Source organism: Zophobas morio, unplaced genomic scaffold, assembly GCF_036711695.1.
Source record: "Zophobas morio isolate AGI-343-1 ecotype UQ-CSIRO unplaced genomic scaffold, CSIRO_AGI_Zmor_V1 ptg000030l, whole genome shotgun sequence".
Taxonomy (NCBI): domain Eukaryota; kingdom Metazoa; phylum Arthropoda; class Insecta; order Coleoptera; family Tenebrionidae; genus Zophobas; species Zophobas morio.
The window spans coordinates 12441299-12563194 of record NW_026972135.1 but is presented as its reverse complement, the minus strand read 5'-3'; the positions used below and the strand labels follow the sequence as shown (position 1 = coordinate 12563194).

Sequence of the window (121896 nt, the reverse complement as noted above, 5' to 3'; positions counted from 1 at the left end):
TTTTCTTATATTATCTGGGTTTTGTGCGACGATTTATCTTGGACTTCAGAACTTTAATTCATCAGAATGGCGAACACGTGAACGATATTACATATTCTATTTCCATTGTGGTAAATGCGTAATATTAGTCCTAAATCTTGTTCAAAATAAATAATATAAAACAAACATTGAAATAACGTTAGTTTAGTTGAGTGAAGCATATTTAATTAAAAAAAATATACTTATATCCTTACCTAGCCAACGCATTACTGTGTTGTCTTAAAGAAATGAAATTTTGTCAATCGTTTCGGATTCATCCCACTCTTTGTATTTTCAAAAACAAAACGATGATTTCAAAATAACGGTGGTTAATACAATTTTTTTGTAGTTTGGATAAGTTCAAAAAAAAGAACACAAGATGAATATTTTATTTAATTAAGATTTCGTGGCTACGATTTCACTAATAGCCTTTACAAGATCTGGACTATTTAAAATTGTTACATGATCAGCATCTATTGTAGTTACTTGTACCAGGCCATCACTTACTTTTGACATCTGATAATCATCTCCTTCGTCTACCATCGAATATTTTGCTTTGAACAGATGTACTGGTGATTTAACTTTCTTATTTTTAAATGTATAGTTAAGTAGAGCTTTACAACGGCTGTATAGTGCAAGACCTGCCTGTTTTTTTAATTTTTGTTTGTTACTTGTTTCGGGTGGTAATAATGCCAGTAGCAAATCCATTCGTTCTTCTAAATTTTTGCACTTGAGCAACGTTTCCTAAAAGAAGCGCATGCGCACTGTAGTTATATAAATGGAATTAACTAGATTACCAGTTACCTCATATTGCGACAATGCATCCAACGGAATCACAAAAGTAGCAATTTTGCTAAAAATTGCAGTTTGGAACTGAGCATCTGTGTCGTGTATGAACTGTTTTTTTAGAGAAGACGTTATATATGCTGGTGAACCGTCAATTAAAATTATCGTACCATTATAGCCTTTCGCTTCAAGTAAACTAATCAATTCTAGACCGACTCCAGTCCCAAATGAATATCCGACAATGTAGAAGGGAATTTTTCTGGATAAATAATTTTCAATGTGCTGAAAATATAATACATGTGTAATAAAGCAACTTTAAAATGTATAAATTTTAGCAAACCGGCAGTGTATTCTGAGCAATTTCTTGAATGCTGTCTTCTGGATTGTTATAGTTGTACTGTATTCCTATTACGTCAGCTTTTAATGAATTTGCCAAATACTCTAGTGGTTTGAAGACGCCTTCCAGTCCTGGTAACAGAAACACGACTGGAGCTTCTGCGTATGAATCTATTTGACTTTTCAATTTTACAATAGGCAAGTCACCAGTTTCACTATTGGGAATATATTGAATGAGCAAATTTGTGCCTTCCTCCTTTTTCTTGTTTACAACTTCTTCAGATTTATTCATTTTCTCTGCTTCTATTTCAGTTAGTCTAAAATTCAGTGCCACATCAATAACAACATTTTGTTAATGGCGTAATAATTACTTCGCGAATGTTAAAGTTCTCACATCTTTAGAAGTCACATAAATTTCAAAATCTTTCTCTAAAAGTTGAATAATCTCTGTACCCATCATCGAGTCCATACCGAGTTCTGCAAATGTCGTATACTGACTGATGGTTTTCATGTCGTTTATTCCTAAAACACGAGCAACTGCTTCTACTGCACTCAGAATGTCGCTTTTATTATTTTTTTCGGCAACTACCATACTAGAAACAACTGGATAGTTATGTGTTAATAAAATATCTAACACCTCAAGACAGCTTGAAATTTTTTGTTGAAGGGTACCACCAATCACTAACTCCTTATTCTCCTTTTGCATTTTCGCTACCAAACCGACCTTTAACATGTTTGTAATCTTACGAAGTCTTTAAAAATTTGTTAAGTACTTCACCAATTGCGCCCCATTGGATAGCCACAGCTGGTAATCCTTCTCGTTTTCGATTCTCACATATCCTTTCCATAACAGAGTTTGCCATACCGTAGTTGCTTTGACCCGGATTCCCACGACCGCAGGATACTGACGAAAATATAACAAAATACCTAAAATATATAATCAGAACCAAAAGGCACATCTAAGTTAAAAATAAACCTCAATTTTCGGCACAATTTCCTAGTAACGCGATCCAAATATAGTGTAGCGCGAGCTTTTGGTGCTAACGAAGCTTCGAAGTTTTCTTGAGTTTGATTTTCAAATAGTGCATCTTTAAGAACTACAGCTAAGTTAAAAATAGCGTCGACAGGTCCAAGCTCATTCGCGTCTTTAATTAAATCTTCACATCCTTGTTCGGTGGTTACATCTTTCGTAGATATTTTAACTTGGACACCGTATGTCCTCCAAATACTAAAATGATGGGTTATATCTTTAGTGCTTGAAGAGATTATAATTTACTTAATTCTGTGCTGATGGTAACCACTTTGAACTCCCGATCTCGAAGTTAGTACTAGTTTTCGGGCACCTCTTAGCACCAACCAGTCGCTTAATTCTAGACCAACTCCACCTAGCCCTCCAATAACGACGTAGGAGTAACGCAGGTCACAGTGGAAACTTAAAAAGATAATTACATTCATGTTGCATCTACATGGACATCTTGTAGTAAGATTTTAAATGAAATAGTTCATAAGTGTGTGTAAAAATTCATTCTAATGCCTCACATTCCCTACTTGACGTGCTTCCCTTTCTTCAAGGTTCAGAACCGCGAAGAACTTAAAAATGAAACGTAGCATAACTGACTATTTATTTTTCGATACCATCAGTCAAAGCTCAAAAGCAAGATATCCGGGGCTTTCAACTTCAAAAGCTATACTGAACGAAATGCAGATTGAAGATGAGGATAAGGAATGGCATGCAGCTGAAGAGGACGTAACTCTTTTGAGTGATGTGGAAATCGATGAATGGGATGAAGAAGATGATTTGGAATCTGAAGACAAAATCGGTGTATCAGAACCGACATCTTTACCATCTAGGTCTCTCAAAGCACCGGGACCAGCTGATATTTCACAACTAGTGTCTGATGGACCTTATTAACTAGATACATTTAAAATTTTGCAAAACAACGAAATTATTATTAAAGAATTCGACGTTGCTCACAACTATCTTCGAATATTACTTTATTAGGGTTAGTCACTTTTTTACTTCCATGAGTGCTCAGCTACGATTTTGAGCCCCCCCCCCCCTTGAATTTCAGATGTACCTGTAAGCTTTTTTGACAACTTAACGTGAATAATGTGAATAACGAACAACAAACAAGTGATCGTTTATGTGAGGAAGAAAGACCGTACTCATAGCTATCGCTTAAATTTCCTGAAAATTTCACAAGTTTGTAACCAAACTAGACCGATTTCGAATTTTGGCCACATAATTCTGATGTCATTTAGCCTGTTATTAATGGTAATTTACCTTGGATTTGACATCATCTTGAATTTACTGACACTATCTGCTTCATTCCGCAGCTTGATCAATATTCTTCCAATATGTTTGCCTGTCATCATGTATCTGTATGACTTTTCAACTTCGTCTTCATTAAACACAATCCTAGGAAGTGGTTTTACAAAACCTGCTTCTATTCCTTCTACTAAACGTTTTACCACTGTAGTTTTCATTTCTTTAAAGTTTCTAAAAACGACATCTAACAATATGCCATGATAGCTAGCTTCTTTTTCCATGAGCAAAAGATTTAAAGAACTGTCATTCGCCAAATCGTATTTGCCAATTTCCATGAACTTTCCTCCTCGTGCTAAACATCTGATAGAAGCTTGGAGTTTATCCTCACTTAGAGAGTTCAAAATCATGTCAACTCCTTTATTCTGGGTCTCTCTTTTGATCATTTGTTCAAATGAGGTGTCTCGTGAATTTCCAATATGGTTGTCTGGAATTTGTGGATAATTATCTTTTAAATAAGCTCTCTTTTCCTGAGTGCCGACAGTTACGTAAATGACACATTTATAATGAAGACAAATATTTAGGGCAGCTAGTCCAATACCACCAGTAGCTGAGTGAATAAGAACTGAAGAACCCGGTGTCAAATCGCCAACCTTGAAAACAAATTATTCCAGAAATGAGTTTGTTCGTACACGTACCACTAAAAGAGCATAAATAACAGTAGAGTACACGACAGGAACCGTCGCTGCATCTTCAAGTGTCCATGAGTCAGGTATTTTCCAAATTAAGGAAGAATCCAAAGTAACATAGGACGAAATACCTTGATCGTTAGTCATTCCCGCTATTCTTCGGCCACTGTAAATAAACTGCGTAACTTTGTTGTTTTTTCCATTAATTAACACCACCTTAAATCTGCTCCTGAAAATTCAAATCCTATTAGAATTTCTTGTCCAAGTCGATGGGGTTGTAATATTTCGGGATTTACACGTCCAGAAGCGGCCATAATATCTTTAAAGTTAACTGACGAATAACATGTCTACAAAGAGTAATCATTTAAAAAAAACTATAATTTATATAACTTACTGAAACCAAAAGCTGTCCTTCTTTTGGTGGTACTTCTTTAGATAAAGGTCCCTCTAACCATTCGAAACTGGATATGTCTCCTCTCGATTTAAAATATGCGTAAGAATGTTCACAGTTGATCTTCGGTTTCTCTTCCAAAACCAAATGTCGATATGTTCCCCAAGATTTATCCTTATAAATGTTCATAGCCAAGTTTTTACTGATTTGTTTACTATAAAACGGATGTTGGGGATCAAATTCAGGAGCATCGTCCATCATGAAGAAACACTTAACTAAGTTTCCATTGGGTTCTCGCCTGATGCAATTTATTAAACCCAATATTCCTTCGGGATCCCGATTTGTCGCATGAGTTATAACATCTTTTCCAAGATTTAAAGCATTTTGTAACACCGGGAGCCAACTGACATTACTCGAAGATACTTCAATTAACTTGGGTTTATAATTTTCAACTTTTTTCTTCATTAAAAATATTCTTTCATTGGGTGTTACATACTCAGTTATAATGTCTACTTCACTGATGTCGTTTTCTAAACTGAAACTGATATCTTCTCGTGTTAGGATAAATCCATTTTTGCTAAGAGGCACCAAACATTGTTTTAAAGTATTTAGTTGTAGAATTTTACTTCCAACGTATAAAAGTATGCTGCTTTCTTGTGTTAACGTTACATTTTCGAATTTCATACCAGGTGTCTCAGTTATGGTTGTTTTTGACGAAATGGTTAGGTCAGGAGTTAGTAAAGGGATATGTTCTAAGGTTTTATTGACAAAACCTAAGATGTGTTCAGCATTTGGGTCCGTGAATTCGTTGATGATTTCCACAGCTTTGAACGTGGACTCTAAACTATTTTCTAAGATTATCTGCGTGTTGACTCTCACTGCTTCTTCTAAACCTAAAGAGTAATTATTTGGGACAAACACGTTCTTTTCTAAAACTGGTTCCAGTAGTGTTTTTTTCTTGAAAATGGATTTTACTTGTACTCCATGAATCTCAATTCCTCCAGACCTAAACAAGCCAAAATTCTTTTTTAACTGTAATATTAGTGAACAGTTTATTTACTTGATGAAGTTGCAATTCTTGTTCGCATAAACAGGTAGAAGACAATCTTTGGCATCCTGTTCGTGCACAATGTCAATATGTTGTAATGGATCTATAATTATTTTCTTAATTCCAATAGGAACGAAAAGCAACCTCGTGTCAAACTGAAGAATTTTCATCTGAAGCATATTATCCATAAAAGCGGACCAATTGTTCTCCCATTTAATCAGTCCTATAGAAGCATCTGCATTGCATCGTTTAATTGATTTGAATAAACCGCTGAAAATATTATGTAACGAGCTCTGCTTTCTTGTTGTCAAACCAACCTGTAATTGTAGCCTCTTAAGTAAAATTCTCGATAAATATCGTCTTGTTCCAATATTTCTAATTTATTGTCACTCAAAGAATCAAAATTTGGTAGATTAACTTGTTGTTGACTTGCATTTGGACATGATTGGATTCGACCACTAACAATTATCGAATCGTTTTCTAAAATTTCAAATTTGCCTGTTCCCCTTTGAACCGTTACAAGCAATTTTACGTAACCACTCTTTGGCATTGTAACAGCTCTGATAAACTTACAGTCTTCAAATAATACAGGAATATCCGACGCTAATAATCGTCGACTTTGTGCATACGTTTGCCAAACTAAATGTAAATATTCGGTAGCAGGGAGAAGGTTACGTCCTAAAAACGTTTATAATGTTAGTAACTTATGGTCAAAAGAAAACCCTGCTAAAATGCTATGAAACTTATTTTTACTTCCTAAGTAAGCTAAGAATCGAGTTCATCGGGCGATTGGCTACTTTCACATTGCATGCATTGACTTGTTTTAAATAATAAATTTCAAAAGCTTCTAGACGAGTTTCTTTCTCGTGCCTATGGTGTATTACGTAGTGCAGGTTTATACTTATCAATTACCATCAATGCAATGGCCATTCACAAACTGATGGTCCTCGTATAACAATGAAATTCTGTGTACTCTCTGTTCAGCGTCCCATGACGTAAAGTCACTAAATTTGTATGTGTCCCATGATTTCTCGTGATTCCATTGAACAGAAGGTGAGACCATTGAGGTGCCTCTACTTACAGGGAAGTTTATTTGAGGGTACAATTTGTGAACTTGAGGAAGGTAACCTTCTGTATATAATCTACAAATTCAATTTGCGTTGTTTAAATTTCATTACTCCAAAATTCTTACCTTCCCAACAGACCCAGTAAATTGACGTCACTATTTTCCACTAGTAAATTATCTTCACCATTGAGTGACAGATCGGATACATTCAGTATTACTGTGCTTTTCGATGATTTAAGACAAGTTTCAAGAGTTAAATAATCCTCCCTCATTAGGTTTTTATCTTTAGAATCCACTAAGCTTGGTAATGTTTGGAAATTCATATTAGAATCAGACTTTATTTGACTAAATTGTATAGCTGCTGACACAGCCTCTTTCAATTGAATAACATTGTAATAATAAGCAGTAACGATTTTGCCAGAAGCGTCACCGGAAACGCAAGTGGGAAACAATTCCAAATTTTTGATAATATCTACCAAAATTAACTGCACACATATTGACCCTAACGCATCTTCATTTACTGTCTTATCTTCTAAAATTTCTTTAAGCGTTTTTACTTTGTTGAGTACCAAAATTTGATTGATGCTTTTGTCAAAAAAAAATCAGTTTAGTTAAAAACCCACAAATGAAATGTCTACATACCTTGCTTCGCTGCATTCGAAGATCGAAAATTTCTTCAAATATGAAGCTAGTATTCGGAAATTATTGACGAATTGTCCAAAAAATACGTGCAAGTGTGGTTTTTTAGAAGGCATTAATTTTGACGACATCGACACTACGCCACGTTTTGAAACGACTGCATATCCTCTATATAAATGACTTGGAATATTAATTTTATACAACTGATGGAGCAAACCAACGTATTCTTCATCCAAACTTTTGTTACCAACATCGTTTAAAATTTTCAAAACTGCTTCATTAGTGCGACCACTGACACAAATTAATCTAGGAACATCATCTTTCGGCAGTCCACCATCGATTTTATGTTTTTTAAATCTTTGTAGTACCATATGACAGTTGTTACCACCGAAACCAAAGTTGTTAACACCTACAACAGCATCATGCTCTAAAAGCTCAGTAGCTTCTGTCACAACTCTCATTCGGTTTTGTTCAATCCCTTCCAGTCCTTTACGTACTCTTGTCAAGTTGATATTAGGTGGTATAAATCCGGTTTCCATTGCAATCAGTACTTTTACGACTGAACACAAACCTGAAACAGGTTCAGTATGACCAATGTTTGATTTTACTGAACCTACGAGAAGCTGTTTTTCACATTTCTTCGCCAAAGCTCTATCTATAGCATTAGCTTCTTCAGGGTCACCAGCTTGTGTACCAGTACCATGTGCTTCGACGTAGCTCAGTTTTGAAAACTTAATGCCACTTTCTTTGTATATTTCACTCATAAGTTCTTCTTGCATTTGCGATGAAGGATATGTTATCCCTTCCTTTTTAAACCCGTCGGAGTTTACTTTCGTATTCATAATTTGTGCGTAAATTCGTTTCGCATTTTTAGACTTTTGGAGAAAAAGACATGTACAAGCCTCACTTCTAACATAGCCGTTTGCGTCCTGATCAAATACTCTGGGTATTCCATCCGAACTTAAAACTCCTAAGCTAAAAATGTGTTATTGTAATAAAGAAATTGTTATATTGTATAAATATGGAATTACCGAAAAAATTGAATTGTAGCCCCAGGATGAGTAATCAAGTTGCAGCTAGCCACTATTGCAGCTTCACATTCACCACTTCTCATAGCTTTAAACGCTGTATGAAGAGCATTCCCAGAACTACTACAAGCTGTGTCAACTATGAATGATGGTCCTTTTAGTTTCAAATAATAACTGAGACGATGAGCAAACAAAGATTTAAAAAAGCTGAAAAAAAACATTGTCGATTTATTTTGGTGAAAATGAGATACAGTACTCTTCTACACAAAAAATCGCCAATGTAAGCTGCAAACAGTGGTGAAAAGACAATGAGTTATTCTGCAAAGTGTGAAAAGTTGTAAGTAAACATTTAAAATACTGAAGCTTGAATTATGTTCACATTTCCTAGTTTAAGTGCGAAAACAAATCACACTTTGAACAACACTGCAGTGGCGATGCAGATAAAAAGAACAAGAATAAATCCAGTAAACAGACTTTAGTAAACATTAGTTCCGACAATGATTTAAAGCAATTTTGCACCGATTTATGTAGGGCATTTACCGCAGCAAATATTCCATGGAATAAATTATTTACCAAAAGATTACGATATGGTGAGCACTAGAATTTTTATTTAAAAACTTTTTAACATAAATTTTATAATTTACAGGTAATTAAACAAATTAGAAATTCTGTTGGCAATAATGATATATGGATTAGCGTCGATGAGACGACGGATAGATTAGCAAGATGCATAGCCCATTTAGTAATTGGAAAGTTATCTTCTGAAGAAGCTGGCCGTCCATTTCTACTAGCTTTGAAGCAGCTTGATAAAACTAATAGCAACACAATCTCGAGAATTATAAACGAATCATTGGGTGTGCTATTGATAATTTTAAGCATTGAAATTATTATAATTTATTCAATTGTTAATTTGTAGCTTTATTGTGGCCAAAAGGAACTGAACACAAAAAAGTTAAATGGTTTGTATCAGATGGTGCTTCATACATGATCAAAACTGGTACTAATTTGAAGGTGTTTCATGAAAATATAACACACTTAACATGTATGGTAAATGGGTTACATTTAGTGTCTGAAACAATTAGACTGAATTATCCAGATGTCAATGGGATAATTAGCAATGTTAAGAAAATATTTTTAAAAGCACCAGTAAGAGTAGAGTTTTATAAAAACAGTTTACCAAATACACCTCACCCACCAGAACCTGTATTAACCAGGTGGGGCACTTGGATTTAAGCAGCATTGTTTTATGCAGAACACTTTGATGTTTTAAAACACGTCAGTAAATATCTAATGGTTTTTTACTATCATTCTTATATTGAATATTTTTAGGTTGTAATGTCATTTGAAGCCACAGATGCACAAAGCATTAAAAAAGCTCAAGAATTCCTGAATAAAGCAATTTATTATTATTATTATTATTATTATTTGAAATTGAACAACAGGTACATGACCCAATAACAGTCCAATTATTAGTGAAACTGATATTACCGACAGCTAATATAGCACAGCTATCATACTGTGGTGCCCTAAAGGTATATTAGTCAGCTAGCAGGTGAATATTAAAACAGTTCAAAGATATCACAAAACTGGTGGTAGTTGTTGCACATCTCGCTAATGGGAGAGTATTTCAGTACATTAAGACGAGGAGTGGGTAGGTAAAACAAGTTTGGATGACGTAATGTTAATAGCGGTGAGTGGAAATTAATCTGACCGAGTAAAGGAGGGCAATCAATATTTGAATTAATAAGTTTTTTCAAAAAATTTAGCGAGGCTTTGATGCGCCTAGGTTTCAAATCATGAAACCCAAACCTCTCAAGCAGTAAGTTTTGAGGGTAACCCCTAGGAGGATAAACTCCATCCAGTCTGAAAACCAGGAATTTCAAAAAACGCCTCTGAATTTTTTCAAAGATATCAATGTGAATATTCGCCGACGGAGCCCATACAACACTACCATACTCTAGCTTTGATCTTACAAAAGCAAAAAATAGAGATATAAATGTACTTATGTCTTTAAAATCTTTGCAGGATCTAATAATGAATCCTAAGTTCTTGAGAGATTCATTAACAACGGCATCATAATGCAACGAAAATGTAAGTTTGGGATCAAACATAATGCCCAAATCTTTGAAGTAATGAACGCGTTTTAAGACTGTACTGCTGATGGTATATATATTAGTTATAACAAAGTTTTTGTTTGTAAAGGTCATTACATGGCATTTATCCAAATTAATGGGAAGGTTATTACAAGCACTCCAGTTATAGAATTCATTGATATCTTTTTGAAGTAAATAGCAGTCATAGTTGGAAGATACGCGCCGAAACATTTTTAGATCATCAGCAAGCAATAATACTTCGGAACCGATTCTTTTTACTACATCATTAATGAAGATGGCAAAAAACAATGGTCCTAAAACAGAACCTTGTGGAACGCCAGATAAGACAGGAACTTTGTCAGAAACATGACCAAGGTACTTAACACATTGCATTCTTCCCGTTAAATACGATTTAATCAGCTTCACTAAGCTATCAGAAAATCCAAAATTGCGTAGCTTAATTAATAAGATAGAATGATCAATCCTGTCAAACGCCTTTGAAAAGTCAGTATACACCACATCCAGTTGCTGTTTAAATTCAAACGATTCAGATACATATTGGGTGAAACAAACTAAGTTGGTAATAGACGACCTTCCTTTGATAAACCCATGTTGTGAATTACTTAAGCTGCTACGTACATGAAAGAATAAGAACTTATGAAGAAAAATTTCAAAAACTTTTGAAAAATTAGATATGAGTGAGATGGGACGATAGTTAACAATATCATCACTTTTACCCTTTTTACAAACAGGAGTAATAATAGAATATTTCCACATATCAGAAAATGATAAAGTTTTAATTATTAAGTTAAATATAATAGATAACGGATAAGCAAAAACGGCCGCACAATCATTAAGTAAAAAACCAGGAATATTATCATAACCAGAAGTTAAGTTAGGCTTAATTTTTTTCAACGCCGCATAAGTATCTGACTCATTTACAAAAGCTAGATGAATGGTAGTATTCACGGACCCATCAACAAACTTATTCGAATTGACATTGGCAGCGCTAGTGAACCCTGAACTAAAGTGGTCAACAAAAGCATTAAGGATATCTTTTGGATTATCAATTAATCGATTTAAGTAATTCATCTGCAAAGGTATTCCAGATTGTTTCTTTAAGTTGCTAATGTGACTCCAAAATTTATTAGGATTTTCTTTAATATCAGTTTCCAGATTCTCAAGATATCTGCAATGTGCCAACTTGATGTCATTCTTTAATGAAGAGCGAATAGTCTTAAAATTGCGAATGTTATATTCAGATCTGTTGGTTCTAGACAAACGCCATAATTTGGACTTCAATTTAAGTTTCTTTCTAATGTCATAGGAGAACCAAGGTGGATACGAGCTTAAACGAGAGGAACGAGACTTGGGAACATGTACATCCAAAATGTTGTTTAATTTACTATAAAAACAGGAACATGCTAAGTTAACATCAGTGATGCTTTTAAGAAAGGACCAGTCAATGCATAATAGATGCTCATACAACCCAGTAACATCCGCTCTACGAAAATTCCAACGCTGCAAGGAGGGATGACCGTTAATGGTTTTAGCTTTAGATTCTCGATTTTTAAAAGAAGCTAACAACGATGGGTGATGTGAATCCTCTTCCAGAAGAGGATCTTCACAAGAGCTAATAAAACAATGAAAGTTAGACAGAACCAGATCAAGATATCTCCCAGACTTATTAGAGATATTATTATATTGATTAAGTTCAAAAAAGTTCAAAAAAGACATCAACGAAGATAATTTACTGTTGCCAAATTTATCACACAAAGAATCTTTGTCATAATCAGGAAGATTGAAATCACCAATAATTATTACACGTTGGTTGAATAGTTCTTCTAGATTACCTAGTAAATTGAACAATAGTATGTATTCATCAACCGTAGATTTAGGTGGAATATAAACAATGAAGATATAGAAACTGAAATAGCCAACACTACATTTAGCCCCAAGAATGTCTGTGAAAATAAGCATGTCAAACCCTTTAGACGCCAGGTCAAGTTGAATAGTTGAAAATTGCAACTTGGATGCAAGAAAAACTCCTCCTCCTCTAGTTACATTAGTTTTATCAAAATTTCTGTCTGATCTGAGGACTATATAATTGTTAGGGCAAAATTCAGAGTTAAGCACAGAACTAGAAAGCCAAGTTTCTGTAAGGCAAATAAAATCAAAATCGCAACACAATAAAGATTGATAAAGTTCATTAAATTTAGAGTTAATACCACGAGTATTTTGATAATAAAGTGTGATAAATGCATCCTCAACAGTTTTAACTATAGAAGGAGAAACAACAACAACAGAATTCTCGATTGATATGTCGCTACTAGACTGCAATGATGATAAATTTAGGGAATGGAATGAATCTGCAAGGAATAATTGCTATGAAGATAAGCCAAAAACATCACGTTTTATTTTGTTAATAGCAGCACTATATGAATGGCAGTTATCTCGGTCCCAAGCAGCATGATCATCATTTATTTGATCATGATTACCAGACGATTTCATGTTGGTACAATTTATACGACGCAGCTTCTCGGCTTGACACTCTTTAACACCATGGTTCCCAGCACAGCGAGGACAGATAACATTATTTTTGCAAGAGCTGGATGAATGGTTAAAACCATTACAAGTGAAACACCGGAAAATATCAATACCACAAAAGATATAACATCTGTCTAAACCTATTAGGCAGTGCCCTATGCTAATGGCTTTTTTATAGGAGGCGATATCTACTTCAACAATTACTTGAAAACGGTCAGACTTATTTTTCACAGGCAAAAATTTAATCAACTTGTATACATTCTCTTCATCGTTGCTAAAAATAAACTCATTTTGTTTGACCAAAAAATCCAGAACACTTGATTCACTAACATACGCTCCCGCAAGTTTATCATCAGCTAGACGTTTAAATCTAGTTATATCCTGACATCCAAGAAGAATACCGCCATCTTTAAGATTTTTTACTTTGCTAACAGAGGATGCAACAGAATCAATATTTGCCATAATGTCAGATTTAGTCTTATTGATGGTCTGAGATTTATCTTTGGGACGAACAATAACTGTATTATTTATGCTCTTAGCTACTGTTTCCGCGTAAGTTTCCCTGGCTGAAGTAGCAGAAGACGTGGGCACATGATCAGGAGTTTTATTCGAGCTACCATTATCTCTAGCAAGTTTTACAACATCTTCCCGGAGCTGAGTATTCTGATTACTTAATTGCTGTATCTCAGACTTAAGAGAATCAATTTGCTGAATAAGTGGCTGCAATTCCTGATTTATAATGTTGGTAACCAAATGTTTTAATTCAGCAACAGAAACGGTAACTATTTCGTCATCAGCAGAATCAGTTTGTATACCAGTAGATGAAGTATTTTTTTCAGTTTACAAAATAAGCACAGCCACTTATTAAGTAACTCTTTATCATCCATACTTTGATAACTTTCTACTGTTAAGCCACCGCATTTTATGTGATAATAATGTTTACACTGATTGCATGATACATTCAAGTCATTGCGCCCAATCTTAAGGAAACATTTACTGCATTTAATAGTCATAATTAAGGCGTACTATAACTAAGAAACTATATGCACAACCTCCAACGAAGGCCGTGCACAAGAAAATATCAGTAAGGTCAGTACAATTCCAGTGATAGTAACCAAAATACAATTAAAACAAAAATAGTAAAAAAGATGGCAGAAAAGAAAAATTAATAACTAGAGATTAATTATGCAAACCAAGATTACCCCCACAGGGGCAGAAATCCAAAATTGAACACTATTCACAGACCGCACACCAGTACACGTGTTGCACGCACCGCGAACGGAGTAGAAGTTCTTTTCTTTATTGCAGATGCAATAGAACAATTAGATACTATAGGTTTAAAATTAAACCAAAGTATGGAAATTGTGGAAAAAGTGTATACATCTTTAAAAAACACACCAGGAAAGGTGGGGGAAATGGCGTTCCAAAAATTATGTTCTCTATTAAAAAAGAATCCAGGATACGATTTTATATGTTCAATAAATAACGTAATTTGCGGTAATGGAAATGCTACCAACAATACATACATAAATGAAAACGTAGATTGTTCAATATTTAATTTTGCACCCATCACTTCTTGTGATGTGGAGCGCACGTTTTCAAAACTTAAAAGTGTTTTAAGCGATCAAAGATGTAAATTTATAATCGAAAATTTAGAAAAATATATAGTTTGCTTTTGTAACTCATTTTAAATACCGGAATTAATATTTTATTTTTTGTTAAATGCGACTTGCTTTAATTTGATCGCCATTTTTTTGCGATAACTTAGAATTAGTGGACGTAACTATAGATCGTTTGTGTATTTAATGACTTTTTTGTTTGTTACACAAAATATTTGTTTCTATAATGTTTTGTTTAATGTTTTCTTTTCAAATATATTTTTTTTTTATGTATGCTTTTTCGTTTTTAACCTAAACTAAGATTTTTATAACCTAATTCGTCAATTTTGGGACCTAAAAATGTCTCCTTTTATTCATTTTTTAACGACCTAAAATCCGAAGCCTATTATGTTTTTTGACGGTTGTAGAAAAAAAACCTTTAAGGACTACTACTCACAAGGCGCATTACAATGCTAATCTTGAAAATGTTCTAGCACATCTAGATTTTTAAAATATAAAAACATTGCCGATTGGAGTGGAAAATTACTTAACAGCAACACTCTGTAACAAAAATAGTCCATAAAACTTAAAAAATTGATCAACTTCCCTCGTTCTTGAACTACGCTTTTTCGAAAAACTATAAGATTTGAGTTTGCGAATTATTTTTTTTTTATGATAACCGTTATAAGTTAAAATGAAGATATATTGCTATGTAACGTTCAAATAAAGGTGAACAAGTGTGCTACGCATCTGTTTCAAGTAACTTTTTCCATTACGAACTATCTCAAAAACTGGGGTGTTAGGAAAATTCCAAAGTCAAAGGACTCAATTCCGTATTTTTTGGCGACCATACCAAAAGAGTGTCGGCCAATGTTATCTATACCATTTTTTTTTATAACATGCACCAAATTTTGAAATTTATGAATAAAATATTCTTACCCAGTAACGCAAAACTGTTGTGACTTCGTCATCTCGACGAACGTCATATTTTCCACATCTGAATAAGAAAAACCAATGAATACCCCAGTTTTGCTTCCTTTCAGTTCTAACGGATTTATTCCAGCATCCATAACAGCTTCCATGGCCGTTTCCATCAAAACTCTCAGTGCAGGATCTAAATTATCAGCCTGACGATAATGGAGCCCAAAATACCCAGCATCCACTTTGTTAATATTATTAACGTGAGCACTTCTTTTTGGTACATCGGGGTGATCGATTTTCCATCTTTTTTCATTTTCGGTAACCATCTCCGTTTTGTTAAACAGATTGTCACGAAACTCGTAGACATTATCGGATTCTGGAAAGCGACCAGACATTCCAGATATGACCACTTCTTCGCCGGCCGGCGGAGAGGACAACCAACGACCATATTTAAAATTAACGTCAAATAATTCTTTTTCTTGAATTTCGTTTAGTTCCATCATGATCTACCCAACAACGTTAACAACCTAAAGGCAAGCAAACACAAAAAAAATCACGAAGTACTGTGCACTAGGTGTGAAAAAAAAAATTATTATTTTTGTGGCGAAATGTTTAGTTATTTATAATTTTTTTGACCGGAAATGGAGGGGAATTTTAGGGGATTAAAGTGCGTGTAGAAAAAATTTACATTTTAATGAGTTCCAGTGAGCCAAACATTTCAACACATAGTCCATGAAGAGTGGACGGTTAAACCACATATAGACCAAATAATATGGTGAACTTTTAAACTTAACTGTATCTTAAGAAGTTTGTTAATGTTTTACTATGTAACAGTAACCTTAAAATGTGTGTAATATTTCAAAATAATAGGCTCTACAGTTTTGAAAATTGTTTAGCCAAATGAAAAACAGACAAGACGATACACTACAAACTACGGAATATTTCAACAAAAAAACTAAAAAAATTAACTAAAGTAGTCCAGCAAATAATCCCTAGTTTTGCCTATTTCATTTAAAAATTGAGTATTTAGCTCTTGAGATCCCATGAATCATATTTTAATATTCTAAAAAATTTACAACGTTTGTGATTTAAAGTTTCTATTAAAAAAATGCAAATGTAACCGAGGTCATTGTGGTCTCTGTCAATGTTCTTACATTACCGTGAACTTGAACTTGTTTGGTAACACCAGCGACTACATTTTATTATTTTTGGTGGCATTCACCCTATCATTTTAATAAATTTGAATGACAACTCTGACAACACTTTTCATTCATATTAATGACAATGAAATTTTTGTAAATCTCCAAAATTTCGATTAGTGGTTGCAAAATATACAAACAAATCAGATGTCGTTGAAATTACCCTAGACAAACTTAACTTAGGAAAGTGGAATAAATATGTAACAGTTTGATATAACGGGTGTTCAATTGAAAAACCACTCAAAGTAGGCGTTGGAGTTTCATTATACACAAACGGCATGTCTGTTCTTATAACATCCATTTGGCAGGAACATATTCTGTTGTAAGTTATATGTTATAAGAACAGACATGCCGTTTCTGTCAAATGATATTCCAACCCCTAATCTGAGTGATTTTTCAATTGAACACCCGCTATTTGCATATGGGTGACACCAAGCTGCTCATTTGTAAATAAAAAACTAAAATCTGACTATATAATTTTCTACCCAGTCATGACAAATTTCAGTTCTAACAAATTTATTCCAGCACTCATAATTGCTTCGATAACCGTTTTCATCAAAACTCTTATGACAGATCTATATTATCAACTTGAAGATAATATAATCCATGATACCCAGCATTAAATGTGTTAATACAAGGTGTACAATGATTTTCATCTTTTAATAATTGGAAGGTATTATTGTAATTTTAACTGTAGGTTGCATAACTACAAAATACTCTTGAAAAGTGATTAGATAATGATGTAGGTATCGAGGACAACTCGATCGCTGAAGGGATAAAGCTGATTCAATTTCTGCTTAATTTTTCTAGTTGTTTTTCTAATTTCTTTCCTGAAGTTGGCGATTTTCCGTTTAACAAAGTCGGCGATCTTATATTGCGCATGCCACAAGTAGACACAAAACAACGGTTTTACGTTTTCTAACTTTCGCACTTTTAACGTTTCTGTAAAAGTGAAAAAGAAAGACACTTGCAAAAAAAGACAATTTATTTTGGCTATAAAAAAGGGTGAAAGTCGTTATTGTCAGGTAGGTAATTCGTTCCATTAATACTTCGAGATTGAATGCAAGAGTGATTGTATTCTGTAACCGCTTGTAAGCAAGAATATCGCGAATACCTTGATTTGCAAATTCACATTAGAGGAGATGTAATCAACAGATTTGTTCGAACTGCAGTCTCAACAAAGGGAAATCTTCTCCCTTCGTTATCTCAGGAAGTTGTTGATGATTTGAGATTTCGAACTGGAGGTGTCAACAAAGGGAAATCTGGAAGACCTTCAGTATCTGAGAAAGTTGTTGTGGATTTGAGATGACTCAATCAGAATACACAAATATCTTTGACAAGATTGTCTCAGCAGTCAGGAGTTCTTGTTGCAACATGAAATTTAACAATGTGTCCAAAGCATTGACGAAAGGATGTCACAGAACATTTTTAAAATTAAAAAGAGAGTGAATATGTGTAATGAATTAGTTTTATTTTTTTGATGTATGAAGAATTTAGGCCACCAGCTATACAGATGCGTGTGGTATTTGTAGTGCATCCTTGGGCATTTAGTAACATTCGCATAAAGTAATAAGCGGCACACATCCATGACCTACTTCGACCCTATAATCATTTGTAGAAACCCTATATAGCATACGAAAATCCACAGGACACAGTAGATGCCTTTGGGGAATTATTTTCTGACATGTTCCTGCCAGGAGAATCAAAGTTAAAAGGACCTGGGTGGGTTAGTTAGCATCGTGGCCGCTACACCTTGGGTCGTGGGTTTGATTCCCGCCCTAGCTCTGGGTGTTGTGTATGTCCCGTTCCCCTGTAATTGGGCCTCTGATGATCAAATTACTAGCTTCTTAATGCACGATGCCAGATTTGTTCTGGCAAAACCGCTGATGTTCATCATTAACATGGCAATTTCAAATTCAATATTTCCGAGTCGAGGGAAACGACCTAGGATAACACCTATTTTGAAACAGATTCATAAGAAGCAACTAAAAAATTATAGACCTGGAAGATCTGCACAGACTAATTGTGGATGAATCTTTCTGCAAAGGTTCCCATCCCGCACGGTCCAGAAAATGCCCTGAATTCCTCAATCTAACGATCACAGACGAGACCCAAACCCTTCCCACAATCATCATCGACCGACCGACCGAATTCGCTGACCCCGTCGACATAACCGACGAAGCATCCGAGGAAGTCAACCTTTCACATATGCATGCGAAAGCCCTCACCGCTTTCGTCACCAAAATCCTGTTTGACCTCTTTCCCCTGAACAGACCCAAAGCCCAACAAGCCATTCAGCACGCCTTCCCTAGAGGTCTTCAACCTGAAAACCCGAATAAATCATTCGGGTCGGCTTATTTACTTCACCTTTTACGCATAATGCGTAGTCCAACCAACGTGCATGTTTTCGGTATGGAGCTCTAATACCGAGTCTACCCGATTCGCCAACCTCAGAGAGTACACGATCGCCGTCTGTCTAGACATTGAGCGTACATACATTTGACAAGGTCTGGCATGATGATTTAATCTACAAACTCATCAAACTCCGAATTTATCAAAAACTCATAATTTGGCTCTCCAGGACCTAGTTGACCACACGCTGACGTCCCCGCCCCCCACACCGCCCCCACAACACCACGGACACGACCCACCTGGACCTACTGGACTCCTCGCTAAGTGAATCAACTGAATAATAATCGTTCCCGACGGTGGTCTCTATTTAAAGCCATGCATTCCTCTAAATGAATCGCGACCGCCGCTTCGAGGTTTTTCTGGACGCCGCAAACGAGACTTCCGGTAACCCGCTCCAAGCTTGTCTTTATGCGAACGCCGCCTGGCACCCATCAACACCGTACTTAGTAAAAAAGCCTTGATACCATTTACATAGGCGTCGTACCGTAAGGGAAAATTTAGCACGATTTAGTGTCGAATTGTTTGCGTTAAACCACTCAGAAGTCTTCGACAGTAGTCTCCTCACCTTATTAAACTGCATTACAGTATTTTTACATTCACAATCTACATCTGATCATTCTCAAAAGTAAAAAAAATGGTCCAAGAACAGCACCTTGGGGGCTCTCATGTATCTCGGTAGAAGTCCTGAGTCTTGACTATTAAATTTTATTAATTGTCACCTGTTAATTAAGACTAATGTACAGTCTGTCGGATGTAGATTGTAAAAATATAGCTTCCTATTCAAGAGAATAGGACGTACATAATCGAAGATTTTCAACAGATCTAGAAAATAGATCACACCTTTTCCAATATAAATAATAAGTTCTAAAGTTGCTGAACTAGTATCCAGCCCTCTTCTTACTGCGAGAATTTTGTGTTTTTTTTTCTAAGTAGTCATGTATAACCTTCTCCAAAATTTTGGAAAAAATTGGAACTACTGTTTCATTGGTCTGTAACATTTATATCGTTGCGTTCTTTTCTATAATACATATAACATAATGAGATTTCTAGTAGACGCTCCCATAATTATGGCTAATACAACTGGCCAGGTTTATTTACATTTTGGATAATTACAAAAAGAAAGGAAACTAGACTATTTTTTTTATTTAAAATTATGATTTCAGGGCTACAATTTCGCTAATAGCTTTAACAAGATCGGGACTATTTAAAACTGTTGCATGGTCACCATCTATCGTAGTTACTTCTGCCAGGTTATCGCATATTTTAGACATTTGATAGTCATCTTCTTCGTCAATCATGGAAAGTTTTGCCTTGAAAAGATGTACTAATGATTTAATTTTCTCATTTTTAAATGTATAGTTCAGTACAGCTTTACATCGCATATACAACGCAACAGCTGCCTGCTTTTCTAACTTCTGTTTGTTAATTGCTTCGGAAGGTAACGAAGCCAACAACAAATCCATTCGTTCTTCTAAATCTTTGCACTTCAGCAATGTGTCCTAAAAGAAACGCATGCGCACTGTAGTTATACACATGGAAATAAGTAACTCGATTATCCGTTACCTCATGTTGCGCAAGTATGTCCAATGGAATAACAAAAGAAGCGATTTTGTTTAAAATCGCAATTTGGAAGTGAGCTTCAGTTTCATGGGCGAAATGTTTTTTTAAAGAAGAAGTTAAATATGTTGGTGAACCGTCGATTAAAATCATGATAATATTATGACCCTTCTTTTCTAGCAAACAGATGATTTCTAGGCCGACTAAAGCCCCAAATGAATGTCCAACAATGTAAATGGGGTTTTTTCTGGATAGATAATTTTGAATGTGCTGAAAATATAACACAGTAATGAAATAATTTTAAAATATATAAATTTTAGCAAACCGGCAGTGTATTCTGTGCAGTTTCTTGAATACTGTCCTTTGGATTGTTATAACTGTACCGTATTCCTATTACGTGTGCGTTTAACGAACTTGTCAAATATTCTAGTGGTTTGAAATCGCCTTCCACTCCTGGTAACACCAAAACAATTGGAGCTTCTACACCTGAATCCACTTGACTATTTAAAGTTACAGCACCCAACTCAACATTTTCGCCACTGGGAATAAATTGGATGAGCAAATTTGTGCCTTCCTCTATCTTTTCGTCTACAATGTTTCCAGATTTTTTCATTTTATCTGCCTCCATTTCAGTCAGTCTGAATTTCAACAATAAATTAGGTACTACATTTTGGTAATGATACAATAATTACTTTGCAAATGTTAAAGTCATCACTTCTTTAGGTGTTACGTAAATTTCAAAATCTTTCTCTAAAATTTGGTTAATCTCTGTTCCCATCATCGAATCCATCCCGAGTTCTGCAAATGTCGTGTACTGACTTATAGTTTTCATATCTTTTACTCCTAAAACATTAGCAACCGCTTCTACTGCACTAAACGCGCCACTTCTGTCGTGTTTTTCGGCAACTACCATACTAGAAACAACCGGGTAGTTATGCTTTAACAGGACATCTAACGCTTCAAGACAGCTTGAAATTTTTTGTTGAAGGGTACCACCAATCACTAACTCTTTGTTATCTTTTTGCAATTTTGCCACCAAGCCAACCTTCAAAACATTTGTAATCTCACGAAATGTGGAAAAATTTGTTAAGTACTTCACCGATCGCGCCCCATTGGATGGCTACAGCTGGTAATCCGTCTCGTTTTCGATTCTCACATATCCTTTCCATAACAGAGTTTGCCATACCGTAGTTGCTCTGACCCGGGTTCCCACGACCACAGGATACTGATGAAAATACAACAAAATACCTAAAACCTATCATCAGAACCAAAAGGCACCTCTGAGTTAAAAGCAAACCTTAATTTTCGGCACAACTTCCTAGTGACTCGATCCAAATATAGTGTAGCGTGAGCTTTTGGCGCTAACGAAGCTTCAAAATTTTCTTGAGTTTGATTTTGAAATAGCGCGTCTTTAAGGACAACAGCTAAGTTAAAAATAGCATCAACAGGTCCAAGCGCATTCGCTTCTCTAACTAAATCTTCGCATCCTTGTTCAGTGGTTACGTCTGTCGTGGATATTGTAACTTCAACACCGTATGTTTTCCAAACACTAAAATTAGTAAGTTTATGTCTTTACTGCGTGATGGAATTATTAGTTACTTTATTCTTTGCTGATGGTAACCATTTTGAACACCCGATCTCGAACTTAATACCAGTTTTCTTGCACCTCTCAGAATCAACCAGTCAGTTAATTCTAAACCGACGCCACCCAGCCCTCCAATTACGACGTACGTATAACGTATGTCACAGTTGAAACTGAAACAAAATAGTTTTAGAATATTCATTTTGTACATATTCAAGGCATACAGTTTCATCTGATGTTAAACAAAAGAAGGAAAATTCGTCAGATGGCAAAGGGTATTTGTCATGAAATACTGAGCCCTCATGCGAACAACAGAAAAGTCGTTTTTCAATTTAAATCCAACAGTTAACAAAAATGCAAAAGTGAACGTATATCAAAATATTACACGGCTCAAAGGCGGAGCAGTGCAATTGACGAAATAGGAAAATGTGTACAAAATTCTGAAAAGATTCGTTTCTTTTAAAATTACTCCGCTTCTGAATGCTTCTTCACATTTGTTGTTCATGTGTGAATCTAGCTATTGTTACGATGATTGGTGATTAAAAATCGGCGTGGGTCAAAATCAACAATTTATTTCTTAGCAACTCAAATTAACACGACTAATTGCACAGCAATTATGTACAAAATAATTTCGGGGCCACTTGACTGGATTCTACTCGTTGTTCTATTTAAAACCACACTTCCTTTCTAGATGTTCCGCGGTCGAGGTTTTTCTAGAGTACCCATCGCGACTTCCGCTTCCAGGCTTGTCGTTAGCGAACCCTGCACGGCCGCCGTCAGCGACGATGAGTCACCATGCATACTAGAAAGCTCTCGACGGCTCATAAGCGTCGTACCGGGGTGGGTTTTGTGATGGCTTCTTGTTTTAAATAATGTCGTACGTTCGGATGAAGCAACATTTTGAGCAACAGTTTGAACAATTTCTATAGCATAAGGTTTTACCCCAACGTATTGTTCTGTTTATTTAATTTTTATCATTCAAGTAAAGATTATTTTGTTTGTCATTAATTTTCTTAATTTTTTTGTTATGCAACCATCAATTTACATTTTCATTGTAGAAAAATAAAAATAATAAATAACAAATAGTGCAATCAAAATTTTTGACGTACTTTTGTAACACGAAATCCAATTTTGGCAACATGTTTTTGAATCGGTATAACACTACCTGTTTTCAATGATAACCTACCGTGGATTAGACATGATCTGGAATTTATTAGCATTGTCTTGTTCTTCATTCCGTAGCTTAATCAATATTCTCCCAATATGTTGACCTGACATCATGTATCTGTACGATTTTTCAATCTCATCTGCATTGAACACAATCCTGGGAAGTGGTTTAACAAAACCAGCTCCAATTCCCTCTACTAAACGTTTTACGAGTTTGGTCTTCATTTCCTTAATATCTCTAAAAACATCATCCAAAAATATTCCATGGTAACTAGCCTCTTTTTCCATGAGCAAAAGATTTAAAGAGCTGTCATTCGCCAAATCGTATTTGCCAATTTCCAAAAACTTTCCTTCTTGTGCTAAACACCTAATCGAAGCCTGCAGCTTATCCTCACTTAGAGAGTTCAAAATCAGGTCAATTCCTTTATTCCGGGTTTGTTTTTTGATCATCTGTTCAAATGAGGTGTCTCGTGAATTACCAATATGGTCATCTGGAATTTGTGGATAATTTTCTTTCAAATACACTCTTTTTTCCTGAGTGCCAACTGTTACGTAAATGTCACATTTATAATGAAGACAAATGTTCAAGGCAGCTAGTCCGATACCACCAGTGGCGGAGTGAATAAGAACTGAAGAACCCGATTTCATTTCGCCAACCTTAAAATCAAATTATTCCGGAAATTATATTTTTTCATGTACTTACCATTAAAAGAGCGTAAAGAACAGTGGAATAGACAACAGGAACCGTTGCTGCATCTTCAAGCGTCCATGAGTCTGGTATTGTCCAAAATAAGGAAGAATCGAAAGTAACATAAGATGAAATACCTTGAGTGTTAGTCATTCCAGCTATTCTGCGACCACTGTAAATAAAGTATGCACCAATGCTTTTACTCCAACAAAATAATACAACCTTAGATCTATTCCTGAAAATTCAAATCCTATGAGAAATTCTTGATCAAGTCGATGCGATTGTAATATTTCGGGGTTTACACGCCCAGAAGCGGCCATAACATCTTTAAAGTTAATTGACGAGTAGCATGTCTAAAAACACTAGTCGTTTCCATATTTCATTATAATGTGTAACTTACTGAAACTAAAAGTTGTTCTTCTTTCAGTGGAACTTCTTTACATAAAGCTCCTTCTAACCATTCGAAACTGGATATGTCTCCTCTCGATTTAAAATATGCGTAAGAATGTTCACAGTTAATCTTCGGCCTCTCTTCCAAGAGCAAATGTCGATATGTTCCCCAAGATTTATCCTTATAAATGTTTATAGCCAAGTTTTTATTGATTTGTTTACTATAAAACGAATGTTGGGGATCAAATTCCGGAGCATCGTCCATCATGAAGAAACACTTAACTAAGTTTCCATTGCTTTCTCGTCTGATGCAATTTATTAAACCCAATATTCCTTCGGGATCTCGATTTGTCGCATGAGTTATAACATCTTTTCCAAGATTTAAAGCTTTTTGTAACACTGGGATCCAGTTGACATTACTCGAAGATACTTCAATGAACTTGGGTTCATAATTTTCAACTTTTTTCTTCATTAAAAATATTCTTTCATTGGGTGTTACATACTCAGTTACAATGTCTATTTCATCAATATCGTTTTCTAAACTGAAACTGATATCTTCTCGTGTTAGGATAAATCCATTTTTGCTAAGAGGCACAAAACTTTGTTTTAAAGTATTTAGTTGTTGTAGAATTTTACTACCAACGTACAAAAGTATGTTGCTTTCATGTGTTAACGTAACATTTTCGATTTTTATACCAGGTGTCTCAGTTACCGTTGTTTTTGACGAAATGGTTAAGTCAGGAGTTAGTAAAGGAATATGTTCTAGGGTTTTATTGACAAAACCTAGAATGTGTTCAGCATTTGGGTCCGTGAATTCGTTGATGATTTCCACAGCTTTGAAATTAGTCTCTAAACTATTTTCTAAGATTATCTGGGTATTAACTCTCACTGCTTCTTCTAAACCTAACGATACATTATTTGGGATAAATACGTTCTTTTCTAAAACTGGTTCCAATCGTTGTTTTTTCTTGAAAATGGATTTTACTTGTACTCCATGTATCTCAATTCCACCAGCTCTAAACAGGGTAAAATTCTTTTTTAACTGTAAATTTAGTGAGTGGTTTATTTACTTGATGAAGTTGCAATACTTGTTCGCATATACAGGTAGAAGACATTCTTTTGCATCCTGTTCGTTCACAATATCAGTGTGTTTTAATGGATCTATAATTATTTTCTTTATGCCAATAGGTACGAAAAGTAACCTTGTGTCACACTGAAGAATTTTCATTTGAAGCATATTATCCATAAAAGCTGACCAATTGTTCTCCCATTTAATCAGTCCTGTAGAAGCGTCTGCATTGCATCGTTTAATTGATTTGAATAAACCGCTAAAAATATTATATAACGAGCTCTGCTTTATCGTTGTCAAACTAACCTGTAATTGTAACCTCGTAGGTAAAATTCCCGATAAATATCGTCTTGTTTCAATATTTCTAATTTATTGTCACTGAAGGAATGAAAATTTGGTAGATTAACTTGTTGTTCACTTGCATTTGGACAGTGATGAATTCGACCACTAACTATCATCGAATCTTTCTCTAAAATCTCAAATTTGCCTGTGCCCCTTTGAATCGTTATAAGCAGTTTTACGTAACCACTCTTAGGCAATGTAACAGCTCTCATGAACTTACAGTCTTCAAATACTACAGGAATATCGGACGATAATAATCGTCGACTTTGTGCATATGTTTGCCAAACTAAATGTAAATATTCGGTAGCAGGGAGAAGGTTACGTCCTAAAAACGTTTTTAATGTTAGTAACTTATGTTCTAAAGAAAACCCTGCTAAAATACTATGAAACTTATTTTTACTTTCTAAGTAAGTTAAAGATCGAGTCTATCGGGCGATTGGCTACTTTCACGTTACATGCATTGACTTGTTTTAAATAATAAATTTCAAGAACTTCTAGACGAGTTTCTTTCTCGTGCATATGGGGTATTCCATAGGGCAGGTTTATACTTATCAATTACCATCAATGCAATGGCCACTCATAAACTGATGGTCCTCGTATAACAATGAAATTCTGTGGACTCTCTGTTCAGTGTCCCATGAGGTAAAGTCACTAAATTTGTATGTGGTCCATGATTTGTCGTGATTCCATTGAACAGAAGGTGAGACCATGGAGGTGCCTCTACTCACAGGGAATTTTATTTGAGGGTACAGTTTATGAACTTGGGGAAGGTAACCTTGTGTATATAACCTACAAATTTAATTCGTGTTGTTTAAATTTTATTGCTACAAAATTCTTACCGTCCCAACAAATCCAGTAAATTGACGTCACCATTTTGTACTAGTAAATTATCTTCACCATTGAGCGGCAGGTCGGATATATTTAGTATAACAGCGCCTTTCGATGATTTAATAAAATTTTGACAAGTCAAATAATCCCCCTTTGTTTGGTTTTTCTCTTTTGAATCCGCTAAGTCTGGTAATGTTTGGAAATTCAAATTAGCATCAGAATTCATTTGACTAAATTCTATAGCTGCTGATACAGCTTCTTCCAGTTGAACAATATTGTTATAATAAGCAGTAGCGATTTTGTTACCGAAAACACAAGTAGGAAAACATTCCAAATCTTTGATAATATCTACCAATATTAACTGCACACATATTGACCCTAATGCATCTTCATTTACTTTTGTCTTGGCGTCTAAAAGTTCTTTAAGCGTTTTTACGTTGTTGCGCACAAGAATTTGATTGATGCTTTTGTCAAAAAAAAGATTTTAGTTAGGTACCCACAAATAAAACTGTAACATACCTTGTTTCGAAGTATTCGAAAATCGAAAATTTTTTCAAGTAAGAAGCCAGTATGCGGAAATTGTTGACGAATTGTCCGAAAAATAAGTGCAAGTGTGGTTTTTTAGAAGGCATTAATTTTGATGATACAGACACCACACCACGTTTTGAAACGATTGCATATCCTCTATAGAAATGGTTTGGGGTATTAGTTTTATATAACTGGTGGAGGAGACCGACATGTTCTTCATCCAAGCTTTTGTTACTAACGTCGTTTAAAATTTTCAAAACTGCTTCATTAGTGCGACCACTGACACAAATTAGTCTGGGAACATCATCTTTCGGCAGTCCACCATCGATTTTACGTTTTTTAAACCTTTGTAGTATCATATGACAATTGTTACCCCCAAACCCAAAATTATTAACACCTACAACAGCATCATGCTCTAAAAGCTCAGTAGTTTCCGTCACAATTTTCATTCGGTTTTGTTCAATCCCTTCCAGTCCTTTTCGAACTCTTCTCAAGTTGATATTAGGTGGTATGAGTCCGGTTTCCATTGCAATCAGTACTTTTACGATTGAACACAAACCTGAAACAGGTTCAGTATGACCAATATTTGACTTTACTGAACCCACGAGAAGCTCCTTTCCACAATTTTTGGCCAAAGCCCTGTCTATAGCATTAGCTTCTTCAGGATCACCAGCTTGGGTGCCAGTACCATGTGCTTCAACGTAGCTGAGTTCTGAGAACTCAATGCTACTTTCTCTGTATATTTCAGTCATAAGTTCTTCCTGCACTCGCGAAGAAGGAAATGTTATCCCTTCCTTTTTAAAACCGTCGGTATTCACTTTCGTGTTAATAATTTGTGCGTAAATTCGTTTTGCATTTTTTGACTTTTGCAGCAAAAAACATGTACAAGCCTCACTTCTAACGTAACCGTTTGCGTCCTGATCGAATACTCTAGGTATTCCTTCCGGACTTAAAACTCCTAAGCTAAAAATGTATTGTTGTAACAAAGAAATTATTATCTTGGAATTTTTACCGAGAAAATTGAATTGTAACGCCAGGATGGATAGTCAAATTACAGCTAGCGACTATTGCATTTTCACATTCACCGCTTCTCATAGACTTAAAGGCTGAATGAAGAGCATTCCCAGAACTGCTACAAGCTGTGTCGACTATGAAAGATGGTCCTTTTAATCTCAAATAATAACTGAGACGATGGGCCAACAAAGATTTAAGAAAACTGAAAGAAATACATTGTTAATAAAAATTAAGTATATTTTATTTTTAGATGAATACATTTGCGCAAACGTTCAATTGCTGATGTTTTTAACTCTCGTCTTAGTAATACGTAGTACCCGTTAAGATTTTATCAAAAACAATTTTATCTCGTTATTTAGATTCCAAAAAGATTAAAGATGATTACTCATCTCATGTTTATAAAATTCTCACGGGAGGGGAAATTCATGAAGATAAATTTAAAAAATTATTTAGAAAATTTTGAGACGGCGTTTTCAATTGTTCTGCAGGAAACATTAAACAAGCGTCAAAAATATTTAAAAATTTTATTTGCAAAAATTAAAAATGAAGGAAGAACTTCATTTGATAAAAATTTTGTCAGAACTTACAAAAAAATGAATATTCTTGATATTCTTTCTTTGGCGAAGTTAGACAACACACTTTACAGGTTTTGTGTTTTGAGGATTTGCGCCATATAATCCATGACTTTGTGAATGTATGACAGGAAAACCATGGATGTAGGAGTGATAGATCTTCGGCTTGTCGCGAATGTGGACTTTGTTATTACTATTATTATTATTAGGAAAGCGATCGGGCAGAGACTCGTCTGTTATGCCCTCGCTAAATCAAGTGATGGTAAAAGTGAAGAAACTAAGTTTTAGAACAATGGTTGTCATATTTGGTTTAGCTAAAATTTGATGGTTTCGTTGCTCTTTCCGAGCCCGTAGGGTTTCTGATGTTTAAAACTACAACAAAACACTTCAAAAGTGACGTTTCTGAAGAATTTTAACAATTTTCTTGTATCTACGAACGCTAGAATGCATAAAATTGACCCAAACGTCTCCTTTTCCTAATCTGAGACGATTCTGCATGCTCTAAGTGTGTTTCGTCGCTCAGAATCTTCAAAAAATGTTGAAATATAGTTCAGATTTAATAAAAATCGACAAAAATACTGTTTCTACAGATGAGGCTAAAACAATATCTTTCGGCCAATCATCCAACACTCTATTCGTTATGAAGCTCTGTCTTACAGTGGTGCGAAATTTGACTTTGAGCAGTTTAAGTGGATGACCTCTTGTGAGATCAGATGTGTTCAGTGGAAATAGGCATTTAAGTGGTGAAAGATCGTTGTTCAATGCCAGGTATATATCTATAAGGTAAACGAGAGAGCATAAATTCATTTTTGCCAAATGGAATCCTAGGGGCCTTTCGTTGTACAGCCTCCAAGAAGAAAATATCTCTTTGGAGGACAGGACTCCAGACTCCGTTGGAAAATTCCAGGATGGGTCTAACGTAAATACGTTTTGCAAAGTTCGAAAAAACTAGAAAACTGGCTTTGACAAATGTTTGGCTTAAAAGACAAAGCATTTTATTAGCCTTTTTCGTGATCTGCAAGACATGGTCAGACCAAAGGAGGCTGAAGCAAACGTGAACACCGAAATCCATATGACATTCAGTGGTGGCAAACCCGTAGCTTCCGATATTATACACGTGTCGGGATTTCCCTTACCAAAATGCAAGGTAACGCATTTGTCTAAGTTTATGGGCAATAACCAAACTTGAAACCATTTGTAAATCGAACAAAGGTCAGATGATAAGAATTAAAAATTTTCGCAGCTGGTGTAAAGCTTGATGTCGTCTGCAAACATGGCAAAAGACAATGTAATAATATTCTTAATGTCGGCTATGTACGCGATAAAAAGCAGAGGACCAACTACGGACCCTTGAGGCACTACACCCAGAACATCAATAGATCTACTGACAGTGTCTCCAACCTTCATTCTAAAGATTCATTTAGAACTTTCCAAGTCTCTATGCCCCATCCACTGGTCTCTTTTTGATCGGATTACCCACATCCACTCTCAAAAAATACTAGACCAAAAGAAACAAGTCCATATCCGGAAATTTCAATCCCTTGCTCCAAAACCAAAAAATCGGTTCCCGCATTGAACGTGAGATCACAACTGTTTTGAGATCGGGTGACTTCCCAACCGAGGTACTCAAACGTCTAACACCCCGAAACTGCAAACCACCACGTATGTACGGTCCACCCAAAATTCACAAAAACAATTGCCCTCTCAGACCCATCGTTAGTACTTATAATACAGCCCAATATCAACCCCGTATTCTGAAGGAATATACCGGAAAGACCTCCTCACATATTCTTAATTCCTCACATTTTGTCCAACTAATCTCCGAAATCTCTCTTGACCCCGAAGATAGAATTGTCAGTTTTGACGTAACATCTTTATTCACAAAAGTCCCTGTAGCAGAGTCCTTAACATTAATCCGTGAATTGCTTTCCAGTGACGGACAACCTCCACTTCTTGGTGATGTCGCAGAGAAATGTCTAACCTCCACATATTTTACCTTCCAGGGCCAATTCTACAAACAAATCTCTGGTACTCCCATGGGAGCCCCTCTCTCACCAGTCGTTGCCAATATTTTCATGGAAGCTTTTGAAGACACAGCCATTGAATCCGCCCAACTCAAACCCAAAATCTGGTCAAAACGCCCTTTCAGTCTTTCACGACCATCTCAACAGTCAACATCCCGACATTCAGTTTACCATGGAAGTGGAAACCAACAATTGTCTTCCTTTCCTTGATATTATGGTAACAAGGTTACCCGAAGGTCGACTTGGTCATTCAGTCTATCGAAAACCTACCCATACCGATAGATATCTTCACGCTACGTCTCATCATCACCCCGCCCAAAAACGGTCTGTCATTGACTCCCTAATTCATCGAGCCATTACCATTTGTCAACCAGACAAAATCCAGAATGAGTTAGAACATCTCCAAACATCTCTTCGACAAAATGGATTCGACTACCGTACTATCAACTCAGCCATCCAATGTCGACTCGATCCCAACTTTGACAACACTGCAAATCGTATAACTAATCTCGTATCGGTTGCATATATCCTATTTATTTCTCAGGTTATCGATCATCTTCAAACCTACAACTAAAATGACACAAATTTTTCCTTCCGTCAAAGATTCTCGCCAAGCTCTAGACTGTAGAGGAGTATACAGCATTCCCTGCTCCTGTGGTGTGAAATATATAGGAGAAACTGGTAGGTGCATAAAAATTCGAATTCAAGAACACAAACGTTATCTCAGAGCAGGCCTTCTGACTCACTCTGCCGTAGCTGAACACCAACATGAAACCGGTCACACCATCCTGTTTAAAAATTCTCAAGTTCTGTCCAAAGAACCACATTTCTATGACCAGAAAATCCGTGAAGCTATTGAAATCCATAAATGTCCACATAACCTCAACCGAGACAATGATTATTATCTGTCAAATTGGAAGCCCGCGCTCGAAGCAAATGTTCGTTCCTCTCCCCCCACTCCGCCAGAAGTCGGCCAATCAGCTTCAACCACGACGGTAGGCCGTAACCAAATTCTTCCCGTCAAAAGAGTTTCGCCTCTGGTATAGTTGACATACTGAGTTACCGTGCTCTTTTGCCTTATTCTTAATCATGCTCCTGAAGATGCCACTTACGAAAGTGTGCGAAACGTTGAGTCCAAAAACTCAATTTACACGGTTCCAACCCGGAAAACGGTCATGTATTGATTTCGACCGTGGAAACCTCCGAAGTTACTTCATTCTAAAGGGTCGATCACTTAGGAATGAATCAGTCAATCGATGCAAATTACGCCGTAGTCCAAGATGGTCTAATTTGTGTGTGAGTCGGCCTTTCGAAACTCTGTCGAACGCCTTAGAGAAATCAAGATATACGATATCCAACAATCGTTCTGAATCTGCATCTTTTGTCCAGTCGGACACACAGCACAAGAGGTTAGACTGAACTGAGCTGGTCACTAGAAATGCCATCATGTGGTCGTATATTATGGATTCGATCACCTTAACCACAAGAGATGTTAAACTGACAGGCCGGTAATTAGAAGCATCAAACGTATCGTCTTTTTTGAAAATCGGATGAATTATTGTCGTTTTCCAGTCTAAGGGAAGTTCTCCCGACTTGAAAGATTTTTCCATCAAAATTGAGAATGGAACCGCGAAGGAGTCCGCACAATTTTTCAAAATATTGGCCGAAATAAGATCTGGATCAGGGGATTTTTACGTTTTTATTTTCTTAATTTACCCAAAACTATCTCGCTAGAAAAACACGGGTCTTCAATACAAATACAAATGTCTGCAAATATATATATTTTTTACATATACGACCTTTACCAGGTTTCATCCAGAAAAAGGGGTTTGTATAATTTTGTTTTTTTGTGGTTATAGACCAACACTGCAGAACGCCTCTTCATAAAACAAAATGTGAAAAAACAAACCCTACAAACATCAATACGAGAAACTTTCTCTGCTAATACAACCAAAAATGGAGAGGAAACATTCAAGTTCGATTTATGCCAGGCCATGCTTATTTTGGACATATTTCATGCATATTTTAGCAATTTTTTGCATATAATGCCAAATTTCTCTGCATATACAGCCTGTTATTGAAAGGTACGTACAAAATAAAGTCGGCAATTGGTCTCGAAGTATGGGTGCTAAAAGTTAAAAAAAGTTCAGGTAAAAGTGTTCTCCTTTTAGAGATAAAAATTATTAAAATTTATGTCCAAATTCGTTGTACGCCTCTGATACAAAGATCATCTTTCGTTTCTATAGCAACATTTAGTCTTTACCAGAGCTGTTCAGTACTTCAAGTAAAAGTACTTGAAGTAATACTTCAAGTACTTTAAGTACTTCAAGTACTTTACTTGAAGTACTTTTATATTTAGGTACTTGGTACTTGGTTCTTGGAGTATTTCTAAAATGTACTTGAGTTTAGTACTTGATTTTGCCAAGTACTTTACTCCAAGTACTTCACTCAGTATTTTAAATACTCTTGAATTACTTGAAGTATGAAAGTGGAAATTTCAAATACTTTAGTCTCTATTTTAGGAAGTTTTCACATCTCAAAATAGGGTCTGTTAAATTCTTGAAGTTATTAATTCAATTATTTGATTAGATGTATTTTTATAGTAAAATCGTGTTTATTTCCTGTGAGGTTATATTTTGATATGTGATTGTGGATATCTTGTCCACAATATGACATACATTTCATAGGTACTTGCATAATGCCGATAGATAGGTAGGTAAGAAAATTAATGTCATAAATATGTCATTTGAGAGTGGATGACGACAGCAGAAGGGTCGGAGATCTGTGTAAAATTTTTAGCGATGTAAAGTTGTGAATATACGAAATTTGTCTTTTTTGTATTTTGGTTTGGAGCTTAACTTGGCGGGTAGTTTTTCAGTACCTTCCCGGTAGCCCAAAGGGAATCGGGTTTGTTGACGTACCTGCTAAAGTGCAAGGTCGGATTTGAAAATATTTGAGAAATGATTCAGTACTCGTTCAAAAAGATATTTATTCTTTCATTAGTTTCTTAACCTGGTCGTGTATTTGTCAGTAAGAAGCCTGGTCAGGGCGGAGAACTCGGCAGGGGATTATCCCTTTTATTATTATAATAGCAATACCTGATGGCAGGTACAGACTTTCATATTCGCCTCTTCCTCGTAGAATTTAAACACAATTTTATGTTAAATATTTTGCAGTTTAATTTTCTTTATCATGTTAGACACTCGTTTTTTACCAAATTTTCTTTTTTTGTTTATACATGGTTCAGCCATATAAACTTAGTTTGTTATTACTACTTATATTTTCTCACATTACAGTTTCAAATAATCTGTTAAATTGCATGAATTATTTGAACACCAACAATTTAAAAAGACGTAATACAGAAAAACAATGATTTTAAAAGTCACACTAATTAGTGTCATTTATCTTTCCTGTGCGGATTTTATTTATTACCGTACAACAACTTTACGTATTACATTGCATCGCTTATTACATAAACCCAATATTGTTCAAAATGAAATATGTTTTGTGAAACTCGGCTCGTAGTACCAATGTTTTTTGTAATCCAGTTGATACGACCATGATTGTATGGTTTTGATGAGTACCGAATTGTACTTTGATATTGCTCGAAGGACCTTTGTTTTGTTGTGTGTGAAATAATAGACAGCCTTCGGTTTCGATGTTTAAATACAGGACGGTTACAGAAGTATACTGAATTTACATTTGTATTTACAATATCAGGTAAAGAAACCATAAAGGGTCAGTGGCCGCTTCCGTAAATGGAACAAAATACATATTCACATTATAAAAAAATACAAAGTTAATGAAATTCGCGATTAGTTAGTATAATTGCGTAGATAAATACACCCCTACGAAATATTTTAACAATAATAAATTTAGTACATATTTACCTGAATTTTCGCAAAAGCCGTTGTTAGGCATTCCCTGAAGTCATTGTAGTTATCAGTTACTAATGTCATCTTCTTTGGGTTTTCAGGTAAAAATAAAAAATAAGCCAATCGAAAATATAAAGGAAAATTTTGAAAGTATTGTGGCATTAGAGGAACAAAATTTTCTATAAATGGACGGAACAGCATTACGAACCTATTATTTGTGATTTGTCAGTGTAAAGTTACATACTTAGTTAGACAAACATTGTAGTGATTAGTGTTTACTATTTAGTCACTGTAGTAGTTAGGTTAATTTAATGATTTTTAAAATAGTAAATACGTACCTAAGTGGTAGACAGATATATTCAGGAATATGGGGCATTCATTCCAAGAAAATTCTCAGCATTTTTGGCAACCGCAAAAGTAAAAAACGACTAATTACTTTGATCACCTTGATATTTTTCAAGAGTTATAGTTTTCGCTGAAAATGGACTCTCGTTTTAGGCATTTTATTTTTTATTTAAAAAATTCATACGTTTTTTTTTTGAAAATGCAACATAGTGACTTAAACATTTTTATGTCACGAGCATGTATATGTATCGCACTGCTCTTAAAATTTTTTTCTGAAAAATTTCAGTTTCACAAATCAGGCCCTGTGTACTTTCACAATGGGTAATGATTAAGGGTGCTGTAAACTACCCACAAACTTAAACACGGAATCGGTTCATAAAATTCATTATTTTTAACACAACTTTATTAAAAACTCAGAACGTTTTGGTGGTGAACCAAAATTCAAAATATTAAAAAAAGGCAACAGAAGCCTGAGAAAATACCATACAGCGCCGATGTTTTTGTTATAAATTAATAGTAAGCATACATAGACAACGCCGTCATGTATTTTATTTTAAATTTTAAATTAGAAATAGACGTTAATTTTGTCGAAGGCATTGTGTCAATAGAAAGATGTAAAAGTATTTCAAAAGAATATTGTTTATAAATAACTTAGTATTATTAATAAGTGAGCTACCATTCTGCATTTAAGTTGATGTTTATGCAATTTTTTATGTGGCGAAATATGTATTATTGTATACTTAAATTCTGAATATTAAAAAATTCTGTTCTAAAATATATTAAGCTTTTTTAAAAAAACAGGAAAAGTTATCTAATTCTACAGTATTTCAAATAATTAGAAAGTACTTGAAGCATTTTCAGTACTTCAAGTATTTGTAAGTACTTGAAGTATACCTCCAGTACTTCAAGTACTCGTAAGTACTTGAAGTAATGTACTTGGCTTGTACTTCAAGTACATCTGAAAAGTACTTGATACTTGAAATACTCTTGCTGAAAGTAAGTACTTGGTACTTTACTTGAACACTATTTCAAGTAGTACTTTGTACTTGGTACTTCAAGTACTTTTTTTAAGTACTTTGAACAGCTCTGGTCTTTACAAAAGTTTTATTGTTACAGTTGCTAGGATTTACTAAAATTAATTAATTTTACCTATTTATCCTTCAGTAGCATCTAGAAAGATTGGATAAGGGTTAATTTTCCCCTTAAAATTTTGATAAGACAAAATAAGTTTTTCCGACTTCTTAGACTTCGCGAAGAACTGTCCATTTTGTTGTACGTACCTTTCAATAACACCCTGTATATGCGCATATTTACATGCGTTTTTTTCTGCATATAGTTCCGAGCTTTAAATATAAGTTGTTTTGTTTGATCACTCAATTGTTTCATTGTTCAGAAATAAGCAGAGTACTAAAACGTTAAATAAACCGAAGATTCTGTTTGACAAATCATTCTGATGACAAAATTCAAAATTTGACACAAGATTTCTACGACATAATCAAAATTTGGCAATTTTTTTTCACACAAGGTCTATAAGATATAAAGAGAAACAGTTTTACCTGCGCTAGTTCCATCACTATACTTTCTTTTCCTCACTCTTTCTAAATTGATACTTTTCAAATTAAATCGGTAATGTGTTGTAGCTACTCCTGTTACCAATGAATACACATTAGCGCCAGACTTGAATTTGTATTTAATACAAAACACCTATTGTCTATTGTCTATTATCACCATCTGTTATAATTCCGGATTAAACCAAAATAACACATTAGTGTGTAATTTCATTCCAGGTTATGACCCAGAGACACGTGAAATGGATATTTAGTTTCCGAACGCGATAAAAAAGAATGTTAAACCCTAATCCCAACGTACCACGGCTTATCGGACCGAGAAAATTCATAATCATAATACATAGAAGTTGGCACTGAGAGCTCTGGGAATGCTTGGAATAACCCGCAAGCGCTATTCTAGATGGAAAAACGGATACGAAAGCAAAAGCAGAGATAACCCTTTAAATCGATTCCCTAAATTAACAACATAGAATCACGTCCATGTGATTCCCGATTAAACAAAATTAACATATAGGTACATAACACATTAGTAGGCTTCGGATCTTAGGTCTTTTGCCTTTTTATATCTACTTCAGGCATTGCAGCGAAATTTATATATTTATCCGAATTTAAAAAATTCTGTATATTTAACGCCCATTTAGGACTACCTAAAATGCCTAATTTACCGCTAGAGACCTAAAGTGTTAATTAAACGACCTAATTGTAAATTTTAAAAGGCTTAAAATAGGATTCCACGACCAACGAAGCGGACGTGCTTGTACAATAGAGATTTTCCGTGAATTCATTACTTTGTTTAAATTGTTTAAAAATGGGTTGTAAACAACGCCCTTGAGTTTAATGGTACGGGTTGGCGTCGCCAACTGACAACGCTGGCCTGCATTTCATTTAGATTATAACCGGAAGGAGGTGAATCTCTGAAAAAGCATTTTATTTTAGAAGTTAATTGTTAGTAATACTGACAGTGGCGGCTGGTGGGTCAAAATTTCGGGTCGGCCAAAAATTTTGAGCCTACACCTTGGTGTTATATATTTTCGTAATGTATGGCCGCTACTCGTTAACCACTGACATTTTACGTGCCAGGATGTACAAAACATCTAAAATGTTTCGACCTCGATTTGTTAAAATAATTTTTTTTATATATTGATTCCAAATATTATTAATCCTTAATTCTACTTGTTCTGCTTTATAATTAATTGAGAACCACCGAAAAAATTATTTTTACTGGCTTCCGCGTCGACCGGCGTCTATACGGCTTGCCGACCCCGGACATCCACAATTAAATAATAATTAAATAATGTCATGCAGTTAAAAAATATAAAAAAAGTAATAATAAAAGTACCAACTGTTAACTATCTTCATTTACATTTAATTTTTTTTAATGTATATAGCAAATTGTCAAATAAATTAATTGAATAATTATTGAATTGAAATTAAAATGATTTAAAACTTTAAATTCATTTCTGAAATATCTGAAAACGCTTAGATGCTAAAAATACACAAACAGCGCATTTATGTTGTAGCTAAGTTATGTATGAACAATAAAATTTTAGATAACTTAATGTAATTTATTTCGTTTATTATTCATACACAGGAAAATGTATTAAATCAACAATTATTATTAAAAAAAAAATAGTATGCATTGAAGAACATCGAAGCCGTTATTGTTTTGTAATTTTGTTAGCTATCTTAAATATTAAGCGTTTTAAAAACTAAATTCGCATTGCTGGGTACGGCGAAGGAGGATCATGCCGGACCTGGCACAACATACGTTCCGCCAGGTCTTTGTCTACTACAGTGTAGTAGACAAAGAGAACGATGGAACCGTAAGCTGCTACGAAGTCGAAACATCGAGCATTATGCTTTCCTGGATACGGCGTGCCGAAATCTCGCCGGCAAAGCGTGTTTATCAGCACTTAAAATTAGCAACAAATGCTTTATTTTGTACCTACAATATAATAAAATATATTTTTTAATATATATGTTCTATCCTAACGTACATTCAAACTTTATTTCTTTTTTTAATTTCTAATTTCAACGCTTACAAAGTATTTTAAAACGACTGGTACGGCGTGGCCGACCCTGCCGCCCCTGACCAGCCGCCCCTGAATACTGAGTGTCTTTGCGTGTTAGTGAGTGTGCTGGGGCCGGTTTTGATTTTTGTGCATACAGTAAAGAATCCTCAAAATGCCTAAGGTATAATCATCCATGAAAGATAAAATCAAATTATGGGTAGAGAATAATTTGGACAAGAATTTTCAATTTCCTTCTTCAACCAAAAACAATGAGTTATGCAAAGTGTGCGGAAAAGTTGTAAGTAAACATTTGAAATACTGAAGCTTGAATTATGTTCACATTTTTGTTTCCTAGTTTAGGTGCGAAAAAAAAAATCACACTTTGAACAACACTGCAGTGGCGATGCACATAAAAAGAACGAGAATAAATCCAGTAAACAGACGTTATTAAACATTAGTTGCGACAATGATTTTACGCAATTTTGCACCGATTTATGTAGGCCATTTACCGCAGCAAATATTCCATGGAATAAAGTTAGTTGTCCTGAGTTTAAAAATTTTATGTATAAATATACAGGAAGGCAATTACCCTCAGAAAGCACTCTGAGAAAAAAATATTTACCAAAAGATTACGATATGGTGAGCACTAGAATTTTTATTTAAAAACTTTTTAACATAAATTTTATAATTTACAGGTAATTAAACAAGTTAGAAATTTCATTGGCAATAATGATATCTGGATTAGCGTCGATGAGACGACGGACAGATTAGGAAGATACATAGCCCATTTAGTAAAGTTATCTTCTGAAGAAGCTGGCCGTCTATTTCTACTAGCTTTGAAGCAGCTTGATAAAACTAATAGCGACACAAGCTCGAGATTTATAAACGAATCATTGGGTATGCTATTGATAATTTTAAGCATTGAAATTATTATAATTTATTTAATTGTTAATTTGTAGCTTTATAAACTTTAAAAATAAACTCTTGTTCATTAAAACTTACTTGAAAATTATTGGTGATGCAATAGAACAATTAGAAACTATAGGTTTAAAATTAAACCAAAGTATGGAAATTGTGGAAAAAATCTTTAAAAAACACACCAGGGAAGGTGGGGGAAATGGCTTTCCAAAAATTATGTTTTCTATTAAAAAAAAATCTAGGATACGATTTTATATGTTCAGTAAATAACCTAATTTGCGGTAATGGAAATGCTACCAACAATACATACATAAATGGAAACGTAGATTATTCAATATTTAATTTTGCACCCATCACTTAGCACAAAACTTAAAAGTGTTTTAAGCGATCAAAGGTGTAAATTTACAATCGAAAATTTAGAGAAATATATAGTGTGCTTTTGTAACTCATTTTAAATACCTGAATTAATATTTTATTTCTTGTTAAATGCGACTTCAATTACACGAATTTCATTTGCGACACCAATAGCGGTAAATCCTCTATTTTTTGTTTCTTTCGGCCAATTTTGACTAAACGTTTTTTCGAAAGATTTAAAGATTTGGTCTGATGGATGCCGCCTATCGGGATATCTTCTTTGGTAAAGATTTGCTGCTGCAACGGCATTTTTTCCGCATTCTCCAAAAATCAAGATCATATCAAAAACTTCTCGGAGCTCAAAATTGACAAATAGAATTATTGCGAAAGTCAAAATTAACTATGTTTGTGTATTTGAGGAAAATAAAATAGAAAAGGAGTTACATATGAATATGAGATGTGTATTTTGAGTTGCATTGAAATTTGGCCGTTATAATACTCACCCTGTGTATTAAGACCCACCAATGACCCGGAAATGACCGGCATTCAGGCAAGACTTCTATCATTACGGGTACTAAGACCAAGTAATGATATGCATTGATTAGATTAACAGAACAACTTTCGAGATTCTAGAATTACAGCATACAAATTAGTCTGCTATTATTCTCTAATCTCACCCCATCCCCAAAAGTCTAGCGTAACTACCGACCATTTATCCGCGCATCACTTCGAAAGTGACCTACACTACTCTGACCTACTGGTGCTAATCTAATCTGACTGACATGATCAGACTGTTCAAGAAACTTACGAACAATATGACATGTTCCTAACAAAACAACTTTTTGAATTTTGATAATTATTGAATCATTCAAATGCAAAGACTTTAAATTCTCAACTAAGCTATTTGGAACTACACCTACATTAGAGATAACTAGGGGTAGAATTGAAATTTTTTTAAGATTCAACATGGATTTCATTTCTATCGATAATTGTAGATATTTTGAAATCTTGGTGTGGTATGTTTGAATAATGTTGTTTGTGTTAGGAACAGCAATGTCAATGAGAATGGCTTCGTTCGTGTGTTTTTTGATAAGTATGATGTCTGGTCTGTTAGCTGTAATGTTTAAGTCTGTAAGTATTGTGCGATCCCAGTATAATTTGTATTTGTTATTTTCAAGGAACGGAGATGGAATGTAAGTGTAATAGGGTGTCGTATCTTCGATTAAGTTCATAAGTGTAGCTAATTCTTTGTGGATGATTTTGGCGACGTTGTCGTGTCTAGCTTTGTAGTCAGTTTGTGCTAGAATGCTGCAAGAAGAGATTATGTGCTGGATCGTTTCAGGTTTTGCTTTGCAGAGGCGACAGCAGTCGTTTCTTATGTTCGGATCTTTGATGATGTATTTCTGTAATTCTTGGTATTGATTACTTGGTCTTGAATAGCAAACACAAATCCTTCTGTTTCGGCATACAAACTTGATTTTTTTAACCAAATCAGTGACATCTTATTGACATGACTTTCTTCTAAGACTTTGTTGAATTTTCCATGTAGTTGTTTTTGTTTTAGCCCACTTATTATTTTGTCTATTGTGTGGGGGGTGTGGATTTCTTCGGTGTTCGACAGATTTAAGGGTGTGTGATTCAAATCTGCTCTTGTGATGGTGCGAAACATTTCATTTCTTTCCGCTCGTTTCAAGAAATACTTCTTCAAATTTGAGATTTGTCTCTGATATAAGTTTTCTAGGTTCTGGAAACCCCTTCCTCCATTCTGTCTTGGTAATGAGAATCTTTCAATCGACGATTTTGGATGATGCCTTCTATACTGTGTGAAAATTTTCCTTATTGCGATGTTTAAATTTTCAAGATCAGTTTTGGACCATTTAATGACTCCAAAAGAATATGTTAGCAGTGGAACGCAGAATGTATTTACTGCTTTCATTAATTTTTTTCCATTTAACTGTGTCTTCAATATTAATTTTAATCTCGCTAGGTATTGATCTTTCAACTGTGTTTCCGTTTTGGTATGATTGATGTGGGAGGATTGACAGAAACCCAGATATTTGTATGTATCATTTCGTTCTTGGGCTTCGATTATTTCCTTATTCTGGGTGATATGTGGTACTTGGTGTTGGATGCCTTTTCTGATTGCTTGGGTCTTACATTTCTCAATACCAAAAGACATACCAATATCACCGGAAAATTATTCAGTCAGATTTAATAGGTTTGTTAACTGATTTTGTGTACTTGCATATATTTTTATGTCATCCATATACAGCAAGTGACTTATTCTGTTTTCTCTTTGTTTGTTAATTCTTATATTGAACCCATAATTGCAGCTGTTCAGGATATCGAAGAGGGGATTTATTGCTAAGCAGAACCATAACGGGCTAAGAGAGTCGCCTTGAAAAATTCCTCTTCGGATCATTATTGGGTCTGACTGAATTGTTTGTTCATTTAAGGTTATTTGGAGGGTGGTCTTCCAAAATTGCATGGAACATTTGAGAAAAGTGCAGATTTTAGTATCAATTTTGTATAATTCCAGAATTTTGCATAGCCAGGAATGAGGAACAGAATCGTAAGCTTTCTTATAATCAATAAAAGCAGTATATGTGTTTCGGTTTTCTTTTCTAGCTTGTTCACAGATGATGGAATCTATGATTAATTGCTCTTTGCAACCAAAGGATCCTTTAATACATCCTTTCTGTTCTTCATTAATGATGTCAGAGTTAAAACAGTGTTGATAGATTTTTTGTGTAATACATGAGGTTAATATTTTATAGATTGTCGGTAAACATGTGATAGGTCTGTATTTTGATGGATTTTTTGTATCGTTATCTTTAGGTTTTAGGTATGTTACACCATGACATAAGAATGTTTGAAAGGAGGATGGGTCAAGAAGGAACTGATTTAAGTGATGTAGTAAATGAATATGTACACAATTTAATTTTTTTATCCAAAAATTATGGATTTTGGTCCTGGTGATTTCCAGTTGTGTGTCTTATTGATGGTATTTATTAATTCGGCAAGTGTTCTCTGATGATCATTCATTGGTGTAACTGTGGATAGTTTATGGGATAGTTTGTGTTATTGTGTTACCTGTATAGACATTATGTCTGTTGGTTTAGAATAAACATTATTATTATTATATGAGGAATCCATTTGGCAGATTGGTTAAATTCAAATTCTTGAGACCAAAGTTTTGACCAAAATGTTGTTACATCCTGTGAACTTGGAAGTTCACCGGATAATTGAGTTTTGCTTGAATTAGTTAACTGTTGATAGAATAGTTTTTCGTTGTTTAAAAATTTAGTGTTATGAATTTTTCTGAGATGTGATTGTTTGTATCTTTTAAGTCGTTTGCTATACATATAAGGAAAGTTTTTGTAATAGGGTATCTTTAATTTGGGATAGTGTTGTGTTGTATTCATCGTAATCAGTTTAATGAAAATTATTGTTGGTCAGTATCGAATGCATACATGTCATGATATGTGGTGTTTTAACTCCTCTAAGGTACTGTGTTATTTGACCTAGTTGTTTTCTAATGTTATTAATTTTATAATTTAACCGTGTTTCCCAATGCGGGGTGGAACGTATACGATTGGTGTTTGTATTTATTATGTTATCTTTACATGTGTTAATTTGAATACAAGTTAAAGCTGCACAGTAGATAATTGTATGAAGTTTTTCAAAAGAGATCGAGTTTGTGAAATATTTTTGTAAAATGAAGGAGTTCATTATTTCTACAATTGCCAGAAACTTTTTAGAATAACACTGGCGGGGAAGTGAATGTCTATCATTTGGTTTTAATTTAGAACATGTTTCGAAAGTTAATTTAAATTGGTCTTCAATTTCATTTTGGAAATTAATGTGAAATTTAAAATTGTTGTTTACAGTTTTGATTAATGTGTCTTCGTTATTGTAGTACGTGTTTTGTAGATTATCTGTGATGCTAATTTGGTTTTGGATTGTTCTTGATAAATTGTTGAGTGATTTGTCAGTTATAGGGCCAATTCTGAATCAAACCTGTTAAAATTTAAAGGTTGTTAAAAAATAAACAGCCAATCAGATTTACGAATTTAACTCGTTACTATGGAAATTTGCATTTTAACACCCTTTAAATTTAACAAGTTTGATTCAGAATTGCCTCTAATGATCTGTTTGATAGTGTGTTGGTAATTTGTGTTATGGTTGTGATCTTATTTTGAGGTGTTTTGTTTAATAAATCTTTATTTTTATTTCAACGAATCATTATTGTTACTGCTACTATTTTCTTCATTGTGGTTATTATTGCTAATTAAGTAATAACCTTCGTAATTTTCAAAAAATTAAAATGTGAATAGCATGACATTACTTTTTTAATAGTGCTTTTTCGTCTATTTTTAAATTAATAACTTCGCATCTTATGATTATTGTGGAAATGTTTTTTGATGGTTGTACAAAAAAAAATTAACCACACAATGAGCACATATCAGTTTTCTTCACTGTCTACTATTCTGTTTTCTTTTTTATATAATAAGTCTTTAAATTTGTAAATAAAATGTTCTTACCCGGTAACGCAAAACTGTTGTGACTTCGTCATCTCGACGAGGGTCATATTTTCCACATCCGAATAGCAAAAACCAATGAATACGCCAGTTTTGCTGCCTTTCAGTTCTAACGGATTTACTCCAGCATCCATAATAGCTTCAATGACTGTTTCCATTAAAACTTTCAATGAGGGATCTAAATTCTTAGCTTGACGATAATGTAGTCCAAAATACCCAGCATCCAATTTGTTAATATTATTAATGTTAGCACTTCTTTTTGGTACATCGGGATGATCCAATTTCCATCTTTTCTCATTTTCGGTAACCATCTCCGTTTTGTTAAACAGATTGTCACGAAACTCGTAGACATTATCAGATTCGGGAAAACGACCAGACATGCCAGATATGACAACTTCCTCACCGGCTGGCGGAGAGGATAACCAACGACCATATTGAAAATTAACGTTAAATAATTCTTTTTCTTGAGTTTCGTTTAGATCAGTCATGATCTACCCAACAATATTAACAACCTAAAGGCAAACAAACAAAAAAATAATCGATTATTTTGATCACGAAATCTACACTTATGTATAAACTTTACAGCGGAAATGGAGGGGAATTTTAGTGTTTTAGAATACGAAATAGAAAAAATTAACATCTTCAATGAGCCTCCGTGCGCCAAACAATTCAACACACAATCCATGAAGCGTTAACAAATTACACCTTTAACTTAACTGTACCTTAAGAGTTTGGTTAATGTTTCACCATGTAGTTACACAATAACTTAAAATATATCTAATATTTCATAGTTCTATAGTTTTGAAAATTGTCTAGTTAAATAATGATTTACAAAAAACAGACAAAACGATGGACTACAAACTATACAGTGTAAAATTAAGTATTTCAATACTTCTCTGGACCTTCGCTCTGGAAGCTGTCTAGGTCATAACAAAAAAACTGTCAATAAATACTAAAACAGTCCAGCAAATAAATATATAAATATCCTGAACCTTCAGTTAGGTTTTTTACTTCAAAGGAATTTGAGAACTTAACTCTTGAGTTCTCATGAAACGCCAACTAATATTCGAAAACATTAACAATGTATTTGATTTAAACTTTCTTTTAGGAAAAAATGGAAATTTAGGCCCTGTTATTGTTGCTTCTGTCAAATGTTTTTACATCACCTTGAACTTTACCTTGCCTTCTAACGTCAGCGTCTACGTGGGTTAGTCACTTTGATAAATTTGAAGGAGCAACCCTGACAATACTTTTAATTCATTAATCTTTTAAAACAGTGTGAATAGGACTGTTCCTAAAATTTATAAAACACTCTGCATACTATACCCTTCTATGGGAACAGCTTTTATTATAATAATCTCACGGATACAACGTATATTTAATTCAAACGGAAATTTCAAAAAAGTCCTTCGTTTTAACCAAAACTGATTCATTTTTGCTATGTAATGCTTATAAAAAAAAAACATATAGCAGATAATGTGAGTATAAGAAAACACGTGATTTGTATAAAATTGGACAATCATCGAGTCTTATACACGTGTTCATTACGAATTTCAAATATATTTTTTCTACCGCCCACGTTTTTTGGTTTTCTAATAGAGCTATTAACGCACGCAAATGACGTCACAGCAGTTCGTTAATAGAGGAAAGGCGTTCTTTAATAGATCTGGTGTAATTTAGATCGGTAAGATTGGTAGCAATGACGAGAAATGTCAGGTGAATGTCAGTGGCAAATCTAAACTTAAAATTTTCCATGTTTCCGGACACGTAACTTCTTCGCAAGACATTTTAACCAATTTTAAATTACAAAAACTCGAATTGGTTCGAATTACAATTGTTGTTGTGAAAATTCGAACCTCAAATATTTCGTGGTTAGTGTCAGACCGACCCATCACCAACCACGACAAAAGTCCCCAGATTAAAAAAAAATGCAAATTTCAATTAAATTTTGGGAAAAAACGTGTGCGGTAGAAAAAATAGTATAAATAACTCGTTCATAAGGCCATTGAGGCACTCATCCTTTATATAACTCGCGGCTTCGCCGCTCGTTCTATAAACTTGGATTCGTGCCTCAATATTTGCCTTATGAAACTCGTTCTTTAATATACTATAACCTAACTCTCCAACTAAAATCAATGAATATGTTACTGTTGTTGTTACCAAATGCATTCATTCATTATTTATTAGCTTACAGTCGAAAAAAGTTACGAAATTTGCATAAATTAGTAACTTATTTTTTCCGTACTTCAGATATGGAATTTGTTATCTTGTGCGTCAATGGGAAACAACGAGTCAGCGATTAGCAGAAAGGTAAAACATCAGCTAGAGCTGGCCTTGGCAGAAACTACGGAATATGGAACACCAGCAGGTAATTTAATGCCAGAATATTTGTAAGTAGACCACTAGTTAATTGCGTCGAAATTAGCATTATGCATATTTCAAAGCTACTAATGGTATAATCAACTACGAATAAAATCGCGTGTCTCGTCCATTTGTTTTCCCGAAGCCAAAAAAAAAAATGCCAAAGAGGGCAAAATATGTTTTATAACTAACATTAACGTCCTGCAAAAGTTCTTGTAATTTGTACGGAAGATCTAAAAATCTCCGTCAAACGAATCATACACAGAAATAAGTACTACGTTTTTGTTCAGTAGTAAAGTAGCTTTGGTATGGACTTTATAACATTCCTGAAAAAATTGGTCTGAGGTTACTTTGACAGAACTTCCCTCGCTCTTGAAGTACAGTCCAACAAATTCCGCTTTGAAAAATTATACAAAAAAAAATGTTATAATGTAATAATGTTCATATGTATATCAAAAACCAATGATGTAAATGATACCTCGAACCCCCTGTACCACGCAGGCGCAACTTCTAACGAGGTGACGTCCACAAATAAACGGACAATATGAAATAAATTCAAAGCAAATAACCAGCAGAAAAGAGTGTGTTATTCAGTGTACATGCTTAACTTGGATTGTTTATGTTTATACATCAAAAGAATGTCACGTAGAAATTTGTTTGATTTGATCGGTCCAGCAATTTCGGAGATTATGTGTCTAATAAAAATGCATACAGATACTAGACAGACAGACAGACGGAAACGGGATACTACTTTTGTTGTACTGTAGGGGTCATGAAACGTCGAGGACGCATAAAAGTGGCCATTTGTCCGATGGACTCGATTGCTTGACTTGCTTAGCTTACGCTCGGGATGTAAAAATTAATAAAACTCTACAGAAACGTTGGGTAACCAGCGAATTGGCATAAAAGATGTATATTCCCTACAATAAACATTTTTGAGTCAAAACTAAATGAATTTTCTGAACATTCAGTTGAAGTTTTATTCCAAAAAAATTGACTGTTTAACACTTGAGACACTACGAATTATGTATTTTAGATAACCGAACAAGCAGTAAACCAGGGGGGTTAATTCTGGTGATCTTGGGGGGAACTGAATGTAACCTTATCACTCTATTCTCAAAGAATTTGCATTCACATGATAATCATGCTTTGGATTTCGGCTGCGAGTAGTACATAGCACGACGCATTTTGCGGAGTTAATAGGCAGCAAACATGAACACAACCAATTGGCAACCACATCTAAGTCATTTTGCACAACAGTAAAATTGCAGCTCTTGTTATAGATTTTCAGATCATCCGCATACATTACAAAAGGCGCCTTCAGAGAATATTTAATGTCGGAGGTATAAATAACAAAAAGAAGAGGCCTAAGTACCACTCCCTGAGGAACTCCACTCAGAGCTCTCTTTTGCATACTAAGCACGTCACCCGCATTAACACTGAACGACCGCTTTGAAAGAAAAGCCTCTATCCAGCGAAGAAGGTTTTCACGGACGACAAAGTGGTTGAGCCTAAGTAGAAGATGTCGCAAAGGCGCCCGATCGAAGGTCTTCGAGAAGTCCATATACACAACATCAGTCGATTCGCCGGAATCAAGCCAATTCATGTTAAGTTTATTACCCTAATATAGAAATAATGATATAGGTACGTGTATTTTTATTTGAATTAATGTTATCATTCAGAAATTGGGTCACAGTCCAAATTTAAGTCGGGCTTACATCAAATTACCTTACTTACTTACTTAACTCGAAGTTAATTTAAATCCATCCGAAAAAAAATGGATTTTTTTAATAATTAATAGAATTACCTAAAGACTCATTGATAACTTAATTTTTATATTTGTGTTTATTAAGAAAACACCTACATTGAGACGTAACGACCAAGCTCAACGACACTAGCTGACCAGGTATTTTGGTTTAAAAAAAAAAAAAAACGAAGAAAAGAAGATGATTACTTTATTTACAATTATGTTTTCGCGGCTACGATTTCGACAACAGCATTTACAAGATCTGGACTATTTAAAATTGTTACATGGTCACTATCTACTGTGATTACTTGTGTCAGGTTATCGCTTACTTCCGACATCTGATAATTAACTCCTTCTTCAACCATAGAAGATTTTGCCTTCAATAAATGCACAGCCGATTTGATTTTCTTGTTTTTAAACCTGTAGTTCAGTATAGCTTTACAACGATTGTACAGTGCAACACCTGCCTGCTTTTCTATTTTTTGTTTATTACTTGTTTCAGGAGGTACCAACGAAAGACACAAATCCATTCGATCTTCTAAATTTTTGCACTTCAACAACGTTTCCTAAAAAAACGCACTCTGGTTATGCAAACGCAAATAAGTCGGCTACCATTACCTCATATTGCGAAATTACATCCAACGGAACCACAAATGAAGAGATTTTGCTTAAAATCGCTGTCTGGAACTCGGCATCTGTTTGATGAGGGAATTGTTTTTTTAGAGACGAAGTTATGTATGCTGGTGAGCCGTCGATTAGAATCATGATACCATGATAACCCTTCTCTTCTAACAAACTGATCATTTCTAGACCGACCAAAGTTCCGAATGAATATCCAATCATGTAGAAGGGGATATTTCCGGATAAACAATTTTCGATGTACTGAAAAATTATGGTTTTGGAATAAATTAACTGTAAATTTTTACATTTTAGTGTACCGGCAATGCATTACGTGCAGTTTCTTCAATACTGTCTTCAGGATTTTTATAGCTGTACTGTATTCCTATAACGTGAGCTTGTATAGAATTTGTCAAATATTCTAGTGGTTGGAAGACGCCTTCCACTCCTGGTAATACGAACACGGTTGGAGCTTCTAGGTGTGAATCAATTTGACTATTTAATTTAAAAGCAGGCAACTGACTAGTTTCGCTGTTGGGAATATACTTAATAAGAAAATTTGTGCCTTCGTCTACTTTTTTGTTTACAACTTTTCCAGATTTACTCAAATTCTCTGCCTCCATCTCAGTCAGTCTAGAATTCAAAGCAGCAACATTATAGCAACATTTTATTAATGACGTAATAATTACTTTGCAAATGTCAAACTTCTCACATCTTTAGATGTTACGTAGATTTCAAAATCTTTCTCCAAAATTTGAATAATCTCAACACCCATCAACGAATCCATACCGAGTTCTGCAAATGTTGTATACTGACTTATAGTTTTCATGTCGTTTATTCCTAAAACTTGAGCAACCGCTTCTACTGCAGTCAAAATGCCACTATTATTGTATTTTTCGGCAACTACCATACTAGACACAACTGGATAGTTATGTTTTACTAGGATATCCAACACCTCAAGACAGCTTGAAATTTTTTGTTGAAGAGTACCACCAATCACTAATTCTTTATTCTCCTTTTGCATTTTCGCTACCAAACCAACCTTTAAAACATTTGTAATCTTACGAAATGTTGAAAAATTTGTTAAGTACTTCACCGACTGCGCCCCACTGGATAGCCACAGCTGGTAAACCTTCTCGTTTTCGATTCTCACATATCCTTTCCATAACAGAGTTTGCCATACCGTAGTTGCTCTGACCCGGATTCCCCCGACCACAGGATACTGACGAAAATATAACAAAATACCTGAAATATATCATCAGAATAAACCGGTAACTCTAAATTAAAAGGAAACCTTAGTTTTGGGCATAATTTCCTTGTGACTCGATCCAAATATTGCGTAGCGCGAGCTTTTGGTGCTAACGAAGCTTCGAAATTCTAGAGATTATAATTTACTTGATTCTTTGCTGTTGGTAACCACTTTGAATGCCCGACCTCGACGCTAGTACTAGCTTTCTTGCACCTCTCAAAATCAACCAGTCGCTTAATTCTAAACCAACACCACCTAGTCCTCCGATAACGACGTAGGTGTAACGCAAATCACAGTGGAAACTAAAAACAATGTTTGGAAAATGTAAATATGTTGTATTTGTTCATTGCATCTTAAATGAAAACAACGTTTGACCTAATTTTAAATAAAAAATATAAAATAAAATATTAGGCTATTATACGAACAACACAATCATTTCTAAATTCAAATCCAACAGTCACATTGAGCTTAAGAGAAAAATAAAAACTGAACGTATTACAAAATACTGGACGAAATCGAAAATAAGTAGATGAAAAAATGCTAAAAAATGAAGAATCGTTTCTTTTGAAATTACTAGGTTTTTCCTTCTCTAGAGTTTTGCATTTTCCTCTTTCTGATGCCCCTCATTCTCTTCTGAGCCTCCGCCTTTTTCTGTTAGCCTCCGATTTTCTTCACGCTAGTCCTCTGATTCTAAGTGTTACAACTATTGTCATAATTTCTATTTTACTATTATGTCTATTGTCGCTTCGTTAAACTATTCATATACGAGGTGATTTCGAAATATATGCAATAATTGTAACTTCGATATCACGTACCGTAATAATGTGGAAATTTAAAAAAATAAATTAAAAGTCCAACGAACCACCCTCGACAAAAGTAAAACCGGTTTTTACTGTTGTAGAAACAAATGGTGGTCTTGAGAAGGACCGTTTTTTGGTAATACTTCACGGTAGTCAACTTTTTGTTTTGACAGAGGTTTGGCCTTGCCATAACGATTCCACGTTGTTTATTAGAATAAACGTAAAAACAACTTAAAATGCCACTACCTAAAAACCGCGGTAGTTTCACTAAATGTGGCGGCTGCCACTTCCACTCGTTTTTTAAGTTCTTCGATAGTTTCTGGACACCGTTGATTTCCATAAATTAACTGTTTCATCCAACCACTCAGACATAGATCACAAGGACTGAGATCGGGTGAAGGCGGAGGCCAAGCTACTGGGCCATTTCTACCGACCTATTGGTTAGGAAAATGGTTATTTAACCATTCAGTTACTAGCCTAGCAAAATGTGGTGGCGCTCCATCATGGAAGTACCACATGTGAACTCATTCACCTAGAAGCACGTCCACATCTAGCTGCTCTTACAACACATTGTTTAAAAACTCGAGGTACTCTGCGGCGTTTAGAATGTTTAGCAAAACATAAGGTTCAACTAAGTGGTCATTCATGATACTGGCCCAGACATTTGTGGAAAACCGTCGTTAAAATTGTATTTCCTGACCAGCGTGTGAATCTTCATCGGACCAAATGTGAGTGTTTGTGTTTATTAGAAACAGCATTGCACGTGAATTCTGCTTCATCCGTAAACAGAAAGCAATTTAAAAAGTTAGGGCTTTCACGACATTGCTGTAACAACCATTTGCAGTATATTATATAGTATTACACGACGTTTAAAACCAGCGAGATCCAAAGCTTGCACTTTTTGAACGTGGTACGGATGTAGGCCTTGTTCTTTTAATGCACGATGCACTACAAACTGTGAACTCTAAATTCAGCTGCAAGGCAGCGAGTGCTGATGTCGGGCTCTTCTTCGACGCGTTCCAAAATTTGTTCTTCAGCTTGCAGTATTGTTTCGGTCCTCTCACAGCCACCTCGTGAGTTTGAGACTTGAAGGTACAATGGTCTCGGAGATGTTCTCTGCTGTACTCGATCCACAATTCGCGGGCCAACCTGGCATTTTCATCAGCCATATAATAAAGCATTATCATGTGAACGCGCTCTGAATTAGAAAAATTCATCATTGTCAAAGGCATTTAAAAATTTATATTTAATTTGAAATATTTTTTTCTAGACAGTACTACTACTTAGAAACGTGGAATTTAGAGTGCAATAAATCTTATTGTTGTTATTCCTCATATTTTTATTCCACACATTTCGAAGTCACTTTGCATTTTCTATTTTACTGTCACATCTATTCCACTATTAGACGTTTCCCCATTTTTTTTTCCTAGTAGTATCCTTTGTTAAACTGCGTTATTGTTTTGGATCAATTTATAAGTCTAATTACAACTTTATAAATTCTTATCTTCCCTGTGTCCTATTATTCTTGTAACACTTCTGAACATTTACTAGTTTTGTAACCATAAGATCTAAAAGTATTTTGAATACTCTGCTTAACCACGATATTGGAGGTTAATCGATTAATTTCTATGAATTAGCTGGTATACTGCGACAGTTCCCACTGTTTATGACAGTGCCTTTTTTGCCATTTCTTCCTCAACCAAATTCTAAAATTAATTCATACCAGTTTTATACTTTTCATAATGTTTTCTAACCAATTCAGACCACTTTAGAATTTCGCCCACATGTTTTTGATTTCTTTAATCGTACTTACTCTCAGTCGTAACTTACCGTGGATTTGACATCATTTGGAATTTCCTGCCACTGTCGTCTTCGTTCCGCAGCTTAATCAGTATTCTACCAATATGTTTACCTGTCATCATGTATCTGTACGATTCTTCAACTTCATCTGCATTGAACACAACCCTGGGAAGGGGCTTTATAAAACCTGCTCCAATTCCCTCTATTAAACGATTTACCACTTTAGACTTCATTTCCTTAAAATTTCTGAAAACAACATCTAACAATATCCCATGATAGCTGGCTTCGTTTTTCATGAGCAAAAGATTTAAAGAACTATCATTCGCCAAATCGTATTTGCCAATTTCCATAAACTTTCCTCCTCGTGCTAAACATCTAATAGAAGCCTGTAGTTTATCCTCACTTAGAGAATTCAAAATCATATTAACTCCTCTATTCCGGGTTTCTCTTTTTATCATTTGTTCAAATGAGGTATCTCGTGAATTTCAAATATGATTGTCTGGAATTTGTGGATAATTTTCTTTTAAATAAGTTCTTTTTGCTTGGGTGCCAACAGTTACGTAAATTTCACATTTATAATGAAGACAAATGTTCAAGGCAGCTAGTCCAATACCACCAGTAGCTGAATGAATAAGAACTGAAGAACCCGGTGTCATCTCGCCAACCTTGAAAAGAAATTATTCGAGAAATGTTTGCTCATATAATTACCATTAGAAGAGCATAAATAACAGTGGAATACACAACAGGAACTGTGGCTGCATCTTCAAGCGTCCATGAGCGAGGCATTTTCCAAACTAACGCAGAATCCAAAGTAACATAGGATGAAATACCCTGATCGTTTGTCATTCCAGCTATTCTTCGACCACTGTAAATAAATTGCGTAACTTTATTTTTTCAATGAATTACAACACCTTAAATCTGCTCCTGAAAACTCAAATCCAATTAAAATTTCTTGACAAAGTCGATGCGGTTGTAATATTTCGGAATTTACACGCCCAGAAGCGGCCATGATATCTTTAAAGTTAATTGACGCATAACATGTCTACAAACTGTAATCATTTCTATAAAACAAAATTTTATGTAACTTACTGAAACCAAAAGTTGTTCTTCTTTTAGTGGTACTTTTTCAGATAAAGGTCCCTCTAACCATTCGAAACTCGATATATCTCCTCTACTTTTAAAATATGCATACGAATGTTCACAGGTAATCTTCTGCCTCTCCTCTAAAAGCAAATGTCGCTATGTTCCCCACGAATTGTCCCTATGTATGTTTACAGCCAAGTTTTTACTAATTTGTTTGCTATAGAATGGATGTTGGGGATCAAATTCCGGAGCGTCGTCCATCATGAAGAAACACTTAACCAAGTTTCCATTGGTTTCTCGCCTGATGCAATTTATTAAACCCAATATTCCTTCGGGACTTCGATTTGTCGCGTAAACTATAACATCTTTTCCAAGGTTTAAAGCGTTTTGTAACACTGGTATCCAGTTGAGTTTACTCGAAGATACTTCAATAAACTTGGGCTTATAATTTTCCACTTTTTTCCTCATTAAAAATATTCTTTCATTTGGTGTTAAATAGTCGGTTAGAATGTCCACTTAACTTATATCGTTTTCTAAACTGAAACTGATATCTTCCCGTGTTAAGATAAACCCATTTTTGCTAAGAGGTACTAAACATTGTTTTAGAGTATTTAGTTGTTGTAGAATTTTACTTCCAATGTACAAAAGTATGCTGCTGTCTTGCGTTAATGTTACAGTTTCGAATTTTAGACCAGGTGTCTCAGTTATAGTTGTTTTTGACGAAATGGTTAGGTCAGGAGTTAGTAAAGGGATATGCTTTAAGGTTTTATTGACAAAACCTAAGATGTGTTCACCATTTGGGTCCGTGAATTCGTTGATTAATTCAACAGCTTTGAAATTAGTCTCCAAACTATTTTCTAAGATTATCTGCGTGTTCACTCTCACTGCTTCTTCTAATTCTAACGATAAATTATTTGGGACAAATACGTTCTTTTCTAAAACTGGTTCCAGTCGTGGTTTTTTCTTGAAAACAGATTTTAATTGGATTCCATGTATCTCAATTCCACCAGACCTAATCAAGATAAAACTCTTCTTTAACTGTAAGATTGGTGAAAAGTTTATTTACTTGATCAAGTTGCAATTCGTGTCCACATACACAGGTAGAAGACAGTCTTGTACATCTTGTTCGTTGACATCCATGTGTTTTGAGGGATTTATAATAATTTTCTTAATGCCAATGGGAACATAAAGCAATCTTGTATCGGACTGAAGGATTTTCATTTGTAGCATGTTATCCATGAAAGCACACCAGTTGTTTTCCCATTTAATCAGACCAACAGAAGCGTCTGCGTTGCATCGTTTAATTGATTTGAATAAATCGCTAAAAGAATATGCCACACGCTGTTTTTTAATGGTAACAAACTAACCTGTAATTGTAACCTCTTAAGTAAAATTCTCGATAAATATCGTCTTGTTCCAATATTTCTAATTTATTGTTACTCAGCAAATTAGAATTTGGCAGAGTAACTTGTTGTTGACTTCCATGTGGACAAAGCTGAATGCGGCCACTGACTATTAACGAATCTTTCTCTAGAATTTCAAAATTGCCGGTACCCCTTTGAACCGTTATAAGAAGTTTTACGTAACCACTCCTAGGGAGTGGAACAGCTTTGATAAACTTACAGTTCTCAAATAATACAGGAACATCGGAGATTAATAATCGTTGAGTTTGGACATATGTTTCCCATGCCAAATATAAATATCTGGTAGCAGGGAGAAGGTTACGTCCTAAAAACTTTGCTTTTAATATGAGTACTATATGATCGAAAACATCGTCTAGTAAGCCACGAAAATTTATATTTAAGACACTGATATTGAGGTGCAGATATTATTCCAAAGCTATAAAATTTGTGATAGAGGACTTTGATATAAAAAATACAACATACATATGAAAATATTTCATTTGAAATATAGCCTCAAACAGCAAATGTCAAACTGATTAATATAATTTTCTTGTATAATTTTTTAATGTTAAATTTCGAAGTTAGTTAGACGACGTTTTCTTTTCGATTTTATGGTATATTCCTTAGTACAAGTTTACAATTATTACCATCAATGCAATGGCCTTTCATAAACTGATGTTCCTCGTATAAGAATGATATCCTGTATTCTCTGTGCTCAGAATCTGATCTAAATTCACTAAATTTATATGTATACCATGATTTTTCGTGATTCCATTGAATAGAAGGCGAAATCATGGCAGTGCCTCTACTCACAGGGAATTTTACTTGAGGGTACAGCTTATGAATTTGAGGCAGATAACCTTCGGTATATAATCTACAAATTTAATGCGTATTTTATTGAATTTCATTGGAACGAAATTCTTACCTTCCTAACAGACCCAGTAAATTGACGCTACCATTTTCTACTAATATGTTATCTTCATCATTAAGCAATAGATCGGATACACTTAGTATAATTGTGCCTTTCGATGATTTAACAGATTTTGCATACGTTGAATAATCCTCCTTCATTAAGTTTTTATGTAAATCCACTAAGTTTGGTGACGTTTGGAAATTCATATTAGAATCAGAATTCACATGACTAAGTTTTATCGCTGCCGACACAGCTTCTTTCAATTGAATAACACCGTTATAGTAAGCAGTAACGATTTTGCTAAATGTGTCACCGAAAACGCCAGTAGGAAACAATTGCAACTCTTTGATAACATCTACCAATGTTAACTGCAAACATATTGACCCTAATACATCTTCCTTTTCATTTTTCTTAGATTGTAGGATTTCTTTAAGCGTTTTTACTTTATAGGACACCAAAATTTGATTAATTCTTTCATCAAAAACAAGAAAACCTTCAACAGCTACCCACAAATAAAATCTCAACATACCTTGTTTCGATATTTTCAAATATTGAAAATTTCTTCAAATAAGAACCCAATATGCGGAAATTATTGACGAATTGTCCAAAGAATACATGTAAGTGTGGTCTACGAGAAGGTAATACTTTTGATGCCTCTGATACAACACTATGTTTGGAAACTACCACATATCCTCAATACAAATGATTTGGGGCATTCATTTTATACAACTGATGGAGAAGACCAATATATTCATCATCTAGATTTTTGTTGCTGACAGCATTCAAAATTTTCAAAACTGCTTCATCACTGACACAAATTATTCTAGGAACATCATCTTTTCGAAGTCCACCATCGATTTTATGTTTTTTAAATCTTTGCAATATGACATGACAATTGTTGCCTCCGAAACCAAAGTTGTTAATAGCTACAATTGCATCATGCCCGAAAAGCTCAGTGGCTTCTGTCACAATTTTCATTCGGTTTTGTTCAATCCCTTCCAGTCCTTTTCGAAATTTTTTCAAGTTGATATTAGGGGGTATAAGTCCGGTTTCCATAGCAATCAGTACTTTGACAATTGAGCAAAGACCTGAGACTGGTTCCGTATGACCGATGTTTGATTTAACTGAACCAACGAGAAGCTGTTTTTCACATTTTTTCGCCAGAGCTCTGTCAATAGCATTAGCTTCTTCAGGATCACCAGCTTGGGTACCAGTACCATGTGCTTCGACATAGCTCAGTTTTGAAAAGTCAATGTTACTTTCTTTGTACATTTCAGTCATAAGCTCTTCCTGCATTTGCGAAGAAGGATATGTTATGCCTTCCCTTTTAAACCCGTCGGAGTTTACTTTCGTATTAATAATTTGTGCGTAAATGCGTTTCGCATTTTTAGACTTTTGGAGCAAAAGACATGTACAAGCCTCACTTCTAACGTAACCGTTTGCGTCCTCATCGAATACTCTGGGTACTCCATCCGGACTTAAAACTCCTAAGCTGAAAATGTATTGTTGCTACAATAAATTACTCTCTTGTATAGATATGAAATTGTACCGAAAGAATTGAATTGTAGCTCCAGGATGGGTAATCAAATTACATCCAGCGACTATTGCATTTTCACATTCACCACTTCTGATAGACTTAAACGCTGAATGAAAAGCATTTCCAGAACTGCTACAAGCGGTGTCCACTATGAATGATGGTCCTTTTAATTTCAAGTAATAACTGAGGCGATGAGCAAGCAAAGATTTAAAATAGCTTAAAGAAATACATTTATTAATATAAATTGGTGTATCATTTTCAACTGAATAACGTAGTACAAAAGTTCAGTTGTCTGTGGTTTTAACTCTCCTCTTAGTACTAATAACGCGTGATCAAAATGCAAACGCCAAAAATCCAAATTATTGAAATACAAATTGGGTTAAACATGTGTTTTTGCAGTTTAATCAAAAACATGACAAATATTTCCATGGCCAACTCTAATTTAAAAATTTTTGATCACCCGTTACCTATTAAAATCGGATTGAAAGCTCTTAAAAAATATATCTTGCAGCAGAAGCAACAAAACCCAATTGCTAATATACACTGCGTTTCAAAAAAAATGTAAAACTGAAGGAGCAGATATAATGCTGAAAATGTATAAAGACAGGTAGGGCATAATGTCAAAAACATAGCTGACGATGCGTAATCGTAACGAAGGAAAAATGCTGCATTTGATTCAATAGAAAATTGAAAAGTTCTATCAAAGAAACTTCGACCATATTAGCAATTAATAAAATTTTCTTACCCGGTAACGACAAAATTTTTCGATTTCGTTGTCTCGAGGAAGGTAATATTCTCAACATCTGAGTAAGAAAAACCAATGAATACCCCAGTTTTACTTCCCTTCAGCTCTAACGGATTTACTCCAGCATCCATGATAGCTTCTATGACAGTTTCCATCAAAACTCTCAATGCGGGATCTAAATTATAAGCTTGACGATAATGTAGTCCAAAATACCCAGCATCCAATTTGTTAATATTATCAATGTGGGCACTTCGTTTTGGCACATTGGGATGGTTAATTTTCCATCTTTTCTCATTTTCAGTAACCATCTCCGTTTTGTTAAACAGATTGTCACGAAACTCGTACACATTACCAGATTCTGGAAAGCGACCAGACATGCCAGATATGACCACTTCCTCGCCGACTGGTGGAGACGACAGCCAACGTCCATATTGAAAATTAGCGTTAAAAAATTCTTTTTCTTCAATTTCGCTTGGTTCCATCGTGATCTCTCCAACAATGTTAACAGCTTAAAAGAGACAGTCACAAAAACATACACGAAGTGACGCTTATATGTGACAAAAAATTGTCAGTTATGTTGACTGCGAAATCTGCACTTACTTATAACTTGCACAACGGAAATGGAGAGGAATTTTCTTGCATTGGAATGAGTCGAAAAAATAATTAAAATTTTTAATGAGCTCTACTTGATCGAACAATTCAAAACAAGAGTCAACGAAGCGTGGACAATTAAACCGCAGACCGAACTAATAATACAACAAAAACAACAAAAAAGAATTGTTAACTTATCCCCCATTTCCTATAATGAACTTTTTTTAGTCAAAACTAAATCAATTTCCTGAGCATTCAGTTGAATTTTTGATTTTAAAAGAATTGAGTATTTAATGCTTGAAAGTTAATGAAAAATGAATCTGTTTTGAATTACCTGTCTAATATAAGTTTAAAATGCGTGTGCAGCTAGTTCTTATAATTGTCATTTCCGCTCGATGTGTTTACAATACCTTGCACACTTAACAATATGTAGTCAAAATCCCCTGGTCCCTGAAGTACAGTATATACAACTTACCCAACATTTTCGAAAATTCATCTCTAGGCTGTCAAGAAAACATCTATTTAAAATTTGTCAACAATAATCTTTTGCAGTATTTCCCTCGACCACCGCTGTCTAAAATAAAATCAATTGTCAGAAAATAAGAACTAAAAAAAAACAGCAAAAAGTACGTATCTTAACCCCATTCGTTTAACAATAAACAGAAGTCGACAAATGTAGGGATAATTTTTAATCTTACGAGTCATACAGCTATATAATACATATTTTTTAACCCAAAGCTAAATATATCTCCTGATTATTTATTTGGATTTTTTATTTAAAAAAAAACTGAAACACTTCAGACCCCATGAAGTATCAGTTAATAATAGAAAAATTAACAAGTTGTTTGAATGAAATTTCCTGTAATTAGTTTGAAATGTATATGCAGTCATTTGTTATTATTATTGTTTCCGTCCAATGTGTTTAGATTACCTTGGACTTCTGGCCTTTGCTTTGGCATTACGTGGTACGTGACTTTTGATTGTATTTAGTATTTTTTTAACATTAACTTTAACATTCGCAGCTTTAGTCTATATTCCTGATTTTTTAAATTTCTGCTCTAGTTAAAGTAAGGAGCGACCAAAAAATAGAATAAGATGCAATAACAAAATGTAGTGATCTATTTGAAAAAACTGAAATATCGATATTTGTAAATTGTAAAAATCAACACATTTTTAATAAACACTCTGCATATGAAAATCTCTCCACAAATTTTAAAAATAACCCCGCTTTCATTTTTTTCAAACCCTTCCATTGTTACAAAATTTCAGAAAAATTGGAATAACCTAGCAAGCGGCATGCATTCTTCTGGGTAGATCGCGATTGCCGCTTTCGAGGTTCTGGAGTCGACCATCCGGCGAATCGTTTCCAGGGCTTTCTTTAGTCACCGACGATAAGTCAGGGCTCATCACCGTACATATTAGGTGTCGTACCGGGACGGCGTATGGGTTTACTTAGTAACAGTATATATTATATGAATTTTCTCATTAATTTTGCAATATTCAACAGTATCATTCTAGATATATGACTCATATATATGACTCCAATCGTTTATACAACTGCTCTACTATATCCACACACTAACTCAAGGTCAGCCCAATGGTCTCTAGTCTAATCATACTTATTTTTAAGACCGTAAAATGGATCTTTATATAAGCTAAATTATGTTTGAGATGCTTTTATTGGAAATAGTATTAAGTTTCGTTTGATCCAGAATTATACAACAAAATTATGACAGCAATAAACGAACCTTTTTTATTTCGTCTACATGATTGCAACAATAAGCTTCAAGAAAATAAATATGTTCTTTACGTAGGAAATTAAACGATTGGCATTTTCAAATTGATTCCGGAAAACTTCAGTTACTCAACTTAAGGTGTTATCCAAAAATGTTACCTGAATTAAGTTCGGATAACATATTTCCAGATGTTTGCCACATTTAACCATGTCCGTTAGTTTTAGTTTTTCAGAAATTGGGTCACACACCAAATTTAATTTCGGCTTACTTACTTAAATCGAATTAATAGAATTACCTAACGACTCATTGATAAATTAATTTTTATATTTGTGTTTAATAAGTAAACATCCTATAGAGATAAAGAAAGAACATGATAACTGTATTTAAAATTATGTTTTCGGGGCTACGATTTCGCCAACAGCTTTTACAAGATCTGGACTATCTAAAATTGTTACATGGTCTCCATCTACTGTAATTACTTGTGCCAGGTTATCGCTTAATTCCGACATCTGATAATCAACTCCTTCTTCAACCATAGAAGATTTTGCCTTCAATAAATGCACAGCCGATTTGATTTTCTTGTTTTTAAATCTGTAGTTCAGTATAGCTTTACAACGATTGTACAGTGCAACACCTGCCTGCTTTTCTATCTTCTGTTTATTACTTGTTTCAGGAGGTACCAACGAAAGACACAAATCCATTCGATCTTCTAAATTTTTGCACTTCAACAACGTTTCCTAAAAAAACGCACTCTGGTTATGTAAACGCAAATAAGTCGGTAACCATTTACCTCATATTGCGAAAATACATCCAACGGAATCACAAATGAAGCGATTTTGCTCAAAATCGCTGTTTGGAACTCGGCATCTGTTTCATGAGGGAATTGTTTTTTTAGAGAGGAAGTTATATACGTTGGTGAACCGTCGATTAAAATCATGGTCCCAATGTAGCCCTTCTCTTCTAACAAACTGACCATTTCTAGACCGACTAGAGTTCCAAATGAATATCCGATCATGTAGAAGGGGATATTTCTGGATAAATAATTTTCGATGTGCTGAAAATATTAGAATTTGGAATTATTTAATTTCTAAATGTTTTCATTTTAGCGAACCGGCAACGTATTACGTGCAGTTTCTTCAATACTGTCTTCAGGATTTTTATAGCTGTACTGTATTCCTGTAACGTGAGCTTGTAAAGAATTTGTCAAATATTCTAGTGGTTGGAAGACGCCTTCCACTCCTGGTAATACGAACACGGTTGGAACCTCTAGATGTGAATCAATTTGACTGTTTAATTTAAAAGCAGGCAACTGACTAGTTTCGCTGTTGGGAATATACTTAATGAGCAAATTTGTGCCTTCCTCTACTTTTTTGTTTACAACTTTTCCAGATTTACTCAAATTCTCTGCCTCCATCTCAGTCAGTCTAGAATTCAAAGCAGCAACATTATAGCAACATTTTATTAATGGCGTAATCATTACTTTGCAAATGTCAAACTTCTCACATCTTTAGATGTTACGTAGATTTCAAAATCTTTCTCCAAAATTTGAATAATCTCAACACCCATCAACGAATCCATACCGAGTTCTGCAAATGTTGTATACTGGCTTATAGTTTTCATGTCGTTTATTCCTAAAACTTGAGCAACCGCTTCTACTGCAGTCAAAATGCCACTATGATTGTATTTTTCGGCAACTACCATACTAGACACAACTGGATAGTTATGTTTTACTAGGATATCTAACACCTCAAGACAGCTTGAAATTTTTTGTTGAAGAGTACCACCAATCACTAATTCTTTATTCTCCTTTTGCATTTTCGCTACCAAACCAACCTTTAAAACACTTCTGATCTTACGAAATGTGGAAAATTTCATTAAGTACTTCACCGATTGCGCCCCATTGGATAGCCACAGCTGGTAAACCTGCTCGTTGTCGATTCTCACATATCCTTTCCATAACAGAGTTTGCCATACCGTAGTTGCTTTGACCCGGATTCCCACGACCACAGGATACTGACGAAAATACAACGAAATACCTGAAATATATCATCAGAATAAACCGAAAGCTCTAAATTAAAAGTAAACCTCAGCTTTGGGCACCATTTCCTAGTGACTCGATCCAAATATAGTGTAGCGCGAGCTTTTGGTGCTAACGAAGCTTCGAAATTCTCTTCAGTTTGATTTTCAAATAGTGCATCTTTAAGGACAACAGCTAAGTTAAAAATAGCATCGACAGGTCCCAGCTCAGTCGCTTCTTTAATTAAATCTTCACACCCTCGTTCAGTGGTTACATCTTTCGTAGAAATTTTAACTTCCACCCCATATGTTGTCCAAATACTAAAATTGCCACTTTGTATTTTCACTAGGTGAAGAGATTATAATTTACTTTATTCTTTGCTGTTGGTAACCACTTTGAATGCCCGATCTCGACGCTAGTACTAGTTTTCTTGCACCTCTCAAAATCAACCAGTCACTTAATTCTAAACCAACGCCACCTAGTCCTCCAATAATGACGTAGGTGTAACGCAAATCACAGTGGAAACTAAAACCCATAAGTTTGGAATATTTTTGTTTTATGTATTAGGCTATTATACGAACAACACAATCATTTCTAAATTTAATTCTAAAAGTTACACCAAGCTTAAAAGTAAAAATAAAAACTGAACGTTTAACAAAAAACTGGACGGAATCGAAAATAATAAAATGCTAAATAATAAAGACTCGTTCCTTTTTAAATTATTAGGTTTTTGTCTTCTCTCGAGTTTTGTATTTTCCTCTCTTTAATGCCCCTCATTCTCTACTGAGGCTCCGCCTTGTCCCTTCGTTGAACTATTCATATACAGGGTAATTTCTAAATATATGCAATACTTGTATCCACGGCATCATGTATCGTAGTAATGTGGCAATATAGAAAACAAAATAGTTAAAAGTCAAATGGGGCAAAACCACCCTCGATGCGATGCCACTTATCTACCTTTGAAGCAGTAGGTGGAAAAACGTTCGAATAAAAACGATATGGTGATCGACTTTTTATTCTGACGGACGTTTGGTCCTTGTCACATCGATTGTACATTGTTTATAATGCACTTTAAAAAGTTAGGGCGTTCACGACACTGCGGGAACAATCATTTGTAGTAAATTACACAACGTGGAGTATCAGCGGGCTCCAAACTTTGAACTTTTTGAACATGGTATCGATGTAACATTGTTCTTTTAATGTACGATGCACTACAAACAGTGAAACTTCAATTTCATTTGCAAATGGGCGAATGCTTATGTCGGATTCTTCTTCATCGCGTTCCGAAATTTGTTCTTCAGCCTACAGTATTGTTTGTGTTCTATTACAGCCACGTTCGTGAGTTTGAAGTTGAAGGTACCATGATCTAGGAGATGCTGTACCACTGATTCAAATGTTTGCGCACACACTAAAGCATTGTCACATCGACACATTCTGAATTGGAAAAATTCACGATAAACCAACTTCCGAGCATTCGATGCAAGCAACTGATACATGACTGGCGGTTCTTATTGTGAGCTATTCCTCATTTTTGGAGTTTTAACTCCTTTTTTTTAATACGATGTGGAGTTTTATAATAATTAGTTATCATTTTTCTATATGATAAATAAAGAATCATAATTAATCATCATTTTGTCATCAAATACAAATGCAACATACTTTTGGTTTTTATTATTTTTTAAGAGAAAATTAATGAATCCGCCGCGTATACATGTTTAATCTATATAAATTAACAACGCAGAGTTAAAATTCCATTCGTGCGTCCCTGGGTCGACGCACTCTTTTTTTTATTGCATATACTTCGAAATCACCGTGTATATGCAGAGGTATATATGTTTTTTTCTGCATATAATTTCGAGCTTTTATTATCAGTGCGCCGCTTTTTTGGTTCTTAATCCTAGTCGTTCTGTGCCATTCACTGATTACTATGTACTTATGATAGGTCAAGTAAGATAATCAGTGGCGTGCATAACGATTTATTTTTGATTTAAATTACTTTTTTCTAGATTTTGCGACCACTTAGGAAAGTGAATTTTACACACAGCCGTTTCTCGTAATATTTTTCTTTGTTATATTTTTTTTTGTTTTAGATCCATTTTTGTCAACGTCAATGTTTCATTGCCATAAATGTTATCATCAATGTATCTTCATTTTTTGTAACACTCCTGAACAATTATTACTTCTGTAAGTTTTTTATTACTTTGCTCAGGTGTTTTTGGTTATTTACTATCAGGACAACGTTTTCTATGTAGTTAAACATTGATGGCTCTTTATGAATAGCGCTCCATGCCTATTTATTGACTTTACTTTTTCGGATGACCTCCTCTAATACCCACCACCATATTGGACGTTAATCCCTTTATTTATTTGAACTGGTTGGTTTATTGTGACAGTGCCCTATGCTTTTTTTTCCTCATCTGTATGCTGACTATTTAAGTAACCTCAAACAAATTCTAAAATTAAACAATCCAGTTTTAACGTTTTCTAACAAATTCAGACCGCTTTAGAATTTTGGCTACATGTTTTTGACTTCCTCTAGTCGTACTCTCTGCGATAACTTACCGTGCATTTGACATTATCTGGAATTTACTGCCACTGTCTTCTTCGTTCCGCAGCTTAATCAGTATTCTACCAATATGTTTACCTGTCATCATGTATCGGTACGATTTTTCAACTTCATCTGCATTGAACACAACCCTAGGAAGTGGTTTTATAAAACCTGTTCCAATTCCTTCTGCTAAATGGACTACCACTTTAGATTGCATTTCTTTAAAGTTTCTGAAAACGAGATCTAACAATACGCCATGATAGCTGGCGTCGTTTTTCATGAGCAAAAGTTTTAAAGAACTATCATTCGCCAAATCGTATTTGCCAATTTCCATAAATTTTCCTCCTCTTGCTAAACATCTAATAGAAGCCTGGAGTTTGTCCTCACTTAGAGAGTTCAAAATCACATCAACTCCTCTATTGCGTGTTTCTCTTTTGATCATTTGTTCAAATGAGGTGTCTCGTGAATTTCCAATATGGTTGTCTGGAATTTCTGGATAATTTTCTTTTAAATAAGCTCTTTTTTCCTGAGTGCCAACAGTTACGTAAATGTCACATTTATAGTGAAGACAAACGTTCAAGGCAGCTAGTCCAACACCACCAGTAGCTGAGTGAATAAGAACAGAAGAACCCGGCGTCATATCGACAATCTTGAAAAGAAATTATTCGAGAAATGAAGTTTGCTCATATACGTACCGCTAACAAAGCATAAATAACAGTACAATAGACAACAGGAACCGTTGCTGCATCTTCAAGTGTCCATGAATCTGGTATTTTCCAGGCTAAAGAAGAATCGAAACTAAAATAAGAAGAAATCCCTTGAGTGTTCGTCATTCCAGCTATTCTCCGACCACTGCAAATTAACTGCGTAACTTTGTTTTTTCAATGAATAATAACACCTTAAATCCACTCCTGAAAACTCAAATCCTATTAGAATTTCTTGATGAAGTCGATAGGGTTGGAATATTTCCGGATTTACACGGCCTGAAGCGGTCATTATATCTTTAAAGTTGACCGATGAATAACAGGTCTACAAACAATACTCATTTCGATAGAAGTATGTAATACGTAACTTACTGAAACCAAAAGATTTCCGTCTTTTAATGGTACTTTTTCAGATAAAGGTCCCTCTAACCATTCGAAACTGGATATGTCTCCTCTACTTTTAAAATATGCATACGAATGTTCACAGTTAATCTTTGACCTATTCTCCAAAAGCAAATGTCGATATGTTCCCCACGATTTATCCTTATATACATTTACAGCCAAATTTTTACTAATTTGTTTACTGTAGAATGGATGTTGGGCATCAAATTCCGGAGCATCGTCCATTATAAAGAAACACTTTACTAAGTTTCCGTTGGTTTCTCGTCTGATGCAATTTATTAAACCCAATATTCCTTCGAGATCTCGATTTGTCGCGTAAGCTATAACATCTTTTCCAAGATTTAAAGCCATTTGTAACATTGGTATCCAGTTGAGTTTACTCGAAGATACTTCAATAAACTTGGGCTTATGATTTTCCACTTTTTTCCTCATTAAAAGTATTCTTTCATTTGGTGTTAAATAATCGGTTAGAACGTCTACTTCACTAATATCGTTGTCTAAACTGAAACTGATATCTTCCCGTGTTAGAATAAATCCATTTTTGCTAAGAGGCACCAAGCATTGTTTTAAAGTATTTGACTGTTGTAGAATTTTACTCCCAATGTACAAAAGTATGCCACTTTCTGGTGTTAACGTAATAATTTCAAATTTTATACCTGTTGTCTCAGTTGTGGTAGTTTTTGACGAAATGGTGAGATCAGGAGTTAGTAAAGGGATATGTTCTAAGGTTTTATTGACAAAAACTGAGATGTGTTCAGCATTTGGGTCCGTAAATTCGTTGATAATTTCCACAGCTTTGAAATTAGTTTCCAAACTATTTTCTAAGATTAACTGCGTGTTGACTCTCACTGCTTCTTCTAATCCTAACGATAAATTATTTGGGATAAATATATTCTTTTCTAAAACTGGTTCCAGTCGTGGTTTTTTCTTGAAAACAGATTTTACTTGTACTCCATGTATCTCAATTCCACCAGACCTAATCAAAATAAAGCTCTTCTTTAACTATAAAATTGGTGAACAGTTTATTTACTTGATCAAGTTGCAATTCTTGTCCACATAAACAGGTAGAAGACAATTTTGTATATCTTGTTCTTTGACAACATCCATGTGTTTTGAGGGATCTATAATAATTTTGTTAATGCCAGTGGGTACATAAAGCAACTTTGTATCAGACTGAAGAATTTTCATTTGAAGCATGTTATCCATGAAAGCACACCAGTTGTTTTCCCATTTAATCAGACCAACAGAAGCGTCTACGTTGCATCGTTTAATTGATTTGAATAAACCGCTAAAAGAATATGCAACACGCTGTTTTTTAATGATAACAAACTTACCTGTAATTGTAACCTCTTAAGTAAAACTCTCGATAAATATCATCTTGTTCCAAGATTTCTAATTTATTGTTACTCAACAAATTAGAATTTGGCAGGGTAACTTGTTGTTGAGTTCCATTTGGACAAAGCTGAATTCGGCCACTAACTATTAACGAATCTTTCTCCAGAATTTCAAAATTGCCGGTGCCTCTTTGAACCGTTATAAGCAGCTTTATGTAACCACTTCTAGGAAGTGGAACAGCTTTGATAAACTTACAGTTCTCAAATAATACAGGAACATCGGAGATTAATAATCGTTGAGTCTGGACATATGTTTCCCATACCAAATATAAATATCCGGTAGCAGGAAGAAGGTTACGTCCTAAAAACCTTGCTTTTAATATCAGTACCATATGATCGAAAACGTCCTCTAGTAAGCCACGAAAATTTATTTTTAAGATACTGATATTGCCGTGAAGTTCCAAAGCTACAAAATTTGTGATAGAGGACTTTTATATATAAAAAAAACATATGAAAATATTTCATTTGAAATGTAGCCTCAAACAGAAATGTCAAACTGAGTAATATAATTTCTTGTATAATTTTTTTAATGTTAAATTTCGAAGATTGTTAGACGACGTTTTTTTTTCGATTTTATGATATATTCCTTAGTGCTAATTTACACTTATTACCATCAATGCAATGGCCTTTCATAAACTGATGTTCCTCGTATAAGAATGATATCCTGTATTCTCTGTGCTCAGAATCTGATCTAAATTCACTAAATTTGTATGTATACCATGATTTTTCGTGATTCCATTGAATAGAAGGCGAAATCATGGCAGTGCCTCTACTCACAGGAAATTTTATTTGAGGGTACAGCCTATGAATTTGAGGAAGATAACCTTCGGTATATAATCTACAAATTAAATGCGTATTTTTTGTTAATTTCGTTGGAACGAAATTCTTACCTTCCTAACAGACCCAGTAAATTGACGCTACCATTTTCTACTAATAGGTTATCTTCATCACTAAGCAGTAGATCGGATACATTTAGTATAATTGTGCCTTTCGATGGTTTAATAGATTTTGCATACGTTGAATAATCCTCTTTCAGTAAGTTTTTATCTAAATCCCGTAAGTTTGGTGACGTTTGGAAATTCGTATTAGAATCAAAGTTTACATGACTAAGTTTTATCGCTGCCGACACAGCCTCTTTCAATTGAATAACACCATTATAGTAAGCAGTAACGATTCTGCTAGATGTGTCACCGAAAACGCCAGTAGGAAACAATTGCAACTCTTTGATAACATCTACCAATGTTAACTGCAAACATATTGACCCTAATACATCTTCCTTTTCATTTTTCTCAGATTGCAGGATTTCTTTAAGCGTTTTTACTTTATAGGACACCAAAATTTTATTAATTCTTTCATCAAAAACAAGAAAACCTTCAATAGCTACCCACAAGTAAAATCTTCACATACCTTGTTTCGATGTTTTCAAAGATTGAAAATTTCTTCAAATAAGAACCCAATATGCGGAAATTATTGACGAATTGTCCAAAGAATACATGCAAATGTGGTCTACGAAAAGGCAATACTTTTGATGCCTCTGATACAACACTATGTTTGGAAACTACTACATATCCTCTATACAAATTATTTGGGGTATTCATTTTATACAACTGATGGAGAAGACCAATATATTCATCATCTAGATGTTTGTTGCTGACATCATTTAAAATTTTCAAAACTGCTTCATCAGTACGACCACTGACACAAATTAATCTAGGAACATCATCTTTTCGAAGTCCATTATCGATTTTGTGTTTTTTAAATCTTTGCAATATGACATGACAATTGTTGCCTCCGAAACCAAAATTGTTAATAGCTACAATTGCATCATGCCCTAAAAGCTCAGTGGCTTCTGTTACAATTTTCATTCGATTTTGTTCAATCCCTTCCAGACCTTTTCGAACTTTTTTCAAGTTGATATTAGGGGGTATAAGTCCGGTTTCCATAGCAATCAGTACTTTGACAATTGAGCAAAGACCTGAGACTGGTTCTGTATGACCGATGTTTGATTTAACTGAACCGACGAGAAGCTGTTTGTCACATTTTTTCGCCAGAGCCCTGTCAATAGCATTAGCTTCTTCAGGATCACCAACTTGGGTACCAGTACCATGTGCTTCGACGTAGCTCAGTTTTGAAAAGTCAATGTTACTTTCTTTGTACATTTCAGTCATAAGCTCTTCCTGCATTTGCGAAGAAGGATATGTTATGCCTTCCCTTTTAAAACCGTCGGAGTTTACTTTCGTATTAATAATTTGTGCGTAAATGCGTTTCGCATTTTTAGACTTTTGGAGCAAAAGACATGTACAAGCCTCACTTCTAACGTAACCGTTTGCGTCCTCGTCGAATACTCTGGGTACTCCATCCGGACTTAAAACTCCTAAGCTAAAAATGTATTGTTGCAACAAAAAATTACTCTCTTGTATACATATGGAATTGTACCGAAAAAATTGAATTGTAGCTCCAGGATGGGTAGTCAAATTACATCCAGCGACTATTGCATTTTCACATTCACCACTTCTGATAGACTTAAACGCTGAATGAAGAGCATTCCCAGAACTGCTACAAGCGGTGTCAACAATGAATGATGGTCCTTTTAATTTCAAATAATAACTGAGGCGATGAGCAAGCAAAGATTTAAAATAGCTGAAAGAAATACATTTATTTATAAAAATTGGTATATCATTTTTAACTGAATATCCTAGTACAAACGTTCAATGGACGATACTTTTAACTCTCCTGTTACTATTAATAACGGATGATCAAAATGCAAATGTCAAAAATCCAAATTATTTTGCCTCATTCTTAACTCTGCTCCTGAAGATGCCACTTATTCAAGTGTGCGAAACCTTGAGCCCAAAAACTCAATTAACACGGTTCCAAACCGGAAAACGATCATGTATTGATTCCGACCGTGGAAGCCTCCGAATTTATTACTTGTATTATTTGTATTGCAATACATCTATCCAAATTGAGATATGCGTCCTTGCAAAAATGTGGATGACATCGACATAAAATTTTGTAACAGAAAAGCGCACTTGTTCACTTGTAACAACCGTTCCTTTACCTTTATTGAAACATTAGATACAAATTTTTATTTTAGCTTATAATTGTTGCCATAAAAAAAATACTTGTCGCAATATCAAACCTTTTAAATTTTCGAAAGAGCTGGAATCTTCGAACAATTTTTTATATTTCTAATAGTAGTGGATATATATATCCTCTTTGTACTCCGTATCACTTGAACCTGTATTTTCCAGACATTTGTAACATTTTGGCCGCCAATTCTGTTTTTCTATTTTTCTTAAAGTGCACAATATCATGGCTTCTTTCTAGATAATCCCACACATTTATTTAAGTGAAGCAAAGATTCTAATGACAAATTTCAAAATTTGATAATTTTTCATCTTACACAACTTGAAAGAATAAGGTAGATAGAGAAAAAATTTACCTGGGGTATTTCCACCACTATACTTCTTTTCCTCACCTTTAAAACATTAAAACGTTCATTATGGAATTAACTAAATATACGAGTATGTTAAGAAAAATGTCCCTACGCGGATTAATTTCATTAAAATCGTTATTGTAGAATGTCATATCTCTCCAACAGTACCTCTTCCAGTGGCTTCGACAGAAAAAACTTACTCAAAATCAAAATAAATAATTAAAATACATTACAAGGAACACAATGAGCACACACAAATTATCTTGGCCACCTTTTTCTTTGATAATAAGCAATTGATATTTGTTAATAAAATTTTCTTACCCGGTAATGACAAAATTTTCCGATTCCGTTGTCTCGAAGAAAGTAACATTCTCAACATCTGAGTAAGAAAAACCAATAAATACGCCAGTTTTACTTCCCTTCAGCTCTAGCGGATTTACTCCAGCATCCATGATAGCTTCTACGACAGTTTCCATCAAAACTTTCAGTGCAGGGTCTAAATTATCAGCTTGACGATAATGTAGCCCAAAATATCCCGCATCCAATTTGTTAATATTATTAATGTGAGCACTTCGTTTCGGCACATTGGGATGGTCGATTTTCCATCTTTTCTCATTTTCGGTAACCATCTCCATTTTGTTAAACAGATTGTCACGAAACTCATACACATTATCAGATTCTGGAAAGCGGCCGGACATGCCAGATATGACTACTTCCTCCCCGGCTGGCGGAGAGGACAGCCAACGTCCATATTGAAAATTAGCGTTGAATAATTCTTTTTCTTGAACTTCGTTTAGGTCCATCATGGTTACCCAACAATATTAACAACTTAAAAGAAAACAAACATAAAAAACACCCATGTATATGTGACAAAAAATTGTCAATTATGTTGAATGCGAAATGTGCAGTTACTTATAGCTTGTGCAGCGGAAATGGACACGAATTTTCTAACATTGGAATACGACAAAAAAAAATTTACATTTTTAATGAGTTCTAGTTGGTCGAGCAATTCAAAACAACAGTCCATGAAGAGAATTAACATTTAAATTTGACGGTACCTGTCTAAGTATAAACCAAAAAATCAATAGTTAACTTAGCCCTCATTTCCTATGATAACCTTTTTTGACTCAAAAGTTAAATTAGTCTCAGTCGCAATGAATGCTAGACAACTCGATGGGATGGGCTGTGCTGATGAGATGCAACAAGATCCAAACTGCAGTCTACAGCTTCCCAACGGGTTGTCTAGCCTTCGGTGTGATTAAACAGCAAAAAATTACTTAATTTAACCCCATTCGTGTAACAATAAACAGAAGTCGACAAATATTGGGATAATTTTTAATTTTTAATAATAATAATAATAAGGTTTATTCTCCAACGGGACAAGCCCAATTACAGGAAAATTATAATAACAACATACAGCTTTATAAGTAGTATATTTTTTACTCGAAGCTAAATAATTCTTCTGAACGTTCAGTTGGATTTTTTATTAAAAAAAAAGTTGAAACGCTTCAGACCCTGTGAAGTAGTAGTATTTCCTGCATGACCTAAGTTTGAAAAGTATATGCAGTCATTTCATATTACTATCGCTTCCGTCCAATGTGTTTAGATAACCTTGCACTAACTTCTGGCCTTTGCTTTGTAATATCGGCGATTACGTGATTACGTGACTTTTGAGTGTATTTAGTATTTTTTTTTACATTGATTTTAACATTCGCAACTTTAATCTGTATTATATCGGGTGATTTTTTAAATTTCTGCTCTAGTTGGAGTAATGAGAGACCAACATATGTAAAGATATATCAGGATGTGACTCTTAAAAAAATAAAACATTCCAGCCACTAAGTATCAAGTTTAAATATAGATGAAGTCAGCGAAAAAGAAAGACAGCAAAAATAGTTTAAGACGCAGTAATAAAATATAGTGCTCTATTCGAAAAAACTGGAAAATCGATATTTGAAAATTGTAATAATGAACACAGTTTTATAAACACTCTGTATAGTGTTCCATTAAAACAAAATGTTGCGTCTTACACCTCAAAAACAAAACACTGTATACTGAGAGATAATGTTAGTGTATGCTATACAAAGAACCGCATGTACAACTTTGGGCTGAATTTTTTTCATTTTCAATAATTAATGAAATGTCGAGGAACGCGTGTTTAGGTACTCGACCTGTGTAGTAAAATTAAAAATTAACGTCTCAGTTGTGCTATTGGCATTATTCGAAAATATCATTTAGAAAGATAGTGAACATCAGTGACCCTAAATTGGATCCTCGTGCTATTCCAATATATGACTCATATAAGGTAGAGTTGAAACCTATATATTCAAAGTATTGAGTTCTACCAACAATAATAGACATAAATAATAAAGCCTTATAATAGTATATTACATAACGAGTGTGGTAAATAGCTTATTACGCGCGAGTTGAAAAATTGCGCACGAGCCCCGTAGGGGCGAGTGCAGTAATTCAACGAGCGCGTAATGAGCGTTTGCACACGAGTCGTGTACTGTACTTTTTCCACGACCACACCCCAAAAATATTTCAATGTGAAACAAGTTAATATTTGATTTTAGCTATGTATTAACTACAAAATATAATTATACATTGAAAATGTTAACAATTAGTTATGGTATGAAAGTTAATCGTAAAGTTTTGACATTTTTTTGTAATTATTGGCGTTCCAGTTTTTTCTGGAACAGTAGTAGTACATTTCTCTAATACTGCAGTTGTAGGTGCCAATATATCCGTTGGTGTTGAAGGCATATCTTGAAAGTTTTCAGTTCCAGACAATTCTGCTTTAAGAAAATGAAAATTATGTACAATTGGTGGGCATATAAGACTGGTACAAAGAAATTTTTCTAATGAGTATCAAGCTTGATTCCCGAGACCATTGTTGGCCAAATATGCGTTATCCATCTATCATGGCACATAACATCAACGTCAACAAGACAGATTTACACAAAATTAATTTTTCATTCTCCTCATAATTTTTAAGACAGTTTGTACCAGTTTTATATGTCCACCGATTGTATACAACCACAACGCGCCAGTTATAAGCGACTTGACAGTTGGCAATTTCCAGCTGACATCTCCATCAAACGAAAATTTCCCAACACATGCACGTAATATTATTACGTGCTAGTTCTGTTTCATAACGTAAAGGTGCACGCTATTACATAGTGGTCGTGGAAAAATGTACATTATGTCCACGAGTCCCGAAATACAAAAAAATAGTATAAAGTAAAAATGGACGAGAATAAAATTATGAATATAAATGTAAATTATTTAATAAAAGTATGTATGTATTACGGCTTTTTTAGCTTTGTACTGTCAGTAAGATGAACTTTGTAGGCAATTCAATTATGTTAGAACATCCAGTTAGATTTTTTATTTCAAAATAATTTGAGCACTTCACGGTTCAATGCCCTTTAATAAACGAAAAAATTGCGTCTTTGATTTAAATTTTCTATTCAACGAAATAAGTTCAAAATGCATATGCAGTCCTTGTTACTGTCGTTTCCGCCTAATGTTTTGAAATTACCTTGTACTTCTGGCCTTTACTTTACATCCGCTATTACGTGAGCTTGTGTAGTCTTATTTTCACTATCCGAGCGTAAGCTAAGGAAGTATTGTAATTAGATCCATCCGACAAATGGCTACTTTCATGTTTTCTCTACGTTTCATGATCCCTGGAGTATGAAAACATGTGTCTCCCGCTTCTGTTTGTCTCTCTGTCTATATGTCATCTGCCGTCTGTCGTTTGTCTCAATTTTTTTACACAGGTAATCTTCGAAACTACCAGGCTGATTGTTGTCAAATTTTATGTCTACATTCTTGTTGTATTAGACGATTTAAAACTTTTCCACATTTTTAACAAAGATACTGGCTGTCTTTTATCATAGAAAGACCTGGCGCAGAATAAACGCGTTTGAAATTAATACAAAAAAATGTGGAACTTTGAGATTTTCCCGTAAAAAGGCATTCATACTATTCGATTAGGTAAAAATTGGAGTGCCACATTTTAAAGATAAATTGAACATTTTTCATAACTCTATTTTAATGTTCTAATAATTTTATTCACTATCTCTATTGTTGACATATTATATACATTTTCATTGTATCTGTAGGCATTAATTGTTTTTGTGTTCATTTTATTTGTCTATTGACGATGTTTTGTATTTTACCTTATTTTATTATTGTTAATATTATTTGTTAAACACTTATCAACTCGCCGTCAACGTTTGAATTTATGACGACAACTGGGGGCAGTATCACGGACCAGGGTTAGCTCAATATAAAAACAAGCAATAAAATAAAGAAATGATGATCACTATTTCATTTCAAGTTATGATTTTAGCTGTACGACTTTGCTAACAGCTTTTACAAGGTCTGGGTTATTTAAAATTGATACGTGGTCGCCATCCATGGTAGTAACTTGTGCTATGTTATCACTAGAGAGCGGAAAATATGCAGCAAAATTTTGGAAAATATGATCATATGATATGCACCAAATTTATGCAAATATGCAGTAACTTTCTTAATATATGCAGAGATATGCAGCTGCATATGCTCCAAAAACTAAAAAAAAGCGTAATAACCGAACTAAATTTATTTACAAATTACAAAATTAGTATTAATCGACTATTTAATTACTATTTTGGTAACAATTTATTTTTACATATTTTTCGAAATATTCTAACCAAAAGTTTTCCGATGATTCTAAAGTATATTTGGTATAGAAAAACTGTGTACTACGTCCACAGATATAAAAATCCTTACCGGTTTAGAGCAGACGCGACAAAACAGTTCCTTCTTGAAGAATATGTTCAGGAAAAGGTTTAATCCACAAATTAATTTGAGTTATCTTCGATATATTAACACACATGTATCGCTTTAAATGCTTTAAATGCACACTCACGATGAAAAGTAATAGGGTAACGTCCCTTCAACCACCATAACACATACCATTAATACACTTAAGTAACGAACAAAAATATTGGGAATGAATGGTATTTCCAAAAGTAATTAGGGCCCAAATTTACCTGGAAGAATGGCTTAACACCCAATGGATTCTCCAAACTACCATAAAACCCAAACCTTTACTAGTTATTTGAACATCAGAACAATATTTGCAATATGATTAATGAAATTTCGTCTTTCTAGATACATGCCGATAGAATAACAATCTTTTTTTTTCAAATTGGCACAAAAATTGATAAAAATGCAAAATATGCACCCGTTACGTGAAATATGCAGCAGAAGGCAAATATACGCAAATATGCAATTTTTGTATAGCTGTATTCGTTTTTAATTAGCATGATTCGTTCACATATTAAATATCAAGACTTATATGCAAAAAATAACGGATATGCAAATTTCATAAAATCCGCTCTCTAGTTATCACACACATTTGATAACTGATAATCATCTTCTTCGTCAACCATGGGATATTTTGCCTTGAACAGATGTACAGTCGATTTAATGTTCTTATTTTTAAACGTATAGTTAAGTGCAGCCTTAAGACGGTTGTACACCGCAACCCCTGCCTGCTTTTCTAACTTTTGTTTGTTCCTTGTTTCAGGAGGTATCAAACTGAAAAACAAATCCATTCGTTCGTCAAAATCTTTGGACTTCAGCAACGCTTCCTTAAACAAACACATCGTACTCCAGCATATAAGTGCGAATAGTTCAACTACCAGTTACCTCATATTGCGTAAATACATCAAACGAAATCACAAAAGAAGAAACTTTGGTCAAAATCGCAGTTTGGAACTGGACTTCTGTTTCGTGCGCGAATTGTGTTTTTAAAGAAGAAGTTACATATGCTGGTGAACCGTCGATCAAAATCACGATACCATTGTACCCCTTCTCTTCTAGTAAACTGATCATTTCTAAACCGACTAGAGTTACAAAAGAATATCCAATAATGTAGAAGGGGATTTTTTTGGACAAATAAGTTTCGATGTGCTAAAAATATTACACATGTTAAATACAGTAATTTTAAAATGTATACATCTTAGCGAACCGGTAGCGTATTATGTGCAATTTCTTCAATATTGTTCTCGGATTTGTTATAGTTGTACTGTACTCCAAATGAATTTGTCAAAAATTCTAGTGGTTTGAAGACACCTTCTACTCCTGGTAACACTAATACAGTTGGAGCTTCCCCTTGTGAATCCACTCGGCTAATCAATTTAACAGTTGGCAACTGAATAATTTCTCTCTCGGGAATAAATTGAATGAGAAAGTTTTTGCTTAATTTCTGGCTAACAACTTCTTCAGATTTACCCATTTTCTCAGCCTCTATTTCAGTCAGTCTAAAATTCACCAATAAATTACAACATTTTTTGACTGACAAAATAGTTACTTTGCAAATGTTAAGTTTCTCACACCTTTAGATGTTACGTAAATTTCAAAATCTTTCTCTAAAAGTTGAACAATCTCTGTAACCCTCATCGAATCCATACCGAGTTCTGCGAATATCGTATACCGGCTTATGGTTTTCATGTCTTTGATTCCCAACACCTGGGCAACCGCTTCTACTGCATTAAATCTGTCACTTTTCTGGTGTTTTCCAGCAACTACCATACTAGAAACAACTGGATACTTACGTTTTAATAGAACATCTAACACCTCAAGACAGCTTGAAATCTTTTGTTGAAGAGTACCACCAATCACTAATTCCTTATTCTCCTTTTGCATTTTTGCTACCAAACCAACCTTGAAAATTTTTATAAATCTAAGAAATTTCTAATAATTATTAAGTACTTCACCGATTGCGCCCCATTGGATGGCCACAGCTGGCAATCCTTCTCGTTTTCGATTCTCACATATCCTTTCCATAACAGAGTTTGCCATACCGTAGTTGCTTTGACCCGGATTCCCACGACCACAGGATACTGATGAAAATACAACAAAATACCTGAAATATATCATCAAAATCAACCGATACCTTCACGGTATAACCAAACCTTAGTTTTGGACACAATTTCCTATTAACTCGATCCAAATGTAGTGTAACGCGAGCTTTTGGTGCGAAAGAAGCTTCGAAATTTTCGTGAGTTTGATTTTCAAACAGTGAATCTTTAAGAACAACAGCTAAGTTAAAAATCAACAGGTCCAAGCTCATTCGCTTCTGTAATTAAATCTTCGCATCCTCGTTCAGTGGTCACGTCTTTTGTAGAAATTTTAACTTCGACCCCATAGGTTGTCCAAATCATGAAATTGCTACTTAATATCTTTACTACTTGAATAAATTATACATATCTTACTTTATTCGTTGTAGGTGATAACCATTTTGAATACCCGATCTCGAAGATAATATTAGTTTTCTTGCACCTCTCAGAACCAACCAGTCACTTAATTCTAAACCAACATCACCTAGCCCTCCAATAACAACGTAGGTGTAACGCACGTCACAAAAGAAACTTGAAAAAAATTATGATTGTTAAGTAAGTATCCATGTTATGGCACTTCATATTAAGACGCCATTTAATTTGATATCAAAATAACCAGCTACCTACTAGGCGCGTCACCAAGTTGCTGATAGAGGAAGTGTCCTCAAAGGGAGCGTACCGGCATTATCGGGGAATGGAGGTTTGGAGAGGACGAACACCCCCCCCCTCCCCCGAACTAAACACCACTGAGGGTGGTGGAAATCCGATCCGATCTGGGCTTCAGCCCCGCGGACAAGCTCAAGCGTTTGTGCCGTGCGTGGAAACCCATAAGGCAGGGTGAAGAAATCCTGGGGGCTGAGCCCCCCTTGGTGCAGTGTGGTCGCCAAGGCTGGGCAACACGCTTCTTTGGCCTGGATTTCCACCAAAATGGGAGGTCGAGACTAACCCATCTCAGATGAGTCGGCTCAGACCGCCGAGAGGGTGAGTCCCTGGGAGAAGTGTAGTTTGAGCACGAGTGATCTCACTTGTTGAGGCTGCGTACTGTAGGATGAGCTTCCCTGGAGCTATATCCTTCTGCTAGCCCTGACGTCGACGTCCCCTTGTTGGACTTTCTGGTGGGTGGGCACGAAGAAGGACGATATCAAAATTCAAGATATGGTAAAAAAAAACAACTAAATCCACTGAGAAAGTGCATTCGGATGCACCTCAAGCTGAAAACTCAGCCACTGTGGGGTTGTAATCTCCTAAGAGGAAGCGAATCTGCGGGACTTAGGTAAAAAAAAGCGGAGGAAGGTTTGTTTGCAAGCGGAGGCGATGAATGTTGACCAGTCGAAACCGGGCCCATACTCCTCCGGGATAAACCCCAAGGGCAAAGAGCAGGCTACAAAGAGAATGCCATCTTCAACCTCCACACCTCCGGTAGCACAAAAGCAAACAAGGATGAGGAGGCAGGAGACCACCTCTAAAAACATAGCTACAGGGAGGTAGCTGCAAGTCATCTCCGTGTAGCTGTGATTGATATACAGCATCCGCTTGGTAAGCTGACATCTGACCAGGTGGAGATGGTACAAAATAGCCTGATGGGAGCAATGCACAGACAACTTGAACAGTACCTGGCATCGACAGGACAAGCAGCCACTTTCAGGGGCATCAAGTACACAGAGGAAATCATAAAGATAACCTATAAACACGAGATATCTAAATGACTAAAACAAACAGTGCGCTCTCTAACACCCTTGTGGGAAGGCGCACAACTTAACGTGATTCCCTTTGCTCAGCTACCAAGGCTGGTGAGGGCGACCCTGTGGATACCCGGACACCGGTGGATACAGAGGTCGTACTTTCCCGCCTGGAATGTCGGAACCAATGGGCTCGCGTTAAAAAATGGCTTCTTTTCCATGACGAGGCCAAACCCAAGCCTGCCTCCCCAGGTAACCTCTTTGTGTTTGGTCCTGGTATGGTTGAGGCCTAAACAATCAGGGAGAGAAAGGGCAGGATCAACTATATCCCGTCCTCCTTAAACCTGATACTTAAGGAGAACAAGGTGTCGATTCCGGCAGCGCAGACTCCCATGGAAGAGTCAGAAACCCCAATGGATAAAGCCTCTACCAGTGGAGGCGAAAATACTATAGCAATCATCCAGGAAGCATAGATGGTAAAATCTAGAATCGAGGGTGTAAGGATCCAATTCGAATTTTTAAATTTCAAATGAATTTCGCGCGCACAAGAAACGGTTGGTAAGAAGAAGAGGTTGGCAACCAACCACCCCAAAGAAACAGAGATGCACAAAGCGAGGGTGGTATTGTCTTGAAAAATGAGTCACTTCGCTTTGACCGCTTGGAACAAACGGTCGACTTCCTTTCGAGCGCTTCGAGCAACAGGTTGTATTTTTAACTGTGAATTATTCTGTGCCTTTTGCTGTTGTTTTTTTGTTTTTCCAGTGTTGATCTGTTCCATTGGAAAACCTAGCAGCCCCCGTTGAGCCATTGGGTGTTCCTGATTTCTCATCGTTCTTACGACGAGGTTTTTGCGTTCCTTTTGGCGGTAAGCCGTGTCGAAATCTTCGCACCTTTGGAGAGGTATGTTTTGAACACCTGTTTCGCGGCGAGTTTCAAGCCCCGACGATGCTTCTGACCTCGTGACGCAGCGACGCGTGCGCTTGTTTTTCCACTAATCTCGTTTTTTTATCTTTCATTTAAAATCCGTCGTAGAAGGGCTTTACAGGAAGTGATTTCTAGTTCGGGCCATGCTTTATTTAGCTATATTTGTGAAATCTGTATTTTGGATGGCGGCAAACGAATTGTTATTCTCACCGTTCTTTGTTCAGGCAGCGGCCATTTTGAAGCGTCCATTTGTTTCTTTTAATCGAGCACATGTTTTAACTGAATCTATTGAACAAAATAACAACATTGTGGGTCATGGGGGGACGTGCCTTTATTCCTTTTATTTAGCCCATCGTTTATATAACGCCACAGGATTCATCGCATTTTTGCATCGCATATTTTCGACGCCTATTATTTGGAATGACGAATTCGTCCAACGCCATTTTGCAACTGCAGATTGTCTGCCATGTTTGTTTATGTGTTTTGTTGGGGAAATGTATGTGTAATAATGGCCCACAATGCAGCTAAATAATTTCACGTTTGAATTTTAACCAATAACTTGACTGGACACGAATTAATATTAATCACATGTAAATCTGTTAACTTTACAATCTTTCACCTCATGCAATTTGTCTTTGTCTCACAATTTTAGCTTCAGTAATTTTCTTTGCTGTATAATTTGAATTGAACGTAAATTTCCATGCTCTGCAGTTTTGACCTAACATGATATTTAATTTGTACAAGCTTATTTCACAGCAGATCTTGTTTTATAAATCTTTGCTAAGTTTTGATCTTGTAAATGTTGTGTTGATAAATGTTTCTATCATGTAAATTATCGGATGTCCAAATTTGATCTCAATTAAGAATTATTTGTTGTTGAATTTTCGTAAGAGTGTGTGGCGAATTTAAATGTGGTTTATTGCTCTTTGTTGAAACTTTAACACTTGTTCGGTTGTCATTTAAAATTAGAGTCATAGAAATTGAACATTTAAATGAAATTAAAGGTTAATGACACATAACTCGTAGTGTACGTGGGGCGCGCGACTCCTTCTCAAACTGACGGGATTAATCGCGTCACCTGCACAAGTCCGCGGGTTTTGTATAGCTTCAGTGGGGCGGTCGCGGGTTTTTAACGCTGCCGGTTTCGTGATAGCCGGGACCCCACTACGGATCTGCGATCGTAACCGCCTCGTTTCGCAGGGCACGTTCGTAATGGAGATGTGCGTGTGAGCAGGCTTTGGTGTAGATAGAATCACCGTCATGGGGGAGAACAGTGACGATCAGAAGTCCCAACCTCTACTTGCGCTACAACGCCCCCTCTGGGTATTTTCTGTGCTCGTAAATGAAATTGATATATTTTGTTCAATATGTTGTTCGATCGCCACACTCTCATAATGATTCGGGTTCTGCCATCCAATTTACATATGTGTAGGTCTTGTGTTTGTTCGGTTTTCATATGTGTATGTCTGTCAATTCGCGAGTGTTTTTCTTTCAAATATCTTAAGGCGTTTGACATGTAATATGTCGGTGAATAAAACCCCAGGGGGTTTTGGGGAATGAAGACCGATGACACCTTGGCCCTGCGGACTCGCCAGAAGGGCAAAATTGAGCCTCCGTCGTCGTTCTTCGTTTCTCTTTCCTCCTTAGGAAGGCTTTTGACCAACCTAATTTTGTCTATTATTTCTTGCGCTCTCGACCGTGTATGCACTTGTATGAAAGAACGTCTTCCCGCCATTTTTCAAAAACAAAAAAAAAAACACACAACGTAGGTTCTCATTTGTTAGACGATCACAGCCAAGGCCAAACTTTGAATTTTTGAATTTTTCGCGGGCCTTTCAAACTGTTTCAAGGTCAATTTTTAAGGCGGGAAGTTTGGGTTATCACAAGGGGTTGCGCAATTTGAATGGAACTATTGTTTCAGGTGCCACAATAGAATCTCCAAGGACATGCCTACATCCAAGGAAGGTCCACGGATACGGCCTTACACTCAGTTGTAAACCGTATAGAGTGGGCGACGGAGAACAAACACTCCACCTTAGGAATGTTTATGTATATTGAAGGAGCGTTCGACAAAACGACGTTGAAAAGCATAGGATTAGCCCTACAAGAGCACGACGTGAACCCCACCCTGAGTAGGAGGGTGACCGATATGCTGAGGAATAGGGAAGTTCTGATTAATGTAGGTGGCACTGAAATTGAGGCTGTTGTAGACAGGGGATGTCCCTAAGGAGCTGCACCGTGGAATACTGTCATTTTGCTGGCAGAAAAAACGCAAACACATTATGTGAAATAATACAAGGTGCAATAACAATAGTCGAGGGATGGTGCGCAGGCATACCCTTTCCGTAAATGGAAAGAAGACGAAATTAATCCTGTTCACTAAGAAAAAGGAAATTGGCACACTACAGATGCCAAAAATATTTAACACAATGCTTCAACTTTCGGACGAATTCAAATACCTGGGAGTTGTATTGGACTGACGACCGAACTGGAAGAAGCATGTAGATGATAAAGTTGCAAAAACACGCTCGTCGTAAGGTGGTGGGAAGCTCTGGGGGTCTGTCTTGCAAACAGAACTGATGGAAATAATGCTGGGAGCTAGAATCGTTGCTGAACATAAATCGGCAACAAATCAAAACGCATTCTTACTGACAGCAAGTCTGCACTACTACCATGAACAGCTGTATGATTCGATTCGGGCTGGTTTGACAGTGCAGACAAATGCTAAGGTATGTAACGCAGAGAAGAAGTATAGAACTTTGCTGGATCAAAGGACCAGTGGCAACGGAGGAAACGATAGGGCAGATAAGATAGCGAACCAATTCGCGCGGATGCCCTTCTGGGGACCCGAACCGGCAATCACGCCTTCGGTTGCCCTCTCGAACGAAATCGTAAAATAATGTACCCAAAGACGCCATAAGCAAATATGGACGATGTTGAGCAGCTGTCGGCAGAGTAGAACTTGCATAGCGACACCAGACCGTAAGCGGACTAAATTTTATCTCTCACTGTCAAGGGACAAATTGTCGCAATGTGTAGGATTCCTTAAGGGACATTACCAGTTTGACAAGCATCAATTGACCCAATATATCGGGAATGCAATAAGAAGAGCTGAACACATTCTTCGTGAGTGTCCAGCGCTAGCCTCTTATAGGAAATCCATACTAGGGCACGCCTGACCCAAGAATCTGGGAGTTTCCAGCCTTTGCACTACTCAAGTACATTCAAACAGGTGAGTAGCTTGACAAGTAGAGGAGCAGGAAAACACCCTCACATGAACTTGGGGAAGGTACTATGGGCCCAAAGGCGAGACCAAAGTGCCGGCTGGCTATGGCCAGCCCCCATAAAATTAGAATCCAGAAACGAGCCAAGAGTATTCTGTTTAAAATATTAATGTCTCATACGAACAACAAAGCAATCATTTTTAAATTTAAATCTAACACGCAGTTGCAGTGAATTTAAGAGTTAAATAAATAAAGACGTCGAAACTGGAACGAAACCAAAAATATGTGGCAAAAATCGGCAAAAATACAGATCCATTTCATTTTAATGCACTTGGTTCACCATGCCTGTCCAGTTTGCTCTTTTCTTCTTGGCCTATCTCTACCTCTTTCTCATGAACTTCGATCTCCTCAAAGGTATACTTCTAACGGTTCTTGTTTCATCATTTACACAAATTTCTTCTTCCGCTACCTCAATCAGGTTTTGAATTTTATCGCCTTCATATTGCTTTGTAAGTATTTTAAACTGATCTCGAATTTTGCCCACATGTTTCTAATTCCGGTCAACCATACTTGTTGTCAATGATAACTTACCGTGGTTTTGAAATTTTCTGCAAATTTGTGACACTGTCTTCTTCTTCATTCCGTAGCTTAATCAGTATCCTACCAATGTGTGTACCACTCATCATGTATCTGTAGGATTTTTCAACTTCATCTGCATTGAACACAATCCTGGGAAGTGGTTTTTACACAACCTGCTTCTATTCCTTCTACTAAACGTTTTACCACTTTAGACTTTTTCTCAAAATTTCTAAAAACATCATCTAAAAATATTCCTTGATAACTAGCTTCTTTCTCCATGAGCAATAGGTTTAAAGAACTGTCATTTGCCAAATCGTATTTCCCAATTTCCATAAATTTTCCCCCTCGTCCTAAACATCGAACCGAAGCCTGCAGCTTATCTTCACTTAGAGAGTTCAAAGTAAAGTCAACTCCCTTATTCCGGGTTTCCCTTTTGATCATTTGCTCAAATGAGGTGTCTCGTGAATTTCCAATATGATAGTCTGGAATTTGTGGATAATTTTCTCTTAAATAAGCTCTTTTCTCCTGAGTGCCAACGGTTACATAAATTTTGCATTTATAGTGAAGACAAATGTTCAAGGCAGCTAGCCCAATACCACCAGTGGCTGAGTGAATTAGAACTGAAGAACTCGGTTTCATATCGCCAACCTTAAAAACAAGTTATTAGAGCGGCTAATTATTTTCATGTACGTGCCATTAAAAGAGCGTAAATAACAGTGGAATAGACAACAGGAACCGTTGCTGCATCTTCAAGGGTCCACGAATCTGGTATTTTCCAGACTAAGGAAGAATCGAAAGTAACGTGAGAAGAAATACCTTGAGTGTCAATCATTCCAGCTATTCTGCGACCGCTGTAAATAAAGTGTGCAATTTTGCTCTTTTACACTAAATAATAATGCCACCTTAAATCTTTTCCTGAAAATTCAAATCCTATTAGCAATTCTTGGTCAAGTCGATGGGATTGCAATATTTCGGGATTTACACGCCCAGAAGCGACCATAATATCTTCAAAGTTAACTGACGAATAGAATGTCTACGATTAGTAATCATTTACATAGAAATATGTATATTTATTTTATATAACGTACTGAAAGTAAAATGCGTCTTTCTTTTAGTGGTACTTCCTCAGGTAACGGTCCTTCAAACCATTCGAAACTGGATATGTTTCCTCTATTTTTAAAATATGCATAAGAATGTTCACTATTAATCTTCGGCGTCTCCTCCAAAAGCAAATGTCGATATGTTCCCCACGATTTGTCCTTATAAATGTTAAAGCCAAATTTTTGCTATGTTGTTTACTATAGAACGAATGTTGTGGATCAAATTTCGGAGCATCGTCCATCATAAAGACACACTTAACTAAGTTTCCATTTGTTTCTCGCCTGATGCAATTTACCAAACCCAGTATTCCTTCGGGATCTCGATTTGTTGCATAAAGTGTAACGTCAAGTCTAAGATATAGAGCATTTTGTAATTCTGACAGCCAATCGAAATTACTCGAAGAAACTTCAATAAAGTTAGGCTTAACATTTTCCACTTTTTTCCGCAATAAAATAATTCTTTCATTTGAGGTTACGTATTCCGTTCGAACATCTGCTTCAATAATATATTTTTCTAAACTGAAACCAATATCTTCCCGTGTTAGAATAAATCCATTTTTGCTGCGAGGCACAAAAATTTTTTTTAAAGAGTTTGACTGTTGCAATATTTTACTACCAATGTACAGAAGTATATTACTTTCTGGTGTTAAAGTAATAGTTTCAAATTTTACACCAGGTGCCTCGTTTATGATTGTATGTGACGAAATAGTTAAATCGGGAGTTACGACCGGCAGATTTTCTAAGGCTTTATTGACAAAATCTAAGATGTGTTTAGCATTTATGTCCGTAAATTCGTTGACGAGTTCAACAGCTTTAAAATTGTTCTCTAAACTATTTTCTAAGATTATCTGAGTGTTGACCCGCACAACTTCTTTTAATTCTAACGGGCAATTATTTGGGACAAATACGTTCTTTTCTAAAACTGGTTCCAGACGCATTTTTTTCTTGAAAATAGATTTTACATAGACTCCATGTATCTCAATTCCACCAGATCTAAACATAATAACACTCTCTTTTAAAATGTAATATTGAGGAATAGTCTGCTTACTTGAGCCAGTTGCAATTCTTATTCACATATACCGGTAGAAGACGTTCTTCTGAATTTTGTTGATTTACAATATCTGCATGTTTTAAGGGATCTATAATTATTTTCTTAATGCCAATAGGAACGAAAAGCAACCTTGTGTCAGATTGAAGAATTTTCATTTGAAGCATATTATCCACAAAAGCGCACCAATTATCCTCCCATTTAATAAGACCAACGGAAGCTTCGGGATTGCATCGTTCAATTGATTTGAATAAACCACTAGAATGATTTGTAACAAGATAGTATGTCTTATTATCATCAAACTAACCTGTAATTGTAACCTTGTAGGTAAAATTCTCGATAAATATCGTCTTTTTCCAATATTTCTAATTTATCGTCACAGAATGAATTAAAATTTGGCAGGATAACTTGTTGTTGGCTTGCATTTGGACAAGGCTGCATACGACCACTAACTATTATCGAATCTTTCTCTATAATTTCAAAATTTCCTTTGCCCACTTGAATCGTTACAAGCAATTTTACGTAACCACTCGCGTGCAGTGTAACAGCTCTGTTAAACTTACAGTTTTCAAATATTACAGGAACATCGGAGGATAATATCGTCGACTACGAGCAAATGTTTGCCAGACAAAATCTAAATATTTGGTAGCAGGGAGTAGGTTACGTCCTAGAAGCTTGTAAAGTTAGAATACCCTAGGATTGAAAAAAGTCTTCTAGAAATGCACAAAAGCTATTTTTAAAGTAATATTTTAATTTATTGCTTTGAGAATATTTGAAAAAGAAGACAAAACGTTTAGTGTTAACACGAACAAGACATTTATTGTTGTTGCCATCTAACGTTTTAATATTAAATTTCAAAGATCCCCAGACGACTTTTTTCCAACTTTTTTTAAACATGTTACCATCGATGCAATGGCCTTTCATAAACTGATGCTCTTCGTCTAAGTATGAAATTTTGTATTCTCTCTGCTCAGCCTCCGAAGATGTAACTTCAGTAAATTTATATATATATACCATGATTTTTCGTGATTCCATTGAATTGAAGGTGAAATCATCGACGTGCCTCTACTTACAGGAAATTTTATCTGAGGGTACAGTTTATGAATTTGAGGAAGATAACCTTCTGTATATAATCTAGAAATGTAATTCATGTACTTCAAAGAAGTGTTGGTGCTAATCTTTTACCTTCCTAACAGACCTAGTAAATTCACACCTCCATTTTCTAGTATCAAATTATCTTCATCATTTAGAGGCAGATCGGATAAATTTAGTATTATAGTGCCTTTCCATGGATTAATTGAATTAGCCATCACTAACTCTTTATCTTTTGAATCCACCAAGTTTGGTAATGTTTCGAAATTCATATTAGAATCAAAATTTACTTTACTAAATTTGATCGCTGCTGACACGGCCTCTTCCAACTTGATGACATTGTGATAGTATGCAATGGATATGTTACCACATGAATCCCCGAAAACGGCAATCGGTGACAGCTCCAACTCTTTGATAATATCTACCAATATTAACTGCAAGCATATTGACACTAATACGTCTTCATCTACTTTTTTCTTAGTGTCTAAAATTTCTTGAAGCGTTTTTATTTCGTGGGACACCAAAATTTGATTAATCCTTCCGCCATAAAAAAAAAACTTTAAATAAAAGATCCCAAAAAATCTCGATTTACCTTGTTTCAAAGTCTTTGAAAATCGAAAATTGCTTCATGAAAGACGCCAGCATTCGAAAATTATTGACAAATCTTCCAAAAAATACGCGGAAATGTGGTCTTGGAGACTATGGAGAATAATTTTGATGACTTCGATATAACACCACGTTTGGAAATAATCGCATAACCTCGATATAAATGATAAGGGTTGTTCATTTTATATAACTGACGAAGGAGACCGACATATTCTTCATCCAAACTTTTGTTACTAATGTCGTTTAAAATTTTGAAAACTGCTTCATCAGTGCGATCACTGACACAAATTAACTTTGGAACATCATCTTTTGGCAGTCCACCATTGATTTTTTGTTTTTTAAACCTTTGCAATATCACGTGACAGTTGCTACCTCCGAAACCAAAGTTGTTAAAACCTACAATAGCATCATTGTCTAAAAGCTCTGTAGCTTCTCTCACAATTTTTATTCGGTTTTGTTCAATCCCTTCCAATCCTTTTCGAACTCTTGTCAAGTTGTTATTAGGTGGTATAAACCCGGTTTCCATTGCAATGAGTACTTTCACAATTGAACACATACCTGAAGCAGGTTCTGGATGAGCGATATTTGATTTTATTGAACCTATGAGAAGCTGTTTTCCACATTTTTTCGCAAGAGCTCTGTCTATAGCATTAACTTCTATAGGATCACCAACTTGAGTGCCAGTACCATGCGCTTCCACGTAGCTCACTTGTGAAGGGTTAATATTACTCTCTTTGTACACTTCAGTCAGAAGCTCTTCCTGCATCTGCGAAGAAGGAAATATTAGCCCTCCCTTTTTAAAACCGTCGCAGTTGGATTTCGCATTAATAATTCGTGCGTAAATTCGTTTCGCATTTTTAGACTTTTGGAGAAAAATACATCCACAAGCCTCGCTTCTAACGTAACCGTTTGCGTCCTCATCGAATACTTTGGGTATTCCTTCCGGACTTAAAACTCCCAAGCTGAAAATGTATTGTGGTGATAGAAAATATAATCTTGTAAAAATTTCGAATCGTACCGAAAAAATTGAACTGTAGTACCAGGATGGATTGTCAGATGACAGCTAGCAACTATAGCAGTTTCACATTGACCACATCTGATGGATTTAAACGCTAAATGAAGAGCATTCCCAGAACTACTACAAGCCGTGTCAACTGTGAATGATGGTCCTTTAAGTTTTAAATAATAACTGAGACGATGAGGAAGCATACATTTTAAAAAGCTGGAAGAAATACATTGTCCATCAAAATTAAGTATATTTTGTTGTTAGCTGAATCACTTAGACAAACTTTGAGTCACTGATTTGTTAACTCTCGCATGAGCGTTACTACCTATTAAAATTTGATCCCAATCTATTAAAAAAACTTTCCCTTGACTTTTAATATCGTGAAGTACACAAGTTTACTTAGTTTAATACAAAAGCGTAGGTCGTTTGAAATATCTTTGCACCTTATATTCACCAAAAATATAAAAATGACACCTCCTTAGTTCTGATCGTCCCGATCAGAAACATCAATGGTGTCACTGTCGTACTTCATGAAGCGATCTAAGTGAACAATCTTCATTTTCGTCTTCGGCCCTCGCTTAATCCTGTAAACGACATCACTGATCTACGTCACGAGAGTTTATGGGCGTTCCCAGTCTGGTGACAACTTCGGGCAACCACCATTCCTTCTTCGGGGATTATAATGCCATATCAAATCTCCTGCCTTGAACCCTATTGAGTTGTTCTTAAGATCGTACGTGTCTTTATGCTACAACTCTATTCTTGTGGTAACAGTTCGTGAACGCTCGGTAGCTTCTCTTGTACAGCATGGTGATAGCCTTTGCCATTCTTCTTGTACTTGTTCCCTTTTCGGTCACTCGGAGGGGACCCGCGTTATCTCCAGCAGTTCTTCCGAAAGGCGAACCGAGGTTCTGCCCTCTCGCCTTAATCTTAAGTCTTTTAACCGCAGCAATGTTCGTACACTTCTCGCACCAACTCTCAACGTGTTCCCGGCAACAGACTCAGTAGAATCTCTTCCTAATTTTGGAAAGCGTCTTATTTATTCCAGAATGAGCACCAGAACCTCCGTTGTGCATTTCTTGAAGTACTTCCTTAGTTCTAAAGGCCGGAATCACCAACTGCATAGTGACGTGCCTTCCATCCGGACTTTCCCAAGCTAGCTTAAGCAATCCGTTGTTGACACGCAACGAGTCCCATTGAGCCCATAACGCCTTGAAAGAAGGTGACTCGTGTGACCAGCCATAAATCTTCAGAATTCTTATCCAAACTGCACGGAAATCGTTGTAAAACCAGTTCTTAATTTCAGATCTCACTTCCGAGACCAGTGTTACTTTGATCGGTGATTAAAATCAGCGTGGGTTAAACTCAATAATTTATTTTTCTACTCCCACATAGTAATCCATGAATTACGAACTGTCTAGCCTCATAGTAAAACCATAGTTACACCCACTGGCATGTAATGAATGAACAGGCACGTAATATATATATATATATATATATACTACGTGCCTGTTTGGGTAGTTTCCATAGCAACTATAAATATTTGCTTTCCCAAAAAAAAATCTTCTGAAAGTGATTCTTCATTATAGATCGTAGAAAAAGTATATGACACAACTCTGGTGGTAAGCTAATTACGAACTCATATTACATCACTCGCTCGCTACGCTCGCTCGTGTATAAACTTCGTTCGTAATTAGCTTCTTACCACCCTCGATATGTAATATACTATTCTTATTACACTACTTATTACACACCATTTATATATGTAAGTACTAAATAATTCCGACTGGAATGGATTTGACTTGACTGTACTCCCGTTGTCTGGACTTCACAAACTGCTCCGAACGGTGGTTCCCATTTCTCTTTCCGTTACCGCTTCTAGGCTTGTTCTCGAACACCCCTTGCGACATACGCTTCCATGGGTGTCGTACTAGGGCGGCGTATGGGTTTATTTCGTTTCAAATTCATTCATCATTCGTCTACGAACTTGGCGACAGAGCAGTGATATTACGACTAATTAATTTCCAAATTATCATCGTGGATTCAACCCTATTCAGAGTTGGTTCTAGATGAAGATGGTGTTTTTTGCAAAACTTTGGGCAAAGCAGTATCTCTTCCATAAATAATAATTATTTGTTTTCAATTTTCTTTATACATTTCGAGCACAAAGAAACATTTCATAGACCAACACTGCAAAACACCTCTAAAAAGAAACTCAACCAGTGTACCTCAAACATCAATATAGTAAAACAGTTGTATAAACGATTGAAAGATACCCCGGAGAGAGTAGTTGAAATGGCTTTTAAAAGCTGCAGCTACTTTAGAAAAAAATACTGGGTACCAAGAGCTTAAACTTGTCTGCAGAGTATATTACAAGGCGAAAATGTCGAAAAAGATTTAAAAATGAAACCCACTGAACTTTAAATATTCTCCTTTAACATCGTATGATGTTGAGAGAGCCTTCTCTAGGTATAAAAATGTCCTAAGAGACAAAAGAAAAAAATTTCTGCCAAAAATTTAGAAAAATATCTCATTTGTTATACAAATTTTATAATTAAATAATGTAGATCTCAAAGAAAACTAGACGTTCCGTAAAATTTATTTTCTTAAAACTTGCCTATTGTAGGGGCAATTTTAGCTTTTTTTAGCCTAAAATCCGCTCTTTATTCATTTGTTATAAAATTTTCTCACCCGGTAATGGAAAACTGTTGCCACTTCGTCATTTCAACCAAGGCGATGTTTTCCACATCTGCATAAGAAAAACCGCGTAGCGTAGTTTTGCTACCTTCCAGTTCTACCGGATTTACTCCAGCGTCCATAATAGCTTCTATTACCGTTTCCATCAAAACTTTCAATTCAGGGTTACAATTATCAGCTTGACGATAATGTAGTCCAAAATACCCAGCATCCAGTTTGTTAATTTTACCAATGTGAGCACTTCGTTTCGGTAAATCAGGATTGTTGTTTTTATATCTTGTCTCATTTTCAGTAACCAACTCTGTTTTGTTGAACAGATTGTCACGAAACTCGTAGACGTTGTCAGATCCTGGAAAACGACCAGACATACCAGATATGACTACTTCTTCACCGGCTGATGGAGAGGACAACCAACGACCATATTGGAAATTAGCGTTAAGTAGTTCTTTTTCTTGAATTTCGTTTAAGTTCATCATGATCAATTGAACAACGTCAACAACTTAAAGGCAAACAGACACAAACAACATAGACGAAATGTGGACACTATACTCGTATGTAAGAAAAAATAGTCGATTATATTGATCGGAAATATGCATCTTTTTATGAATTGTAGAACGGAAATGGAGGGGAATAAAGGAAAAAAAGAAGAAAAAGTGTTTTAATAAGTTACAGTTGGTTGAATAATTTGAAACAACAATCTGTAATGAGTGGTTAACTTTTTAAACACAGTAACTTTAAAATATCTCAATATTTCAAAATAGTAAAACAGACTAAACGATGGGCTACAAAGTACACAGTGAAAGATGGGAATCGGCATGCTGCATTATTGTATTTTACAAACTAGGCAATTCCAAGAAAATATGAATTTGGACTTTTGCCATAATGATCCTATTGCAGTATTTCGACTATCCATGAAAGCTAAATCGTAACCAGAAAAATTAGTTATCTTACCCTATTTTCCATAATATACATTTTTGACTCAAAACTAAATCGATGTTTTGAACACTCAATTGAAGTTTCGATTTTAAAGAATTCAAGTATTTAACGCTTTTTTTCTATCTCTAGTAAGTAATGAGATATCGAGGACAGGGCGCTTAGTGACTCACTCTGTATAGAGTTTATATATTTATCATCACACCGGATTAGTCCTCTTTAATCCTATACTTTGTTTTCCATAATTTTTAAAATATCGCCTATTTCCGTTCTAAAAATCAGAAGTCGGTACTTATAAAAGATAGACCATCCAACTTTAAAAGAACTAAATAATAAACCAAAATTTTAGTAATCGAAGATGCGTGCAGACTCTAGTATAGATATAAAATAAAGAAGGGATCATGACTATTTTATTTGAAATTATGATTTCAGGGCTACGATTTCGCTAACAGCTTTTACACGATCTGGGCTATTTAAAATTGTTACATGGTCACCTTCTATTGTAGTCACTTGTACTAGGTTATCGCTTACTTTAGGTAACTGATAATTAGGCTTCGGATTTTAAGTCGTTAAAAAATAAATAAAAGGAGACATTTTTAGGTCCCAAAATTGACGAATTAGGTTATAAAAATCTTAGTTTAGGTTAAAAACCTGGAGGAAAGAATATTTGCTCAACGAAAAAGCATACATCAAAAAAATATATATTTAAAAAAAAACGTTAAACAAAACATTATAGAAACAAATATTTTGTGTAACAAACAAAAAAATGATTAAATAAACAAACGATCTACAGTTACGTCCACCAATTCTAAGTTATCGCAAAAAAATGGCGATCAAATTAAAGCAAGTCGCAAGTTACAAAAGCAAACGATATATTTCTCTAAATTTTCGATTGTAAATTTAGACCTTTGATCGCTTAAAATACTTTTAAGTTTTAAAAACGTGCGTTCCACATCACAAGAAGTGATGGATGCAAAATTAAATATTGAACAATCTACGTTTTCATTTATGTATGTATTGTTGGTAGCATTTCCATTACCACAAATTACGTTATTTACTGAACATATAAAATCGTATCCTGGATTTTCATAATTTTTGAAACGCCATTTCCCCCACCTTTCCTGGTGTGTTTTTTAAAGATGTATACACTTTTTCCACAATTTCCATACTTTGGTTTAATTTTAAACCTATAGTTTTGCATCAGCAATAATTTTAAAGTGAGTTTTAATGTACAAAAGTTCATTTTTAACGTTTGCTTTATTCAGGAATTCTTGAGCTTTTTTGATGTTTTGTGCATCTGTGGCTTCAAATGACATTACAACCTAAAAATATTCAATGTAAGAATGATAGTAAAAAAAAACATTATATATTTGCTGACTTGTTTTAAAACATCAAAGTGTTCTGCATAAAATAATGCTGCTTGAATCCAAGTGCCCCACCTGGTTAATACAGGTTCAGGTGGGAGAGGTGTATTTGGTAAACTGTTTTTATAAAACTCTACTTTTATTGGTGGTTTTAAAAAGATTTTCTTAACATTGCTAATTATCCCATTGACATCTGGATAATACAGTCTAATTGTTTCAGACACTAAATGTAACCCATGTGTCATACATGTTAAGTGTGTTATATTTTCATAAAACAACTTCAAATTGGTACCAGTTTTGATCATGTATGAAGCACCATCTGATACAAACCATTTAGCTTTTTTGTTTCAGTTTCTTTTGGCCACAATAAAGCTACAAATTAACAATTAAATAAATTATAATAATTTCAATGCTTAAAATTATCAATAGCACACCCAATGATTCGTTTATAAATCTCGAGATTGTGTTGCTATTAGTTTTATAAAGTTGCTTCAAAGCTAGTAGAAATGGACGGCCAGCTTCTTCAGAAAATAACTTTCTAATTGCTAAATGGGCCATGCATCTTCCTAATCTGTCCGTCGTCTCATCGACGCTAATCCATATATTATTATTGCCAATAGAATTTCTAATTTGTTTAATTACCTGTAAATTATAAAATTTAGGTTAAAAATTTTTAAAATAAAAATTCTAGTGCTCACCATATCGAAATCTTTTGGTAAATATTTTTTTCTCAGAGTGCTTTCTGAGGTTAAAAGCCTTCCTGTATATTTATGCATAAAATTTTTAAACTCAGGACAACTAACTTTATTATTCCATGGAATATTTGCTGCTGTAAATGCCCTACATAAATCGGTGCAAAATTGCGTAAAATCATTGTCGGAACTAATGTTTAATAAAGTCTGTTTACTGGATTTATTCTCGTTCTTTTTATGTGCATCGCCACTGCAGTGTTGTTCAAAGTGTGATTTTTTTTCGCACTTAAACTAGGAAACAAAAATGTGAACATCATTCAAGCTTCAGTATCTTAAATGTTTACTTACAACTTTTCCACACACTTTGCAGAGTAACTCATTGTCTTTGGTTGAAGAACGAAATTGAAAATTAGTGTCCAAATTATTCCCTAACAATAATTTGATTTTATCTTTCATGGATGATTTTACATTAGACATTTTGAGGATTCTTTACTGTATGCACAAAAATCAAAACCGGCCCAGCACACTCACTAACACGCAAAGACACTCAGTATCACGAACAATAAACTTCTAAAATAAAATTCTTTTTCAGAGATTCACCTTCCGGCTATAAACTAAATGAAATGCAGGCCAGCGTTGTCAGTTGGCGACGCCAACCCGTATCATTATACTCAAGGGCGTTGTTTACAACCCATTTTTAAACAATCTGCCAGCCAAAACAATGAAGTCACGGAAAATCTCTGTTGTGCAAGCACGTCCGCTTCGTTGGTCGTGGAATTCTATTTTAAGTCTTTTAAAATTTACAATTAGGTCGTTTAGTTAACACTTTAGGTTTCTAACGGTAAATTAGGCATTTTAGGTATCGGCGTTAAATAAACAGAATTTTTTAAAATCAGATAAATATATATATTTCGCTGCAATGGCTGAAGTAGATATAAAAAGGCAAAAAACCTAAGATCCGAAGCCTACTGATAATCTTCTCCTTCCTCAACCATATTCTTACTTTGAACAAATATATTACCGATTTAATTTTCTCATTTTTAAACGAATAGTTAAATATAGCTTTATAATGGTTGTAGACTGCAACACCGGCTTGCTTTTTTAACTTCTCTTTGTTCCTGGTTTCGGAAGGTATCAAAGCCAAAAATAAATCCAACCGTTTCTTGAAAATTTTTTAATTTCAGGAACTTTTCCTAAAAAAACACATGCACATCCAATGGAATCACAGCAGTAGCGATTTTGCTCAAAATTGCAGTTTGGAACTAGGCATCTGTTTCATGTACGAATTGTTTCTTTAAAGAAGAAGTTATATATGCTGGTGAACCGTCGATGCAAATCCGTATATGTGCCATTAAAAGAGCGTAAATGACAGTGGAATACAAAACAGGAACCGTAATAGAGCCTGAAATTTATTAGTAAAATTTCCTTACCCGGTAATGGGAAACTTTTGCGATTCCGTCATACACATGAGGGTAAAATTTTCCAGATCTGAACAAGAAAAGCCGATGAATACGCCAGTTTTGCTTCCTTCTAACTCTATCGGATTTACTCCAACATCCATAATAGCTTCGATAACCGTTTCCAAAAACACTTTCAACAATTCGCAGCTTGATGAAAAATTTTCTTTTGCTTGAAAGTTCACTTATTCATTTATGCTGTCCTTGTTCTTGTTGTTTCCGTACAGTATGTTTAGATTACCTTGCACTTCTGGCCTTTACTTTTCATTGTTTTAAAACATTAGATTGCCTCAATATTTACTCAAAATTAATTTTAAATTTAAAAAATACGACACAATTTAATTACCCCTCGTTAAATACATTTATACTATCTATATTTACGACATCCATGAAGTCTTGGAAAACCTCGTCCGTATTACTAGAGAAACTCGATACTTATTTACCTGCATACTGCCAATAACCAACTGTGTTAAAATTGTATTAAAATTAAGATTTTCACCAATTACCACGAACAATGCAGAACAATTTTAAAATATGCATAAAAACGCACTTAATATTAAAATATGGAATGAATGCAAAAAAAAAGTTAAATATAGTGATTCTGATCTGATTCTAAAGGTACTGTTACTGTATTGTGACAATTTGACAATGTCAATGTATTTTCAGCGTAATTAATATTTCCTTTGTGTTTTTTAATACAATTTCTGTCAAGAATTCCATTGTAGGTAAGCGAAGAAAAATGTTGCTTCTCCGCTTAGTACTACGTATTATTGTGCCGCCACACCATCATTTACAAAATTCAAATTTTTAAAAAAGTAAAATTTTTGACTCTTAAAATTGATCATCCAGGAAATGACTACTTATTTCTATTGCAAATATAACATTCCGCAAAGTACAATATATCTATTTCGCCTACAATGGCTTTTCCTGTATCGTGTATCGATGTCCTATCAAAGTTCACAACTTGAAACTTGCTGCGTTTTAATTACCACATATCCGCTTGAGTCATTGCACCTTAATTCCGCGTTTGTTTACGTGAACAAAGTTTACAAATGCACTGACGGAAACAATGCACAGACCAGAGCTGTTCAAAGTACTCAAAAAAAGTACTTGAAGTACCAAGTACAAAGTACTACTTGAAATAGTGTTCAAGTAAAGTACCAAGTACTTACTTTCAGCAAGAGTATTTCAAGTATCAAGTACTTTTCAGATGTACTTGAAGTACAAGCCAAGTACATTACTTCAAGTACTTACGAGTACTTGAAGTACTGAAAATGCTTCAAGTACTTTCTAATTATTTGAAATACTGTAGAACTAGATAACTTTTCCTGTTTTTTTAAAAAAAGCTTAATATATTTTAGAACTGAATTTTTTAATACTCAGAATTTAAGTATACAATAATACATATTTCGCCACATAAAAAATTGCATAAGCATCAACTTAAATGCAGAATGGTAGCTCACTTATTAATAATACTATGTTATTTATAAACAATATTCTTTTGAAATACTTTTACATTTTTCTGTTGACACAATGCCTTCAACAAAATTAACGTCTATTTCTAATTTAAAATTTAAAATAAAATACATGACGGCGTTGTCTATGTATGCTTACTATTAATTTATAACAAAAACATCGGCGCTGTATGGTATTTTCTCAGGCTTCTGTTGCCTTTTTTTAATATTTTGAATTTTTATTCACCACCAAAACGTTCTGATTTTTTAATAAAGTTGTTTTAAAAATATATGAATTTTATGAACCGGTTCCGTGTTTAAATTTGTGGGTAGTTTACAGCACCCTTAATCATTACCCATTGTGAAAGTGCACAGGGCCGGATTTGTGAAACTGAAATTTTTCAGAAAAAATTTTTAAGAGCAGTGCGATACATATACATGCTCGTGACATAAAAATGTTTAAGTCACTATGTTGCATTTTCAAAAAAAAACGTATGAATTTTTTAAATAAAAAATAAAATGCCTAAAACGAGAGTCCATTTTCAGCGAAAACTATAACTCTTGAAAAATATCAAGGTGATCAAAGTAATTAGTCGTTTTTTACTTTTGCGATTACCAAAAATGCTGAGAATTTTCTTGGAATAAATGCCTCATATTCCTGAATATATCTGTCTACCACTTACGTATTTACTATTCTAAAAATTATTAAATTAACCTAAATACTACAGTGACTAAATAGTAAACACTAATCACTACAATGTTTGTCTAACTAAGTATGTAACTTTACACTGACAAATCACAAATAATAGGTTCGTAATGCTGTTCCGTCCATTTATACAAAATTTTGTTCCTCTAATGCCACAATACTTTCAGAATTTTCCTATACATTTTCGATTGGCTTATTTTTTATTTTTACCTGAAGACCCAAAGAAGATGGCATTAGTAACTGATAACTACAATGACTTCAGGGAATGCCTAACAACGGCTTTTGCGAAAATTCAGGTAAATATGTACTAAATTTATTATTGTTAAAATATTTCGTAGGGGTGTATTTATCTAGGCAATTATACTAACTAATCGCGAATTTCATTAACTTTGTATTTTTTTATAATGTGAATATGTATTGTTCCATTTACGGAAGCGACCACTGACCCTTTTGGGTATCTTTACCTGATATTGTAAATACAAATGTAAATTCAGTACTTCTGTAATCGTCCTGTATTTAAACATCGAAACCGAACGCTGTCTATTATTTCGCACACAACGAAACAAAGGTCCTTCGAGCAATATCAAAGTACAATTCGGTACTCATCAAAACCATACAATCATGATCGTATCAACTGGATTACAAAAAACATTGGTACTACGAGCCGAGTTTCACAAAACGTATTTCATTTTGAACAATATTGGGTTTATGTAATAAGCGATGCAATGTAATACGTAAAGTTGTTGTACGGTAATAAATAAAATCCGCAAAGGAAAGATAAATGACACTAATTAGTGTGACTTTTAAAATCATTGTTTTTCTGCATTACGTCTTTTCAAATTGTTGGTGTTCAAATAATTCATACAATTTAACAGATTATTTGAAACTGTAATGTGAGAAAATATAAGTAGTAATAACAAACTAAGTTTATATGGCTGAACCATGTATAAACAAAAAAAGAAAATTTGGTAAAAAACGAGTGTCTAACATGATAAAGAAAATTAAACTGCAAAATATTTAACATAAAATTGTGTTTAAATTCTACGAGGAAGAGGCGAATATGAAAGTCTGTACCTGCCATCAGCTATTGCTAATTATAATAAAAGGGATAATCCCCTGCCGAGTTCTCCGCCCTGACCAGGCTTCTTACTGACAAATACACGGCGGGGTTAAGAAACTAATGAAAGAATAAATATCTTTTTGAACGAGTACTGAATCATTTCTCAAATATTTTCAAATCCGACCTTGCACTTTAGCAGGTACGTCAACAAACCCGATTCCCTTTGGGGTACCGGGAAGGTACTGAAAAACTACCCGCAAAGTTAAGTTCCAGACCAAAATACAAAAAAGACAAAATTCATATATTCACAACTGAAAATTTTACATGAATCTCCGACCCTTCTGCTGTCGTCATCCACTCTCAAATGACATATTTATGACATTAATTTTCTTACCTACCTATCTAACGGCATTATGCAAGCACCTATGAAATGTACGTCATATTGTGGATAAGATATCCACAATCACAGATCGAAATATAACCTCACAGGAAACAAACACGATTTTACTATAAAAATACATCTAATCAAATAATTGAATTAATAATTTTAAGCATTTAACAGACCCTGTTTTGAGATGTGAAAACTTCGTAAAATAGAGACTAAAGTATTTGAAATTTCCACTTTCATACTTCAAGTAATTCAAGAGTATTTAAAATACTGAGTGAAGTACTTGGAGTAAAGTACTTGGCAAAATCAAGTACTAAACTCAAGTACATTTTAGAAATACTCCAAGTACCAAGTACCAAGTACCTAAATATAAAAGTACTTCAAGTAAAGTACTTGAAGTACTTAAAGTACTTGAAGTATTACTTCAAGTACTTTTACTTGAAGTACTGAACAGCTCTGGCACAGACGCATAACTAACATCCAGCGACGGTCGTCTGCGATGACAATGAATCTAATCCTCGGTTTCGATGGTCTCTACCTGTCTAGATCTTCGTAGGTCGTACCGCCGAATTTCCTGTTGTACTGTCCTTCGCAGGTACGGTTTCATCTTCTTGACGCAAAGCAATGTGTTGCGAGCGAGGCAACTAGACAAGTTATTAGAGAGATGAGGGGGGTAAATAATAGAGATTTATACGGGGATGAAAATCCTACCGCAGTCCTAACTCTTACGACTCGGACAACTCCGTCGGATCCAGGCAGAACTGTTTCAGCACGACCAATAGGCCATGATAATGCATGAAAATGACATCACCTTCTTGAATATTAAGTGCACTACGATGCCATTTGCGCCTTTGCGTTTGTGTATGCAGGTACTCTTGTGTCCAACGACGCCAAAATTGTTGAAAAACTTGACGAAAACGCTGCCAACGGCATTTAAAAGTCATGTTTTCTGGTATATCTGGTTCTGGAGGAGAAAGTAGCGGTGATCCTATAAGGAAATGTCCGGGACTCAAATCATCAATGTTTTCCATGGGGTCGAAAGAAACTGAACACAATGGTCGGCTGTTCAATGTGGGTTCTATGCGAGTGAATAAAGTTGTATATTCCTCGAAGGTGTGTGCTGTATCTCTGATAAGTCGCTTCAGGAGGTTTTGAGCGGATTTTATTCCAGCCTTCCAAATTCCGCCGAAATTGGATGCAGTTGAAATTCCAGTTTATTTGTTTGGCCGACAAGGAGGAGAAAATTTGATCCTTATGTTCATGTAAAAATCTGGTTATTTCCTAAATGGTTTGCTGCTCCAATATAGTTGCGTCCACAATATGAAAAAAGTAGAAGTAGAAAGTTCAAAGACAAATTCAAGGTGGGTGGCTTTGGTGCTCATGCAAACAAATAAGCATAAATACCCTTTATAGATTCGTGCGCTACGGCGTTTACTTTCTTTCACAAGAAAAGGTCCGCCGAAATCGGTGCCAACTTGTAAGAATGCTCGTACCAGTTGAGTTCTATATGCAGGAAGATCTGCCATGATAGGCTGAGCCAGAGTAGCCTTGAATCTATGGCAAGTTAAACATCTATGTATTCGCTGACGTAATAAAGAACGAAGGGAAACTATCCAAGAAAAGAAGACTACTATTTTATTTAACATTATGTTTTCGGGGCTACTATTTCGCCAACAGCTTTTACAAGATCTGGACTATTTAAAATTGTTACATGGTCACCATCTATTGTAATTACTTGTGCCAACTTATCGCTTACATCCGACATTTGATAATCAATTCCTTCTTCAACCATAGAACATTTTGATTTAAATAAATGTACAGCCGATTTGATTTTCTTGTTTTTAAATCTGTAGTTCAGTATAGCTTTACAATGATTGTACAGTGCAATACCTGCCTGCTTTTCTATCTTTTGTTTATTACTTGTTTCAGGAGGTACCAACGAAAGAGACAAATCCATTCGATCTTCTAAATTTTTGCACTTCAACAACGTTTCCTAAACAACTCACTCTGGTTGTGTAAACGCAAATAACTCGGTTAGCATTTTCCTCATTTTGCGAAAATACATCCAACGGAATCACAAATGAAGAGATTTTGCTCAAAATCGCTGTCTAGAACTCGGCATCTGTTTGATGAGGGAATTGTTTTTTTAGAGACGAAGTTATGTATGTTGGTGAGCCGTCGATTAAAATCTTGATACCATGGTAACCCTTCTCTTCTAACAAACTGATCATTTCTAGACCGACTAAAGTTCCGAATGAATATCCAATCATGTAGAAGGGGATATTTCTGAATAAACAATTTTCGATGTACTGAAAAATTATGTTTTTGGAATAAATTAACTCTAAATTTTTACATTTTAGTGTACCGGCAATGCATTACATGCAATTTCTTCAATACTATCTTCAGGAATGTTATAGCTGTACTGTATTCCTGTAACGTGAGCTTTTAACGAATTTGTCAAATATATTTACTGGCTTGAGAACGCCTTGTATCAGACTGAAAAATTTGTAGCATATTATCCATGAGAGCACACCAGTTGTCCTTCCATTTGATCAGGCCGATAGAAGCGTCTACGTTGCATTGTTTAATTGATTTGAATAAACCACTAACTGTTTTTCACATCTTTCGCCAGAAGTCTGTCTATAGCATTAGCTTCTTCAAGGTCACCAGCTTGAGTACCAGTACCATGTGCCTCGACGTAGCTCAGTTTTGAAATGTTAATGTTACTTTATTTGTACATTTACGTCATAAGCTCTTCCTGCATTTGCGAAGAAAGATATGTTATGCCTTCCTTTTTAAAACCGTGAGAGTTCACTTTCGTATTAATAAATTAATGCGTAAATGCGTTTCGCATTTTTAGACTTTTGGAGCAAAAGACATGTACAAGCCTCACTTCTAACGTAACCGTTTGCGTCGTGATCAAGTACTCTGCAGGGCCGCCGTAAGCGGGGGTGCAAGGCGTGCACCGCACGCGGGCGCTACCAAAGGGGGGCGGCAAATTGGCATGCAAAGCAGCACTTTTCAAAATTCCCAAAGTAATATAAAAAAATGTACAACTCTAAAAAAGGGTTTATTGAGACTTTGGGAGAAAGCAAAGAAAGAAATATTGTTTAGGTCATCCAGTCATCGATAAATCAATAAAAACCTGTTTTTTATAGTGCATGGTGAACAAACTTATAGATCGGTAAACAGGCGCGGATACAGGATTTCGTTCAGGGGGGGGCAATTTTTGTGCAATTTTACCTATCTACCGAAATTCGTTCTAAACAAAACAATTTATAAAATTTTAGCTAGTATACTCTTTTTCACATAACATGGGTGACATTTGGTTCTTTTCATTACACGTGTAGTGTACAGTAGAACCTCGATAATCCTAATTAATTGGGAAAAATGTGTGTTTGAATTAACGATTTGTTTGGATCAGCAATTTTCCCAAAAATCTGAAAGGGAATTGAATAACAACTTCATACACAACTGAAAACAAACTTCAAGAAATAAGCCTAAATTTTTTTAAACAAAAATTAAAGAATTCTTAAGCAACAATGGATAATAAATACATTCTAAAAAAATATTATTCCGTGACCATAAACACGCTATCTTTTGGAATAAACACCCCGGGATCTATACCCTGAAATTTTTCAGAATTTTTAGATGAATTTTTCAAAAATGAAATTTTCCATTATGTATTACCTCCATTATGCAAATTTCGACCCATTCTCGACGATTTTCGAAATTTAACTAAATATATTTTCTAGTAGATTTTGGACCTCAGAAGTCACTTCTGGCTTCATTTCTTCGATAACTTAAACCATTTTTCCAGAATCGTTGAAATATCGCGATTTTTAAAAATTTCGAAAAATTCGAATTTCACAGCGAATTTTCCGAAAATATTGCTCCGTTACCATAAACATGGTATATTTTTGGAATCAGCACGTCGGAATATATATCTCTGAATTTTTTCAGAATTTTTAGGAAATTTTTTCGAAAATGAAATTTTTCTCATGCAAATTTCGACCCATTTTCGACGATTTTCGAAATTTAACCAAATACTTTCTCTTGTAGATTTCAGGTCTCCGATAACTTCATCCGTTTTTCCAGAATTAGTTAATTAATTCAGTGCTTTAAAATATCGCAATTTTTAAAAATTTCAAAATATTCCATACAACATATGCAGAAAGATCTTGCGTCATTTTTGAAAGTAGATGCATGTTTTCAAGTTCAGATCGGATTGCAGAGTTTTTGTTTGGATTAAAGAGGCATCCACTTCAAATAGCCTCTGTTCGGATTACTGGATGTTGAGACAATCGTGAGTTCGGATTATAGAGGTTGTACTGTATGTACAAAATGAAATATGATTTCAAAATTTTGAAACTGGTCAAAATAAAGGACCTCGGTCGTGTGTCAGGGGGGGGGCAATTGCACCCATTGCCCCCCCCCTGGATCCGCGCCTGTCGGTAAAGCATAAAGGAATAAGTTTCCAGAATTGCGGGTGTTGTTTGTCGGAACGTCAAGGGGGATGTTAGCAATAAATTAAATTATTTTAGTAATTCACAGAAAGGTGTTAAAGAACATTGCTCTAAAAATTAGTTGGTGTCCGAGCTGGCAAATGCAACAAAGTTGTTATTTGCACTTGTAGTTTGGACGATAAATTTATTTTATTTATACGTGTCACATTTGCAAAATCTTTGATGATTTGCTGGAAATATCCGAAGATACTTCTTCATGGTAGTTATTTGTTCAACGATAATTTGATTTGATAAGTATTCTGAATCAAATCAACATCTTAACTAAAATGATGCAGAATCCTAATATCAACATCACAGTATATATCAATTTACTTAAAGATGTCATAGGTTACTTTACCAAATATCGTTCAGATGAAAGTTTTGCTAAAATTATACCTGAAACAGACAAACTTGCCTATGATATTAATGTTGAACCATTTTTTCCGCCAATCCAAACCGTGCGTCCAAGAAGAAAACCGAAACATTTGGATCATGAGCAGAATTACGAAGTTGTAGATCCAAAAATTAATTTTAAAATAATTTTTTTTTTACCGAATTCTGAACCAAACTTTGTCTTCTTTAAATAATAGATTTGAGGAACTAAACACATATACGTTAGAAGATCCTCACCAAATTTTACGTATTGGTGTGAAAACAATTTAATCTCAACTTTTCCGATACATCAATAGCATTAAGAACTTTGCTTACACCACCAGTTTCGGTTGCATCTGGCCAGCGATCCTTTTCAAAATTGAAAATAATAAAAAATTATCTCAGATCAACCATGAGTCAAGGCAGGCTAAGTAACTTATATATTGTTGCAATTGAACATGAACTGTTAGACAATTTGGACATAAAAAAATAGCTGCAGAATTTCCCAGTATGAAAACTAGAAACATTCATTCGATTTAGTAAAATATATTTAATTATATTATTTGCATGCTTTAGGTTTTTTCGTTTCTTTTTTTTTGTATTCAGTCATATTATATGGATACATATGTATTTATGTTTTTTATTAACAAAATAGATTTGTGTTCGATAAAGGTATTTGTTTGTTTATTGTATACAAAATAAATTTCAATTTTAACGTTTTAAAGACTGGCCCTTAATTTTCCACTGATTTTAATACAATTTTTACTTTAAAAAATCTTGTCTATATTGAAGAGGGGCGCTAAATTCAAACTTGCACTCGGGCGCCGAAAGCTCTAGCGGCGGCCCTGGTACTCTGTGTATTCCGGCCGGACTTAAAACTCCTAAGCTAAAAATGTATTGTTGTAACAAAGAAATTACTATCTTTATAAATATGAAATTGTACCGAAAAAATTGAATTGTAGCTCCGGGATGGACAGTCAAATTACATCCAGCGACTATTGCATTTTCACATACGCCACTTCTGATAGACTTAAATGCTAAATACATAGCATTCCCAGAACTGCTACAAGCTGTGTCAACTATGAAAGATGGTCATTTTAATTTTAAATTATAACTCAGGCGATGAGCAAGCAAAGACTTAAAATAGCTGAAAGAAATACATTCCTAAAAAATTAGCATATATTATTAGTTGATGTTTTTTTAAATGCTTTCTAAATTGACTATGACCCTTGTACAGATGATAAGATGATAAGACCCATTATTAAGAGAGAATTATAAAATACCAACAGGGGTAAAAGGTTAAAATATGAATTAATTGATAATTTCCAATATTTTCCGTTTTTGCTTATTTCTTGAAAAGCTGCAGCAAATGCAGTATGTCTTATTATTACGTTAGGACCCGCCACTGACTGGGAAATGACCGGCATTGACGCAAGACTTCTATTCCTAAGGCCAAGAAATGATGCGCATCACTTAAAAAGTGACGTACACCACTCTGACCTCTACTGGTGCTAACCAACTCTGACATAATCAAACTTTTGTTCCTAACAAAACACCTTTTTGCATTTTGACAATTATTGACTGATTTAAGTGTAAATATTTCAAATTCGCAACTAAACTATTTGGTACTACACCTACATTTAGATATTTTTATTGATAATCTGCAATTGATATTTGTATTAAAATTGTCTTACCCGGTAACAACAAACTTTTGCGATTCCGTTGTCTCGGCGAAGGTAATATTCTCAACATCTGAGTAAGAAAAACCAATGAATACGCCAGTTTTACTGCTCTTCAGCTCTAACGGATTTACTCCAGCATCCATAACAGATTCAGTAACCGTTTCCATCAAAGCTCTCAGTGCAGGGTCTAAATTATCAGCTTGACGATAATGAAGCCCAAAATGTCCCGCATCCAATTTGTTAATATTGTCAATATGGGCACTTCGTTTCGGCACATTCGGATGATTGATCTTCCATCTTTTCTCATTTTCAGTAACCATCTCTCTTTTGTTGAACAGATTGTCACGAATATATTATCAGATTCTGGAAAGCGACCAGACAACGACCATATTGAAAATTAGGGTTAAGTAATTCTTTCTCTTGAATTTCGTTTAGCTCCATCGTGGTCTACTCCACAACTTTTACAATTTAAAGTCAAACAGACACAAAAAATTCAGAAGTGCTGCCTATATGTGACAGAAAATTGTCAATTATGTTGGCTGCGAAATGTGCACTTACTTATAACTTGTGCAGCGGAAGTGGAGAGGAGTTTTCTTGCATTGGAAAACGGCCAAGAAAAAATTAACATTTTTAATGAAACCATAGACCCAACAAATAATACACTAAACAATTAAACCTAAGCCATAACCAAGAAAATATTAGTTAACTTACCCTCCATTCCCTACAATAAACATTTTTGAGTCAAAACTAAATGAATTTTCTGAACATTCAGTTGAAGTTTTATTCCAAAAAAATTGACTGTTTAACACTTGAGACCCTACGAAATCGCTTAATAATCGAAAAAATTAAGAAGTTGTTTGTTTTAAATTTCCTGTCTAATATAATTTTCAAATGCGTATGCACCTATTTCTTTTTGTTTTCATTTCCGCCCAATGTGTTGACATTACCTTGCACATCTGGCGGTTGCACATTGAACAATATTTTTAGTGAAAATAAATTCATCTAACATTTTCGAAAATTTGTAAAATTTGGTTTTGCGAATTTTTTATGAACACAGAAATCTTAAAATACAGGTCGCTAGATTGTATCAAAAAGGTTACTTAAATATCTCGAGCAGCAATTGTATAAATCAACTGAAATTAGGTATAGCTGTACAATAATGTCCTCTTAGACGCAACAGAAAATCTCAAAACGTCAATGCAACAATTAGCGCTGAATCACAATGTTAGTACCGTGTGTTCATTAATTATTTAGATCAAAGAACACTGCAATTTTAAACGTATGTTTTCTCGGTCTCGGATAATGTTCAGATTATGCAATTAAATAAACACATGTGTAATGTCGGTTGCATACTGACATAAATCAATTTACAAACGAAGCTAGCTCTATTTTATCAAAATTGTTTTTGATGTTATTGAGCTCTGCATATTGATAAACAAATTTACGCAAATCTGCGACGCTCAGTCCATAGTATAACGATCCCAGAAACTTAACTTGTTCGGCTATTTCACTTTCTTGCTGTTGATTAAAAACTGGCTTACGACCCAGTTGTGGACTGCTCATGTTGTCATTCTTTAGTCTATCTCTCAACGTAGTAAATGGAATGTTGTGTGTTTTCGCTGCTTGCCTTTTGGACATTCCCCTTTCAATCGCAGTTTTAGCGTGCAGCAGGTCTTCTTCGCTCCAAGCCGCTTTGGCGGTGGTCCTTTGACGATATCTGGGCATATCTGTTTCATTTGGGGGTAATGGCGTTCACTTGAGTGGCATAACCCCAAACGATCGTTTTGTATAAAAGTTGACATTTTCAAACATTCACCAGTAATTGTTTAAAAGTGTTTACGTTATCGCTAAACAAAATGTTTTAGTATCTAAAATAATAATACCAATAATACATAAGTACTAAAATTCTGGACTTACCGACAAAAACATCCAGCGAAAAATTAGATCAGTGTGGCGCAAACAAACATATGCACCTGACTCTCTCGTGTTGCGAGGGAACTGAGATTACTTAGCGCTGCATGTTTACGCATCACATTTCCCGCGCTTTAGCCCGCGTGACGTGTTTCTACGCATCGTATTTATCAAGTTATTGGGCTGAGCGGCATTACCCGGTAAACGCCATTACCCCTGCTTCCCCTAACCCTTCTCTTCTAACAAACTGATCATTTCTAGACCGACTAAAGTTCCGAATGAATATCCAATCATGTAGAAGGGGATATTTCTGAATAAACAATTTTCGATGTACTGAAAATAGTATATTGTTTTATAAGGAGCAAAAATGAGACTTTTCGTGGCGAATCTGTAGGTTTGACGGCCCAGCGCGCGAGGCCGGCAATTACAGATGAGCCACGAAAAGTCATTTTTCTCCGTATAAAACATGCTATTTTTTCTTCAAACGTGAAACTGGATCCAATTTATTGGACATGAAAATGTTGAAATCTAAGAAATTGTGACAAAAATCACTTAGAACTGATTCTTAAAGCACTAATACGATAACCAACTTGTATTCTAAGGTCTAAAACATTCAGACACTTGATCATAAATCATAAGCACCAAACAGGTAGGTAGGACCTACCCCTCACTTTTTCTGCCGCTGATGACCGGCAGAAAAAATGCGAAAACAGCCTAGGCAGAAAAATTGGAGTCACTATACTCTATAACTGTGTGATTTTTTTCTTTCAGTATCGATATAGTTTTTCACTTTACTCACCGAAAGGCATTTTCTTCTTGTTTAATATTCCAATTCCAGCTATTTAAAACAACCTTCACCTAAATATGCCACCTTTAAAATCTGTAGAGGTCAAGTTCTAGCAATCAAAATACCTTTGATTCAATCACGTACTTCTACAAATACTATCATTTTACAGTATTTTAAATGTTGTTACTTCGGTGAAATTTTACAAAGGGCACTTCACGATTTCGCACAAACTGTTTGTCAAAACTCTTCTGCATCACCCCCTGATCACGTTCCTTACCTTCAAAAGTCGTGGAAATGCTTCCTTATGTCAGAAAAAAATATTTAGTGTTCGCCCTATGGTTTGCATCCTATTAGTTGCGCCACAGATTACGTATACCAGATGGTTCACTTGTGGGCGTAACTGTCCGCCAATTTTCCGTGCGCATGACACTAAAATTGGTGCAGCACATTTAAATCTCTTTGAAACTGGTTCGACAGATTAACACGCAAAATAATATTTACAATGAAGCAGATATAAGAATAAAAGTTTAGGTAATAATTCAGGGAATAAATAACATTACAAGGATTAATTTCTACGTTTTTTAGTTACGAAGAGATTTTTTAAAAGTTTTAAAATAATCAGAAAATTAGTTAAATAAATACCTACCTGCATTAAACTGTATTATAGTATCGTTTAGTAAATATATCTTGTCTATAATGCCTGATTTTGTAAATGAATAAGAGAATAAAACATTTTCCCTTCTTTTCCTTTAAACTCGTTTCAGTCATTTACGGACAAACTATTTGTCAATTGTTTGCGCTTTCTACACGAACATGTCTTAAATAACCCCCAAAAATCGAAGATCACTATAAAGACGAATAGATTAGAAAACTACAACAATAAAGTTCAGAAAGGCAAGCGCAGCAAATTTCATTAACTATTCCCTCCAATTCTTCTAATTTTCGGTAACCCTTTAAGCCGTATAGTTAAAGAGGTTACGTTTATTCACCATGCAAAAATTTTAACACCACTTTCTTGTTAGCATTATATCCGAGAATACGTGTTTTTTATGCTCTAAATTTTTTTAATGCCAATGCATGTGTCCGCAATTCTTTTCAGAGCAAATTGTGAAATGTTAAGCATTTGTAATAATCATAAATCATTTTGTGTAAGGCAAATAAGTATTTTGTTTGTTTTTTCTTCACTTAGAATAACCTCATCCCTTGCATCATCGCTGTAATTTTTCTCTGACCGCCGCGCTTTTAAATTCAAAGCTTGCGAACCAATTTTGGTAGAGCGTGCGTAGTAGCGTGAATACCGCTTGAAATCTCGGGACACCGACTTCAAAGTGCCGACAGCTGAGTGAACTATCTGGTATCACAGCATAGATATCAATGCGAAATACATAGCATTCCCAGAACTACTACAAGCTGTGTCAACCATGCAAGATGGTCATTTTAATTTTAAATTATAACTCAGGCGATGAGCAAGCAAAGACTTAAAATAGCTGAAAGAAATACATTACTAAAAAATTAGCATATATTATTAGTTGATGATTTTTTAAATGCTTTCTAAATCTATTGACTATGTCCCTTGTACAGATGATAAGATGATAAGACCCATTATTAAGAGAGAATTATAAAATACCAATAGGGATAAAAGGTTAAAATATGAATTAATTGATCTTTTCCAATATTTTCCGTTTTTGCTCATTTCTTGAAAAGCTGCAGCAAATGCAGTATGTCTTATTATTACGTTAGGACCCGCCACTGACTGGGAAATGACCGGCATTGACGCAAGACCTCTATTCCTAAGGCCAAGAAATGATGCGCATCACTTAAAAAGTGACGTACACCACTCTGACCTCTACTGGTGCTAACCTACTCTGACATGATCAAACTTTTGTTCCTAACAAACCCAGTAAACACAGTTGTGATGTTGACGTGACAGGTACGTACTCACAAAAGAACAATAAGTACATCGCATGATTATGTCTTAACGATATACCTGGAACGTAAGCTATATAACATCACAATGGAGTACTCATGCTATGTAACAAACACGTAATGTTGACTACATTTACTAGATATCTCATTATTATGTCGCAGTGATATAGCTTGCATATAAACATTTAAACATCACACTGTGGTACTCTTGTTATGTAACTAACACCTAATGTTAACTGCATTTACTAGATATCTCATTATTGTGTCGCAGCGATATAGTTGGCAGGTAAGCCTTGTAACATCACAATGGGGTATTACGGTTATGTAACCAATAAGTAATGTTAACTGTAGTTACTAGATATCTGATTAATATACATGCTTCGGAATGTTTTATTTTTATTAGTTAATTATGCAAAGTGTTTTTCAGTTGATTTTAAAAAATGGCATGTTAAATCGAAAATTAACGTTTCTGACAGGGCAACAGCAAAAAATATTTAAAAACATACATATCGAGTATTATATAGCTCTATTTTATATTTATTATTTATGTTTGTGTTGCAAGTAAATAGCATATTCATAAACAAAAGATGCTGAGTCTTAAAAAAAGAAATTTCTTCCCTGTCTTAAATCTTGCACAAGCGAGATGACGCCAATAGTGAGTTGCTCTTAATTTTTTTTTTCATATTATATTTCCTGTAATTATATTTATTTATAATTTTATTTTTATATGTCCATAACGACCTGCGCTTTATAAAACAGAATAAGAGACTTAATGCACATAGTTTATGATCAGAATTAAAAAATGTCCCATCTAACAGGTAATACGAATTAAGACTAGTACTGAGACATTATTTTTTAACCTCTGCCTATACGTCACTGCCAAAAAGGAACAATTATACATATACAGAATTTTGAAATGAGCTCGAAAAATAAAATGATATATTTCCTTATTTTATTAATTCTAATGCAAAATATGTTGATCGGCAACAAAAGCAACAAAAAGAAAAAAATCGAAAAACTAATCTACTCTATTTCAAGGTCAGCGATATCGTTCTTAAATAAAAATGAATTAAATAATTTCTTCACTTTGATCGTAAGGAAAACAAATAATAATTTGAATACGAAACAATAATTGATCATCGAGTTTTCTGTATTGACTTTCGCACTCAGTTATAGGTATATCTGTTTAACATTAAATTTTCAAAAGTTTAGATTTTTCCAATGTAATCTTGGGCTCTAAAATAAATTGGTAATGTATAATGTATAATTATAATTGAGTATTTTCGTGGTTGACTTTAAATTATTATTTATTCAAAAAATTCACTTAATTTCATATCCAATATGTAACTAACTGAAAACTGATAATAAAGCAGCAGATATGACGAAATAGTGTAGATTTTTTTTAATGTCGGTAATAGAGTGTATGTATAATAAAATAACCAATTCATCGGGTATGTTTCTGTTGTTGTCTTCGTTCGACACCACTGTATTTACAGTATTTAAACAGGTATACGTTTCCGCCCCTAAAATCCCACGTACGGCATCCTTTGCCCACGTAAATACAGTACCTGGAATGAAAACAGAAACAGAAATAGTTTTACAACACCTTATCAAAATTTAAAAAAACCACTATGGTATTATTTGAAATTTATTGTTAAAGATTATATGGTCAATTAGATGTGGGTCGTCGTATTCTTTAAAAAGTGACCTTGGTCAGTGAGTTCGTAATGCTTAATTAATAATTATATTCAGAGCGAAAAATACAACGGTTTTATTAGAAATATACCAAAGACAAGTTTTTTTCATTGTAATAATTTCTAAGAATTATTTCTGTAAACTTGTTTACTTGAAATGTTATTTTGTAAGTACCTGATTGGCAAATTATAAATAGAACATCTGTAAGGTGGCCAGATCCGAGTGATTTATCCAAGGATTTATCTTTATTCTTATCAGATTTATAGAAATCGGAACATTCACGGAACGAATGTTTTAATCGGAACATTTATTGGACGAAATTTGAAATCGGAATTATTAGAGTACTGAAATCGGTACAGTTCCGATCAAATCGGAACGTCTGGTCACCTTAAACATCTGGGGTAATATAGGGAAGACCCAACGACACAAACAAAGCCATAAAAATTCTTTGCCCATTGTCCCTGAAACGGGACAAGGTTTTGAAGAGTTCATTCGTCGAATTTTGATTTTATAAAGACGTTTATAAAGCGATGATGGGTAGCAAAAAAATTAGAGAGTGGTTAATTTTGATTTTATTAAATTTATTTTATCTAATGAAAAAATAACGCTCAACTTTGCATTTACTATCCACCAGATGTTTGGGGGGTGCAGTCGGACCTTTGTTAGTTTGGTTTGTCTTTGAGTCGGACGATCCCTTTTTTCCGTATTTATGGTTATTGCACTTCATACTCACAGTGAAGCTGTCGAATTCCATTTGGCCATTTAGTTCACAACCACCGAACCTTTCTCGTGAATCCGTAACTCACTTCATTTTTAATGCAGTTTTGTGAAAATTGTGTGGGTGGAATTTACACTAGGTAAGTTAATATAATTCTAATGAAGTAATCATTTTAATTTTTACATGCTTCTGTTGTTTTTGATAACTGTACGTAAATAACAACAACAGTTTTTTCAGACAAGCTGGAAATACCACCATTAATCACTGAAGATACTCCCGCTGATTTTGAAGAACTTACGGTGATTGTTTTTGAAAGTGAGGCGCTTTGCCATAACATGTTGCAAAGGTATGTTACTGCAATTTTTTATGAACTAGGTGCTAATGAACATAATTTTACTCTAGACTTGAAACAAATACAAAAAATATGTGCGAAACAAAAGAAATTTTAAAGGAAACGAGTGAACAAATCTCCAATATGAAAACGTCATCAAATGTGACAAATCAAAAAGAAAACAGTAATAGAAGATATGCCGCCAAGACCACAGATAAACAAATTTTGAGGAATTAGAAGATTATCTCTGCCTACTACAACAACCAGGTTTCTTTGTAAGTTAAAAAAATACAATTAGTCCAGTCAAATTAGCGATCAACCTCGCAATGAGAGATAATAAGCTGAATTTTCGTATATACCTTCATTTTAGCGTTCTAAAAGTTGTCTCAAAAGTCTCATAAAATCTCGTGTCTGCGTCGTAAGTTATTCAAGGTCAAAGGTCAAGAAAAACATTATTTTGCGATTATCTCGGTTTCTATTGCTCTAATGATGTTAACACCTATTACCATAATTGTAGAGCACAAAATTTGGGACAAATTTTATTTGAAACATTTTTTGATACACTTAATCGTTTTTGAGATAGAGGGCAGTGGGCGCGCAGCGTTCATCCATACATACTGTAATGCAATCAACCGTGAATATCTGTGAATACTACCTTGAATTTTGAAAAATTTGTATTATTTATCAGTTAATACATTGCATTTAATAACATTTTGCATATTTTCAATACATTTATTTAATGATACTTACCTACTTTGTATAAATTAAAAACTCTTTAAATGACATATTTATTGTAGGTATATCTTAGGTTAGATTATTATATATCTTAAAGTTATATTAATTTTTTCAAAGTAAATTTTAAGAAAGTAAAACGAGTTAATATATTTTAATTTTATCTTTATTCAGCAGCTGTACATTTCTTACGATTGAAATTGAATTGCAGTGAAAATCTATAAATTTTTAATAATTTAAAGAACAAAAGTATCAATTTTCTTCTTCTTCACCGTCATCTTCTGGACGTTCGGGAATTTCTGTTTCATCGTCGTCATCTTCGGTGTCCTGAATTGTTGTTTCCAGACCTTCCAGTTATAATCATGATAGAAAAATAAGTATTTAAAAACTTACACATTTTAAAGATATAAATAAATTGAGATATACAATAAATATTTCATTAAATGAGTTTTTAATTACACAAAGTAGGTAAGTATTATTCTATGAATATATTGAAAATATGTAAAATGTTATTAAATACAATGTATTAATTGATTAATAATAAAAAATTATTCAAAATTCAAGGTAGTATTCACAGATATTCAGTTGATTGCATTACAGTACGTATGGACGAGCGCTACGCGCTCACTGTCCTCTATCTCAAAAACGATTGACCGCATGAAAAAATATTTCGAATAAAATTTGTCCCAAATTTTGTGCTCTACAATTATGATAATAATTGTTAATTAACATCATTGGAGCAATAGAAACTGAGATAATTGCAAAAAACTGTTTTTCTTGACCTTTGACCTTGAATAACTTACGACGCAGACACGAGATTTTATGAGACTTTTGAGACAACTTTTAGAACGCCAAAATTAAGGCGTATACAAAAATTCAGCTTATTGTCTCTCATTCCGAGGTTGATCCCTTTTTTATGCTAAAATGACTGGACTAAATATATTTATATGTACTTACATATAACATAATTTTGGATATTATATACAGGTAGATGCCTGTAATACTATAACACTTTTTAGGAACCTACTAAACATGACACATTTCGCTTAAGACGTTACATACATAGTGGGTTGCAGAAAAGTCTTATAGTGAAGCACCCTGTATGTTATACATACGCGGTGGCTTCCAAATAGATTCGGAAAAAAAAATCCTTTAATTGTCACACGGATTCAAAGTAATTAAATTGCTGCTCCAGTTTCAAGAAACAAATACGGAACATCTTGTTAAATGTAAATGATGCGGCAATGATTTATTCAGTTTCCATTGTGACTAAATTTTTTCTTTATTTTTGCTGTGTGTTGCTTAGATGAAAACAAATGCCACTGAATGAGGTGTAGATCTTGATATTTTTCCCCTGAATTAGGACTAGATAAAAGAAATTACTTAAAATTTTCTCTACTTCGTGATGTTGTGGTTTTATTTTCCGAACTTATTTCAGAGTCACTCGGTAAATACACATAAAAATATTTTCTTCTTTTATTATTTCAGGAACTGCTATTGTCCCAGATAGGTGGTAATGGGAAAAAGAACAATGTGGGGCGTATATTAAAAAAAAAAAAATTCAGGGAATTTGCTGTAGCTTGTTTGTTCGGTAGGAAAATTCCAAAATGGCTGGGACAAAAACAATGAATATTATGAAAGGTATTTTTTTTTGCAATAAATATATGTATTTATTACAATTTTTATTTTTGAAGAAATTACAATGAAGACCCATTCCGCAATAGAAAAAGAAGTAGAACAACGCTGCTCAGAGTGGCTACGGCATTCTAGTCAACGCCTGAAGAAAGGAAAAACAACGACAGTTAGTTTCTGTGTCTTTTTTTAAGTGTAAATTATATTGTATTATTTTAGAATTAGGAAATCATATATATATTTATTTATTTATATTATGAATTTATATTAATTTTTGTATTTTATTACTTATTACATATTAAATTTTTTCAAACATTGAATAAAATAATAATTTACTGTAAGCTCTAAATTTTACTCTCCATATCCATATCCCTAAATGGTAACTAGACTTTTTGAAATGCCTATTCATATCGCATAGATCATGTTAATAAAATATACTGAGAGTTATATGTTTACGATGTTGCGATATATACGTAACGTCTATGTCCATTTAATACGTTATATTGGCGTTTAAAATAAAACGTAACAGATACATCAAAATATAGAGAATCTGGCGACATACTAACACAACGTTATGATGATGTACCAGCGAGCACGTCTCTAGTCTGAAACAATGTGGATGTCACCAGTATGTTACAAGCATGGGTCACTGTTGATTACATTACATAGCACAGGGAAAGCAAATGTACGCAGTTTGGGATGTAACAGCTAACAAGATCGTAGACAGAGTTAAGTGGCATTAACATCGCTACGACGTAACTGTGTTTACTGGGAAACACCTTTTTGCATTTTGACAATTATTGACTGATTTAAGTGTAAATACTTCAAATTCTCAACTAAACTATTTGGTACTACACCTACATTGGAGATATTTTTTTTGATAATCTGCAATTGATATTTGTATTAAAATTGTCTTACCCGGTAACAAATAACTTTTGCGATTCCGTTGTCTCGGCGAAGGTAATATTCTCAACATCTGAGTAAGAAAAACCAATGAATACGCCAGTTTTACTGCTCTTCAGCTTTAACGGATTTACTCCAGCATCCATAATAGATTCAGTAACCGTTTCCATCAAAACTCTCAGTGCAGGGTCTAAATTATCAGCTTGACGATAATGAAGCCCAAAATGTCCCGCATCCAATTTGTTGATATTGTCAATATGGGCACTTCGTTTCGGCACATTCGGATGATTGATCTTCCATCTTTTCTCATTTTCAGTAACCATCTCTCTTTTGTTGAACAGAGTGTCAGATATTATCAGATTCTGGAAAGCGACCAGACATGCCAGATATGACCACTTCTTCGCCGGCTGGTGGAGACGACCCAACGACCATATTGAAAATTAGGGTTAAGTAATTCTTTCTCTTGAATTTCGTTTAGCTCCATCGTGGTCTACTCCACAACTTTTACAATTTAAAGTCAAACAGACACAAAAAATTCAGAAGTTTGTTTTAAATTTCCTGTCTAATATAATTTTCAAATGCGTATGCACCTAGTTCTTTTTGCTTTCATTTCCGCCCAATGTGTTGACATTACCTTGCACATCTGGCGGTTGCACATTGAACAATATTTTTAGTGAAAATAAATCCATCTAACATTTTCGAAAATTTGTAAAATTTGGTTTTGCGAATTTTTTATGAACACAGAAACCTTAAAATACAGGGTCGCTAGATTGTATGAAAACGGTTACTTAAATATCTCGATCAGCAATTGTATAAATCAACTAAAATTAGGTACAATAATGTCCTCTTAGACGCAACAGAAAATCTCAAAACGTCAATGCAACAATTAGCGCTGAATCACAATGTTAGTACCCTGTGTTCATTAATTAATCAAAGAACACTGCAATTTTGAACGTATGTTTTCTCGGTCTCGGATAATGTTCAGATTATGCAATTAAATAAACACATATGTAATGTCGGTTGCATACTGACATAAATCAATTTACAAACGAAGCTAGCTCTTGTTTGAGGAAAACTAGAAAAACTTGTGAAAGAAAATAACTTCCGCAGATTTGTGGATAAGTTTGCTTAAAAGTCGCGAACAAATTTAAACAAACTGTTGGAAACGGTATCTATCCTCCTATCAAACACATTTTGTAGTGTAGCAGGAGTAATGCGAGCACACTCTTCGGTAATCCCGATTTTCAGTTCTTCTATGGTGTGAATGGGAGTTTTAAAAATTGTGTATTTTAGATAACCGAACAAGCAGTAAACCAGGGGGGTTAATTCTGGTGATCTTGGGGGGAACTGAATGTAACCTTATCACTCTATCATCAAAGAATTTACATTCACATGATAATCATGCTTTGGATTTCGGGTAGTACATAGCACGACGCATTTTGCGGAGTTAATAGGCAGCAAACATGAACACAACCAATTGGCAACCACATCTAACTCATTTTGCACAACAGTGAAATTGCAGCTCTTGTTATAGATTTTCAAATCATCCGCATACATTACAAAAGGCGCCTTCAGAAAATATGTAATGTCGGAGGTATAAATAACAAAAAGAAGGGGCCTAAGTAGCACTTCCTGAGGAACTCCACTCAGAGCTCTCTTTTGCATACTAAGCACGTCACCCGCATTAACACTGAACGACCCCTTTGAAAGAAAAGCCTCTATCCAGCGAAGAAGGTTTTCACGGACGACAAAATGGTTGCGCTTAAGAAGAAGATGTCGCAAAGGCGCCCGATCGAAGGTCTTCGAGAAGTCCATATACACAACATCAGTCGATTCGCCGGAATCAAGCCAATTCATGTTAAGTTTTTACCCTAATATAGGAATGAGAAAGAAAAAAAGGATACACAACAAGGGTGGGCTATAAGAAGCTGGAAGTAGGGGACAAAATGTACATATGGAATGAAAATAACGGAAAATTGGAAGAAAAATTTCTCAAATCAAGTCAGCATTAACCGAAGAAAGAAACACAAAGGGGAGGGGTAGTAATGATGGGACAAATAAAGACTTTAGGTTTAAAAATGTAGATTTTGTACATAATAGGGGAATGCGAAAGAAGAATGGGGAAGATAAAATTGGTTTAAAATTACTCTTTTGGAATATTGCGGGTTTGAAAAAGAAAGATAACTTACTTTGGAACTACGTGAAAAATTTTGATTTTGTGGGACTAACAGAAACGTGGATACTAGAGAGAGACTGGAACAAACTGAAAGACGTGTTACCAAAGGAATTTCAGTGGAAATTGCAAGGGGCAAAAAAAGAAAAACGCAAAGGTAGAGCAAAAGGTGGAATCATAACAGGAGAGAAGAAAGATATAAAAGAAATAGGAGAGGGGGCAATAGATATGGAAGACTTAGTTGAAAGAAAACTGATTGTAAATAAAAAAAGATGGAGAATCTGCACAATATATAGTAGAGGAATGAGAAACACGAAACAAGAAATACAAGAAAAAATCGAAGAGTCCGAAGTAGAAAATAAAGACAGAAAATTGCTATGGGAATTAATTGAAGAAAGAGGTTGGGAAGTCTTGAATGGGGTGAAGGAAGGGGACGAGGAGGGGGAATTTACCTGGATAGGTAAAAGAGAGGAATCGGTAATAGACTACGTAATAGTAAACGGATTAGCAGAAGAAGAAATAGAAACATTCAACGTAGGAGAAAGAGTGGACTCCGATCACATGCCACTAGAAGTAAAAGTGAGGGGCATAAGTAGAGGGAGCGGATGCTTAAGGAATGAAGTAGGAAAAGAGAAGAAGATATGGGTATGGAATGAAAAAGGAATTGAGCATTATAAAAAAAAAATATTGGAAGTGGAATTTAAAGAAAAAGGAACTGAAAAGAAAATGGAAGAATTAAAAAGAGAAATTGAAAAAGCAGCCATAAGAATAGAAATTGTAACGACAAATTCAGAAAAGAGAAACAGATGGTGGGATAGCAGATGCAGAGATTTAAAAACAGAAGGAAGGAAATGTTTACGAAGGTGGAAAAAGGGGAAAGGTATAAAAGAAGAGTACTGGCAAGCAAAAAATAATTATAGAAAATGATGCAAAGAAAAGAAAGAAGAGATACAGCAAGAAGAAGAAAAAATTAAAGCCATAAGAACTGATCAAGAGGTATGGCAGTATATAAATAAAGAACGGAAGAACAAAATCACGATTAGTGAAGACATACCTATAATACAGTGGAAGAAGCATTTTATGAAACTGTTGAATGGAAAGGAAGAGAGAATTGTAGTGCAAGATAGTAAAACCGGGATTGGTGGAAGAGAAAGGGAAGCGTAGATTCGAGTAGAGGAAGTAGGAAAACAAGTAGGAAGACTGAAAAGGGGAAAAGCACCGGGGAGGGTTGGGTTGGTAAACGAAGTGTGGATATTTGGGACGGATGGGATGATTGAAAGATTGAGCGAGTTAGTGAATGAGGTGTGGACGGGTAAAGGTTTTCCCAGGGAATGGAGAATAGGACAAATATGCCCAATTCATAAAAAGGGTAGTAAAGAAAAAGTAGAGAATTATCGGGGAATAACTCTTCTAAATACGGCATATAAACTGTACGCAATGGTGTTAAATGAAAGGTTGGTGACAGAGATGAACGTAAAGTGTATATTACCGGAAAGTCAAGCGGGATTTAGAAGAGGTAGAGGGGCTATGGATAATGTATATATCCTGCATCATCTAATAGAAAAAGAGTTGCTAAAGGAAGGAGGTCGGGTATATGCACTGTTTGTAGACCTAAAAGCCGCGTTTGATACGGTGGACAGAGAGTGTTTGTGGGAATGCATGGAAAGAAGAGGACTGAATGAAAAGTTAATTGTAGGAGCAAGAGCGATTTATAGAGACAGTGACTAGTGTGAGAGTGCGAGGAATAGAAAGCGAAATGTTTTGGACGACGAAAGGATTGAGACAGGGATGCCCATTAAGTCCCACTCTGTTTGCTTGTTACATAAGCGATATCGAGGAAATGTTTAGAGGAATACAAGCGGGAGGAATTGTGGTGGGGAGAGAAAAGGTATGGGGTTTGGCATTTGCAGATGATTTGGTAATATTGGCGAAGGATGAATGTGGAATGAATGAGATGAAAAAAAATCTGCAAAGATACTTTAAAAGAAAGAAACTGGAGGTAAATGTAGAAAAAACAAAAATGATGGTGTTTAGAAAAAAAGGGAGAAAAGGGGAAAAAAAGTGTGGCGTTGGGAAGATCGAATCATAGACACAGTAAAGGAGTTTAAATATTTAGGATTTAA

At 34.8% G+C, this 121896-nt stretch overlaps 4 protein-coding genes, 1 long non-coding RNA gene and 1 pseudogene across 5 annotated transcripts; 1 reads left to right on the top strand and 5 right to left on the bottom strand.

Annotated features, from left to right (window-relative positions):
* Window positions 1-414: 414 nt before the first annotated feature.
* On the bottom strand, window positions 415-16926 carry LOC135138585 (fatty acid synthase-like). Its single transcript, XM_064068565.1, has 19 exons — window positions 16789-16926; window positions 15445-15932; window positions 8271-8474; window positions 7243-8214; window positions 6727-7185; window positions 6447-6676; window positions 5852-6212; window positions 5547-5804; window positions 4496-5492; window positions 4312-4442; window positions 4105-4261; window positions 3437-4059; window positions 2417-2614; window positions 2117-2368; window positions 1914-2067; window positions 1512-1864; window positions 1145-1457; window positions 823-1086; window positions 415-762 (listed from the first exon to the last, which is right to left on the bottom strand). Exons 1-19 carry the CDS (start codon window positions 16924-16926, stop codon window positions 415-417), a joined length of 6900 nt encoding a protein of 2299 aa, XP_063924635.1.
* A 3262-nt stretch (window positions 16927-20188) lies between these two features.
* Window positions 20189-44899, bottom strand: LOC135138584 (fatty acid synthase-like). The gene is made up of 19 exons (XM_064068564.1): window positions 44415-44899; window positions 28201-28404; window positions 27319-28151; window positions 26672-27008; window positions 26392-26621; window positions 25797-26157; window positions 25579-25749; window positions 24432-25056; window positions 24254-24384; window positions 24047-24203; window positions 23363-24000; window positions 22194-22349; window positions 21892-22143; window positions 21689-21842; window positions 21287-21639; window positions 20920-21232; window positions 20601-20864; window positions 20405-20536; window positions 20189-20347 (listed from the first exon to the last, which is right to left on the bottom strand). Exons 1-19 carry the CDS (start codon window positions 44897-44899, stop codon window positions 20189-20191), a joined length of 5955 nt encoding a protein of 1984 aa, XP_063924634.1.
* A 3838-nt stretch (window positions 44900-48737) lies between these two features.
* On the bottom strand, window positions 48738-59740 carry LOC135138583 (fatty acid synthase-like; annotated as a pseudogene).
* Window positions 59741-61378: 1638 nt separating this feature from the next.
* On the bottom strand, window positions 61379-72304 carry LOC135138582 (fatty acid synthase-like). Its single transcript, XM_064068563.1, has 18 exons — window positions 71820-72304; window positions 70496-70699; window positions 69467-70438; window positions 68950-69408; window positions 68671-68897; window positions 68000-68360; window positions 67696-67953; window positions 66669-67641; window positions 66458-66588; window positions 66255-66411; window positions 65574-66208; window positions 63381-63536; window positions 63080-63331; window positions 62877-63030; window positions 62475-62827; window positions 62106-62418; window positions 61785-62048; window positions 61379-61731 (listed from the first exon to the last, which is right to left on the bottom strand). Exons 1-18 carry the CDS (start codon window positions 72302-72304, stop codon window positions 61384-61386), a joined length of 6702 nt encoding a protein of 2233 aa, XP_063924633.1. The 3' UTR covers window positions 61379-61383.
* A 4590-nt stretch (window positions 72305-76894) lies between these two features.
* LOC135138581 (fatty acid synthase-like) lies at window positions 76895-79082 on the bottom strand. Its single transcript, XM_064068562.1, has 8 exons — window positions 79077-79082; window positions 78473-78636; window positions 78270-78423; window positions 78113-78221; window positions 77869-78043; window positions 77527-77818; window positions 77205-77468; window positions 76895-77146 (listed from the first exon to the last, which is right to left on the bottom strand). Exons 1-8 carry the CDS (start codon window positions 79080-79082, stop codon window positions 76895-76897), a joined length of 1416 nt encoding a protein of 471 aa, XP_063924632.1.
* Window positions 79083-114471: 35389 nt separating this feature from the next.
* On the top strand, window positions 114472-116853 carry LOC135137982 (uncharacterized). Its single transcript, XR_010281968.1, has 3 exons — window positions 114472-114608; window positions 116554-116706; window positions 116760-116853. It is a non-coding gene; the product is annotated as an uncharacterized LOC135137982 (long non-coding RNA).
* The last annotated feature ends 5043 nt before the right edge of the window (window positions 116854-121896 follow it).

Bases quoted from the DNA above. Each gene is read 5' to 3' on its own strand.
- LOC135138584 (XM_064068564.1), bottom strand. From the start codon at position 44,899: ATGACTGATCTAAACGAAACTCAAGAAAAAGAATTATTTAACGTTAAT. The intron at 21,640-21,688 runs GTACTTAACAAA...AATGTTTTGAAG, and splicing joins AATGGGGCGCGATCGGTGAA to GTTGGCTTGGTGGCAAAATT. The intron at 20,348-20,404 runs GTACTGAACTAT...CATCTTTTCAAG, and splicing joins TGTATATGCGATGTAAAGCT to GCAAAACTTTCCATGATTGA.
- LOC135138585 (XM_064068565.1), bottom strand. From the start codon at position 16,926: ATGGATGTTATAAGAACAGACATGCCGTTTGTGTATAATGAAACTCCA. The intron at 7,186-7,242 runs GTATGTAGACAT...TTTTGACAAAAG, and splicing joins TTCGAATGCAGCGAAGCAAG to CATCAATCAAATTTTGGTAC. The intron at 5,493-5,546 runs GTAAATAAACTG...TGGCTTGTTTAG, and splicing joins AAGAATTGCAACTTCATCAA to GTCTGGAGGAATTGAGATTC.
- LOC135138582 (XM_064068563.1), bottom strand. From the start codon at position 72,304: ATGATGGACCTAAACGAAGTTCAAGAAAAAGAATTATTCAACGCTAAT. The intron at 68,898-68,949 runs GTAAGAATTTCG...TTTAATTTGTAG, and splicing joins TTACTGGGTCTGTTAGGAAG to ATTATATACCGAAGGTTATC. The intron at 66,589-66,668 runs GTACCATTAAAA...TATTGTTTGTAG, and splicing joins AGGGACCTTTATCTGAAAAA to ACCTGTTATTCATCGGTCAA.
- LOC135138581 (XM_064068562.1), bottom strand. The intron at 78,222-78,269 runs GTACTTAATAAT...AAAATTTTCAAG, and splicing joins AATGGGGCGCAATCGGTGAA to GTTGGTTTGGTAGCAAAAAT. The intron at 77,819-77,868 runs GTAACTATTTTG...GGTGAATTTTAG, and splicing joins AGAAACTTAACATTTGCAAA to ACTGACTGAAATAGAGGCTG.